General features: G+C 45.4%; 5 protein-coding genes, 1 long non-coding RNA gene and 1 pseudogene across 6 annotated transcripts in view; 6 read left to right on the top strand and 1 right to left on the bottom strand.

Annotated features, from left to right (window-relative positions):
• Positions 1–5,753: 5,753 nt before the first annotated feature.
• On the top strand, positions 5,754–22,941 carry LOC142905358 (kinesin-like protein KIF2A; annotated as a pseudogene).
• An 11,804-nt stretch (positions 22,942–34,745) lies between these two features.
• On the top strand, positions 34,746–49,985 carry LOC142925063 (dual specificity tyrosine-phosphorylation-regulated kinase 2-like). The gene is made up of 13 exons (XM_076067776.1): positions 34,746–35,913; positions 37,011–37,068; positions 37,340–37,488; positions 38,628–38,764; positions 39,883–40,023; positions 41,342–41,477; positions 44,419–44,500; positions 45,448–45,614; positions 46,201–46,261; positions 46,379–46,496; positions 46,778–47,008; positions 47,733–47,962; positions 48,982–49,985. Exons 1-12 carry the CDS (start codon positions 35,875–35,877, stop codon positions 47,917–47,919), a joined length of 1,506 nt encoding a protein of 501 aa, XP_075923891.1. The 5' UTR covers positions 34,746–35,874; the 3' UTR covers positions 47,920–47,962; positions 48,982–49,985.
• An 8,686-nt stretch (positions 49,986–58,671) lies between these two features.
• Positions 58,672–69,347, top strand: LOC142929313 (dual specificity tyrosine-phosphorylation-regulated kinase 2-like). The gene is made up of 10 exons (XM_076070438.1): positions 58,672–59,826; positions 60,930–60,987; positions 61,404–61,552; positions 62,329–62,465; positions 64,248–64,388; positions 66,249–66,384; positions 66,817–66,898; positions 68,224–68,390; positions 68,960–69,020; positions 69,138–69,347. The coding sequence occupies exons 1-10, from the start codon at positions 59,788–59,790 to the stop codon at positions 69,257–69,259; spliced, it is 1,092 nt and encodes a 363-aa protein (XP_075926553.1). The 5' UTR covers positions 58,672–59,787; the 3' UTR covers positions 69,260–69,347.
• A 217-nt stretch (positions 69,348–69,564) lies between these two features.
• On the top strand, positions 69,565–73,591 carry LOC142930087 (uncharacterized). Its single transcript, XR_012946055.1, has 3 exons — positions 69,565–69,767; positions 70,492–70,721; positions 71,738–73,591. It is a non-coding gene; the product is annotated as an uncharacterized LOC142930087 (long non-coding RNA).
• On the bottom strand, positions 70,728–85,986 carry LOC142929570 (uncharacterized). Its single transcript, XM_076071026.1, has 4 exons — positions 85,902–85,986; positions 85,057–85,143; positions 84,396–84,729; positions 70,728–71,763 (listed from the first exon to the last, which is right to left on the bottom strand). Exons 1-4 carry the CDS (start codon positions 85,957–85,959, stop codon positions 71,634–71,636), a joined length of 609 nt encoding a protein of 202 aa, XP_075927141.1. The 5' UTR covers positions 85,960–85,986; the 3' UTR covers positions 70,728–71,633.
• A 71-nt stretch (positions 85,987–86,057) lies between these two features.
• LOC142929811 (kinesin-like protein KIF2A) lies at positions 86,058–94,236 on the top strand. The gene is made up of 7 exons (XM_076071824.1): positions 86,058–87,456; positions 87,818–87,872; positions 88,875–89,037; positions 90,067–90,221; positions 91,077–91,168; positions 92,362–92,504; positions 93,669–94,236. Exons 1-7 carry the CDS (start codon positions 87,256–87,258, stop codon positions 93,985–93,987), a joined length of 1,128 nt encoding a protein of 375 aa, XP_075927939.1. The 5' UTR covers positions 86,058–87,255; the 3' UTR covers positions 93,988–94,236.
• A 14,520-nt stretch (positions 94,237–108,756) lies between these two features.
• The window catches only part of LOC142925075 (dual specificity tyrosine-phosphorylation-regulated kinase 2-like), a 13,989-nt gene continuing 9,411 nt past the window's right edge, over positions 108,757–113,334 (top strand). The window contains exons 1-4 of the mRNA XM_076067806.1: positions 108,757–110,036; positions 111,134–111,191; positions 111,463–111,611; positions 112,755–112,891. Coding sequence (XP_075923921.1) covers positions 109,998–110,036; positions 111,134–111,191; positions 111,463–111,611; positions 112,755–112,891 — 383 coding nt within the window. The 5' untranslated portion in view covers positions 108,757–109,997. The remainder of the gene's footprint in view (positions 110,037–111,133; positions 111,192–111,462; positions 111,612–112,754; positions 112,892–113,334) is intronic.

Below are 113,334 nucleotides of genomic sequence, written 5' to 3'. Positions count from 1 at the left end.
TCACGATGCTGCGAGTTGGAGAATACTTAATTAATTTGGCGTTTGTCAAATGCAGGGCATTAGGTAGGCTGATGTATCTATGCAGAGTTTTGCATGTTGGCATGCATGCCATGGGTTTCTCCAGGCAGACTGATTTTAACTCAGTGTTGTCATAGCTCATAGCACTTACTCATGTGGTACATAACTTGAGTTTCATTACCACATTGGATAACGATGAACGCAAATTACATATGCATGAATCTGTCTTCAAAGCCAAACCCAGCATGCTTTAGTAATGACCGAGATAACAGACCGCTTACCTGACACAAGTGTACGGTCTGACAATCAGCACGTAAGCCAATGCCTCCCATTGGTGCAGAGGCCTCCACTGTGATTGGTCGGGAGGAAAGATTGAAAGGTTTTGGAGGAACTATTTGAAAGGTAAAAAGGCGGGAAAAGCAAGGGGTGGACTGGAGGACAGTGGAAAACCGTTGGTGGGGTCAGGATTGGCCGAAGGGAGTGGGGGCGAAAGAAGCTTTCAGAGAGGGGGCTTGGGAGGTATAAAAGAAGACAAGCACAGGGATTGGGGAGATTCGAGAGATGAAGATCAAGGGTCAAGAACCAGTCCTGGGCATCGTTAGTGCCGTGTCTGAATAAAGGCTTTTAAAAGTCACGTGTCGGCGTCACAACACATTTAAATTTCATCACAATTTTTGCACATGGCCTTGGTGATGAATGCTAGTGATGCAGAGGATGATTTAGATGCTGCGTTTGACATTTTCCGGGTTGATAAAAAAAGTATTAAAAAATTTTACTTTTTCACCAACAGTGAATTCAGCATGAACTACATTGGCCTTTAAAAGTCAAACACATTTATGCACGAACTTAAACAGCATTTGACAGCGCCAGTCGAACACATCTGAGCTGCACCAGCGCACGGCCCTCGGTATGTGTGTGTGTGTGGATCCCACTGGATATTTGCAGAGCTAAGCCAAAAGCAACTCTGGCCTCACAAGACAACTGAATATGTCTTGGGGCCAAGCAGGACCATGAGTGGGGTAAAAAAAAATTAAACCGGTGCCTACTGAGCCACGGACAGACTTATTTGGCACGGCTCAGTTGTATGGTGTAAAAGGGGTATAAGAAAGTTGCAAGTTTAATTATTGGTTGGAGATCAACCTGGCCCACCATTATCCCTCGGTGATAAATCGATCGAGTACCACCTTGTGAGTCAACGAGCTCCATGGAAAGAAAGCCCCCCCCGCCTCCCCCATCATAGAGATTTGGAATTTCCACCAATTAGTGCTACCTCATATTTGTCTGAGAAGGGAGACAATATGGGCTTTGTTGACTATGCCAGTGCAAGTTTCCATGCGCTCATATGAGGCTCCGAAAACCTCGGTGAGGCGGTGTAAGTGTGACTCGGGCACGTGTTGCCACTGGCGATGGATGGCTGTTGAGTCACAAAAGCCATCAATCTTGAGGCTATATCCGCGAGTAATAAGAACAAATAGTAATTTACAATCCTTTATCCATCCACTGCTGGATGGAAGGCCTCCCCAGCGCGTTGACTGTGGGGGATTGCTTGACCATCTTTCACCAGGCTAGTCAGTGCCGGGCTGAAGTAGTTGGGACCCAGGAGCGGCACAAATACAAATTTGCAGGCGATATTAGCTGTGGCCAGAAAATAGAAACTCAGGTTTTGCCAGGTTCTCAGCACAGTTGCACTATCCACGGTGCTCTCGCTACGCCAGGATGGTTTGTACTAGATGAGAATTCCACAAGCATTGACGACACATTTGTACAGCCACCCTTGCTTCAGCTGCTGCCTCCGATGCAGACAATTTCGTAGCAGTGTGTCTGCTACTAACAATTCGGCTTCCCATTTATCTGTGCATTTACCTTAAACCTCGACTTCGCTACATAACCTTACTCAAAACTCTTTATCTGGTTATTTAAACCCAGTACCAAGAACTGTGCCAAAAACATTGAACCTTAAACACGCACCCATATTCTCCGAAACAAGTTACCTGATTAGCTCACCTTAATAAGCATGGTTTTGAAATCTGCTCTTTGTCTTGTGGCATTGTCTCAAATCTTACGAGTTGTATTTTTATCTGGTCTCATAACATGACTGCTGCTTGCGATGATCTTTCTGATTATAACCAGATGAAAAGAGCATATTGAAATAGCACACCTCTTTCACAAGTGAGACTGTGGGAGACACCAAGTCTCCAAAGTCTCACTCACTCACATGCTATAAGGACTGCCCGCAAAAAATTAGATCATAGAATGGCTTCTGACAACTGTTTCAGCGACTGTATTTTATCCATATACTAGGCGGTGCACTTTGCCATTCGTCACGATAAAGATAAATGTTCAGCCAAATACAGGTAGTCCTCTACTTACGATGGAGATGCGTTACGACGACCCCAACGTAAGTAAAAAAATATCGTAAGCCGAAGATGGCCTAGCCTACCCAGGAGTCTTAAAGAATGGTGATAATTTAGCAAAACAGAGCAATTTACAGTACCGTACTGTATCAACTATATACTGTATGTATTTATTAATTACAATACTGTGTTGCACAGCAAAATGTAAAGTAAAAAAACAAGGTACAGTACACGCGCTAACACCGAGACAACTCCGTCGACCAGAGTGTTGAGAGTGAGGCATCACCACACAAGGAGGGAGATGCGAACATCCCGGCAGCGTCCCAACGCACAGTATCGTACCTCGTATGCTGCTGCGTTTGCCTGCCGCGCGAAATTTAAAATATTTTACAATTTTGTCGTATCGCTATCGCCATCGTAAACATCGAAATATCGTAAGTCGGACCATCGTAACTCGGGGACTTATCTGTAAAGTGAAAGCCAACTTCAACGTGGTGGGGTTTTGTGCAGTCATTTGTGACCAGGCCAAGACCGTCGTCAAGTCACTCCACTTGAGAACAGAAACTGAAAGCTGGATTTGAACCGAGGTTTTCAGCGGCGCCAGAGAAGTGCTCTGGCCCCTGATCCACTCCGGCCACATTTTCTTTCGCACTCCCTCGTTTTTAACAGTGGCCGCACACGTCGCAGCAGAAGGGCTTCTCGCCCGAGTGCATCTGCAGGTGGCGCCGCAGGCCAAACGCCTGCGCGAACGCCTGACCGCACACCTTGCAGCGGTGCGGGTTGTCGGCGGAGGCTGCATTCGCCAGCGAGCACTTGCGCTCGTACGGCTCGGCATCTCCACCGGAGGGCTTCTGCCCCGTCGCTTTGCCGAGACCCTCCTGCCGATGGTTTGCCTGCGCGGGAATGAGCGTCGCCCCCTCGGCGGCCTTTCTCCGACTCTGACGAAGCGTACTGGCCAAATTGACGACGGGGTTTTTTTGCATGCATTCATTTGGTGCCACCAGCATTTGTTTTAAACATCCACCGTTTCGACTCACACTTACCAAAGCGTTTCTTGGTAGTGTACTCCACGGAGCCTTGCTCCGTCAATTGAGGAACCAGTATGGAATTGGAGAAATAAGCGTCGTCATCTGGAAGTGGGGGAAAACAAGCGGCCAAGTGTTCAAAACGAAACTGCTGTCAGGCAAAGTTGCAGCTTCACCTGTCACTTTTGCGCGAGTGACCCTGTGAACGGTAGTGCGGTGGTTCTTGCACTGCGGCATACTGAACCCGCGACATGACTTGGATTCCCGGTCACGGCAACCATCAGCGGCAAGTGATATCTAAATGGTTCCTTTACCAACCGACGGTGACCAAGCACGGGTGTGCGTGCGGTGGTAGGGCTGCATTACAATAACATTAACGCAACAAAATATTATTTTCCGCAATATAACACTACGAATAAACGGGATATTTTAAATGACACATAAGCAGTTTAACACGTGGGCTTTCGCGACCAATATCCATAACGGAAGTTTTTGGGTTAGATCGTGTAAATATAAATGTGTCGTTAAAGCTCTCTACCACCAGACAACTAATTAGTAAGGTTTGTTCCGTAAACAGAACCTGCCAATTCGTTACTAGTTCAGCACACCGGTGCGTTGAAGGGTAAAACCCACAACGTTTACAATTCGAGTACAGTTTTGTTTATGTGACAAACATTATTAATTGGCCGTGTCGTGTGGTGGTGGGTTTAACGACGCATTTTGATTTACACGATGTAGCTCAAAATAACCTCTATTATGGATAGCATATAAACAGTAACATCAAGTAACAGTAAAAGAGTTTACATAGCTTGCAATTAATGTGGTGATATTGTATACACAATGGTGTTCAAGCCGTACCTTCATAGGACTCAATTTTAACATGATCCGCTGCTACGTTGCCATAGGAGTCATCCATGACTGGAGTGGACCGCTCGTCTGGCTTATCTGCACATATGCAAAGCCAGTGCATCAACACGCATTTAAGCCACTGACAACATACAAGCCATCAATACAGAGGATGTACCGGGTCATCGAATTTTGAGGCCCTCCACTAATTTCTAATGAGCAGGTGAATCCTCGAGAGAACGGAGAGATTCACTTGCAGGGAGTGTGGACCCCGAGTCATCAAAATTACAAAAGCGAATAACAAATAATCACGTGCAACTACGAAGTGAAGAGAAATCAGAGGAAACAAGCAATAGCGTGGTTAATTCTAGATTTGAAGTTTTCGTGACTGCACGGATCCATATTCTTTGGTTCTTTCGGTAAACTTACGTAGGTAAAAACTTAATAAAATTACCTACGTGACTTTACCGACAGAACCAAAGAGCAAGCAATAGCGTCGCAGATGGAATAAGAAAAAGAACGCACGGACATGAATCAATATTAAACTCGATTAAATTCCTTTAACAAAGGTTATCTTCTGACAAATGACATTTAAAACCGTTCACAGCAAAGTGTAGTGATGTAAACATTGACATGGAATTAGGGTAATTATTTCACTCGAATGTAAACTGACGTCATATGCAACTGCAAGCGAAGATATTGTACAGAATCGGCCGTTCTGCATCAAATTGTAAAATAGATGGAAGAGTGACCAAATACATTATTAAAGGGCTGTACATGTACATTGTAATGTTGTACACAGGTCGATCACTGTATTGATACACCTGTGATGTTTCAATAACAAGTCTTCTCGAAAGGGTGATTGAATATTGCGAAACCGATGGCTTGCATACATGACAAAGGAGAATGTCAAAGGGATTTATAAAGTGCATTGAGTGTGGCGAGAGCCACAAAAAAGCTTTGAAATAAAACGTTCTTTTCACCGTCATTTCTCCGTATTATTTTAGTGGGGTGCACATATGAACCTCATGGTGGGTACCCCGGGGTCCCGAATAAACGGAAGTCAAAATCGCAATGAACTAATTTACTTTTGGCGACTCCGTCCCACCGCGCACATAAAACGCCGCGACCCACCTGGCGCGGATCGTTCTGTTGCCGTGTCGTCCAAGCGCAGCGAGGACGAATGCGCAGAAGGAACAAAACTTTGAAACTTTGATAAGCGCATCGTGCAGAGCTCATCGAGAGGAATAGATTGCCGAATCGGTCGCCTTCAGACATTAAATGACGTCGCAATGCAGTTCATGCGAGAGCCGGGGGCTTATGGGACCCCGGGGTCCTGCCATCAGGTTCATATGTCAATGGATCAATGGAGGTTGTGGAACGAACACTAATAATAGCCACTTGCAAACCTGTGCCACGTGCTCATGTTGCATGTGCATGTGATGTCCTGCATGTGCCGTGTTCATTTAAAACACAGACAGCTAATGGTCCTCACTGGGTGTTCCTGAAGATGATCCAGGAATACCGTGCCAACCTCGACTACCGTCCACTCTCCATCTTTGACCAGGTTCTTGAAGGCCCCCCCTCCCCATGCCTTGTTAACTATCTCGCCTAGTATGCAGGAGGTCGGTGGGTTCAGTCCCGACCCCTGGTGCCTGTATATTTGGCGTTTCCATGTTCTCTCCGTGGTCACACGAATTTTTTTTCCCGGGTGCTCCGGTTTTTCTCTCCATTTCTAAACGTGCGTTTAGAGTATTATTTTGGCTGCTACACATTTCCACGTGATAAGCCGCTTCGTTCAGCTATCACTTGTGGCCAAGTCGCTTCTGGAAAGAGCTACATAGCTCAGTGGGCCTTACCTGGTACGATACAAGTTCCGTTCTTTCAGTACTCTGACTTTATACCGTGCGAACCTTGGCTCTATTCAGGTGGAGGAGCGAAAGATCTGCGTCTGCGTCAGAAAGCGCCCACTCAACAAAAAAGGTACTCGTGGGTGGGAGGTGGGGCGTGGGTGGGAGAGGGGGTGGGAGGGTGGAAGGGAGGCTATGTAGTCAATTTTGCAGTGCAACGGGAATTAAATTTTGATTTAAAGCTTTCGTGACTGCAAGGATTCATCTTCTTTGGTTCTTTCGGTAAAGTCACGTAGAATGAGAATAAAATAATAAATTGATAAAATAAAATAACGCAATAACATTCTCAATTTATTACTTTATTCTCATTCTACGTGACTTTACCGAAAGAACCAAAGAAGATAACGGGAATTACACAAGTAGTTCAGCGATTCGTCCTGTAGACAAACCTCAGCTGTCTGCACTCACGACTGATGATGCCCGTGTGTTATCGCAGGAATAATTGTATGCATGTTGAACTTCTTTTGCACCATTAGTAGCCAATCGTGCCATCAGAGGTGTGGGGAAAGGACAACGATTTAAACAAATCAGTGCTAAAGAAACGAGTTTGCAATCTAGTTGAATGTTTATTGTGTAGCATTTCAAGACTCATTTGCAGTCACATACCGAACAATACGTAGTACCCCCCCCCCCCGCTACTCCCCCCCACGCTACCCCCCCCACCCCCGCTAAGACCGCATGCAAGAGCTGTTGACAAATATTTCTATAATCGGTTTTACGATGATGATGGCTGAAATTTAATGCCTAGGCATTTTGCGACCAATATTATGGTTCATAATTTTGTATCGGTCCGGTCATCTTAAGTACATGTGTGTCGTACACCCTCCACCACCCAACACACCCAATTTATAAAAGTTGTAACGTGAGCAAACGTGTGCCAGTCTCTTACTGCTTCAGCATATCCGGTGTGCTGTCGAGCAATTCACAACAATCTTAACGGTTCATTAAATTCTGTGAATTGCTTACGACACCCATTTTTACCTGCGCGATGTGACCCGAAAATCAATAGCGAAATCGGACGACGATCCCGTTGGTGGTGTCTGCGCACGCGTGACCCAGAGCTGGCGCAGAAGGAGATTGATGTGGTGACGGTGCCCAGCCGCGATGTGCTCATGGTCCACGAGCCCAAACACAAGGTTGACCTCACCAAGTACCTGGAGAACCAGACGTTCCGCTTCGACTACGCCTTCGACGAGTCGACCTCCAACGAAATCGTCTACAAGTGAGACGGCGCGGCTGGGTCGCTGCCACCGCCGCTGCCCACCCACTGCCACTCCCCCCCCCCCGTACCCACCACCCCATTGAGCCATTGCCACACATGAACACTCTTCCTTCAATCAGCAGTGCATTATACAGCGCCTAGGTCAGGGGTCGGCAACCAAAGTAACAAGAGGAGCCGTTTTTGTCAAATTCGGTAGAGAAAAAAAAATGTCAAGGGCCGCAATGCGCGTGAATAGGAGACTGCGGTCCCCAAGAAATAACGTCACGAAGCAGTCCTTAAAGAGCCGCATACGACTCCGGAGCCACGGGTTGCCGACCCCATGGCCTTGGTCCTTGCTGTGACGTTGAACTTCTTTCGCGTCGTAGGTAGCCAACCTTGCTAATCAGAGACATCGAACCCCACCCATCCACCCCCCCCCCCCCCCCCCCGGGCTTAAACCCTGGAGCTCAGGGCTACCAGATTTAGTTCTATACTAGGGGCCGTGTGCCCTTTAAAACACTTTAGATAAATAGGGTTGTTAAAACAGCTGGTCTGATTTGAAGCTGTAAATGGCTGTTGAAATTAGATGTGGCAAGTGCACTGCATCAAGTGAGGGTGGGTGATGAATCTTTGTGTCCTTGCAATTGCTCACGTGCATGTGTCACATGTGTCTGTGTGCCTGTGCGTGTGGTTACTTGCTGCCACCATGCCCCACCCGGGTGTGTGTGTGTGTGTTAGGTGCTCGCTAACCACTTGCCGCAACAAGTCCTTTGTGTTTGGGGAACAGTAGTGTTACAAACCCGGCGACCCGAGTTTGATTCCCACTCGTGGCCAACACCAGTGACATATCTGAACCCGTCCTGGGCCTCCCCTATGTTGACTTGGCCTCAAATGAGTACCTGGTGCGATGTGTAAGCAGTACCACTGGGGAGTCGAAGGCGGCCGAGCGTGGTGCTGGCCACCTTACACCCCTTTGCGTGTGCCACAGTGTCGGCTTTTATAGGCGCTCGCGAACAGCACTTGCCCCAACAGTCTGTTCAGGCTACACGGGGGATCTGTTTCTTTGTTTAGATTCACCGCCTACCCATTGGTGCAGTCAATCTTCAACAAGGGCATGGCCACGTGCTTCGCTTATGGACAGATGGGAAGCGGCAAAACCCACGTGAGTTCTAGGCCACCGCGCGGTCGCCCTTCGTCATTGGCGGTGGAGCAGTTCTTGCGACGGGGTCGCGGCCCGTTAACCTCTGGGGAACGGGAGTGCGCACTATTAAAACCGAAGATTCTCAACTCCACGAGAGGCTATCGTTTCGCGGTCTGCGTCTTAACACCCTCCTATGCCCCCCCCCCCCGCATGTGATTGTTATTTAATTATATTATTTGTAGCCCTCTGCCCGCTCATTCCCCATGCTGTCCGCGTGCCCATCATTGGGTGCCTGGCGTCACGTGACTGGCGCGGTGAGCAGAGCGCACAGAAAGGTTGCTTCACCTCGTGCGTTCGGTGTGCTTGTGCGTGTCCGAAGTCGGCGTTTAAAGTTGTTTTATTTTCCCTAGTTCGCCTAGCTCCGCCGAGTTTTTACTTGTGTGCAAACATAGTTTTGGCGGCGTTTAAAGGGGGCGACCGGGAAAACTTCCCGGAGGCGGAGGGATCTTTTGAGAATAGCTGATGGTGGGGGGGGGGTATAGTTTTATTTGTTTTCTATTTGCAGACCATGGGTGCAAATTTCATCGGTCGCTCGCAGGATTGCACCAAGGGTATCTACGCCATGGCAAGTAGGTGATGTCACTGCACACTGGACTGTACCCAGTAACTGTGGGGTAGGGGGGAAATGTGCCGAGACATTCCATGCCATCTGTTGAGTTTGGGGGGTGGGGCGGGGGGGTGTTGGGGGGTGCGCAATTGTCTTTATCATTTTAAAGCTCTGTTCTGGCATAGTCAACATTAGTACTGGAGGAGGTGGCTGAGTGGTTTGATGGCAATGTCCACTTCATATCACCGAGCCAGCACCCCTGGGATCTTGAGCTGGTGTTGGGTGTCTCATGGAACGTATGCTCTAGTTAGAAAGCTGAGCAAGCGACTCTGAAATCTTCAAATAAAATGCTGGCGATAGTGACAATTATCAAAAGAGGCTCACGAGGGCCTCCTCGCGAGATGCCAGCCGCGAGCATTATCCTTCCCCGCTGATAAGTGCGTGTTGTTGATGGTGGGTAGCATAGACGTGAGAGCATAGAAATACAGTACAACACTTGGTTTGCTTGACTGCCGTCTGCTGCACAGCATTTAACCCCCATAGCCGTATAATTACCCATGTGTGCATGGTGGTCACCCAAGTAAAGTAAGAGCGCTTGGGCAGGACGATGTACGTCTAGGAGGGATGATTACCGATGGTCAAGAATAGTTAAAACTATAAATTAAATCATTCAGTATTTTGATACTGGCATAAGGGTCCCATAGAAATAATGATGATAGGTGGAATTTATAATTTTTCTTTGACTTTCCCACCCTCCCTCCCCCATCCTGCCTAGCACGGGATGTGTTTGACCTGCAGGGAGACAAGCACTACAGACATCTGAATCTGCACGTGTACGCCACCTTCTTTGAGATCTACAGCGGGAAGGTGAGGACGTGCGCATGTAATGAGTGTGAGCGTATGAATGAATGGAATGGCTTTTCTTAGAGCCTAGTCCCTTGTATAAAGGTGTCAGTTTTTGTGCCAGCTAAAAGGGTAAAACCTATTACTATATCTTGTTACTGGCAAAGGAGGTCTCATAATGTAAAGGCTTACCCCGAGCTCTCAATACTCTGATAGTGCGCTGTTTTTGAGTTGTACGCCTTATGGTGTCATCTGGTCCAACACCAGTGGAGACTAGGCTCTAAGAAAAGCCGTCTCGGGTGTGGACCAATCAAATTCAAGGACAGTGCCAATATCATTATCAGAGTTGTTTCTTTTTGTTTGCATTTTTGACTGCTTGTGTTGTGGTTATTGCAAACATGATCCCCTTGTATAAAGGTGTCAGTTTTTGTGCCAGCTAGAAGGGTAAACACCTATTACTAGTATCCAATTGTGTTAATATTTGTTTTGTATTGTGAAAAGTGATATAGGTATGCATTTTTAGGTTCGGAGTAGAGTTGGAATGACTCCGAAAGAAAAACATTCTGATTTACAACGTTTTGTTTTACGCCGTGTTTTTTGGATGGAACGCATCGCTTTCGTGAATCGAGGAATGCCTGCACGTCCGTATATATTTATACGCGTGTACACAACTTAACCCTTTCCCGTTCCGCACGTGTACATCATCAGTTTTTCTTCTGATTGATTTCTGGTGACGTACGTGTACATGATGAAAACTAAAATAAAATAACTAGATCGTTACCGAGGCTGCCACAAGGCCCATGCGGGAGGGCGTGTGGCACAGTTTGGCACCAGAATATCGTAGAGTGCGGCGATTGTGTCGCTACGTTTCTCTCCGACGAGTACGAGCCGCTTGTGCGTTTCGAGGTTCGCCACTTGCAGGCGTTTTGGAACGGGAAAGGCTTTCCGTGGGGCACAGACCTCTAGGTTTGCTAACGCGGGCGGAACCCGTGTGACGCGCGCACAGGACGTCGGGCCAGACATCGGCGAATGCGACGTCGTCGCGCTCGCACGCCATCTTCCAGCTGATACTGAGGCGCGGCGAGCTCCTGCACGGCAAGTTCTCGCTCGTGGATCTCGCCGGCAGCGAGCGCGGCGCCGACACGGGCAATTCCGACCTGAAAATGTGCCGCGAGGGTGCCGAGATCAACAAGAGCCTGCTGGCGCTGAAGGTTTGTTATTGGATTGTTTTTTTGCCCAGCAAACCCTCGCCGAGTCTCGTGACTTGCTTTCAGGACGGTACTGCCAAGTCTTTTTTTGCAGTCCCCCCCCCCCATACTGATGATTGTTATTACCTGCGGCTCTGGAGTGGCATGCGGTTCTTTAAGGACTGCTTCGTGATATTGTTTATTCAGCAGTGTCTTGTATTCACATGCAATACAAGCTCTTGAATATTTAGGTTTTTTTTTTACGAATTCGAAAAACAATGGCACTTGTTCTTTTAGTTTCCAGTCCCCGGTATAATCCCAGTCGAGTTATTTGCGGGTACGTTTGCAAATTTGGCAAATGTGGACCGTGACGCCGGCACACAATGGGCCTGCTCGTGTACATGACGTCGCCGGATCTTTAACGTCCGCTGCGAAGCCGACCGTGTATTTTTAGGGTTGATACACCTGCGGTATTAAGCAAGGGCGGCCGCTAGATTCTAACTGTCAACAGCTGCAGCAAACGCCATACCGCTTGGCCATCTCTCCACCAGTGCGGTGCAGAGACTTGGGGACCAAATGCAGAGCCATCTCTTAGCGGTACGGCGAATCGGGACGACCGTCCCGTGCCCAGCGTTTTGGGGGTGGGGGGCCACGCACTTCGACATCACGGTGTCAGATGTAATAATTTAGTTTGAAGGCCTCGAGCGGCCCCACGCGGTGTAATATTTACCCTGGGGCTCCGCACCCCACTATGGACAGGCCCTCCCCAAACGTAACTACAACTGCAGCAGCGCCGTTGGCTCCAGTGCAATTTTCGCTCCAATGTCACACTCTGTCTATGGCATAATCACCCAGAATGCACTTGATATCAGATGCTGGAAGCCAATCGGGTTTGAGCCTGGACAATGCTGGGAGGGGTGACCAAAATGTATAAAATATGTGTCCTTGGGCTTTTGAGAGGCCACGTCATGGGTATCGGGGGGACATAGCAGCAAAGTCCATTGTTGCGCTGTACCTCCTAGGCTCTCGCATCTATGCTCCGCACATTCACCTACCTTAATTCGCCAGCGTGGTGCATTATGGTCAAATTGTGGTATTGTCGTAAAGAAGCCCTACATTGTGCAGGGCTGCTAACTGCATCTAAAAATCTCCATGGAAATCAATGGGGATCCTGTAAATGATTTCTAGGCTATCCGACCCGTTGATTGACAGGTACATTATTACCTCTTTATTGCTTTAAATCCATGTTTCATTTCAACGTAAGTTATCTCCTATTTTTTTATTTAAAGCTTTCGTGACTGCAGTAATTCATATTCTTAGCTCTTTCGGTAAAGTCACATTGAAGGGAAACAATAAAATAATAATATATATATATAAAACAATAAAAATTCTCACGAGGTTTCGACCATAACACAACCGGTCGTCATCAGGTGTGTCGGTTTGCATAAATTTATTTTTAAATGGCGTATTTATTTATAAAAAACGTCAGCGCCACGCGCAGCGATTTGGCAGTTTATTTAAAAGGACTAGTCCATCTATGTTCTGAAAGGAGGAGGGGGGGGGACGAAAAATTAATGTATGCTGTCTGAAAGCCACCGTAAGCGTGAACAATCAATTAAGACCTGAAATGGTTTATCAAATCTTTCCAATGATTGCTAAACCAGAATCCATCTTCTCGGTTGAAATTGTCTGTGTTTGTATATGTGGATAGCCTCATGAACGAATCTCTCATGGTAGCCAGATGGCTTACAAAGAACCTCTGTCTTGGAAAAGACAATGTCATGTGAGCCTACTGAATTATAACAATGATCTGCCACAGCCGAGGTGTTGGTCCTACCGTGTTTAAGGTCTGCTTTGTGTTCACGAATGCGGTCCGAGACATGGCGTTTGGTTTCTCCAATGTAACTACTATCACAGAGGCAACTTAGTTTGTAGACACCAGGGTACTGTATGTCCGGAATCACATCTTTTACAGACCGAACCAGATCACGGATTTTATGTAATGTGTTGAAACGGACCTGGATCTTGTGTTTATTCAAGATTTTGGAGATCTTTTTTGTGATCCCTGCAATGTAGGGTAAAGTGATGGTTTTGAAAGGCTCCTCAAGAGGGTCCTTCTTCTTGGTTTGAGTGATAGCTTTGTGGATTGTATGGTCGGAGTAACCATTAGCCTTAAGAGCTTGGTGTACGTGCTTGAGTTCACTGCCTATGTGTTCCTGGTCGGATATGCATTGGGCTCTATGATACAGAGTCTTGATGAGAGAGTTCTTCTGTGATGGATGGTGGTGGGAATCCGGTTTCAGATAAGCATCCGTATGGGTAGCTTTCCTGTAGACAGAGTGGCTCATTGAACCATCAGGTCTCTTTTTAATTAGGACATCCAAAAAAGGTAGCTTGCCATCTTTTTCGACTTCCATGGTAAATCTGATGGCTGGGTGTATGGAATTGATGTGGTCGAAGAATTGGTCTAGAGCAGGCCGGCCATGTGGCCAGATGACAAAAGTGTCATCCACGTACCTCTTCCATAAGGTTGGGCGCAGAGTGGCAGTCTGGATGGCGTCAGTCTCAAATTTCTCCATGAAAATGTTAGCTATAACCGGAGATAGGGGGGAGCCCATTGGGGTGCCCTCAGTTTGTTTGTAGAAAGTTCCATTCCAAGTGAAGTATGTATTGGTTAAACAGTGTCTCACCAGGGGGGGGTACCTCAGTGTTTAGTCCTTGATGAACCAAGTCTTCAATGATTGCGATGGAGTCAGGTACAGGAACCTTGGTGAATAAGGAAACTACATCAAAACTGACAAGCAGGTCGTCTAAGGACAGGGAAATACCCTTGATTGTCGATACCAGGTGAGTAGAATTTTGTACCACAGAGGTGTTTTTTCCAGTGAAAGGACGCAGGATTTCAGACAAAAAATGAGCCAGTTTGTAGGTGAGGGAGTTGATAGTAAAGACGATGGGTCGAAGGGGTGTATCTACTTTATGTATTTTTGGTAAGCCGTATAATCTTGGTGGCCTGGCAGCAGAAGGTTTCAACGAAAACTGTTTAGATTGATCAATTAATGCGGTTGAATCAGAAATTATTTTGTTGGTTTGTGTGACGAGGCTGTTGGTGGGATCTCTTTTTATTTTTGTATAACTACCATCGTCGAGTAATTCTTTAATTTTGTTGTTGTATTCTATTTTATCCATGATGACAGTAGTATTGCCCTTTTCAGCTGAGAGGACTACAATATCATCCCTCTTTTTTCATTTATATAATTCAAAACGCTCATCTTTGCTGAGGTTGCTAGCTGGCATCTTAGCGTTTTTGAGGGTTGCAGCGATTTCAGATCTTGCTACGTCTGCAGCGATGTGACCCAGGCCCCTGAGAGCAACGTTTACTTGGGCAATTATATCATTAACTGGTATGTGTTTAGGTGTGACTGCAAAGTTTAGACCTTTATCTAAAACGGATTTCAGACCATCGGAAATAGAATTGTTACTGCGATTAATTACGACTTTGTTAACGTCTAACTTTTTGGTGTGTGGGTCCGGTCTTTTGTTGAAGAGGAGGTTAAATTTGGAAATCAGGTTGTCCTTACATTTGGTCGACATAGTAGCAGCTGAAGAGGCAGTCATATTGTCTACATGTTCCCATTCCGATGTGGACATTGTTGCCGTCAATGATAAGTGTGATTCGTAGAGTGTCTTGTCTAACTGATCTAGTTCGGTGCGTATAAGTCTGATTTTTTCTGAGATAAGAGCTAAGCTAGTTTTTAAAATAATTCGTTTCGCATTAGAAGAAGTTACAGCAGCAGAGGTCAGTGTAAATGCGATTGGTATTACCCCAGAGTCGCGGCATCTCTTCAGAAAGGTGAGAGACTCGATCAGCTGAGCCTTTTTATCCCGGAGTTTGTTGAAGGATCTTAAAGTTATGTGAAAACCCTCCCCGTAGAGGCGGTTGAATTTTGATTTAAAGCTTTCGTGACTGCAGTAATTCATATTCTTAGCTCTTTCGGTAAAGTCACGTTGAAGGGAAACAATAAAATAATAAAGTATATATAAAACAATAAAAATTCCCACGACGTTTCGACCATAACACAAACGGTCGTCATCAGGTGTGTCGGTTTTCATAAATGTATTTATTTTTAAACGGCATATTTATTTATAAAAAACGTCAGCGCCACGCGCAGCGATTTGGCAGTTTATTTAGAAGGACTAGTCCATCTATGTTCTGAAAGGAGGAGGGGGGAGACGAAAAATTAATGTATGCTGTCTGAAAGCCACCGTAAGCGTGAACAATCAATTAAAAAGAGACCTGATGGTTCAATGAGCCACTCTGTCTACAGGAAAGCTACCCATACAGATGCTTATCTGAAACCGGATTCCCACCACCAACCATCACAGAAGAACTCTCTCATCAAGACTCTGTAACATAGAGCCCAATGCATATCCGACCAGGAACACATAGGCAGTGAACTCAAGCACGTACACCAAGCTCTTAAGGCTAATGGTTACTCCGACTATACAATCCGCAAAGCTATCACTCAAACCATGAAGAAGGACCCTCTTGAGGAGCCTTTCAAAACCATCACTTTACCCTACATTGCGGGGATCACAAAAAAGATCTCCAAAATCTTGAATAAACACAAGATCCAGTTCCGTTTCAACACATTACATAAAATCCGTGATCTGGTTCCGTCTGTAAAAGATGTGATTCCGGACATACAGTACCCTGGTGTCTACAAACTAAGTTGCCTCTGTGGTAGTAGTTACATTGGAGAAACCAAACGCCATGTCTCGGACTGCATTCGTGAACACAAAGCAGACCTTAAACACGGTAGGACCAACACCTCGGCCGTGGCAGATCATTGTTATAATTCAGTAGGCTCACATGACATTGACTTTTCCAAGACAGAGGTTCTTTGTAAGCCATCTGGCTACCATAAGAGATTCGTTCATAAGGCTATCCACATATACAAGCACAGAGACAATTTCAACCGAGAAGATGGATTCTGGCTTAGCAATCATTGGAAAGATTTGATAAACCATTTCAGGTCTTAATTGATTGTTCACGCTTACGGTGGCTTTCAGACAGCATACATTAATTTTTCGTCTCCCCCCTCCTCCTTTCAGAACATAGATGGACTAGTCCTTCTAAATAAACTGCCAAATCGCTGTGCGTGGCGCTGACGGTTTTTTTTATAAATAAATACGCCATTTAAAAATAAATAAATTTACGCAAACCGACACACCTGATGACGACCGGTTGTGTTATGGTCGAAACGTCGTGAGAATTTTTATTGTTTTATATATATTTTATTATTTTATTGTTTCCCTTCAACGTGACTTTACCGAAAGAGCTAAGAATATGAATATTATCTCCTATTGTATAAACGGGACACTACCCTGCACAGATTGTCAAGGGGGTCACTGCCCATGGCTGTTAACCCTGTTACTGCATGACCTTGTTTAAAGGGGGAGTGGAGGGGGCGGGAATACACAATGTAAGAGGGGTGCGACACGGATAATATTAAACATACTTTTTGACAAACAGTTAAAGCTAAACAGAATGAGTAATTATACGATCTGCTCAAGCTCCTCAAACTTGCTATGCATGTGAACAAAGGCTGTAATGCCCATTGCTTTATTGTACCAAAATTTTGAGAATGGTGGGGGGCTCAGAATGCCCCCCTATCTGACACTACGGGCTTGTTGGCTTTGCCTCGTTTCCATGAGGACGCGCACGTGTCTGCGTGAGGGTGCTAAACGGGTATGGCACGGGCTCGACAAGAGATGGAATTATGTGGTATGAGAGTGTGGAGCTGAGTGGACTTGCCAATGACTGGTAGCAGCGGTGTCAAGATTGGCTTCTGTGGAAGAGGCTCGTGAAGGACACTACTGGGCAGTTGGGGGCAGACGCGCTCCAGCAACAATGGAAGGCAGAGGAGCGACGCTCACAACAACGAGCATGGCGCCGGACGGGTAAAATGCAGCAAGTTGGCACAGTCGGAGGCACAGGTGGTGCATCGGCCATCTCAGTTGGTCAAACCATGGCACCTTGGTTTGTCCCGTGACCTCCTGCCAGCAGGCGTTCGACACTCCACGTGACCCTAAAAGTGCGCACAGCCTGGCACAAGTGCCGTGGTGACGTCGCTGCCACTTGGTGGCGTATGGCAGCGGCGGTTGTTGTTGTTGTACATGCGTGTGCTGCGTGCGTTCACGTGTCGACGTGCGCTTGTGTAGGAGTGCATCCGAGCGCTGGGCCAGAACAAGGCATACACGCCATTCCGCGGCAGCAAACTCACCCAGGTGCTGAGGGACTCGTTCATCGGGGAGAACTCCCGCACCTGCATGGTACGTGTGTGTGCGCGTGCATGTGCATTAGCGTTTGTGGGGAGCGGTAGTGCAATAGTTGGCGCGCTACGTAACTAACCCAGCGACCCGGGTACAATTCCTGCTCACGGCCAACACCATCATTGACGATTATCTAAACTGGTCCTGGGCATCTGCCCTATGTTGACTCGGGGCCCCGTGGTGGCTAGGAGATGTTAACTCTCTCGCCTGGTATGCAGGAGGTCGTGAGTTTGATCCCGACCCTGACGCCTGTGTATTTAGAGTTTGCACGTCTCTCCCTGTGGTTGCGTGGAATTTTCTTTGGGTTGTCAAGTTTTTCCGTCCACGTTTAGAAATGCGTGTTTAGAGTATTTGGCTGCTCTAAGGTTCCACATGATGAGCCATTTCGTTGAGTTTGTGGGCAGGTTGCTTCTGTAAAAGAGCTGCAGTAAAACTTTGGATTGCGAGCATAATTCGTTCCGGAAACGTGTTTGTAATCCAAAGCACTCGTATATCAGTTGTGATCACGTGACGCTCGGCAGTACAAAGCGTATACGTGCTACTCGTATTGCAAGACCTTCGCTCGTTTATCAAATTAGTATTTATTTAAAAAATTTGCTCGTCTTGCAAAACACTCGCAGACAAAGTTACTCGCAATCCAAGGTTTTACTGTATATAGCTCAGACGGGCTTACCTGGTAAATAAATAATAAAGCATTAGTAAATGAGTACCTGCTGTAGGGGCAAGTGCTGTTAGCGAGCACCTATGAAGGCCGGCACGGCACACGAGGGAAAGGGGTTGCCAGCACCGCTCCTGGCTGCCTTTGTCTCCCTAGTGGCAATGTTTCCGCACTGCTCCAGGTACGAATTTGAGGCTGAGTCGACCTAGGGAGGCCCAGAACCAGTTTAGATTATTGTCACTGGTGTTGGCCGTGAGCGAGAATGGAACTCGAGTGGCTGGGTTCACAGCGCAGCGTAGCGCTAACCGGGACACCACTACCGCTTTGTGCACATAGAATACACACTCGCTGCCCGCTTCTCTCGCTGTGCTCGCGTGTGGATGCTGCAGATCGCCATGATTTCTCCTGCGATGAGCTCCTGTGACCACACGAACAACACGCTGCGATACGCAGACAGGTGAGGCAAATCACCGGGGGAAGGGGGGTGTGAATTGTAGTGCCGAATGTGGGGTACGCTGGGGCAAGTGTTGTTTGTGACCACCTATTGAAGGCTGTCACCGGCACATGAAGGGAGTGGGGTGGCCAGCACCACACCTAGCCGCCTTTCTGTCCCGAGTGGCAACGTTTACACGCCGCACCGGGTACTCATTTTAAGCACGAGTCGACCGAGGGGGAGGCCCATAATTGGTTAAAATATTGGCCACCATTATTGGTCGTGAGAGGGAATCGAACTCGGGTCGCCGAGTTTGTAGCACTGCACTGCCACTCCTCCCATAAGGTTACGTAGACAAAGACAAAGATCCCCCATATAGCCCTGTCAGACGGTAGGGACAGGTGCTGTTAGCAAGCACCTATGAAAATTGGCATGGCACATGAGGGGGCAGGGTGGCCAGCACTGTACCCGGCTGCATTTGTCTCCCTCGTGGCGATATCTACGCATTGCACCAGGTACTCATTTGCGGCTGAGTCGACCTAGGGGAAGACCAGGACCGCTTGAGATCATCGTCACCGGTTTTGTTGGCCGTGAGCGGGAATCCAACTCGGGTCTCCAAGTTCGTAGCGCAGTGCGCTAAACACCACACTACCTCTTGCCATAAGGTTATGCACATACACACATGCACGTGTGTACATATGTAGCGAGTCCAACTGAGTCGCAGACGTTGTCTTGGGAGCAACACGTTTATTAACTATTTGCACAACATACTCCAGGGCTATTAACACAACATACCCACGGGTGGTTACCACCCACCTAACCACGTTACGGCGGAACTAGACACGGTTCCACTATCCCGGTCCGGACCACAAGCTGGGTCCCGGACCGTGTGGCTAGAGGCTAGAACAGGGGTGTCTAAACTACGGCCCGTGGGCCAACTGCGGCCCGCCATCCATTTTTAATTGGCCCATATCAAAGTCTAAAAATATAATGGACTATGGCCCACTGTATTGAACTTTTTAGTTTAAAACCTAGGTGGCGCTATTGTCTTGAACAAGGCAGCATCTCCACAAAGCAAGCAATCGAAGAAAAAATTTGCTCAGGGTCACCAGAAATGCCGGAACCGAAGAGACGCAAGATTGCAGGCGAGTGCAGAAAATTTCAGACTCAGTGGAAAAATGAATATTTTTTCATAGAAACCAAGGGGAAGTGTGTTTGTTTGATTTGTAGTGAGAGTCTTGCCGTGATAAAAGAGTACAATGTACGACGGCATTATGAAACGAAACATCAGACCTTCACGTCCTACACTGGCACCGAGCAGAAGAAGGTAAAGCAAATGGCAACTAGCCTGCTAATGCAGCAGCAGGTTTTTTTTCGTGCTAACAAAGCTCAAGAAAATGCAACAATAGCCAGTTATGAAGTAGCTCAACTCATTGCCCTACACGGGAAACCTTTCTCAGACGGTGACTTCATCAAACAGTGCCTCACTAAAGTCATGGGAATTTTGTGCCCGGAGAAAATGCAGGATTTCAACGTTGTTAGTATTTCCAGAAATACGGTTGTGCGGCAAATTGAAGACTTGTCGGCTAACTTAAAACTACAAGTGTCAGATAAAGCTTGTGCTTTCGATTTTTACTCGATTGAATGTGATGAGAGCACAGATGCCACGGACACTGCACAGCTGTTCATTTTTTGCGGGGAGTTGATAATTTTTGCATTACGGAGGAACTGCTCGATCTTCGGAGTCTAAAGGGGACAACAACTGGGAAGGACATGTTTGAAGCTGTGTCAGATGCAATTGACCAGGCTGGAGTTAAATGGGACAAGTTGTGTGGAATTACAACGGATGGGGCTCCAGCAATGACAGGCGAGCGCAAAGGAATGGCCTCTATGGTGAGTGCCAAGGTGCGGGAGAGCGGAGGTGAGGCTGTCAAAATGCACTGTATCATCCACCAAGAAGCCCTCTGTGCCAAGATAATCCAGCTTGGCGATGTGATGAACACAGTTGTGAAAACTGTCAACATAATTCGGGCACGAGGGCTTTTACCACAGATAATTTCAAGCGTTCCTCTCTGATGTCGACGCTGAATACGGGGACCTACTCTATCATTCTGAAGTGCGCTGGCTCAGTCGCGGCTCTGTGCTGCAGCGGTTTTATTCCCTGAGATCAAATATCGACAAGTTTTTGAAAGAAAAGGGCAGACCTCTCCATGAGATCAGTGACCCTTTATGGTTGGCAGACCTGGCTTTTTTAGTTGATCTCACTGATCATCTCAACACCCTGAACAAGAGACTACAAGGCAAAGAGCAGCTGGTACCACAGCTGTATGCGCACATGAAAGCATTCCATGCGATGCTCCGTCTCTTCGAGTCACAACTGCGCAACTTCAATGTAGCGCACTTCCCCACGCTGACCAAAATCAAATGCACATTTCCAAATGCCAAGCTCTCTGCAACAATGGGAGAATATGTGTCTGTGATCACATCTCTCATGACAGAATTAAGTCAGCACTTCCAAGATATTTCTGTCATTGAGAAGGAAATCACACTGTTTGCGGCTCCGTTTTCAATGGATGCAAAAGAAGTGGAGGAGAGTCTGCAATTAGAACTGATCGAAATTCAGTGTGATGATTCTCTGAAGAATCAGCATTAGCTTCTCTCCCTACCTGACTTCTACCGGAGCTTGGAAAAGGCCAAGTTTCCTCTGATGAGACGCCACGCAAAACGAATGATGAGTCTGTTCGGCTCAACATACATCTGTCAGTGGACATTCTCTCTGTTAACGCTGAACAAAAGCAGACTGAGAACCAGAACGACCGACAGCGATCTCCGTGACGTCCTTCGGATCTCAACTACCAAACTTACTCCTGACCTGCCAGCTATCCTTCAGACCAAAGCGCAGCATCACTGCTCCCACTGAGCGCAACATTCTTCCCATTACAGGTAAGTAAAAAATTTAACACGCAGTTTTCATTTGTTAATAAGCCCAATTACTTAATAAATTCAGTCAATTAAAGTTGATGACAATTTTTTAGCAAACATTAGTTGATGTGTTAACAAGCCCAATAATTTATTTGTGTAATAAGCTTGAAATATCCACATCCCCTATTTCTCTTCTTGTCTCTCCCTTCATACAGGACAATGAAGGCGGATCAGCACCCTAAGAACCAATCTGAGGCTGTCACTGAGAGAATGACCTGCCAACTTTATTGTAAAAAAATTAATGATGGAGGCTTTTTTTCTTTAAACATGTTCAATTATCAAACGTAATTTACCTGCATTTGATTGATTTTGCCAATATTAGTGCATGAGAAGTGAGGCAGTATACCTCACGTCTAGTGAGTGGCCCAGTCCTTCGTATATTTTTCTGTATGTGGCCCTTGGGAAAAAAAGTTTGGACACCCCTGGGCTAGAAGCTTGACGTGGATCTCCTGCCTCTCCAACAGTAAGAACCCCGAGCCCCTCACGGGGGGGGGGGGGGGCCTTATATCGGGCCGGGCTGGGGCTGGCTCCGCCTCTTGCCCCGCCCACCTTCTCGATCTCTATCGCCCTTGCCCTCCTCCAGTATCATCCTGTCACATGTCCCCAGGTCAGCCAGAATATCATGCCCCCAACGTAACCCTAGCTGGCTGACTCTCTCGCTCTCTCAAAGGGAGCCCGCACCGCACGCTGTGCGTGGTGCCACCGCGCTTAACCAGCGCTCACCCAAGCCCGCACTAGGGCTGGTACTACACCCCGTGTCTGGGGTGTACACACAACAGTATACATCCCGCCGTGGTCTCGCAAGCCTGGCACCAAACAGTGACCTTTCCAGTCACTACACATACACACACCACACAAATCCTAGGGGTGGAATGAGTCATCAGTATTGGGAGGGCTGCGGTGTCAAGGCGGTCTGCCCTTTGTTCTCGTCTGTGATGTCCGCATGTAGGGTCAAGGAGCTGGGGGTGGAGCAGGGTGGGGAGGAGCGACAATCGGCACCGCTCGCGCCCACCACCGCCGTGGTAAAGCCTGAACCGGAGGACGACGTCAATATGGACGAGGCGGGGGAAAAGGAGGCCGCTCAGCCGCGTCATCGCCGGCTGCCCTCTCTCATCCTGGCGAGTGACATTGAGACGGAAATCAATCCGGTGGTTTATTTGAGCATCCCCCGGGCATAGGATGGCATGTGACAGTCGCGAAACATTGACGAATAAACATTAACATTGACAATCGCTCGCTGACGATTAGAAAATAACATTGACACTCATTGGCAAATACACATTAATAGTTCTTCATTCAGGAAGAGACAAAAACATTGACATTCCCCTCTGTATTATTCAGCAATTGAACGAAAAAACAAAAACAAACGAAACCAAACAACTAACCAGCGACCTATCAATGAAACTACTACACAATTGAACATCTAAGCAACGGCACCTAACGAGGCATTTAAACATTGTGCATGTTTTGTAAATAGTCATCGGCAGAAAATAATAAAAGTAAGTCCATGAGCCTGAACGCGAGCAGGGAGCTGACAGCATGGGTGGCCGGGGGCAAAGGGAGTCCCAGAATATGGGGGGCAACAGAGGAGAGTGAGCGACCTCCCCCTGAGCGAACAGTTGACTGGGAGCTTCGGGCGAATGCCAAGGCTACTGGGAACAGAAAGTGTGTGGAGGTGAAGTAGCGCGAGACGAGAGGTAGGAGAGGTAGCAGAGTGTACGGAGGGGAGTAGAGCGAGGGGAGAGGTAGCAGAGTGTACGGAGGGGAGTGGAGCGAGGGGAGAGGTAGGAAAGTGTAAGGAGGGGAGAAGAGCGAGGGGAGAGGTAGCAGAGTGTACGGAGGGGAGTAGAGCAGGGAGAGAGGGAGGAGAGTGTTCGGAGGGGAGTAGAGCGGGGAGAGAGGTAGCAGAGTGTACGGAGGGGAGAAGAGCGAGGGGAGAGGTAGCAGAGTGTACGGAGGGGAGAAGAGCGAGGGGAGAGGTAGCAGAGTGTACGGAGGGGAGAAGAGCGAGTGGAGAGGTAGCAGAGTATACGGAGGGGAGAAGAGCGAGGGTAGAGGTAGCAGAGTGTGTGGAGTGAGAAGTAGAGCGAGGGGAGAGAGGTAGCAGAGTGCGTGGAGTGGGAAGTAGAGCGAGGGGAGAGAGGTAGCAGAGTGCGTGGAGTGGGAAGTAGAGCGAGGGGAGAGAGGTAGCAGAGTGCGTGGAGTGGGAAGTAGTGATGCGAGAGAGATACTTCAGTTTTCCCAAACATGCACGCTCCCCGACCTTCACGGTGTGGGGGAAGGTCTTCATCCAGCAGTGGATTGACAAAAGGGGCTGCCACATGAGCAATGTACAATCATTCTGTTTGCCATCAATTGTCCCCAGTCCTTATAACCCGATGGGCTTATTTACCAGCGTGTGTTGTTCCCCCTTGTGCTGCGTTGGCCATGCGTGCATGCGCAGGAGGAGGAGATGCCACTGTGGCTGCCCTCCGAAGAGTCTCTTCTCCAGCCGCTCAAGAATAAGATCATTGGGCAGCACCAGGTGGACTTGCAGGTGCGTTGGCCTGCTTCAGCGGCCGGCTTGCACTCTCCCGTTGCCGTGACGGACGCGGGGGGTCCACGTCTTGCGTGCTTTTGACGCACTCGTGTCATCCGATAAACGATTTAGCAGCACCTCAATGGGGGCTCCACCAATAGTTTAGTTTTTTGTATAAAGCATTTCTGACCCTACGTTATCTATTATTTGTTACGCTTGTTTTTCCAAAGTAGGCCTTATGTCTACGCACACACGCACGAAATCGAGAACTGTGGAGGCGAGGTAGACCACACAGATGTTTCAAAACTCTCTTCCTGTTGTCCGTCGAGTTGCTATATAACCTGGCTGGCCAGCACAAGATGGTACATAAAGTGTGGACTAATCTCTCATCCGTTCCATCTGCATGGGATAGTATTGCCTCCCCCCTCGCCCGTGCAGGTCTTCACCGGGCACTCGGTTTTCCTCTCGCTCGTATCAACACCGATTGACTGGAAACGTTTTAAAACATACATACCTGAGTGTTGTTAATCTACATTGAAATCTCATTTATTTAGAACTGCTTTTTGTGGTTTGCTGTACCTTCCCCCGCACCTCCGATTAGCCACAGTTGGCTACGTACGGTGCGAAAGAAGTTCCACATACCCGCATACGTTGCCCGATCGTTGCGGCGTAGCGAGATGCAGCTTGCCCGAATGATGCGCCCTCAAAACCTCAACGCGCCTTACTGCCGTTGCCGTTGCCGCGTGCGACAGAGGTTCTTGCTGCAGCTGTCGCTGGAGAACCAGCTCCATGACCTTTGGAGCCAGGGGGAGTGCAGCACATTAGACTTTGCGGAGCAGGTCATCGGCATCATCGATGACCGCTCTGCAAGAGATGCCGCTTTACGGGGTACGTGCGTGCCACGGTAGTTTTTCTGTTGGTTGATTGTGCCTCTTTTGGCTTACGCGAATGTTGGACAATTACATACGTACGTGTGTTGAATTTCTTTCGCACCGTGCTTGGCCAACCGTGCTAACCGGAGGTGCGGAGAAATTATGATACGATTTAACTTTTCAAACGTGTGATGCATAGTTTCGTGGTAACAATGTGTTGCGCAAATATAAAATCGGTACAAATCAACGAGCATATGGCAACACGGTACTGTCAACAGTTGACATTTAGAGAAAATGTTTTTACGGCCGAACATATCAAAAAATACTTATTTTTAAACTCTTAAACTTTTCATTTTACCAGATAAGGCCCCACTGAGCTACGTAGCTCCTTTTCAGAAGCGACCTGGCCACATTTGATAGCTCAACGAAGTGGCTTATTGTGTGGAAATGCATTGCAGCCAAATACTCTAAATGTGGACGGGAAAACTTGACAACGTGGAGAAAAATCCACGCAACCACAGGGAGAGACGTGCAAACTCCAAATATACAACAGGCATCCGGGTCGGGATTGAACCCACGACCTCCTGTATACCAGGCAGGGTAGTTAACATCTCGCCGCCGTGGCATATAAATTGCATGTAGTGTTCTTATTACTAAATAAACAATTTGTGGGTTCAGGACTCTATGCAAGGCACAGTTCCAAGCGCAGTCTAGCATCTGTCACAACAACGCACTGTGAAATAGCATCCATCGCACGTTTCAAACACAGTCTAGCATCTATGACATGGTCATGAAATGTATCAGGCCATTGCGCACAGCGTTGCGCTCTGAATTAAATGCAGAACGCTGTCAACCATTGCCAGTGAGACTTAACACCGAATTTTAAAGCAAGGTAGATTTAATACCATTTTTTAAATTGACCATTTATTGTAACAGTAAACTTTTGCAGTGAGGTTCGTATGTTGAAATGTTCCAGTAAATAACAATCTAGAGTGCTCCTCCCCTTACTTGCGGGAACTATTCCCAAAGGTGGAATCGTGCTGTGTGTTTAAACCCTTGAGTTGGGACCGCAACAATCCTGCTTCCATAGTGCTGGCTTGCAGGCTGGCATCGGTGTAAGAATTTGCAAAGCCTTGCCAATAATAAAATAAAAGCTATTTGCGTATTGCTGGGCCTGAAGCGTAGGATGCGAAGTCTGCCGTACGTACGCATGTGTGTATGTTGAACTTCTTTCGCACCGTACGTAGCCAGCCATGCTTACCGGAGGTGTGGGGAGAAGGCCAACAAACTAAACACCAAAAGCAGCTCTAAAGAAATTGGTTTTCAATATAGATTTAAAATACGATTGACTGTATGTTGGTACGTTTATTGCTACGTGTACCCATTACCGTCCCTGTGCGTTTCGCAGAGATGCTTCAAGAGCTCGTTGAGATGGAGAACACACACACCATGCATTCACCCCATGCACGCACCCCGACTAGCGCTTAGGTCAACTAGAACACACAAACCGAACCTCTCCACCTGGGTTTTCATCCCGGCAAACCGAGCGAGTGACCTGGCCATGGGTTTCACATGTGAGAGAGAATTGGCAAAGTTCGGTGTGAGATGTTGACTCCCGGACCCTGTGGTAAAACATGGGTGAGTTAGACGCGAGACCACCTCCGGGAGAATCCGGGTAGAATATGATGGTGCACCCAGATACACAAGCACTCAAGGGGGGTAAGTTGGAAAAGGCAGGGAGTGTTGGAATGCAATAATACTGTTTTCCTGAGACAGATAGTGCGAGTGGAAGAATGGCGAGTGTGGCCTTGGGTGCATCTAAAATTATCCCTGATTATGACAATAAAAACAGCTGTAAGTTGAGATGGAGAACACCAACGCAAAGGTGATGAACGGGCAGGCAACCCGCGGCTGTGCGAGGGGACAGCCCCATCCAGCCCTTACCCCCCCCAACTCCCTCCGCACTAAATCCTGAGCGCTGCACTGCCGCACCGGCGTCATCCATGATTTCACCACGCGACGACCAACACCATCCACTCCTTCACCACCACCACCACCACCGAAACCTAGTTGGTCATTGACACGCTTCGCACCCCACAAAAACGGTTTCCACCTTAAATTTTGATTTAAAGCTTTCGTGACTGCAGTGATTCATATTCTTGGTTCTTTCGGTAAAGTCACGTTGAAGGGAAACAATGAAAATAATTAAATATATAAAACAATACAATTCTCACGAGTCATCATCAGGTGTGAAAAACAACGGCAAGAACATTTGAAAGAAGTGGCGGTTTGTATTTATTTATTTTTAAACGTGAGCACCACGGATAACGATTTGACAGTTTGTTTAGATGGACGAGTCCATCTATGTTCGGAAAAGAGGAGGGGGGAGACAAAAAATTAACGTATGCTTCTCAGTTGTCTGGGCTGCGAGTGTGGAGTGTGTGTGTAAGTGGAGCGGTGGTGTAGCGGTGAGCGCGCTGCACTATGAACTCGACTTGCTGAGTTCGATTCCCACGTACGGCCAACACCAGTGACGAATATATCTGAACTGGGTCCTGGACCTCCCCTAGGCCGGCTCAGCCTAGGGGAAGGCCGACCTTTATAGGTGCTAACAGCACTCGCCCCAACAGTCTGTTAAGGCTACACAGGGGATCTTTGTTGTTCGAGGTTGTTGAATACATATTGTGCTTTCGATGGCTCGTTGTGCGAGTTGCCATTGTTGGTCATTGTACCTTGTTTGATGTCACTCGCAATCGCACATGTTGCCATGTAGTAACTGTCCTTAAATCGCTTGGTTATACAGATCGGGCCACCCTATATCTATAGTAAATTAATTTAATGTTTCGGTTTTGGGTCCCGGCACCGGACGGAATCCTCTGCACGTCCGATTAGCACGGTTGGCTCCGTATGATACAAACGAAGTTAAACGTATATACAATTGCGATGAATCGGAGAGTGTTGGTGACCAACCATGAAAACAAGGTTGAACATCGAGTACTAAAACACTGCTTTATGTACGTCCATGAAACCCTACGTGTTTATGTTCCCCCCTGCTCTTGTGTGCATATTATGCTGTGTATCTATTTATTAATTAATGCATACTCTATTGCGTACGTATACATTTGTTTTTGTATATTGATTTGCGTTTGTATAGGTATGTGTATGCATGTACTGTACACAGTAAAACCTTGGATTGCGAGCATAATTCGTTCCGGAAACGTGTTTTGTAATCCAAAGCACTCGTACATCAAAGCACTCGTACATCAGTTGTGATCACGTGACGCTCGGCAGTACAAAGCGTATACGTACTACTCGTATTGCAAGACCTCGCTCGTTTATCAAATTAATATTTATTTTAAAAATGTGCTCGTCTTGCAAAACACTCGCAGACCAAGTTACTCGCAATCCAAGGTTTTACTGTATTTATTTAATTACTCGCGTGACGTTTGCGCGCGTGCATTTATTGTGTACTACATTATATTTACTAATTTGTGCGTTGTATGTGTTTTGTGTGTGTGTATCTTCAGCCCTGATCTGTCCACTGCTGCAACGAAGGCCTTCCCAAGTTGCTGTAGTCTTTCGGTAAAGTCACGTAGGTATAAAACGAATTAAATCACGACGTTTCGGGCGCAACGCAAGCGGTCCGTCATCGTGTTGGGACAACCACAGCAAGAAACAAATTGCTGAAGCGGAACTCTCTGCAACTCCGATTCGCCCACTTCAGCAGTTTGTTGCTTCCTGTTGGTTGTCCCACCTGATGACGGACCGCTTGTGCTGCGCCCTAAACGTCGTGATTTAATCTATTTTATTTTCAACCCACGTGACTTTACCCAAAGAACCAAAGACTATGGATCCCCTGCAGTCACGAAAACTTCAAATCTAGATTGCTGTAATCTCTCCGGGTTCTGCAAATGCAGCGACCGATCGACTGAGCGCCTGCGAACGGGGCTGATTTCATCGCCCTGTCTCCGTTCCGTACAGACTCTCCCCGGTGCTTTCTCTGCCCTCACTGCCATCCTCTCATTATTCTTGCCTATGTACGCCCGAATATCGAGCAAAGTGTCTCCTCTCCAAGGGAAATTGCCTGGTCAAAAAGCCCGCTGACCTGAACAGTTTGTGATGTTTCCTTAACCCTGCCCGTGCTTTCTGTGAGAAAAATTAAATTTTTCTCGAGACAAACGCTTTTGGGAAAGTGTGAGAGGGTCCACGTATGTGCAAGGTTTTTCGTCCTTGTTTTTGTAGCATTTAATAATTTCATTTCTTCTCTCGTCAATTTTTGTTCTAAGTTTAAGAATAGTTTCTCTATGTAACCTGTCTTTTCCATTTAGGATGTGTGAATGTGAGGAATTCTGACTTCTGCATTCAAAGATTTTCATTACTTTGGCACCATTATTTCTCCCGAAATGGTATTTTTTACATGCCTTAAATGTTGATTTTGTAGCTGAATTTCTGAATCACGGGTTGCATTAATTATGTGGTGCAAGGAGACTCAGATTATTCATTTACAACTTGCACATTGTTATATCTGAAGGGAAAACAGGGACGGCATTTTTATTTCAATTAAAAAAATATATATACTTACATTTTCTGCATCTTAATTTCTATCTTTTATGTTTACTATTGCATTGGCAGTGATGTGCAAATAACAAAAGCTCAACACGAATCGTCATTAACACTGCCCTAAAAAAAATGTCTGTTTTGGGCAATGTCCATCCCATCTTTATCTCGGCGATGTAAAAGGGCCATTCCTCCCAAAAGTGTCAACCATGATGATCACAGCATCGTTCTCATCTTAAGCTGATTTTGGATTCAACGTTTCTCACTTCCATCGATCAACTTCCAGGTTCTGCCGAGCTGGTTTCCAAATTCTCGACCAGTGAATTCGCCAAGTTGTTTTAAACCAAAGGAACACATTTCAGCATCATTCTGCATTTACCAGCATAAAAAAATCACGTATATATGTAAAAGCATCATCTTGTTATTTATGCCGAAGGTGTTCAAAACCACCCCTAATTGGGTCTGCGAGAAAACCTGACGTTGTTTCCTGGGAAATGCAACTTCTGCATTTCCCCCCATAGGCTCAGGCACGTGACACTACATAGTCCGTTGGGAATCCCAGCGGTGGCAAGCATTGTACATAGTTTGTGATCGTCCGTTTGTGTGTTGTCAGCATGCCCCCCCCCCTCCTCCTAACAGTGGTCTCATGTCACTAGCATCTAATCTTCTGCTGCTGCAACAGCAAAACTGTACATGTGTTTAAAACAATATTGTTCAATAGGACTGACTTTTGTCATCTGTGGCAGCAGTATGTATTTTGGTCTGAAGTACAATTGATGAATGAATGTTTTTTCGAATAATAATTTTGAGCTAAGTAAATGCACTGCAAAGTTGTCATAAGTAACCAGAACTTTTCTTGGTGGGTTACAGGCAGTGGCACACAATGGAGACCCATATTTTTGTTTAACAGGCGTGAATTAATCGCACTGTTTGTGCTGAACATTCATAATTTGCAGGTTCCCTAATGCGCATCCTTTGTTGAGGTTTCACTTTCCAAACCGTTCAAGGATTTGCAAAACGGCTCTATTCGGATGGTGGTCCCAATGGTGGGATGTGCTTAGAAAATTCTATGGACACCTCTGTTACAATGGACAGAATTAATTACTTTTTTTCTGCTAGAATTAGTTGGTACAACGATTTACCTGTGGTGCTTCCACCCGCATCCATGCTCGTTTGCCCTTTCCCCCCACCCCTCGCCGAATTAAACGTTCTCTTGTTGTCTTCTTTCATAGAAGCCAACTTTCAGTTACCAACCAGTGGTGTTTTTCCTTCCTTGGACTAACTAATGCTGACCCTTCATGAACCCCTCTTTCTTTCACATCAGGGCCAATAAAATGTTTGTCTGGTGTGTCATGGAGCTCGGTTTTAAGGCCTTTTTAAAATATAAAATAAAGAATATTTTAATGTGGAAACAATGGAGTTATGTTTTGATTTAAAGCTTTCGTCACTGCAGGGATTCATATTCTTGGTTCTTTCGGTAAATTCACGTAGAAGGGAAACAATGAAATAATAAAAAATATAAAACAATTACATTCTCACGACGTTTCGACTGCAACACAAGCAATCATCATCAGGTGTGAAAACCACAACCAGCAAATGTGAAAAAGTGGCGTTTTTTTAACGTTAGCACCACGGATAGCGATTTGGCAGTTATTCAGATGGACGAGTCCATCTATGTTCGGAAAAGAGGAGGGGGGGAGACGAAAATAATGGATGCGGTCTGAAAGCCACCTTAAGCGCGATCAATCAATTAAGACCTGAAATGGTTTATCAAATCCTTCCAATGATTGCTAAGCCAGAATCCATCTTCTCGGTTGAAAGTGTATGTTTGTATATGTGAATAGCCTCATGAACGAATCTCTCATGGTAGCCAGATGGCTTGCAAAGAACCTCTGTCTTTGAGAAGTCAATGTCATGTGAACCTACTGAATTATAACAGTGATCTGCCACGGCCGAGGTGTTGGTCCTACCGTGTTTCAGGTCTGCTTTGTGTTCACGAATGCGGTCCGAGACATGCCGTTTGGTTTCTCCAATGTAACTACTACCACAGAGGCAACTTAGCTTGTAGACGCCAGGGTAATGTATGTCCGGAATCACATCTTTTACAGATGCAACCAGATCACGGATTTTATGTAATGTGTTGAATCGGACCTGGATCTTGTGTTTATTCAAGATTTTGGAGATCTTTTTGTGATCCCTGAAATGTAGGGTAAAGTGATGGTTTTAAAAGGCTCCTCAAGAGGGTCCTTCTTCATGGTTGGAGTGCTAGTTTTGCGGATTGTGTAGTCGGAATAACCATTAGCCTTAAGAGCTTGGTGTACGTGCTTGAGTTCATTATTTTATTGTTTCCATTCTACGTGACTTTACCGAAAGAACCAAGAAAAATGGAGTTATGATTATAATATGCTGTTACCCAAAAAATATCCACAGCAACGCATGAGTTTGTGTATCGTTTTGATTTTGTGCATTGAACGGGGTCCCATATTTTATTTGGAATGCTCTTAGCCAATAACATCCAGTAATTCAGCAGCATTTGTTTAAACCAGCCTGACTGCTGATGAGACCCAAAATATTTAAACTGGTCCAGTTTGCTTGCTTTAGCAAATGCTGCTTGATAATATTTTTCTGGATAACTAATAGGCTGATCGACTAAAACGCGTTTTACTTGTGAACACAATTGAGTTAATCCTGCTTTATCCACAATGCTCCATGGAAATGCATAATGAGTTTATAGAAAATACTATTAAAACTTCCACCTTTATCTGTGTCCAACGGTCATACTTGTTGCTCATCTATAATATGCGTTAAACGTGTTGGCTCATCGGTGGCCAAACTGATTTGCGAGCCCTGTGCAGCTCGATAGAGGCTCTGTCCAATGTTTTACTTTTCAACACGATGCACCTTTTATTTGAAGCGGGGAAAACAACATCTGAAGCAAGTGGAAGCGACCTGAAGGTCTGGCCACACACGTTGCAGCTATACGGCTTCTCGTCCGTGTGCTTGTGCAGGTGTGTGTGTGTCTTGAGGTCACACGGCTGCAAGAGCCCGCGACCAAACAGCTGGCAACGCTGAAGGCCGTATTTGGAAGTGCCTGACTTAAGACTGGAAACGGGAAGACTTATTCACAATTTGGGCAAATCGCCTGATGAAGCCGGTTGTAATCGCCATTGAAACATCGTACTCAAGTTGTAAATGTCCGTTTACTCTTCGACATCGGTGTGCTGAAGTAAAATTCATTGGTACGTTTTGTGTATGTAACGTCTTAATTGGCTGTGGTGGTGGTGGGTTAACAGCACTGATATTTGCGTGATCTAACCCAAAAACAACTTTTGAGAATAATATTGATCGTGAAAACCTACGTATTAAACAGATTATATAGGGTTTTTTTTTTTTAAATCGGTCAATGTTGGTATCAGGTTGTGGCCAGAATGAATGAGTAAGTGTAATGCAACAGCCCTTTGTCTGTAAATTGTACATGTGGAGCTGTTTCCTGCCCGTGTACAACTGAAAATCATTCGGGTCGTCTTGGAGAATATAAAATATCAAAATGAATAAGCAAACCATACACTTTCGTGACTGCAGTAATTCCTGCAGTCACAAAAGCTTCGAATCAAGTCTGAACCACCTCTACGGGGAGATATGAGGTCTGTGTCTTTGTGTTGCCTCTGCTTGTGTGTCTCTGCCTTTGTGTCTTGGCTTGGATTTGTGTCTCTGTGCTGTCTCTGCCTGTGTGTGGGCCTTGGTGTTTCCGAGTGTGTGCTGCCGCGCCCCCTTTGCTCCATGCATACCTCTTGCTAATTTGTCCCATTGTCTCTCAGCCTTACCTTCTCTGCCTATTTAAGGCGACTTCACTCTGTGCTTGTCTCTGTGCTGGTTCGCTCTACTTTGATGTCTATGTGTGTGTGTGCGGTCTGTATTTTAAATTTCATACTTAACTTGCAATTTAGCAATCTTTGAAATAGCGTAATCAACCAGACTATGCGTTAATTGTTTTGACCGACCGTCTGTGTTGTTTTATATGGTTTCCAAATTTTGCTAAACCCTGTTTGTTTTGGTGTGCTTCTCTCTCTGTGTCCCCTGTTGTATCTGTGTTAGTTCCCCCCTACTTGGGTGTCTGTATATACATCTGGGGTTATGTGTTTCCTCTCTCGTAAATTTAGCTCTTCTGTATCTGATGATGGCTGCTTATGTTGCAACCGAAACGTCGTACGCTATTATGTTATTTTATTAATTCTTATTTATAGGTGACTTTACCGAAAAAAAACAAAGAGTAACAACATATACCCCCATTCGCATATCCGTCTCCGTATCATATATATTTAAAAAAACATTTCTTACACATCATCTTCACGGCCTTAAATCGGTAAAGTGCATCATTTCAGCAGCATTGTTATAGCCCGCCAGTGCAGCACAGCAACATCAACTGTTGAACTGAACTTCCATGCTTCTCCGCCTTCACCCACCCACCCACATGGACGAGCGTGGCGATGATGCGTGGCCCAAGATACACCCGCAATCTGCGGCTGCGTGGCGAACCCCCTCATCCAGCAGTGGAATAACAAGACGGCACGCGATTTTTGACCCCCACCCCCATAGTCACACGGCGTCACAAAAAGTCAGACCCCCCCTCTCTCAAATATGACGTCACAAAGCTCTGCCCCCCCCCCCCCCCCAAAAAAAACATGCTTCAAATCGCTTTAAACTATTGTCATTGTAGTGCGTATTTAATGTGGCGCTGCACTCTGATGTTGTAGGAGAAAACATTTATTAAAAAGTCTATTTAATAAAGTAGAACGTGTTGTCTTTATTTATTTGAAGTTGCGCATTTTGACGTGACGTCACATTTCTCTTGGTTCTTTCGGTAAAGTCACCACGTAGAAGGGAAACAATAAAATAGTAAAAATATAAAACAATAAAATTCTCACGACGTTTCGACTGCAACACAAGCAGCAATCATCATCAGGTGTGAAACCACAACAAGAAAATTTGAAAAAAGTGGCGGTTATTAAAATTTTATTGTGGTTATCACATCTGATGATAATTGCTTGTGTTGCAGTCGAAACGCCGTGATAATTTAATTGTTTTATATTTTTATTATTTTATTGTTTCCCTTCAACGTGACTTTACCGAAAGAACCAATAATATGAATCCCTGCAGTCACGAAAGCTTTAAATAAAAATTTAAGAGGCGTTACAACTTTGTGGGCATCGCTCACGGGCATCACGCGATGCCAAACATCCATTGGGTACGGGGGGGGGCAAAGTGGGGTGAAGTTAATGAAATAACTATTCCTGCTCTTTATACTACTGTACTGTAATGAGAACTACATCGTGGCTGATGGTAACAGCTGTACTATACTGTACTGCAGCTCGAATCGGCACCTCCGATTAGCACAGCTGTCTACGTGCGGTGCGAAAGAAGTCCAACATACTGTACACAACACGTGTTGTGTAATACACGTGTATTACACAACACGTGTTGTGTAATACACGTGTTGTGTAATACACAACACGTGTATTACACACCACGTGTTGTGTGTAATACACAACACGTGTATTACACACAACACGCGACCCCCCACGAACGCCCACGTGACACTCCGCGCACCGGATGCCGTGACGTCGCTACTGACGTCACTATCCGGATGCGATTAACATAGCGCTAAACTTCGAGGCGGCACGCGGCTCGAGCTACGGCTCTTGCCACGAGGACTCTGTTTTGAATGTTCAATAGTGCGAGTACGAGTTTGCCGACGAGAGATTTAGCCACGGTAAGTGATGGTAATGGTGTTGAGGACGGTACATTGATCTTTGTCGTGGTCGTGTTGATTGCAGTTGGTTGCTGGTGGCAGTGGGGAGATCTGCTCTTTGCTCGTGTTGAGTGTTGCAAGTGATAGTTACGTGAAGATTGTAATTGTAGTGATAGGGGTGATGGTTTAGTTGCTTTCTGGTGGTGATTGTGGTGATGTCAGAGACAATTTCCGTGGTGGTGCTAGTGATGCTAATGGCGATTGTCGTTTAGGTAGATGTTGTTGGTGATGGTTGCGAAAGGGCTCAATAAGCTATTAAGCTTCATGTCATGGGTAGTGATTTCCAGGTGGTGTAAATTCCACATTCCTATGGCGAGGCCCATATTTAAATATACGGACAACTAATTGATTAACACAAAGTGGCACTTAATTTTTTCACGAACTCTTCAAGGATGAAAGGTTCTCAATCTTTAAACGGGGATTTGAACTCCCTATTGAAGACAGTTCTGGGAGAGTGCCACACCTGCTGGAGAGATCTCCCTTGCTGCTCTAAGCTTGGTCGAATGAAGGGTGCTAAAGGAGGTTATTTAGGTTTTAATGCTATCTTTGTGCTGTGTTCCAGAACGATCTTTTGGAGATGGATCAACTCGATGTTCAGTCTGCAATTGTGCAGCAGGTCAGTAACACTCTTGACAGCAAACTCTTATAAGCAGACTGCACAATACAGAGACGAGCTCACTTCTTTTTTTATTGTAGAGTAGTCGTGGACTACGTGTTTCACTGCCATTCTAGAATAGAACGATTATCATTGACCAATAAGCTCAACACACAGTGCAGGCTTTCAGGTCACTTCACCACCAAATGGGTTTATTACTAGTTCAACTGACAGCAAAGAATCAAAGTTCCACCCCCACCCCACATCGTGTAAGCTCTATAGACTTTTGGGGCAAGTGCTGTTAGTAAACGCCTATTATAACTAGTACCACAACGAGCCGTTTTACCTAACGGTACAGACACGCTTACACACGGCAAACTCACGACACAGTCAAGGCAATTTCTTGTCAGCTCAGTTCGCAGTAAGGGACTCTAGTACTCGTGAACCAACCAGGAGACACACGAGCTTATTACACAGCACACGTATTGGCAGGTGCTCTACTTGGACTTTATGAATGCGTTCAGGTTCGTGACCTGTAACCAGTTTCATAAAATACCTTTAACAATTCACCCTTTTGCCATATTTGTGTAAATTAGAAATCAATGTATAATGCAGTTAAAGATGTTTAATGGAATTGGCCACAAACCTGGGAATATGGGCACCGTTTAATATTCCCAAAGTGTCAGATTATTTGACATCATCGAGGTGCAATATACTATTATTCGTGAATATGTATGTCTTGGATGCTGCTTGGTGTAGTGGTTTCCACACCAGAGGTCGCTGCTTTAATCTCCGAGCATGGCAGTTCAATGGGGCAAGTTTCTTAAATACCACCCAACAGTATACAGTAAATGGGTTCACCACAGCTCGTCGATCATGCATAGTGAGGTAAAGCGTTGACCTTTTCCAATATATGAGGCCATCACGGAGGTGCAGGCCAAAAAATACTCTCTAGGGTAATCCTCTGAGAGCTTTGTGCGATTTAGGCCCTTCCACAAGCACTCTCTCAGTGGGTGTTTGTGTGTGTACCACTTTGTCTCTGTATATATGTCCATGTCTGTGTGCTTGCCCGCATGTTCACGCGTGCCGCTCTGTGCGCATCTCTGTGACAAAAACAGGCAACTCCATCGGATGAAGTCGTCTTCCCAGTGGCAGGGATGAGCTGCACACCACAAGGTTTTTACTCCACTTTATTCAGCATCATTCACCACATGAATTACTGCCACACTCCTCTATAACAAACACACATCATATCTATCTAGAAGACCGATCCCTAAATGGCTTTACAAATCCGATAAGAGCACACATACAAGAGGCCCAAATCGAGTCTCTTTGTTAAGTGTAACATGATGTGCTTGATTCATTTGTGATCTTAATTACATGTGTTGCACACGTGAATATGTGCATGAATGACCATGTGTGTCTTTGGGCATGTGTGCGTGTGCAGAACTCTTGGACAAATTCAAAGACAGAATGACAGAGCAGGAACGTCAAGAAATATTGTGTTTCAATGAAGTTTTTTATTTCAAGATTCGTTCGGAACGAAATGGCCCTTCCAATGATGGCTACGATGACATCGACGGCCACTACATTCCGGTAAGCCTCTCCAATATGGGCCATGTTCATTGCAACTAAATCATGCATTCCACTATAAACCACAACATCCCTTACACGCACGTGTATACCTAATAAGTTGCTAATGATTTTCTGTGTGAAGAACACTGAAACGTTAAGCTACTCAACGTCCTAGTTTTGGACATTTTCAGAAAGGCTCTCCTGGTGCCACAAAGCAACTACAAAAAAATGTGGATTTTATCTCGATTAAAATATTCTGGCCTATTGCTCAACTATTGATACGATCTAAAGGTGGGGCTACCTGAGTAGTGGGTGGGGTTGGCATAGCCTAGAATGGGCCTATGAGTATAGTATGCAGGGCATACAGAGTGAGGCCACTCACTGTGTGGGTGGAATGTGGGAATTGAATGAACATGGCTATGTAAAAGTGACACCTGTGATCTTGAGTTTTAAATCTAGATTTAACAGTGCATCGCTCCAGTGGCTTCCTAATATCGGAAGGAAGAGCATTCCAGACGGCCGCAGAAGTGCACTCAAAGCGCGCGATGTGGTGACTATCTTTGTCATCATAAATACAGATGAAGGACATTCTATAACCCACACTTTTCATAGAATGATTTAGTGGTTTCCAGTGTGAGGCAAAGATGTATTTGGCAGAGACATCAGGGAAAGCTCAGACATGTTCATGAGTTTCGATTTAAAGCTTTCGTGACTGCAAGGATTCATCTTCTTTGGTTCTTTCGGTAAAGTCAAGTAGAATGAGAATAAAATAATAAAATAAAATACCACAATAAAATTCTCACGACGTTTCGGCCACAGCACAAGTGGCCTTCTTCAGGTGAAAGGAACAAACCTGTCGGGACGACAGAGCTTCAATGAACGTTGTTAAGATTCGTAGCGTCTTTTAAGCTGAAGAAGGCCACTTGTGTTGTGGCCGAAACGTCGTGAGAATTTTATTTTGTTATTTTATTTTATTATTTTATTCTCATTCTACGTGACTTTACCGAAAGAACCAAAGAAGATGTTCATGAGTGTGGGAATGTCAGACCAGTGACTAAGAAATGAGAACTTGAATGAGCCGTGTGTTTAGACTGAGTATTGTTTGAGCACTCAGAGACGGCCCTGCTTGAGTACTGAACACTTGTGTAATCTTGTTCTAGATCACGGGTGAACACCTGGTGTACCGCTTCCAAGTACTGAATGTACTTGGGAAGGGGTCCTTTGGGCAGGTGCTCCGATGCCTGGACCACAAGACGAAAAGAGAAGTGGCCATCAAGTTGCTAGAGTACACTGCTAGGTAAGTTTGAACAAAGACATGAACCACATTAAAAAATACATCTGAATTTGTGAAGATAACCATAACTTAAAAAAATCAATTTAAAAGTGTATTTTGTTTAACCTCATGAGAACTGAAGAGACCAGGATAAGTCTCATTTGCAAGAGTGACCTGGAGCATTAGTCTGCCAGTAGGGGGACAATGATTGCACAATACAAATTGAGGAATTTGTGGTGTAGGTTTCCATATTGGCAAACATTGTACCCAGTTCAAAGCACACAGTGGCATACTCTTGCAAATAACGTCAGGTGTTCTTTAGCATCCATCGAAGCAGACAGCATGCATTATTATGGTTATACACCCGCAGTATTAATCAGGGCGGCTGCTTGATTCGAACCTTGAACCTCTTCAACGGTTGGCGAACGTGCGACTGCCAGGTCATGTATCCATCTCCATCAGAAGCTGTTTCTGTATGAGTTTATAATTTCATAAATGTCTTCAAACACCATCAAAATGATGTTTGATTTGTCATGAAGAGGCAATATGTAATTTTTTAAGGTTACTGCCACGTGAACGTGGAGTTCACACCACTGACCAACAACGGGGATGAGTGCTGCCCTTTTGCCCATTATATTATATTCTTCTATATTGCAACATGTTCAGGCACTAAATACCAATGCCAAGGAGGTCTGCTAGCCACGAGGGGTCTTCAGGAAAGATTTTTTTTTTCAACTTTTGCAATTCCGCATTAAAGGAGCACAGACCACAGTGCTTCACAACATCGTCCACAGTTTCGGTTGGAGGAGCAGGACACTTTATACCTTACTCGCTTAACATAGCTCAAAAACCACAGTGATCACAATCCAGTGGTGCAACATTTTCACCGCACTGAGATGGGATGTGGTAACCCCTTTCGGGTAACGACCATCGACAACTTCCCAACCGATTGGTGCAGCCTCCCCAGTTGGCCGCTGATCACGTCGACCGGGCAGGGACGACGTTGACGTTGACCGGGATGAAGCGCTCACAGCCATGACTCTGGAGCTCTGTTGACCGCGCCATCCCATGTGCGTGATAATGCATAAAAATATGCAAGACTTAAGAGTGGGGTGAGACTCACCGATGCATTCCCTCCACAGAAACGACCTTCAGAAATGCAGAAGGGAGGCGCATATCATGAATGCGTTGCAGTCCAAGGACAATGAAAATAACTACATTATTAGATTTATCGGACATCTTATGTTCAGAAAGCATCCCGGCTTCGTTATGGAGCTCATGACGTAAGTAAAAAAATCACATCTGTGCGCCAACATCGTGTTTATCTCAAGCATTTTTTTAAAACGTGCAGGTAACATTTGATGAAATTCAGATTAAAAAAAATGTTGTTTGACCAGGTGAGAACTCAAGAGACCAGGATGAGTCTCATTTTCAACAGTGACCTGGGGCATTAGATTGCCAGTAGGGGGGCGATGATTCCTAAGTTGTACAACGGCAATAAATTAATTTTTCGGGTAATTTTCGAATTTTTAACATCGGCTGTGAGACAGACGCGGTGTGTGGTATTATTACAGCTGCATTAATCAGGGAGCCTGCTGGATTCGAACCATGAACCTCGACGAAAGGCGGGGATCATGCTGCCATTAGGCCATGTCACCACCCATCGGATTGTACCAGCCCTTTCATGTTAAGGCTTTATTGATAGTTTTTAAAATATGAAAGGGACACAGGTGTCTCCTTAACGTGGCACGTAACTGTTTATGATGCAACGATGCTCTCCCACCTTACTTAATACATATGAGCTGAGTGGTTACCACCATTTTACATTGTACAGCACATTAAAACATAGCACTTCATAATAATTACAAATACAGTAAACGATGTTTCTCGTTATCTGTAAACAACATTGTTACCTACCGCAACGTCCTGTCTCATCCATTACCTTTATCATGAAACCAGATGCAACAGCAAATTCTCATAACGAGCCCTATGAGCTAGGCGATGGTGGTGCCCGCCTGTAATCCAGCACTGCTGAGGCGAGGGTTTGGTGGGTCACACACATTTTGCGAAACTCCCTACCGTGGGCGTCGAGGTGCCCATACCCTGGCTTGTCGGTAGAGAGCAGTACAACAAAAGTGTAGACTACCTGTTACACCTGTACGGGATACAGTATTGCCCCCTCGCAAGTGTGGGTTTTTGTCTGAGTGCTCCGGTTTCTTCCAACATGTAAACGCTCAAAATTTTTTTTTATAAAATACCTTAATATGTACAAGACCGCAGAGCTTAGGCATCTGTTGGCGCCTGCTCATGACTTTGGTTGACTTGCTGTTTGTGGTTCCTCGTACGTCTGAGAATTGTTCTCTTCATATTACAGTGAAGTGATTACTGTGCATGTTATAAGTTGATGTTATTATATTTCTCAAACCCAATATGCAGGTCATGTTTCATCATCATTCCCCTGGGAGAAATTTGAATTTGGTTTTACATGATAAAACTCCTAATCTATTGTAAAGCATAATTCCTCCAGTTCATGAAGCGATCCTAAGCATTGACCAAGATAGTCGAAGGTGGACTAACCATTGACGATATCTTGTCTTGCAGCATCGACCTCTTTGATCAATTCCAGGACAACTTCACGATCTTTGCACCGTCAAGAATCAGGCTCTATGCAAGATCCATGTTGAGGGCCCTTGCAAAACTTAAGAAGGAGGCCATCATTTATGGCGACCTGAAGATGGTAAGTAAATACAAAAGCATACTGCCGTCATTCATGGATATGTGTTGCCTTGAGGCAACTGTGGAAAAATAAGACCTATACTCTTTGGTTCTAGTCGGTAAAGTCACGTGACTTTACCGAATAGAACCAAAGAGTATGGATCCTTGCAGTCACGAAAGCTTCAAATCTAAAATAAGACCTCTCTCGTAACTCAAAAAATTGAAAACCAAACAGCCTGCACCTCATACCGCATTGCACAACAATAATGCTATTGTTTTGCTAAATGTATAAAAAGTAATCGACACTTGTTTCAATCTAGGACATTGTCTAATCTCTTCTTGCTCGAGAATACACTCTGCAGTTCATTTGAAGAGATTCTAATTTACATTGGTCACAATCACAACACTCAAAAGCGATAATTACAATTGGCAATGTTAGACAAGTTTCTGACACGAGGAAAAGGAGATAAGCACCTGTAACTTATCCTAACGAGGGGGACAGGTCGGCTAAATAGAGAGTGATTCAAGTAGTACAGTTTGTAGAACACGAACAGATAATCCGCGCTGTGTTCCGTCCTCCTGAGAAGTGAGCGACTCGACGTCACAAGACCACAGCTCAATCTCTCAGCATGGAGTCTTCCCAAATCTCAATTATGGTAGCAGCCACTTATCATGTCGAATAACATTTAACATTATGTTCTTTAACATTTAACAAGAAGCATCTGCCCCAAAACATCTTTAATATTTAACAAGAAACATCTGCCCCAAAACATCTTTAATGCCTCCTAAACTTCCCACAGTCCCTGATAACACTGCATAAACGAAACAATGTGTACTTATATAGTTATTAATAATAAATACATATTTAATATGGAATTATATTGACATGCAAATTAGGCAAATCAAATTTTACTGACAATAAACATATAAAAACAACTATTAATCAGGAATATAACCTCTGCAGTAACGCCGATTCTGTTCACCAAATTAAGTGAATATTAAATGGCTGCTACAACGTGGCCATTTTGTGCATTCGCAATGAACCGCACAATGTAACACAATAACACCAATTCTAGATTTGAAGCTTTCGTGACTGCAAGGATCCATACTCTTTGGTTCTATTCGGTAAAGTCACGTAAAAGTATAAAACAACAAAAAATAATTAAAACAATAAAAAATTCACGACGTTTCGGCCACAACACAAGTGGCCTTCATCAGGTGAAGGGACCAGCGCTGTCCTCGAGACAGTCTGGTCCCTTCACCTGATGAAGGCCACTTGTGTTGTGGCCAAAACGTCGTTATTTTTTTATTTTTTGTTGTTTTATACTTTTACGTGACTTTACCGAATAGAACCAACGAGTACAATAACACCAAAATGTTATCAACTTTCACAAAAAAGCTACTTCTATTTTCATCACCAAAACGCTCTAATCATCTTTCAACTCCGTTATATCTTCATTGGTTCTTTCGGTAAAGTCACGTAGAATGAGAATAAAATAATAAATTGATAAAATAAAATAACACAATAAAATTCTCACGACGTTTCGGCCACAACACAAGCGGCCTTCATCAGGTGAAGGGACGAGACTGTCTGGAGGACAGCGCTGGAGCGAACACAGCCAAGCTCAGACCGCGACCTTTAAGCTGTGTGAGAAGAAACAGAGCGCCTTGACAAAGGAATTAGCATAGAATTTAGCATTGCAATAGCTGAGTGATTAGCTTGTGACTGGTCACAGAAATGGCTATGTTAAAGTCAAAGCCTACACATCCACAGAGGTACCTAGTACAAATCAAACAGGAGAATTTAGCATTGAAATAACTGAGGGATTAGCTTGTGACTGGTCATAGAAGGCACTCTGTTTCTTCTCACACAGCTTAAAGGTCGCGGTCTGAGCTTGGCTGTGTTCGCTCCAGCGCTGTCCTCCAGACAGTCTCGTCCCTTCACCTGATGAAGGCCGCTTGTGTTGTGGCTGAAACGTCGTGATAATTTTATTGTGTTATTTTATTTTATCAATTTATTATTTTATTCTCATTCTACGTGACTTTACCGAAAGAACCCAAAAAAGATAAATGCTTGCAGTCACGAAAGCTTTAAATTCGTTATATCTATTGATTCGAGTTGGATTGATCAAAATAAACAAGTTAATAAAATGACTAACCACGAGGCCGTCGCCATCTTATTATTAGATTTCCCGCGCAAAAACTGAAAATTAACAAAAACAACTGGAAAAAATAATTGAACATCTTCACACCTGCAATAGTGACGAGGCACACCCTCCACCTCACAACACCGCAGCTAAATATCTCTGTTAATAGGGATTGAGCACCAGTGTTATTAATTTTCTAGACCCAAGTATTTTGAATATAGAAATCAACTTTGATATCATAATCTTAATTGTGAATATCTTCATTACCACCAATAAGTCAGTCAAACGTCAATTAACATTACCGAGTTCCTGTCATTCGATTAACATTAAAGTAATATGATTGTAACAGTTACATATTATATTCTTAGTTTTTTCGGTAAAGTCACGTTGAAGAGAAACAACAAAATAATAAAATATATGAAAATATATTTTATATATATTATTATTTTGTTGTTTCTCTTCAACGTATAAAATTATATTTTATATATATTTTATTATTTTGTTGTTTCTCTTCAACGTGACTTTACCGAAAAAACTAAGAATATGAATTACTGCAGTCACGAAAGCTTTAAATAAAAAAAAAGTTACATATTATTGGAGCTAATGTAAACTCTACAGTGCACGTGGGGCTCGGGGTCTTATCCCTAGTCATCATTGCCTTCTCATATAATAACGAAAATGTACCCGTCTCTCCGTAGCAATTAGCAGAGTGCACAATTATACGTGTTGATTAATCAGAGGTGAGTTCACGCCGGCCATCCATGCCATGAGCACTTTTGAACCTTAACCACTTTTATCCCCTGTTATTTTTCCTAGGAAAACATCATGGTCAAAGACCACGCAACCGGCAACATCAGGATCATTGATTTTGGCGCGAGCATCAAAATGACGAAACCAAGTGAGTAGTTTTGCTTGTGTTTTTTCGTGTGAGGGTGTGTGTGTCTGTGCGTCTTTGTGAATCTTTGTGAATATACGAGTGGGGAGCGCTAGTGCAGCGGTTAGCGCGGTGCAGCGGTTAGCGCTACGCACCCGGCCGCCCCGAGTTCGATTCCCGCTCACGGCCGACACCAGTGACGATTATCTGAACCGGTCCTGGGACTCCCCGAGGTCGACTCAGCCCCAAATGAGCGCCTCGTGCGGTGTGTAAACATCGCCACTAGGGAGACAAAAACAGCCTGGCGTGCTGCTGGCCCCCCACCACCTCGTGTGCCGTGCCGGCCTTCATAGGTGCTCGCTAACAGCACTTGCCCCAACAGTCTGTTAAGGCTATACGGGGGATCTTTGTCTTATATGTGTGTTGGCACAGAGGGGGCATAGTTGGTGCATATGCCAGTCATCTCAGTTCGTCAACCCATGACACCTAGATATCTTTCGTGATATGTCAGTGAGGCTTCGACATTTCACGTGGCCTCAAAGTGCACCTGGCCTGGCACAGGTCCCGTGGTGACGTCACTGCTGCTTAGTGGCGAATGGCGCCTGTTATTCGTATGTGTGTGCGTTTGGAAACGTGGCATGGTGAGCAGCTTTACAATGCACTACAATCTTAGTGACTCAGTTATTATTCTCAGCCATAGAGACCCTATCAGGTCATACAGGCCTTAATAGGTGTTTGCAAACAACGTTTTTACCAAATGTCAAAGCGTCTCTTGGAGTGCCGCTCACACTTTTCCATTTCTGAGCCAGTTTTAGAAAGGTCCACATTCATCTGCTGGATAGAATGACCAATTTTACCATCCTACAAAATGTAAATATTTTAATCTGTGTGCACTCAAAAATCTAAGTGGACAAATAACGTGCATGACCTTCTCGCTCAATCGGTGCTGTCCATGTGTGTGTGGTGCGCAGTTTTCGGATGTTTCGGAACGTGGAAATACATGGCTCCAGAGATGTTCCTGGGCCTCCAACTCACCTGCGCAGTGGACATGTGGTCCCTGGGCTGCGTAATTGCTGAGCTCTCTTCTGGCTACCCTCTCTTACAGACCACAGGAGATTATATTGCCCAAATGATCACGGTACCTGAAATATGCCAAAATATAATCTCATTATTTATGAATTTGAATTGCAACCAACAGCAGAGCCCATGGCTTAGTTTTAGCTGAGCCGGCTCACAATGCTAACGCCGAGTGATGGTCCATTAGTCGCTAACAACCATATAGGAGACTGCCGTGGATTGCAATCTGTGGAGCAATTATACTTTTGGCCTCATTCCATGGGAACAAATGTTGCTCTGCTGCCAGTATGTACATAGAGAATAGACATATCTTTAATGTGACCAGACACTAGTTGGACACGTATGATGTGATTTGGCCTTGTTGATAATCATCACTCAGAGCGACAGACTATTACCCTTTCCATTCTTCGGGTTCATTGTTCATCCCTGAGGTTCATGAAGTAACTTTAATGGGCAATATTTGTTCATTAAGTACCCAATAATTAAAATATATGGTAATGTTGTAAAAGCATGTGCAGTCCTTGTGAATAAACGTTTCAGTTTTAGAGACATTTACATTTGAGGAAGTCTACTGTATGCATGTTTACGATACACAAAGTCCAATGACCTAACCCATGTATATTAATTTCACTGTGACCTGTGCACAGATTTTTGGTCTCCCACCAAGGTCCATGATTGATGCTGCGACCGACATGGACATTTACACCGGTGAGTGGAGGGGAGGTTGCTACTTCTGTTGTCACAATTATCCAGGCAAGCATTGCCGTAATGTACTTTGTTCGTAATCCTCGGAAACCCGTTTCACTCATTTTCTCTCCAACACAGACAAGACAGGGTGCCACAGGGTGAACGGCAGGAAGGTCGTTCCAAGCACCACCTCTCTTAAGGAAAAGCTTCGGACTACGAACAGAGAGTTAATCGATTTTGTTCAAGGATGCCTTGAGTAAGATATACCTGTACTGTCTACATATGATCTTAATTCATCATTATTTTCGTGTTCACCATCAGCACTCTCGTAAACAGAGTGCACATTACTAGGAGTGATGTTTTACTGACAGGGAGTGGCTTTGTGTCATAACAGGGCAATATTTCATGTCTTGTGCCTTCTTGTATTCGTTTGCATAATCAAGGTAAATAATTGCATGTGCCACACCTCCACCCCATTATTAGAAGAAATGTAGACGGTAAATGAACCCTGACGATTCACCGTTCATATCTTGGCAGGTGGGATCCCGCTCGCCGGCTCACGCCTGAGGAAGCTTTGAACCACAGGTGGCTTCAGGACGACACCAAGGACGAAAGCCATGCTAGTCACAATGAACAGGATGCTGTGGACGCATCGATTAAAATGGACGAGATCGTGGAGGTGGATCGTGTGAGCCAATGCGAGCAGAGATGGACGAATGATTCTGGGTCAGATCTCGATGAAGATTTTGTGTCAGCCAAGAGCCAATCGTGAGTCTCCACGTGCACGTTGCATCTTGAAGAATATTTGTGTTGGTTAGGTTCTTATGAAGTGACTTTGATGTTTCTCCCTGCTCAATGCTTTCTCTCTGCATGCAGCTCTCTTTGAGACGTTGCTCTTTCTCCTCTGCAGTCTGGAACTGTCCTTCCCCAGCCATCTTCATTGTCGACTTCATGCTCTTGTTCAACTCTAGGCTCCAGATCTTCCTCTTCTCCTCTGCCTATAACTCTAGAAAAGAATCAGAATATTTATTTATACTGGAGGAATTTGATGAGCTATGAAGCTCTTTTTCACGGATGTCCAGTATGATGTCCAGCAGTACTGGACATCATTCTAACATTGGTTTTCATTTATAGATTGGCCCCTGCCATGGGAATGTGGAATTCCCACCACTCTGCTTGCTCGTTTGAGTGTGAAAATGCTTTGGCTTTTCTTATCTTCAGAAGGGTTTGGGGTAGTGATAGGTGTAGGGGCAGTGATCTACTTGACATCTGTAAAAAAAAAGAGCTTTATAGGTCATAATATTCCTATAGTCTAAATAAATATTCTGATTCTGAACATATTCTGATAGGGGTAGACCTGGTTGTGGCTGGGGGCAGGGCCAGGGAGTAGCAGTAGGATAAATAATGGAATTGTATTGCAGTAGGAAAGTTTCTGCACAAATAAAGAAAGGCAGACAGAGGCATAACAGTGGCCCGTGCAACTCTCTTTCAGCTCGAACGCCAGTTTCTACACTGCCCTGGAATACCAACGCAGCCATCAAGCGACCAGTGAAGCTGTCGCCAACACCGGAGCGAAGGCATCGAGGGGGCCTGGGCGGAGATTTGCCCGTGTGCGGCAGCGACTCCGGACATTTCTTAGATTTGTCCGGAAGCATTGCTGCTGCAATGCGGAAGAATAAAGGCCCCATCGTTGGCGCACCCCACCACTCCAGTACAGTGGAGGTAAGGGTTTGGTGGGTCGCTCCCTTTCCGTGGGCACCCGTATCCTGGCTTGCCAGGAGAAGGCAGCACAACAAAAATGTGGACTCCACCTGTTCCGTCTGGATGGAATTGAGTGGTTTTCGCCTCGCATGCATGGGGGGTTTTTTTCCGGATCCCCAGTTTCCTCCGACATTTAAAGCCACTCATTATTTGTCCTGATAACACCTTGACGTATAGAGGACCTCAGAGCTTGGATAATTGTGGTTCTGTGGTTTCTCGCGTTGTGAGAGTGAGCGAGCACTGTGCACGTTAAAAGGTAAAAAAAGTATTATATCTCGGCTTTCACGACCAATGTTAGTTTCATTATTCGTTACTTTTGGGTCAGATCGTCGAGGTATCTGACAATGTTCAGCTTTTCCCTCTACTGACAGCCAATCAAACGATGTTGTCACGTGGCAAAAATGCCAATTTATTTGTTTTCCAGGAAACCGGAATGTTGAAAAGCAAGCATTAAATAATGTTATGTAAGAGATTACATTCAAAAATAAGTGTTAACAATAACTCAGCTCTTAATTTGAGATCTTTAACAGAAGCTCAGCTCTCGCGTAATGCATGCAAATCTTTCAGCTAAAGTACAATCAACAAGATAAATGTTCAATTTCAGAAAAGACCAAAGATCTGTATTGGAAAAGAAAAGGATTATTTTGTCTAAGAGTTCTGTTTTGGTGTAAGCTATTTATTTCATAATAATCAGAATCTTTCATTAACATAGCTTAAAAATACATGATCATCCCGAGGAAATGTATGTGAACATTACATCACCGCAAAATATCTTTCCCACCAATTTTACATGGAGAAGATAAATCCAAATTTGTATTGCACTGCATCCAGCTGGCTGCTTCTCTCGTTGGTGTTCCACTCCCTTGTCGCACGATGTCATGCAGCATCTTGAGACACGACTGGAGACCTGCTGCTGTGTGTCTTGAGTGCTCTGTCCCTTGATGACCCCAATGCTTCCCCTGGGTTTGTGCCCGGAACAGGTAACGTCACCGGGGGATGTCGACACCTGGAATGGAAGAGGCAGAGACACCAGACCCCAAGACATCCTGCAACCCCCCACCACCCCACCTGCACACACCCCACACACACACCCCACCCACCCACACACACCCCATCCACAACACACACCTCACACAGACATACCCCACACACCCACACACAGACCACCCACCCACTACCCACCCACAACACACACCACACACACATACACCCCACGCATAAACACACCCAACGCATGAACACACCCCATCCACACAACCCACCCACCCACCACCCACCCACAACACACACCACACACACCTCACACACATACACCGCACACATACACACACCCAACGCATGAACACACCCCACCCACACACCATCCACCTACACACATCACGCACCCACCACCTATGCACACACACACCACCCAGCCATCACCCACCAAGAACACACCACACACACAAACACCCCCCCCCCTCCTTTCTCTTGACTCACTGTTAATGAAATAGCTAAGGATGTTTTTTAACTCGTATATAATAATAACTGTAAATATATTAGTTTAGTTTTACTGTGTATTGAATTTAGAGGAAGGCCGTCTCACCGTGAAAGTATTAATGCAGAAGATTTAAATGTGCAATACGTTTTACTTTCATGCAAGTTTGTTTTTAACTCGTATATAATAATAACTGTAAATATATTAGTTTAGTTTCATCGTGTATTGAATTTAGAGGAAGGCCGTCTCACCGTGAAAGTATTAATGCAGAAGATTTAAATGTGCAATACGTTGTACTTTCATGCAAGTTTGTTTTTAACTCGTATATAATAATAACTGTAAATATATATTAGTTTAGTTTCATCGTGTATTGAATTTAGAGGAAGGCCGTCTCACCGTGAACGTATTAATGCAGAAGATTTAAATGTCCAATACGTTTTACTTTCATGCAAGTTTGCAAACAAGCCTCGTGTTCAGTATTTTGTAAATACAAATTGTTCATTTGTAGCAATGTTTCTTGGCATTTATGGTTTTGTTGGAACGTTTATTAATATTGTTTTACTTGCTTGCACCACACACACATACACCCCACGCATACACACACTATTCACACACCGTGCACACCCCACGCACACACACAAACCATGCTTGCACCCCACGCACACATGCACCCCACACATATACACACACCACACACACCCCCACACACACACCACGCACACATACACCCCACACACACACCCCATGCATACACCACACACACACACCCCACGCACACATACACCCCACACATACACACACCATGCTCACACACCATGCTCACACCCCACACACACACACCATGCACAAACTACACACACACCCCACGCACACCTACACCCCACACACACACCATATGCACACACCACACATACAGCCCACACATACACACTCCATGCACACACACCATGCATTCACCCCATGCACGCACCCCGACTAGCGCTTAGGTCAACTAGAACACACAAACCGAACCTCTCCACCTGGGTTTTCATCCCGGCAAACCGAGCGAGTGACCTGGCCATGGGTTTCCCATGTGAGAGAGAATTGGCAAAGTTCGGTGTGAGATGTTGACTCCCGGACCCTGTGGTAAAACATGGGTGAGTTAGACGCGAGACCACCTCCGGGAGAATCCGGATAGAATATGATGGTGCACCCAGATACACGAGCACTCAAGGGGGGTAAGTTGGAAAGGGCAGGGAGTGTTGGAATGCAATAATACTGTTTTCCTGAGACAGATAGTGCGAGTGGAAGAATGACGAGTGTGGCCTTGGGTGCATCATCAACACATCGCGCATCTAAAATTATCCCTGATTATGACAATAAAAACAGCTGTAAGTTGAGATGGAGAACACCAATGCAAAGGTGATGAACGGGCAGGCAACCCGGAGCTGTGCGAGGGGACAGCCCCATCCAGCCCTTACCCGCCCCCAACTCCCTCCGCACTAAATCCTGAGCGCTGCACTGCCGCACCGGCGTCATCCATGACTCCACCACGCGACGACCAACACCATCCACTCCTTCACCACCACCACCACCGAAGCCTAGTTGGTCACTGACACGCTTCGCACCCCACAAAAACGGTTTACACCTTAAATTTTGATTTAAAGCTTTCGTGACTGCAGTGATTCATATTCTTGGTTCTTTCGGTAAAGTCACGTTGAAGGGAAACAATAAAATTATAAAATATATATAAAACAATAAAATTCTCACGACGTTTCGACTGCAACACAAGCAGTCATCATCAGGTGTGAAAAACAACGGCAAGAACATTTGAAAGAAGTGGCGGTTTGTATTTATTTATTTTTAAACGTTAGCACCACGGATAGCGATTTGACAGTTTGTTTAGATGGACGAGTCCATCTATGTTCGGAAAAGAGGAGGGGGGAGACGAAAAATTAACGTAGGCTGCGAGTGTGGAGTGTGTGTGTAAGTGGAGCGGTGGTGTAGCGGTGAGCGCGCTGCGCTATGAACTCGGCGTCCCGAGTTCGATTCCCACGTACGGCCAGCACCAGTGACGATTATATCTGAACCGGGTCCTGGGCCTCCCCTAGGCCGGCTCGGCCTCTCCCCTAGGCCGGCTCGGCCTAGGGGAGAGCCGACCTTTATAGGTGCTAACAGCACTCGCCCCAACAGTCTGTTAAGGCTACACAGGGGATCTTTGTTGTTCGAGGTAGTTGAATACATATTCTGCTTTCGATGGCTCGTTGTGCGAGTTGCCATTGTTGGTCATTGTAGCTTGTTTGATGTCACTCGCAATCGCACATGTTGCCATGTAGTAACTGTCCTTAAATCGCTTGGTTATACAGATCGGGCCACCCTATATCTATAGTAAATTAATTTAATGTTTCGGTTTTGGGTCCCGGCACCGGATGGAATCCTCTGCACGTCCGATTAGCACGGTTGGCTCCGTATGATGCAAAAGAAGTTAAACGTACATACAATTGCGATGAATTGGAGAGTGTTGGTGACCAACCATGAAAACAAGGTTGAACATCGAGTACTAAAACACTGCTTTATGTACGTCCATGAAACCCTACGTGTTTATGTTTCCCCCTGCTCTTGTGTGCATATTATACTGTGTATATATTTATTAATTATTGCATACTCTATTGCGTATGTATACATTTGTTTTTTTATATTGATTTGCGTTTGTATAGGTATGTGTATGCATGTACTGTACACAGTAAAACCTTGGATTGCGAGCATAATTCGTTCTGGAAACGTGTTTTGTAATCCAAAGCACTCGTACATCAAAGCACTCGTACATCAGTTGTGATCACGTGACGCTCGGCAGTACAAAGCGTGTACGTACTGCTCGTATTGCAAGACCTCGCTCGTTTATCAAATTAATATTTATTTAAAAAATGTGCTCGTCTTGCAAAACACTCATAGACCAAGTTACTCGCAATCCAAGGTTTTACTGTATTTATTTAATTACTCGCGTGACGTTTGCGCGCGTGCATTTATTGTGTACTACATTATATTTACTAATTTGTGCGTTGTATGTGTTTTGTGTGTGTGTGTCTTCAGCCCTGATCTGTCCACTGCTGCAACGAAGGCCTTCCCAAGTTGCTGTAATCTTTCGGTAAAGTCACGTAGGTATAAAACGAATTAAATCACGTTTCGGGAGCAACGCAAGCGGTCCGTCATCGTGTTGGGACAACCACAGCAAGAAACAAATTGCTGAAGCGGAACTCTCTGCAACTCCGATTCGCCCACTTCAGCAGTTTGTTTCTTCCTGTTGGTTGTCCCACCTGATGACGGACCGCTTGTGCTGCGCTCTAAACGTCGTGATTTAATCTATTTTATTTTCAACCCACGTGACTTTACCCAAAGAACCAAAGACTATGGATCCCCTGCAGTCACGAAAACTTCAAATCTAGATTGCTGTAATCTCTCCCGGTTCAGCAAATGCAGTGACCGATCGACTGAGCGCCTGCGAACGGGGCTGATTTCATCGCCCTGTCTCCGTTCCGTACAGACTCTCCCCGGTGCTTTCTCTGCCCTCACTGCCATCCTCTCATTATTCTTGCCTATGTACGCCCGAATATCGAGCAAAGTGTCTCCTCTCCAAGGGAAATTGCCTGGTCAAAAAGCCCGCTGACCTGAACAGTTTATGTGATGTTTCCTTAACCCTGCTCGTGCTTTGTGTGAGAAAAACTAAAATTTTCTCGAGACAAACGCTTTTGGGAAAGTGTGAGAGAGTCCACGTATGTGCATGGTTTTTCGTCCTTGTTTTTGCAGCATTTAATACTTTCAATTCTTCTCTCGTCAAATTTTGTTCTAAGTTTAAGAATAGTTTCTCTATTTAACCTGTCTTTTCCATTTAGGATGTGTGAATGTGAGGAATTCTGACTTCTACATTCAAAGATTTTCATTACTTTGGCACCATTATTTCTCCCAAAGTGGTATTTTTTACATGCCTTAAATGTTGATTTTGTAGCTGAATTTCTGAATGACGGGTTGCATTAATTTAGTGGTGCAAGGAGACTCAGATTATTCATTTACAACTTGCACATTGTTATATCTGAAGGGAAAACAATGTCCATCCCATCTTTATCTCGGCGATGGAAAAGGGCCATTCCTCCCAAAAGTGTCAACCATGATGATCACAGCATCGTTCTCATCTTAAACTGATTTTGGATTCAACGTTTCTCACTTCCATCGATCAACTTCCAGGTTCTGCCGAGCCGGTTTCCAAATTCTCGACCAGTGAATTCGCCAAGTTGTTTTAAACCAAAAGAACACATTTAAGCATCATTCTGCATTTACCAGCATAAAAAAAATCACGTATATATGTAAAAGCATCATCTTGTTATTTATGCCGAAGGTGTTCAAAACCACCCCTAATTGGGTCTGCGAGAAAACCTGACGTTGTTTCCTGGGAAATGCAACTTCTGCATTTCCCCCCATAGGCTCAGGCACGTGACACTACATAGTCCGTTGGGAATTCCAGCGGTGGCAAGCATTGTACATAGTTTGTGATCGTTGTCCGTTTGTGTGTTGTCAGCATCCCCCCCCCCCCCTCCTAACAGTGGTCTCATGTCACTAGCATCTAATCTTCTGCTGCTGCAACAGCAAAACTTTACATGTGTTTAAAAAAATATTGTTCAATAGGACTGACTTTTGTCATCTGTGGCAGCAGTATGTATTGTTTTTGGTCTGAAGTACATTTGATGAATGAATGTTTTTTTCGAATAATAATTTTGAGCTAAGTAAATGCACTGCAAAGTTGTCATAAGTAACCAGAACTTTTCTTGGTGGGTTACAGGCAGTGGCACACAATGGAGACCCATATTTTTGTTTAACTGGCGTGAATTAATCGCACTGGTTGTGCTGAAAATTCATAATTTGCAGCTTCCCTAATGCGCATCCTCTTTTGAGGTTTCACTTTCCAAACCGTTCAAGGTTTTGCAAAACGGCTCTATTCGGCTGGTGGTCCCAATGGTGGGATGTGCTTAGAAAATTCTATGGACACCTCTGTTACAATGGACAGAATTCATTACTGTTTTTTTCTGCTAGAATTAGTTGGTACAACGATTTACCCGTGGTGCTTCCACCCGCACCCATGCTCGTTTGCCCTTTCCCCCCACCCCTCGCCGAATTAAACGTTCTCTTGTTGTCTTCTTTCATAGAAGCCAACTTTCAGTTACCAACTAGTGGTATTTTTCCTTCCTTGGACAACTAATGCTGACCCTTCATGAACCCCTCTTTCTTTCACATCAGGGCCAATAAAATGTTTGTCTGGTGTGTCATGGAGCTCGGTTTTAAGGCCTTTTTAAAATATAAAATAAAGAATATTTTAACGTGGAAACAATGAAGTTATGTTTTGATTTAAAGTTTTAGTGACTGCAGGGATTCATATTCTTGGTTCTTTCGGTAAAGTCACGTAGAAGGGAAACAATAAAATAATAAAAATATAAAACAATAAAATTGTCACGACGTTTCAACTGCAACACAAGCAATCATCATCAGGTGTGAAAACCACAAAAAGAAATTTTGAAAAAAAATGGCGGTTTTTTAACGTTAGCACCACGGAGAGCGAGTTGACAGTTTATTCTGATGGATGAGTCCATCTATGTTCGGAAACTAGGAGGGGGGAGACGAAAATAATGGATGCGGTCTGAAAGCCAGCGTAAGCGTGATCAATCAATTAAGTCCCAAAATGGTTTATCAAATCCTTCCAATGATTGCTAAGCCAGAATCCATCTTCTCGGTTGAAATTGTCTTTGTTTGTATATGTGGATAGCCTCATGAACGAATCTCTCATGGTAGCCAGATGATTGCAAAGAACCTCTGTCTAGGAGAAGTCAATGTCATGTGAACCTACTGAATTATAAATGATCTGCCACGGCCGAGGTGTTGGTCCTACCGTGTTTCAGGTCTGCTTTGTGTTCACGAATGCGGTCCGAGACATGCCGTTTGGTTTCTCCAATGTAACTACTACCACAGAGGCAACTTAGTTTGTAGACGCCAGGGTACTGTATGTCCGGAATCACATCTTTTACAGACGCAACCAGATCACGGATTTTATGTAATGTGTTGAATCGGACCTGGATCTTGTGTTTATTCAAGATTTTGGAGAACTTTTTTGTGATCCCTACAATGTAGGGTAAAGTGATCGTTTTGAAAGGCTCCTAAAGAGGGTCCTTCTTCATGGTTGGAGTGATAGCTTTGCGGATTGTGTCATCGGAATAACCATTAGCCTTAAGAGCTTGGTGTACGTGCTTGAGTTGATTATTTTACTGTTTCCCTTCTACGCGACTTTACCGAAAGAACCAAGAAAAATGGAGTTATGATTATATATGCTGTTACCCAAAAATTATCCACAGCAACGCATGAGTTTGTGTATCGCTTTGATTTTGTGCATTAAACGGGGTCCCATTTTTATTTGGAATGCTCTTAGCTAATAACATCCGGTAATTCAGCAGCATTTGTTTAAACCAGCCTAACTGCTGATGAGACCCACAATATTTAAACTGGTCCAGTTTGCTTGCTTTAACAAATGCTGCTTGATAATATTTTTCTGGATAACTAATAGGCTGATCGACTAAAACGCGTTTTACTTGTGAACACAATTGAGTTAATCCTGCTTTATCCACAATGCTCCATGGAAATGCATAAAAAATATAGAAAATACTATTAAAACTTCCACCTTTACCTGTGTCTAATGGTCATACTTGTTGCTCATCTATAATATGCGTTAAACGTGTTGGCTCAACGGTGGCCAAACTGATTTGCGAGCCCTGTGCAGCTCGATAGAGGCTCTGTCCAATGTTTTACTTTTCAACACGATGCACCTTTTATTTGAAGCGGGGAAAACAACATCTGAAGCAAGTGGAAGCGACCTGAAGGTCTGGCCACACACGTTGCAGCTATACGGCTTCTCGTCCGTGTGCTTGCGCAGGTGTGTGTGTGTCTTGAGGTCACACGGCTGCAAGAGCCCGCGACCAAACAGCTGGTAACGCTGAAGGCCGTATTTGGAAGTGCCTGACTTAAGACTGGAAACGGGAAGACTTATTCACAATTTGGGCAAATCGCCCGATGAAGCCGGTTGTAATCGCCATTGAAACATCGTACTAAAGTTGTAAATGTCCGTTTACTCTTCGACATCGGTGTGCTGAAGTAAAATTCATTGGTACGTTTTGTGTATGTAACGTCTTAATTGGCTGTGGTGGTGGTGGTGGGTTAACAGCACTGATATTTGCGTGATCTAACCCAAAAAAACTTTTGAGAATAATATTGATCGCGAAAACCTACGTATTAAACAGATTATATAGGGGTTTTTTTATCGCTCAATGTTGGTATCAGGTTGTGGCCAGAATGAATGAGTAAGTGTAATGCTACAGCCCTTTGTAAATTTTACATGTGGAGCTGTTTCCTGCCGGTGTACAACCGAAAATAATTCGGGTCGTCTTGGAGAATATAAAATATCAAAATAAATAAGCACACCATATACTTTCGTGACTGCAGTCATTCCTGCAGTCACGAAAGCTTCGAATCAAGTCTGAACCACCTCTACGGGGAGGTATGAGGTCTGTGTCTTTGTGTTGTCTCTGCTTGTGTGTCTGCCTTTCTGTTTTGGCTTGGATTTGTGTCTCTGTGCTGTCTCTGCCTGTGTGTGGGCCTTGGTGTTTCCGAGTGTGTGCTGCCGCGTCCCCTTTGCTCCATGCATACCTCTTGCTAATTTGTCCCATTGTCTCTCAGCCTTACCTTCTCTGCCTATTTAAGGCGACTTCACTCTGTGCTTGTCTCTGTGCTGGTTCGCTCTACTTGGATGTCTATGTGTGTGTGTGTGCAGTCTGTATTTTAAATTTCATACTTAACTTGCAATTTAGCAATCTTTGAAATAGCGTAATCAACCAGACTATGCGTTAATTGTTTTGACCGACCGTCTGTGTTGCTTTATATGGTTTCCAAATTTTGCTAAACCCTGTTTGTTTTGGTGTGCTTCTCTCTCTGTGTCCCCTTTTGTATCTGTGTTAGTTCCCCCCTACTTGGGTGTCTGTATATACATCTGGGGTAATGTTTCCCCTCTCTCGTAAATTTAGCTCTTCTGTATCTGATGATGGCTGCTTATGTTGCAACCGAAACGTCGTACGCTATTATGTTATTTTATTATTTCTTATTTATAGGTGACTTTACCAAAGAAAAAAAACAAAGAGTAACACCATATACCCCCATTCGCATTTCCGTCTCCGTATCATATATATTAAAAAAAAACATTTCTTACACATCATCTTCACGGCCTTAAATCGGTAAAGTGCATCATTTCAGCAGCATTGTTATAGCCCGCCAGTGCAGCACAGCAACATCAACTGTTGAACTGAACTTCCATGCTTCTCCGCCTTCACCCACCCACCCACATCGACGAGCGTGGCGATGATGCGTGGCCCAAGATACACCCGCAATCTGCGGCTGCGTGGCGAACCCCCTCATCCAGCAGTGGAATAACAAGACGGCACGCGATTTTTGACCCCCACCCCCATAGTCACACGGCGTCACAAAAAGTCAGACCCCCCCTCTCTCAAATATGACGTCACAAAGCTCTGCCCCCCCCCCAAAAAAAAAACATGCTTCAAATCGCTTTAAACTATTGTCATTGTAGTGCGTATTTAATGTGGCGCTGCACTCTGATGTTGTAGGAGAAAACATTTATTAAAAAGTCTATTTAATAAAGTAGAACGTGTTGTCTTTATTTATTTGAAGTTGCGCATTTTGACGTGACGTCACATTTCTCTTGGTTCTTTCGGTAAAGTAACCACGTAGAAGGGAAACAATAAAATAGTAAAAATATAAAACAATAAAATTCTCACGACGTTTCGACTGCAACACAAGCAGCAATCATCATCAGGTGTGAAAACCACAACAAGAAAATTTGAAAAAAGTGGCGGTTATTAAAATTTTATTGTGGTTTTCACATCTGATGATGATTGCTTGTGTTGCAGTCGAAACGCCGTGATAATTTAATTGTTTTATATTTTTATTATTTTATTGTTTCCCTTCAACGTGACTTTACCGAAATAACCAATAATATGAATCCCTGCAGTCACGAAAGCTTTAAATCAAAATTTAAGAGGCGTTACAACTTTGTGGCCATCGCTCACGGGCGTCACGCGATGCCAAACATCCATTGGGTACGGGGGGGGGCAAAGTGGGTGAAGTTAATGAAATAACTATTCCTGCTCTTTATACTACTGTACTGTAATGAGAACTACATCGTGGCTGATGGTAACAGCTGTACTATACTGTACTGCAGCTCGAATCGGCACCTCCGATTAGCACAGCTGTCTACGTGCGGTGCGAAAGAAGTCCAACATACTGTACACAACACGTGTTGTGTAATACACGTGTATTACACAACACGTGTTGTGTAATACACGTGTTGTGTAATACACAACACGTGTATTACACACCACGTGTGTAATACACAACACGTGTATTACACAACACGCGACCCCCCACGAACGCCCACGTGACACTCCGCGCACCGGATGCCGTGACGTCGCTACTGACGTCACTATCCGGATGCGATTAACATAGCGCTAAACTTCGAGGCGGCACGCGGCTCGAGCTACGGCTCTTGCCACGAGGACTCTGTTTTGAATGTTCAATAGTGCGAGTGCGAGTTTGCCGACGAGAGATTTATCCACGGTAAGTGATGGTAATGGTGTTGAGGACGGTACATTGATCTTTGTCGTGGTCGTGTTGATTGCAGTTGGTTGCTGGTGGCAGTGGGGAGAGCTGCTCTTTGCTCGTGTTGAGTGTTGCAAGTGATAGTTACGTGAAGATTGTAATTGTAGTGATAGGGGTGATGGTTTAGTTGCTTTCTGGTGGTGATTATGGTGATGTCAGAGACAATTTCCGTGGTGGTGCTAGTGATGCTAATGGCGATTGTGGTTTAGGTAGATGTTGTTGGTGATGGTTGCGAAAGGGCTCAATAAGCTATTAAGCTTCATGTCATGGGTAGTGATTTCCAGGTGGTGTAAATTCCACATTCCTATGGCGAGGCCCATATTTAAATATACGGACAACTAATTGATTAACACAAAGTGGCACTTAATTTTTTCACGAACTCTTCAAGGATGAAGGGTTCTCAATCTTTAAACGGGGATTTGAACTCCCTATTGAAGACAGTTCTGGGAGAGTGCCACACCTGCTGGAGAGATCTCCCTTGCTGCTCTAAGCTTGGTCGAATGAAGGGTGCTAAAGGAGGTTATTTAGGTTTTAATGCTATCTTTGTGCTGTGTTCCAGAACGATCTTTTGGAGATGGATCAACTCGATGTTCAGTCTGCAATTGTGCAGCAGGTCAGTAACTCACTTGACAGCAAACTCTTATAAGCAGACTGCACAATACAGAGACAAGCTCACTTCTTTTTTATCGTAGAGTATTCGTGGACTACGTGTTTCACTGCTATTCTAGAATAGAACGATTACCATTGACCAATAAGCTCAACACACAGTGCTGGCTTTCAGGTCACTTCACCACCAAATGGGTTTATTACTAGTTCAACTGACAGCAAAGAATCAAAGTTCCACCCCCCCCGCCACCCCACATCGTGTAAGCTCTATAGACTTTTGGGGCAAGTGCTGTTAGTAAACGCCTATTATAACTAGTACCACAACGGGCCGCTTTGACCTAACGGTACAGACACACTTACACACGGCAAACTCACGACACAGTCAAGGCAATTTCTTGTCAGCTCAGTTCGCAGTAAGGGACTCTAGTACTCGTGAACCAACCAGGAGACACACGAGCGTATTACACAGCACACGTATTGGCAGGTGCTCTACTTGGACTTCATGAATGCGGTCAGGTTCGTGACCTGTAACCAGTTTCATAAAATACCTTCAACAATTGACCCTTTTGCCATATTTGTGTAAATTAGAAATCAATGGATAATGCAGTTGAAGATGTTTAATGGAATTGGGCACAAACCTGGGAATATGGGCACCGTTTAATATTCCCAAAGTGTCAGATTATTTGACATCATCGAGGTGCAATATACTATTATTCGTGAATCTCTATGTCTTGGATGCTGCTTGGTGTAGTGGTTTCCACACCAGAGGTCGCTGCTTCAATCTCCGAGCATGGCAGTTCAATGGGGCAAGTTTCTTAAATACCACCCAACAGTATACAGTAAATGGGTTCACCGCAGCTCGTCGATCATGCATAGTGAGGTAAAGCATTGACCTTTTCCAATATATGAGGCCATCACGGAGGTGCAGGCCAAAAAATACTCTCTAGGGTAATCCTCTGAGAGCTTTGTGCGATTTAGGCCCTTCCACAAGCACTCTCTCAGTGGGTGTTTGTGTGTGTACCACTGTGTCTCTGTATATATGTCCATGTCTGTGTACTTGCCCCCATGTTCACGCGTGCCTCTCTGTGCGCATCTCTGTGACAAAAACAGGCAACTCCATCGGATGAAGTCGTCTTCCCAGTGGCAGGGATGAGCTGCACACCACAAGGTTTTACTTCACTTTATTCAGCATCATTCACCACATGAATTACTGCCACACTCCTCTATAGCAAACACACATCCAGAGTCAATCCCTAAATGGTTTTACAACTCCATTAAGAGCACACATACAGGAGGCCCAAATCGATTCTCTTTAAGTTTAGCACTATATGCGTGGTTACTTTGTGGTTGTAATTGTCCATAATAGAGGGTTTTTTTTGGGTTGGATCGCGTAAATATATAAATGTGTCGTTAAACCCACCACCACCCGACACAGCCAACTAGTAAGGGTTGTCACGTAAACCAAACATGCCAAAAAAGTCACTAGTACAGCACACCGTTGTGTTGTAATTGTGTTTGTTACACACGTGTATGTTCATCAATGACTATGTATGTGTCTGTCTTTGGGCATGTGTGCGCGTGTAGAAATCTTGGACAAATTCCAACACAGGATGACAGCACAGGAATGTCAAGAAATCATGAAATTCAATGAAGTTTTCTATTTCAAGATTCGATCGGAACATAATGGCACTCGCAATGATGGCTACGATGACGTGAACGACCACTACATTCCGGTAAGACCAGGGGCAGCCCGTCCATATAGGCGACTAGGCGGTCACCTCGGGTGCCAAGTTAAGTGGGGTGCGAGATTCGAGGAAAAAAAATACAATAAAAATATACAAATTAGATCACGAAGATGTCATTATTTCAATTCCCGTGCGTGTAGAGGGACTATTAATTATAATTCCTTTCTCAACATTTATAATCGTTCCTCTGTTTAAAAAAACACGCTTAAAAACACATGAAGTGGGAAAATATGGGCAACATTTTTCCCCAGTTTACATAAACCTCAGCCTACATCTGCCCTTGGGGGTCGGGGGTTGCCAATTGCATTGGTTCGCCTAGGGCGCCAGATGCTGGCAGCTCATCCTTGGACCGTCCCTGGGTAAGACTTTTCAATTTGGGCAACGTTTATTCCATCTAATCATGCATCCCACTACAGACCCCAAAATGAATTGTTAATCTAGATTATTTAAAAAGGGTATAGCTCCATTGGCTTCCTAATATTGGAAGGAAGACCGTTACACACGGCCGCAGATGCGCATCTGAGGATACCATTTCACAAATACAGATGAAGGGCATTCTATAAGACATGCTTTGCATCGAATGATTTCGTGGTTTTTGGCAATGACAGCAGAGAAAGCTTAGACATTTTCAGGAGTGCGGGAATGTCAAGAGCGGTGAGCAATAAATGAGCACTTGAATGAGCCGTGTGTTTCGACTGAGTAATGATTGAGCACTGAGAGAGGGCCCTGGTTGAGTGCTCAACACTTCTGTAATCTTGTTCCAGATAACGGATGAACACGTGGTGTACCGCTTCCAAGTACTGAATGTAGTTGGTACGGGGTCCTTTGGGCAGGTGCTCCGATGCCTGGACCACAAGACGAAAAGAGAGGTGGCCATCAAGGTGCTAGAGCTCACTTCTAGGTAAGTTTGAACAAGGACATGAACCACATCTTGAAATCTGGTTTTGTAACTTGTAATAAGTTGTGCTAATTTACATATTGCAGAGGAAGTCTAAATAGTGATACAATTTAAAGTTGATTTTCTTTAACCTCGTGAGAACTCAAGAGACCAGAACGAGTCTCATTTGTAAGAGTAACCTGGAGCATTCGTCTGCCAGTAGGGGACGATGATCGCTATGTTGCACAATACAAATTGAGGAATTTGTCTAGTAAGTTTCGATATTGGAAAAAATTGTACCCAGATGCAAGCACACAGTGGCATACTCTTGCAAATGACATCAGGTGATCTTTAGCATCCATCGAAGCAGACAGCATGCATTATTATGGTTATACACCCGCAGTATTAATCATTAATGTCATCAAGCACCGTCAAAATAATGTTTTATTTTTGATCAAGTGGCAGTCTGTAATGTTTATGGTTCCTGCCATGTGAATGTCGAAATGACACCACTGCCCAACAACGGGGATGAGTGCTGCCCTTTTGCTCATTCTAATCTTGCATATGGTAACATGTTCAGGCGCTAAATACCAATGCCAAGGTCTGCTAGCCACGAGGGGGCTTCAGGAGAGATTTTAAATTTAGCAATTCCGCATTAAAGGAGCACGGACCATAGTGGTTTACAATATCGTCCACAGTTTGGGTTGGTGCAGTAGAACACTTTGTACCTTACTCGCCGAACATAGCTGAAAACCAAGGTGATTCCAATCCAGTGGTGAAAATGTTTTTCCTCACTGAGATGCGATGCAGCAACTCCTTCGATAACAACCATGGACAATATAATAAATGTTTTTACCCTTTCTGGCAATAAAACAGGCGTTAAGATTTTTGATTTAAAGCTTTCGTAACTGCAGGGATTGATATTCTTGGTTCTTTCGGTAAAGTCACCACGTAGAAGGGAAACAATAAAATAATAAAAATATAAAACAATAAAATTCTCATGACGTTTCGACTGCAACACAAGCAATCATCATCCGGTGTGAAAACCACAGCAAGAAAATTTGATGATTGCTTGTGTTGCAGTCGAAACGTCGTGAGAATTATTTATTTATTTATTGTTTTCCTTCTACGTGACTTTACCGAAAGAACCAAGAATATGTGTTAAGATGTTCAAACCTCAAACAGAATGCTTTTGCAAGGAATCAAGTCTGCATTAACCACACGTATTTGTGGTGAACATGCACAAAACAAACATCCTCTGATAATATATGGCATTGTCTTTGAAACTGATTGAGCCACACCAGAGACAGCTTTTCTTTAGAGCCTAGTCTCAAACAGTGTTAGACCAGAGAATGCCACAAGGCGAACAGCACAAAGACAATGCCACTATCAGGGTATTTATAGCTCGGGGTGAGCAGCTACAATATGGGACCTTTATTGCCAGTATTAAAAAAGAAGAATAGGTTTTACCCCTTGCAAAAGGATTCTGTTTGGTGTTTTAAGCCCTTAACACCTGTTTTTTTTCTTTGCCAGAAAGGGTAAAAAAACCTATTCTTATCTTATGATACTGGCAAGAAAGGTCCCATATTGTAACCAACGACAACTTCCCAACCAATTGGTCCAGCCTCCCCAGTTGGCCGCTGATCACGTCGACCGGGCAGGGACGATGTTGACGTTGACCGGGATTAAGCGCTCACAGCCATGATTCTGGAGCTCTGTTGACCGCGCCATTCCACGTGTGGCAATGCCTACAAATGTGCAAGACCTAAGAGTGGGGTGAGACTTATCGATGCATTCCTTCCACAGCGAGACCATTGAGGAATGTGAAATGGAGGTGCAGATCTTAAACGCCTTGCAGTCCGAAGATGAGGAAAATAACTACATCATTCGATTGTTCGAATTCCTTATGTTCAGAAACCATCCCGCAATCGTCATGGAGCTAGTCGCGTGAGTAAAAAAAAGAAAAATCACACCCTGTGCGCCACCATCGTGTTTATCCACGCAAGTTTTTTTGTTTTGTTACACGCGGAGGTTTAACATTTGATGAATTTCAGATTATTTTTTTGTTTAACCGGGAGAGAACTCAAGTGACCAGGATGAGTCTCATTTGCAAAAGTGACCTGGGGAATTCGTCTGCCAGAAGGGGCGGGGGTGACTAATTCCTATGTTGTACAACGGCAATTAAGGACTTAATGGGTTGTCTAAATAGCTTAATGCCTGTTTCAATGCCAAAAGGGTGAAAGCTATTCTTATATTGGCAATTAAGTTATTTTGCAGGTATTTTTTTATTTAACATCTGCTGTGAGACAAACAGTGTGTGAGTGTTAGTACAGCTGCATTAATCGGGGCGGCTGCTAGATTCGAACCATGAACCTCGACGAAAGGTGGGGAATCATGCTGCCATTAGGCCATGTCACCACCCATCAGACTGTACCAGCCGTTTCCATTTCAAGGCTTTATTGGTACTTGGTAAAATATAAAAGGGACACGGGTGGCTCCTTAACGTGGCACGTGACGATGCTCTCCCACACCTTACTGAATACATACGAGCTGAGTGGCACCACCGTTTAACATCGTACAGCACATTAAAACATAGCGCTTGCAAAATTAATCACATAAACAGGAAACAATGGCTCTCGTTATCTGTAAACGACATTGCTAGATAACGCAATGTCCTGTCTCATCCATTATCTTCATAATGAAACCAGATGCAACAGCAAATTCTCATAACGAGCCCTATGAGCCAGGTAGGGTGGTGCCCGCCTGTAATCCAGCACTGTTGAGGCGAGGGTTTGGTGGGTCACACACATTTTGATAAACTTCCTACCGTGGACGTCGAGGTGCCCATACCCTGGCTTGTCAGGAGAGGGCATTCCAGCAGAAAATGTAGACTCTACCTGTTCCACCTGAACGGTGATCGAGTGTTGTCCCCTTGTGTGGGTTTTTGTCTGGGTGCTTTGGTTTGCTCCCACATATAAACATGATTCTAGTGTGCTTCTACTAGTATTGTTACTCCTGCTATTATGGATTGACCTTCATGCAGCTAGCGAGGGATGCTAGGTTTAGTAATAATATGTTATGTATGTCGCTATTGTTAACTTTCAATCACATTTCTTATTATCACCGTTACATTGTTTTTATAGCATTATTTTATTAATTTCTAGAAGGGTTTAGTTTAGCCCGATTTTTTTTATATAGTATAGAGTTAGACTAAACATTTTAATCTAAATTGTATTATGATTGTTATTGTGATCAAACATCAAAATGGGATTCTTTTTTTCGTACGCAGCATAAACTAATGGTGCTTTTTCTCGAAGATTTCATTGTTTTTGTAGGGGATGTTTAAATTTGCGTGCAGTACAATTTTAAATGTATCTTGTTATTTTATTGTTTGTTGCGGTTGCCACCCGAATCAAGAGCCGAATGGCTTCACAGGGTTATTCCCAATAAAATGAAACTGAAACTCAATTCATTTTCCGTTAGTACCTTGACATAGAGAGAACCGCAGAACTTGGGGCTTTCTGTTGGCGTCTGCTCATCGCTTGGTTGACCACCTGCTTGTCTATGGTTCATCGTTCCTCTGCATACTATAAGTTGATGTATTATTGTTATTATTATTACTTCTCGAAGACAATGAGCAGGTCATGTTTCATCTTCATTACCCTGGGAAAATGTATAATGTGGTTTTTACATAATGAAAAGCCTAATCTATTGTAAATCATGATTCCTCCAGTTCATGAAGCGACCCTAAGCATTGACCAAGATAGTCGAAGGTGGACTAACCATTGACGACATCTTGTCTTGCAGCATCGACCTCTTTGATCAATTCCATGCCAACTCCACGATCTTTGACCCGTCAACAATCAGGCTCTATACAAGATCCATGTTGAGGGCCCTTGCAAAACTTAAGAAGGAGGCCATCATTTATGGCGACCTGAAGATGGTAAGTAAATACAATAGCATACTGCCGTCATTCATGGATCTGTGTTGCCTTGAGGCAACTGTGGCAAAAAAAAGTGAGACCTCTCTCGTAATTCAAAAAAATTGAAAACCAAACACCGAATGTTATTGTTTCCATAAATGTATAAAACAGTAATCGACATTTGTTTCAATCCAGGACATTGTCTATTCTCTTCTTGCTCGAGAGTACACTCTGCAGTTTATTTGAAAAGATTCTCATTTACATTCGTCACAATGACAACAGCTACAGTTGGCCCAAAGTTAGACACATTTCTTACACGAGTAAAGGTGAGAACCACCTTTTTCACTGATATGTAAAATGCAGTCTTAACTGGATGTCTAAACGGGTAGGAGCTGCATGCCATGAACACTTTTGAACGTTAACCACTATTGCCCTTTGTTATTGTTTTCCTAGGAAAACATCATGGTCAAGGACCACGCAACCGGCAACATCAGGATCATTGATTTCGGCCTGAGCGTCATGATGACGAAGCCAAGTGAGTAGTTTTACTTGTGTTTTCGTGTGAGGGTGTGTGTGTCTGTGCGTCTTTGTGAATCTTTGTGAATATGCTGTGGTGTTAATGACGACACGAAGGCAGAGCGTTGTCGGGGCTGACGCCAAACGGTTCATTAAGGGCTTTCGCCTAGCTTTCGGTCAAGGGCAAACACAAGTCACTAGATAAGCTAAATCTCCCCAGGGGAAAAGGGTACTGGGAATCCCTACGCCTCCCAGGCTAACGGGCTCTTCCCACAGCACTGACCGACGGTTCATCCAACTCGGCCAGCCGGGTAAAGTAGCCCCCCCTAGCCTGGTGCTATTTCTCCCCTACCCTGGGTCCCAACTTCCCTACCGCTCACGATCCCGGCTCCCGGCGAAGACCCCGTCCACGTCACCGGTCCCCCCTCAAATACCCTGAGGGGACATGACATCGCTCCTCCCGAGGCGAGTGGGACATCCCGTCACCACTCTACTCCTCAACAAATATACGAGTGGGGAGCGCAAGTGCAGCGGTTAGCGCGGTGCGCTACGCACCCGGCCGCCCCGAGTTCGATGCCCGCTCATGGCCGATACAAGTGACGATTATCTGAACCGGTCCTGGGTCTCCCCTAGGTCGACTCAGCCCCAAATGAGCACCTAGTGCGGTGTGGTGTAAACATCACAAGGGAGATAAAAGCAGCCGGGTGTGGTGCTGGCCATCCACCCACTCGTGCGCCACGTGCCGGCCTTCATAGGTGCTCGCTAACAGCACTTGCTCCAACAGTCTGTTAAGGCTATACGGGGGATCTTTGTCTTATATGTGTTGGCACAGCAGGGGGCATAGTTGGTGCATCTGCCACTCATTTCGGTCCCGTGACCTGTCGATGAACCTTCGACACTTCACGTGGCCTCAAAGTGCACATGGCCTGGCACAGGCGCCGTGGTGACGTCACCGCCACTTAGTGGCCAACGGCGACTGTTATTCTAATGTGTGTGCGTGTGGCAACGTGGCATGGTGAGCAGTACTGCAGTGCACTGCAATCTCAGTGACTCAGTTTAATCCTCCGCCACAGAGGCCTTAATAGGTCATGTAGGTCTTAATAGGTGCTTGCAAACAACTTTTACCCAAAATTCAAACCATCTCTTGGAGTGCCACTCACGCTTTTCCAGTTTTGAGCCAATTGTAGAAAGATGCACATTCAATTGCTGTATAAAATGACAATGTTTAACATCCTACAACATGTTTTTTTTTAATCCGTGTGCACTAAAAAAAAAATATCTAAGAAAATAACGAGCATGGCCTTCTCGCTCAATCAGTGCTATTCCTCTGTGTGTGGTGTGCAGTTTTCGGATATTTCGGAACGTTGGAGTACATGGCTCCAGAGATATTGCTGGGCCTCCAACTCACCTGCGCAGTGGACATGTGGTCCCTGGGCTGCGTAATTGCTGAGCTAGCTTCAGGGCAGTCACTCTTCATGGCCACAGGACGTCAGATTGCCCAAATGATCACGGTACCTGAAATATGCCAAAATATAATCTCGTTATTTATGAATTTGAAGCCTATGGCTTAGTTTTAGCTGAGCCGGCTCACAATGCTAACGCCGAGTGATGGTCCATTAGTCGCTAACAACCATATAGGAGACTGCCGTGGATTGCAATCTTTGGAGCAATTATACTTTTGGCCTCATTCCATGGGAACAAATGTTGCTCTGCTGCCAGTATGTACATAGAGAATAGACATATCTTTAATGTGACCAGACACTAGTTGGACACGTATGATGTGATTTGGCCTTGTTGATAATCATCACTCAGAGCGACAGACTATTACCCTTTCCATTCTTTCGGTTAATTGTTCATCGCGAAGGTTCCTGAAGTCACTTTAAAGGGCAATATTTGTTAAGTACCCAATAAAAAATGTAATCTATTTGGCAGTGGTGTAAAAGCATGTGCAGTCCTTGTGAATAAACGTTTCCGTTTTAGTGACATTTACATTTGAGGAAGTCTACTGTATGTATGTTTACAATACACACAGTCCAATGACCTAACCCATGTATATTAATTTCACTTGACCTGTGCACAGATTCTTGGTCTCCCACCAAGGTCCATGATTGATGCTGCGACCGACATAGACATTTACACCGGTGAGTGGAGGGGAGGTTGCTACTTCTGTTGTCACAATTATCCAGGCAAGCATTGCCGTAATGTACTTTGTTCGTAATCCTCGGAAACCCGTTTCACTCATTTTCTCTCCAACACAGACACGACAGGGTGCCACAGGGTGAACGGCAGGAAAGTCGTTCCAAGCACCACCTCTCTTAAGGAAAAGCTTCGGACTACGAACAGAGAGTTAATCGATTTTGTTCAAGGATGCCTTGAGTAAGATATACCTGTACTGTCTACATATGATCTTAATTCATCATTATTTTCGTGTTCACCATCAGCACTCTCGTAGAAAGAGTGCACACTACTAGGAGTGGTGTTTTACTGACAGGGAGTGGCTTTCTGTCATAACAGGGCAATATTTCATGCCTTGTGCCTTCTTGTATTCGTTTGCATAATGAAGGTAAATAATTGCATGTGCCACACCTCCACCCCATTATTAGAAGAAATTTAGACAGTAAATGAACCCTGACGATTCACCGTTCATATCTTGGCAGGTGGGATCCCGCTCGCCGGCTCACGCCTGAGGAAGCTTTGAATCACAGGTGGCTTCAGGACGACACCAAGGACGAAAGCCATGCTAGTCACAATGAACCGGATGCTGTGGACGCATCAATTAAAATGGACGAGATCGTGGAGGTGGATCGTGTGAGCCAATGCGAGCAGAGATGGACGAATGATTCTGGGTCAGGTCTCGAGGAAGATTTTGTGTCAGCCAAGAGCCAATCGTGAGTCTCCACGTGCACGTTGCATCTTGAAGAATATTTGTGTTGGTTAGGTTCTTATGAAGTGACTTTGATGTTTCTCCCTGCTAAATACTTTCTCTCTGCATGCAGCTCTCTTTGAGACGTTGCTCTTTCTCCTCTGCAGTCTGGAACTGTCCTTCCCCAGCCATCTTCATTGTCGACTTCATGCTCTTGTTCAACTCTAGGCTCCAGATATTCCTCTTCTCCTCTGCCTATAACTCTAGAAAAGAATCAGAATATTTATTTATACTGGAGGAATTTGATGAGCTATGAAGCTCTTTTTCACAGATGTCCAGTTTGATGTCCAGCAGTACTGGACATAATTCTAACATTGGTTTTCATTTATAGATTGGCCCCTGCCATGGGAATGTGGAATTCCCACCACTCTGCTTGCTCGTTTGAGTGTTAAAATGCTTTGGCTTTTCTTATCTTCAGAAGGGTTTGGAGTAGTGATAGGTATAGGGGCAGTGATCTACTTGACATCTGTAAAAAAAAGAGCTTTGTAGGTCATAATATTCCTACAGTCTAAATAAATATTCTGATTATGAACATATTCTGATAGGGGTAGACCTGGTTGTGGCTGGGGGGCAGGGCCAGGGAGTAGCAGTAGGATAGATAATGGAATTGTATTGCAGTAGGAAAGTTTCAGCACAAATAAAGAAAGGCAGACAGAGGCATAACAGTGGCCCTTGCAACTCTCTTTCAGCTCGAACGCCAGTTTCTACACTGCCCTGGAATACCAACGCAGCCATCAAGCGACCAGTGAAGCTGTCGCCAACACCGGAGCGAAGGCATCGAGGGGGCCTGGGCGGAGATTTGCCCGTGTGCGGCAGCGACTCCGGACATTTCTTAGATTTGTCCGGAAGCATTGCTGCTGCAATGCGGAAGAATAAAGGCCCCATCGTTGGCGCACCCCACCACTCCAGTACAGTGGAGGTAAGGGTTTGGTGGGTCGCTCCCTTTCTGTGGGCACCCGTATCCTGGCTTGCCAGGAGAAGGCAGCACAACAAAAATGTGGACTCCACCTGTTCCGTCTGGATGGGATTGAGTGGTTGTCGCCTCGCATGCGTGGGGTTTTTTTTCCGGATCCCCAGTTTCCTCCGACATTTAAAGCCACTCATTATTTGGCCGATAACACCTTGACGTATAGAGGACCTCAGAGCTTGGACAATTGTGGTTCTGTGGTTTCTCGCGTTGTGAGAGTGAGCGAGCACTGTGCACGTTAAAAGGTAAAAAAGTATTATATATCAGCTTTCACGACCAATCTTAGATTCATTATTCGTTACTTTGGGTCAGATCGTCGAGGTATCTGACAATTTTCAGCTTTTCCCTCTACTGACAGCCAATCAAACGATGTTGTCACGTGGGCAAAAATTCCAATTTATTTGGATTTCAGGAAACCGGAATGTTGAAAAACAAGCATTAAATAATGTTACGTAAGAGATTACATTCAAAAATAAGTGTTAACAATAACTCAGCTCTTATTTTGAGATCTTTAACAGAAGCTCAGCTCTCGCGTAATGCATGCAAATCATTCAGCTAAAGTACAATCAACAAGATAAATGTTCAATTTCAGAAAAGACCAAAGATCTGTATTGGAAAAGAAAAGGATTATTTTGTCTAAGAGTTCTGTTTGGGTGTAAGCTATTTATTTCATAATAATCAGAATCCTTCATTAACATAGCTTAAAAATACATGATCATCCCGAGGAAATGTATGTGAACATTACGTCACCGCAAAATATCTTTCCCACCAATTTTACATGGAGAAGATAAATCCAAATTTGTATTGCACTGCATCCAGCTGGCTGCTTCTCTCGTTGGTGTTCCACTCCCTTGTCACACGATGTCATGCAGCATCTTGAGACACGACTGGAGACCTGCTGTTGTGTGTCTTGAGTGCTCTGTCCCTTGATGACCCCAATGCTTCCCCTGGGTTTGTGCCCGGAACAGGTGACGTCACCGGGGGATGTCGACACCTGGAATGGAAGAGGCAGAGACCCCAGACCCCAAGACATCCTGCAACCCCCCACCACCCCACCTGCACACACCTCACACACACACCCCACACACCCACACACACCCCATCCACAACACACACCTCACACAGACATACCCCACACACACACACCCCACACACACAACCCACCCACCCACACACCCCATCCACCCACCACCCACTCACAACACACACCACACACACACACCGCACCCACCCACACACACCCCATCCATCCACCCACCACCCACAACACACACCACACACACCTCACACAGACATACCCCACACACACACACACACCCCACCCACCGCCCACCCACAACACACACCACACACACACCTCACACAGACATACCCCACCCACCCACACACACCCCATTCACCCACACACACACCACCCACACACACCACCCACCTACACACATCACGCATCCACCAGCCATGCACACGCCACCCACCCAGACACACGCCACCCGCCCACACAAACCACCCCATCTACACACCACCCACCCACCCACCACCCACCCACAACACACACCACACACACACCTCACACATACACCCCACGAATACACACACCCCACCCACACACCACCCACCTACACACATCATGCACCCCACCACCCATGGACACGCCACCTACCCAGACACACGCCACTCACCCAGACACACGCCACCCACCCACACAAACCACACCATCCACACACCACCCACCCACTACCCACCCACAACACACACCACACACACATACACCCCACGCATAAACACCCCCAACGCATGCACACACCCCATCCACACAACGCACCCACCCACCACCCACCCACAACACACCACACACACCTCACACACATACACACACCCAACGCATGAACACACCCCACCCACACACCACCCACCTACACACATCACGCACCCACCACCTATGCACACACACACCACCCAACCATCACCCACCAATAACACACCACACACACAAACACCCCCCCCCCCTCCTTTCTCTTGACTCACTGTTAATGAAATAGCTAAGGATGTTTTTAACTCGTATATAATAATAACTGTAAATATATTAGTTTAGTTTTACCGTGTATTGAATTTAGAGGAAGGCCGTCTCACCGTGAAAGTATTAATGCAGAAGATTTAAATGTGCAATACGTTTTACTTTCATGCAAGTTTGTTTTTAACTCGTATATAATAATAACTGTAAATATATATTAGTTTAGTTTAATCGTGTATTGAATTTAGAGGAAGGCCGTCTCACTGTGAAAGTATTAATGCAGAAGATTTAAATGTGCAATACGTTTTACTTTCATGCAAGTTTGTTTTTAACTCGTATATAATAATAATAACTGTAAATATATTAGTTTAGTTTAATCGTGTATTGAATTTAGAGGAAGGTCGTCTCACCGTGAAAGTATTAATGCAGACGATTTAAATGTGCAATACGTTTTACGTTCATGCAAGTTTGTTTTTAACTCGTATATATTAATAACTGTAAATATATATTAGTTTAGTTTAATCGTGTATTGAATTTAGAGGAAGGCCGTCTCACCGTGAAAGTATTAATGCAGAAGATTTAAATGTGCAATACGTTTTACTTTCATGCAAGTTTGTTTTTAACTCGTATATAATAATAACTGTAAATATATATTAGTTTAGTTTAATCGTGTATTGAATTTAGAGGAAGGCCGTCTCACCGTGAAAGTATTAATGCAGACGATTTAAATGTGCAATACGTTTTACTTTCATGCAAGTTTGCAAACAAGCCTCGTGTTCAGTATTTTGTAAATACAAATTTTTCATTTGTAGCAATGTTTCTTGGCATTTATGGTTTTGTTGGAACGTTTATTAATATTGTTTTACTTGCTTGCACGACACACACATACATCGCGCGCATACACACGCTATTCACACACCGTGCACACCCCACGCACACACACAAACCATGCTTGCACCCCACGCACACATGCACCCCACACATATACACACACCACACACACCCCCCACACACACCACGCACACACACACCCCACACACACACCCCATGCCTACACCACACACACCCCACGCACACATACACCCCACACATACACACACCATGCTCACACACCATGCTCACACCCCACACACACACCCCATGCACAAACTACACACACACCCCACGCACACATACACCCCACACACACTCCACACACACACCATGCACACACCACACACACACACCACGCACACATATACCCCACACACACACCATATGCACACACCACACATACAGCCCACACATACACACACCATGCACACACACCATGAATTCACCCCATGCACGCACCCCGACTAGCGCTTAGGTCAACTAGAACCCACAAACCGAACCTCTCCACCTGGGTTTTCATCCCGGCAAACCGAGCGAGTGACCTGGCCATGGGTTTCCCATGTGAGAGAGAATTGGCAAAGTTCGGTGTGAGATGTTGACTCCCGGACCCTGTGGTAAAACATGGGTGAGTTTGACGCAAGACCACCTCCGGGAGAATCCGCGTAGAATATGATGGTGCACCCAGATACACGAGCACTCAAGGGGGGTAAGTTGGAAAGGGCAGGGAGTGTTGGAATGCAATAATACTGTTTTCCTGAGACAGATAGTGCGAGTGGAAGAATGGCGAGTGTGGCCTGGGTGCATCATCAACACATCGTGCATCTAAAATTATCCCCGATTATGACAATAAAAACAGCTGTAAGTATACAGTGAGGGAAACAAGTATTTGATCCCCTGCTGATTTTGTACATTTGCCCACTAACGAAGAAATGATCAGTCTATAATTTTAATGGTAGGTTTGTTTAAACAGTGAGAGACTGAAAAAAATCCAGAAAAACGCATGTCAAAAATGTTATAAATTGATTTTCATTTTAATGAGGGAAATAATTATTTGACTCGGCTGCAAAACATGACTTAGTACTTGGTGGCAAAACCCTTGTTGGCAATCACAGAGATCAGACGTTTCTTGTAGTTGGCCACCAGGTTTGCACACATCTCAGGAGGGCTTTTGTCCCACTCCTCTTTGCAGGTCTTCTCCAAATCATTAAGGTTTCGAGGCTGGCGTTTGGCAACTCGAACCTTCAGCTCCCTCCACAGATTTTCTATGGGAATAAGGTCTGGGGACTGGCTAGGCCACTCCACGACCTTAATGTGCTTCTTCTTGAGCCACTCCTTTGTTGCCTTGGCCGTGTGTTTTGGGTCACTGTCATGCTGGAATAGCCATCCACGACCCATTTTCAATGCCCTGGCTGAGGGAAGGAGGTTCTCACCCAAGAGTTGATGGTACGTGGCCCCGTCCATCGTCCCTTTGATGCGATGAAGTTGTCCTGTCCCCTTAGCAGAAAAACATCCCCAAAGCATGTTTCCACCTCCATGTTTGACGGTGGGGATGGTGTTCTTGGGGTCATAGGCAGCATTCCTCCTCCTCCAAACACGGCGAGTTGAGTTGATGCCAAAGAGCTCCATTTTGGTCTCATCTGACCACAACACTTTCACCCAGGTCTCCTCCAAATCATTCAGATGTTCATTGGCAAACTTCAGACGGGCATGTATATGTGGTTTCTTGAGCAGGGGGACCTTGCAGGCGCTGCAGGATTTCAGTCCTTCACGGCGTAGTGTGTTACCAATTGTTTTATTGGTGACTATGGTCCCAGCTGCCTTGAGATCATTGACAAGATCCTCCCGTGTAGTTCTGGGCTGATTCCTCACCGTTCTCATGATCATTGCAACTCCACGAGGTGAGACCTTGCATGGAGCCCCAGGCCGTGGAAGATTGACAGTTCTTTTGTGTTTCTTCCATTTGCGAATAAACGCACCAACTGTTACCTTATTCTCACGACGTTTCGACCATAACACAAACGGTCGTCATCAGGTGTGTCGGTTTGCATACATTTATTGATTTGTAAAGGTTTATTTATTTATAAAAACCGTCAGCGCCACGTGCAGCGATTTGGCAGTTTATTTAGAAGGACGAGTCCATCTATGTTCTGAAAAGAGGAGGGGGAAGATGAAAAATTAAAGTATGCTGTCTGAAAGCCACTGTAAGCGCGAACAATCAATTAAGACCTGAATGGTTTATCAAATCTTTCCAATGATTGCTAAGCCAGAATCCATCTTCTCGGTTGAAATTGTCTCTGTGTTTGTATATGTGGATAGCCTCATGAACGAATCTCTCATGGTAGCCAGATGGCTTACAAAGAACCTTTGTCCGGGAAAAGTCAATGTCATGTGAGCCTACTGAATTATAACAATGATCTGCCACGGCCGAGGTGTTGGTCCTACCGTGTTTAAGGTCTGCTTTGTGTTCACGAATGCGGTCCGAGACATGGCGTTTGGTTTCTCCAATGTAACTACTACCACAGAGGCAACTTAGTTTGTAGACACCAGGGTACTGTGTGTCCGGAATCACATCTTTTACAGACGGAACCAGATAACGGATTTTATGTAATGTGTTGAAACGGACCTGGATCTTGTGTTTATTCAAGATTTTGGAGATCTTTTTTTGTGATCCCCGCAATGTAGGGTAAAGTGATGGTTTTGAAAGGCTCCTCAAGAGGGTCCTTCTTCATGGTTTGAGTGATAGCTTTGCGGATTGTATAGTCAGAGTAACCATTAGCCTTAAGAGCTTGGTGTACGTGCTTGAGTTCACTGCCTATGTGTTCCAGGTCGGATATGCATTGGGCTCTATGATGCAGAGTCTTGATGAGATAATTCTTCTGTGATGGATGGTGGTGGGAATCCGGTTTCAGATAAGCATCCGTATGGGTAGCTTTTCTGTAGACAGAGTGGCTCATTGAACCATCAGGTCTCTTTTTAATTATAACATCCAAAAAAGGTAGCTTGCCATCTTTTTCGACTTCCATGGTAAATCTGATCGCTGGGTGTATGGAATTGATGTGGTCGAAGAATTGGTCTAGAGCAGGCCGGCCATGTGGCCAGATGACAAAAGTGTCATCCACGTACCTCTTCCATAAGGTTGGGCGCAGAGTGGCAGTCTGGATGGCGTCAGTCTCAAATTTCTCCATGAAAATGTTAGCTATAACCGGAGATAGGGGGGAGCCCATTGGGGTGCCCTCAGTTTGTTTGTAGAAAGTTCCATTCCAAGTGAAGTATGTATTGGTTAAACAGTGTCTCACCAGGGTGGGTACCTCAGTGTTTAGTCCTTGATGAACCAAGTCTTCAATGATTGCGATGGTGTCAGGTACAGGAACCTTGGTGAATAAGGAAACTACATCAAAACTGACAAGCAGGTCGTCTGGGGACAGGGAAATACCCTTGATTGTCGATACCAGGTGAGTAGAATTTTGTTTTATATATATTTTATTATTTTATTGTTTCCCTTCAACGTGACTTTACCGAAAGAGCTAAGAATATGAATTACTGCAGTCACGAAAGCTTTAAATAAAAATTAGTTGTTACCTTCTCACCAAGCTGCTTGGCAATGGTCTTGTAGCCCATTCCAGCCGTGTATAGGTCTACAATCTTATCCCTGACATCCTTGGAGAGCTCTTTGGTCTTGGCCATGGTGGAGAGTTTGGAATTTGATTGATTGCTTCTGTGGACAGGTGTCTTTTATACAGGTAACAAGCTGAGATTAGGAGCACTCCTTTTAAGAGAAATCTTTCTGATTGAGAGGCGGTCAAATTCTTATTTCCCTCATTAAAATGCAAATCAAATAATAACATTTTTGACATGCGATTTTCTGGATTTTTTTTGCTATTCTGTCTCTCACTGTTCAAATAAACCTACCATTAAAATTATTGACTGATCATTTCTTTGTCAGTGGGCAAACGTACAAAATCAGTAGGGGATCAAATACTTTTTTCCCTCACTGTATCAAAGTGTGGCATTGGCATTGTGTGCATGTTGAGTAGCGTGGAGAGGGTAGGCTCGAGAATAAGCGCGGCAGGCAGAGGCCATGCGCAAGATTAATTTCCCTGGCATTCAAGTGTCCAGCACGGCCAGTGGGGAAACTCTTCAACCTCGCTCCCGCTGATCCCCATCACGGATCGCGTGGCAAACAGAGGTAGAGGGGAGTCGGGGAGCACGTGTATGTGGCCTTACAGCAAGTCGTGTGGTGGACCGTAACGGGTGGAGGCCGTTCTCCAATTCGCCTTTAACGCAGCGAATACGTTCATCATCTGCACATGCTCAGAGTTCATCACTCCATCTTCTCGGCGGACAATATCTCAGCCGCATTCCATTCAGTAGATAAAACTCATTTGTGCTCCTTAAAGTGATTAGCCAGATTTTAATTATCTGATGGACACTTACAAGTATCCGTCCTGAAATAGTTGTCATATCAGCACCTGTCAAATCAGCAGCACACTCTGAACGTGACCTTCTCTGGCAACACTGTGAAACAACAACCCCACTCCAACCTACCTCGGTGTGAAACTGGTAGCTGCCAAGACCAAAACAAGGGTCAACCTGGTCCGCAAACTGGCTAGCACAAGCTGGGGAGCATCAGCACCCAGTGCTATGGACAGCAATGATGGCACTTGCGTACTTTGTAGCCGAGTACCGTGAACCAGTATGGACCAGAAGTAGTTGTTGGATACATGAGCCTTGTCCAAAATTTCTATTACCAATAATATCTGCCGATATATTTATTTTTAATAATAAAGAAAAAATAATGAATAAAAACACACAAACCCAAAAACACGCAATCACAGATGGAAATCGTAAAAATGCCATAAATGTATAGAATAAGAAACCCCAAGAGAGGGCAGAGAGGTTATCTGCGAAATCTCCAGACTGCCACGGAAGGACGGTGAAAAAGGGGTATCTGTTTTCTCTCACTCAAGGGTTGGAGAGAGAGACCCCGGCCGTCTTTGTCTCTCCCCGCAGCACGGGAAAATAATTTAGGAGGAGCCATCTGGATTCGCTGGGTGAAGGGATACCTTGTGAGGAGGGTCCGGTGATCGATGTATAACGCAGGATGGCTTGTTGACGGACACACACGGACACAACAACAACCGCCATTCGCCACTAAGTGGCGGTGACGTCACCACGACGCTTGTGCCAGGCTATGTGCACCCTGAGGCCACGTGAAGTGTCGAACGCCCGCTGGCAGGAGGTCACGGGGCAGACCCAGGTGCCACGGGTCGACTGACTGAGATGACTGGCTGATGCACCACCACACGGACACACACACACACGAACACACACACGAACGCACACACACACAAGCCACGCCCCCCCTCCACTGCGAAGAGCCGAGGTTCTTTTTGAATATAATGGCCCACCATCATCTCGACAAACCAGTCCAGCCCGTTCCAGTTAAGTTCGACACACCGAGTTCAACAGCCGGGAGCGGCAGAAGAGATGGCGAGAGCGAGAGGCTGGCTCTGAAGGGCCCCTCGATCAACCGAGCATGGCGAGACTCACAGAATTAGCGAGGTGCCACCGAGTGTGAGTTCAGAGCTGAGGGACGAAGTATCGCTCAAAACGTATTCCTACATCAAGTGCCAGCCATCCAGTAGCGGAAAAAGCTTGGCCAGCCGCCAACAAACAAAGAGTCAACGAGTCAGCGCCGCCAAGCAAGAGCGTGCAGCAGTCATCCAGCAGTGAAGAAGCCGGCTGTCAGCGAATCAGCGCTGAGAGCGCTCGGGGCGTCTCAACAGAGAGAGAGCGTGCGACTTGGCTCATCCAGCAGCGGAAAGAGCCTGAGCAGCCGCCCGCGAGCAAGAGTGTGTCAGCGCCAGCGAGCGCCCCGTGGGTTCGACCCACACTCGCACCGACCAGCTGAGCGCGATCGCGCATCTTCAAGGAGAGGGAGCTGCCCACAGCAGTGACAGAAGCCACGGCCGCTGCGGGCCAGCGCTGAGAGCGTTCGAGCAGCACCAGGACGAACGCAGCGTGCCGGCGATGCTTCGCACCCCGAGCGAGAATTCAACTCAGCCATCGGTCGTGTGCCCCTCCCCCACCTTCACAAACCCGCTTTCGCTGACGTCGCCCGATCACACGAGAATGTACCAAAGAGACAATCCACCTCAGCCGTAGCACATCAAGACTAATGATAAAGTACATTGAAATGTCAAATGATAATGAAGAACATGGCTAACCCATTGAATTACGTGGATACGGTCACTTAGAAGTATTTCAGTCGGTCGTCTTTAATTGCATCATCTTGTTATGGATCTAGGAATGAACGCCGTACTGTGTGTGCAAATTCCAGTATAATCATTCATAATAGAGAGTTAAGGTTTTGCTTAGATTAGCATTTGCATATTTTTATTATTACGTCTCTCTCTCTCAACAACCGAGGTCGCGTTACGCGGTGATTAACCATATGGCCGAGGCCAAAGTGAAACAACGCAATCGTGATGGTTACCGTGTTAATGCTGTGTTGAAATTCCGAGATTGAGAGTTCTCATATTATCCAAAAATTAAAGTTTAGCTAGAAAGTAAAATTGATTAAAAGCAGAAGGGTTGTGTGTGATTCTTTCCGTGATTCTGCATAACTGAATTCTGCGATTGAGATCTGAACCTGGTGACCTAAGCACACTAATACATTCAGTACATGTTAAAGTGAGACTAATCGTACTATACCGATCGATAATACGAAGTTAAACAACGAAGCCGAGTTGACTCTGGTATGATCACGGCACCTGCATAACTGCATACGATTAATTGCATTATCCCGATTGATAACCGACCCTCGTCACCGAGGCAGGGCCTGATTCTCATTAGGCTGTCATTAACATAACCACACCCACTCGCATAAATACGATTCTCCTGAAGTAGCATAATTTATATGCATAATTACACAGCATAATTTCGGATAAATTATGCAAATTTCAAATTTTATTTAATTTTCATTATTTTCATCAAATCTTCATAACCCACATATACAACATAGTCACTCTCAACTTGTTAATGTCCAATGGAACATTGCAATGCAGTGGAACCCTCAAGTCGACCCAACACGATTCATCACAACGCTGCAACCCTCTGGGAAACTCCTGCGAATTGAGCAAAACAGCCGCCTTCCCATTCATCAGGACCTCAATAACGTCCCTCGCCGTTGCTTGACGTAACGCAAGCCATTTTTGTCCCATTCCCTTTACCTTTAACAATGCGAATTCAACCCCGATGAAGCTTGGAAAAAAATAAGGGAGTTCAACAGAACTCACAAAGCTCATGGTCCACCCTAAACCGCATCTGCACAAACCATGGCAGATGCGGATACCTGGAAAATGAAAACTTTCCAGTGTGCGACTGTGGTCATCCAGAACATACCATCCAGCATACGAAGCAATGCCCGATCCAGAAAAAACGAAGGAGACATCACAGTGACACACTCCACTGGCTCCTGACGTGGCTATCTGGCTTGAATGTGAAATTGTAGTTGTTGTGGCTCTGCATCCACATCTGCAGCCTTGCGTAAGATCAGCAGCAGCCATGTTGGATAAAAAGTCCTCTCCGAGCCATCATCATCTCTCTCACGATGCTGCGAGTTGGAGAATACTTAATTAATTTGGCGTTTGTCAAATGCAGGGCATTAGGTAGGCTGATGTATCTATGCAGAGTTTTGCATGTTGGCATGCATGCCATGGGTTTCTCCAGGCAGACTGATTTTAACTCAGTGTTGTCATAGCTCATAGCACTTACTCATGTGGTACATAACTTGAGTTTCATTACCACATTGGATAACGATGAACGCAAATTACATATGCATGAATCTGTCTTCAAAGCCAAACCCAGCATGCTTTAGTAATGACCGAGATAACAGACCGCTTACCTGACACAAGTGTACGGTCTGACAATCAGCACGTAAGCCAATGCCTCCCATTGGTGCAGAGGCCTCCACTGTGATTGGTCGGGAGGCAAGATTGAAAGGTTTTTGGAGGAACTATTTGAAAGGTAAAAAGGCGGGAAAAGCAAGGGGTGGACTGGAGGACAGTGGAGAACCGTTGGTGGGGGTCAGGATTGGCCGAAGGGAGTGGGGGCGAAAGAAGCTTCCACAGAGGGGGCTTGGGAGGTATAAAAGGAGACAAGCACCGGGATTGGGGAGATTCGAGAGATGAAGATCAAGGGTCAAGAACCAGTCCTGGGCATCGTTAGTGCCGTGTCTGAATAAAGGCTTTTAAAAGTCACGTGTCGGCGTCACAACACATGTAAATTACATCACAATTTTTGCACATGGCTTTGATGATGAATGCTAGTGATGCAGAGGATGATTTAGACGCTGCGTTTGACATTTTGCGGGTTGATAAAAAAAAAGAATTCAAAAATTTCACTTTTTCACCAACAGTGAATTCAGCATGAACTACATTGGCCTTCAAAAGCCAAACACATTTATGCACGAACTTAAAGAGCATTTGACAGCGCCAGTCGAACACATCTGAGCTGCACCAGCGCACGGCCCTCAGCATGTGTGTGTGTGTGGATCCCACTGGATATTTGCAGAGCTGAGCCAAAAGCAACTCTGGCCTCACAAGACAACTGAATGTCTTGGGGCCAAGCAGGACCATGAGTGGGGTAAAAAAAATTAAACCGGTGCCTACTGAGCCACGGACAGACTTATTTGTCACGGCTCAGTTGTATGGTGTAAAAGGGGTATAAGAAAGTTGCAAGTTTAATTATTGGTTGGAGATCAACCTGGCCCACCATTATCCCTCGGTGATAAATCGATCGAGTACCACCTTGTGGGTCAACGAGCTCCATGGAAAGAAAGCCCCCCCCGCCTCCCCCATCATAGAGATTTGGAATTTCCACCAATTAGTGCTACCTCATATTTGTCTGAGAAGGGAGACAATATGGGCTTTGTTGACTATGCCAGTGCAAGTTTCCATGCGCTCATATGAGGCTCCGAAAACCTCGGTGAGGCGGTGTGTGACTCGGGCACGCGTTGCCACTGGCGATTGATGGCTGTTGAGTCACAAAAGCCATCAATCTTGAGGCTATATCCGCGAGTAATAAGAACAAATAGTAATTTACAATCCTTTATCCATCCACTGCTGGATGGAAGGCCTCCCCAGCGCGCTGACTGTGGGGGATTGCTTGACCATCTTTCACCACTCTAGTCAGTGCCGGGCTGAAGTGGTTGGAACCCAGGAGCGGCACAAATACAAATTTGCAAGCGATATTAGCTGTGGCCAGAAAATAGAAACTCAGGTTTTGCCAGGTTCTCAGCACAGTTGCACTATCCACGGTGCTCTCGCTACACCAGGATGGTTTGTACTAGATGAGAATTCCACAAGCATTGACGACACATTTGTACAGCCACCCTTGCTTCAGCTGCTGCCTCCGATGCAGACAATTTCGTAGCAGTGTGTCTGCTACTAACAATTCGGCTTCCCATTTATCTGTGCATTTACCTTAAACCTCGACTTCGCTACATAACCTTACTCAAAACTCTTTATCTGGTTATTTAAACCCAGTACCAAGAACTGTGCCAAAAACATTGAACCTTAAACACGCACCAATATTCTCCGAAACAAGTTACCTGATTAGCTCACCTTAATAAGCATGGTTTTGAAATCTGCTCTTTGTCTTGTGGCATTGTCTCAAATCTTACGAGTTGTATTTTTATCTGGTCTCATAACATGACTGCTGCTTGCGATGATCTTTCTGACTATAACCAGATGAAAAGAGCATATTGACATAGCACACCTCTTTCACAAGTGAGACTGTGGGAGACACCAAGTATTCAAAGTCTCACTCACTCACATGCTATAAGGACTGCCCGCAAAAAATGACATCATAGAATGACTTCTGACAACTGTTTCAGCGACTGTATTTTATCCATATACTAGGCGGTGCACTTTCCCATTCGTCCCGATAAAGATAAATGTTCAGCCAAATACAGGTAGTCCTCTACTTACGATGGAGATGCGTTACGACCCCAACGTAAGTAAAACAAATATCGTAAGTCGAAGATGGCCTAGCCTACCCAGGAGTCTTAAAGAAAGGTGATAATTTAGCAAAACAGAGCAATTTACAGTACCGTACTGTATCAACTATATACTGTATGTATTTATTAATTACAATACTGTGTTGCACAGCAAAATGTAAAGTAAAAAAACAAGGTACAGTACACGCGCTAACACCGAGACAACTTAACTTCGTCGACCAGAGTGTTGAGAGTGAGGCATCACCACACAAGGAGGGAGATGCGAACATCCCGGCAGCGTCCCAACGCACAGTATCGTACCTCGTATGCTGCTGCGTTTGCCTGCCGCGCGAAATTTAAAATATTTTACAATTTTGTCGTATCGCTATCGCCATCGTAACATCGAAATATCGTAAGTCGGACCATCGTAACTCGGGGACTTATCTGTAAAGCGAAAGCCAAATTCAACGTGGTGGGGTTTTGTGCAGTCATTTGTGACCAGGCCAAGACCGTCGTCAAGTCACTCCACTTGAGACCAGAAACTGAAAGCTGGATTTGAACCGAGGTTTTCAGCGGCGCCAGAGAAGTGCTCTGGCCCCTGATCCACTCCGGCCACATTTTCTTTCGCACTCCCTCGTTTTTAACAGTGGCCGCACACGTCGCAGCAGAAGGGCTTCTCGCCCGAGTGCATCTGCAGGTGGCGCCGCAGGCCAAACGCCTGCGCGAACGCCTGACCGCACACCTTGCAGCGGTGCGGGTTGTCGGCGGAGGCTGCATTCGCCAGCGAGCACTTGCGCTCGTACGGCTCGGCATCTCCACCGGAGGGCTTCTGCCCCGTCGCTTTGCCGAGACCCTCCTGCCGATGGTTTGCCTGCGCGGGAATGAGCGTCGCCCCCTCGGCGGCTGGGCTGCAGCCTTCACGAGGGCGGTGGCGGCGATTTCTTCTTCTGCTTCGGTCATTTCGCCTTTCTCCGACTCTGACGAAGCGTACTGGCCAGCGCCTACCTCGTACGCATTGGGCAGCGAGGTCACGCCTTCAATGATGAGATCTGGATGGCTCTCCGGCAGACGTTTACCTGCAGCAGAAGATGCGCCAGTCGCATTGCTCTCACGCGTTTAAACTGAATAAAGTAGAAAGTAAAGTTAGTGTCGACCGGGCTAATTACTCGGTTGAAAGACACGTAACGTGGCCGGGCGATAGGGTATCCATGCAAAGCGTTAAAACGGCATATTACAGAAATGGTGTTCGCGTTGGTCACAATGGTATTTTTAAAAATCTCACGGAACTAGAAATTATTCAAATTTGAGCGAAGAACCAAATTTGACGACGGTTTTTTTTGCATGCATTCATTTGGTGCCACCAGCATTTGTTTTAAACATCCACCGTTTCGACTCACACTTACCAAAGCGTTTCTTGGTAGTGTACTCCACGGAGCCTTGCTCCGTCAATTGAGGAACCAGTATGGAATTCGAGAAATAAGCATCGTCATCTGGAAGTGGGGGAAAACAAGCGGCCAAGTGTTCAAAACGAAACTGCTGTCAGGCAAAGTTACTGCTGCACCTGTCACTTTTGCGCGAGTGACCCTGTGAACGGTAGTGCGGTGGTTCTTGCACTGCGGCATACTGAACCCGCGACATGACTTGGATTCCCGGTCACGGCAACCATCAGCGGCAAGTGATATCTAAATGGTTCCTTTACCAACCGACGGTGACCAAGCACGGGTGTGCGTGCGGTGGTAGGGCTGCATTACAATAACATTAACACAACAAAATATTATTTTCCGCAATATAACACTACGAATAAACGGGATATTTTAAATAACACATAAGCAGTTTAACACGTGGGCTTTCGCGACCAATGTTATCCATAACGGAAGTTTTTGGGTTAGATCGTGTAAATATAAATGTGTCGTTAAAGCTCTCCACCACCTGACACAGCTAATTAGTAAGGTTTGTTCCGTAAACAGAACCTGCCAATTCGTTACTAGTTCAGCACACCGGTGCGTTGAAGGGTAAAACCCACAACGTTTACAATTCGGGTACAGTTTTGTTTATGTGACAAACATTATTAATTGGGCGTGTCGTGTGGTGGTGGGTTTAACGACGCATTTTGATTTACACGATGTAGCTCAAAATAACCTCTATTATGGATAGCATATAAACAGTAACATCAAGTAACAGTAAAAGAGTTTACATAGCTTGCAATTAATGTGGTGATATTGTATACACAATGGTGTTCAAGCCGTACCTTCATAGGACTCAATTTTAACATGATCCGCTGCTACGTTGCCATAGGAGTCATCCATGACTGGAGTGGACCGCTCGTCTGGCTTATCTGCACATATGCAAAGCCAGTGCATCAACACGCATTTAAGCCGCTGACAACATACAAGCCATCAATACAGAGGATGTACCGGGTCATCGAATTTTGAGGCCCTCCACTAATTTCTAATGAGCAGGTGAATCCTCGAGAGAACGGAGAGATTCACTTGCAGGGAGTGTGGACCCCGAGTCATCAAAATTACAAAAGCGAATAACAAATAATCACGTGCAACTACGAAGTGAAGAGAAATCAGAGGAAACAAGCAATAGCGTGGTTAATTCTAGATTTGAAGTTTTCGTGACTGCACGGATCCATATTCTTTGGTTCTTTCGGTAAACTCACGTAGGTAAAAACTTAATAAAATTACCTACGTGACTTTACCGACAGAACCAAAGAGCAAGCAATAGCGTCGCAGATGGAATAAGAAAAAGAACGCACGGACATGAATCAATATTAAACTCGATTAAATTCCTTTAACAAAGGTTATCTTCTGACAAATGACATTTAAAACCGTTCACAGCAAAGTGTAGTGATGTAAACATTGACATGGAATTAGGGTAATTATTTCACTCGAATGTAAACTGACGTCATATGCAACTGCAAGCGAAGATATTGTACAGAATCGGCCGTTCTGCATCAAATTGTAAAATAGATGGAAGAGTGACCAAATACATTATTAAAGGGCTGTACATGTACATTGTAATGTTGTACACAGGTCGATCACTGTATTGATACACCTGTGATGTTTCAATAACAAGTCTTCTCGAAAGGGTGATTGAATATTGCGAAACCGATGGCTTGCATACATGACAAAGGAGAATGTCAAAGGGATCCATAAAGTGCATTGAGTGTGGCGAGAGCCACAAAAAAGCTTTGAAATAAAACGTTCTTTTCACCGTCATTTCTCCGTATTATTTTAGTGGGGTGCACATATGAACCTCATGGTGGGTACCCCGGGGTCCCGAATAAACGGAAGTCAAAATCGCAATGAACTAATTTACTTTTGGCGACTCCGTCCCACCGCGCACATAAAACGCCGCGACCCACCTGGCGCGGATCGTTCTGTTGCCGTGTCGTCCAAGCGCAGCGAGGACGAATGCGCAGAAGGAACAAAACTTTGAAACTTTGATAAGCGCATCGTGCAGAGCTCATCGAGAGGAATAGATTGCCGAATCGGTCGCCTTCAGACATTAAATGACGTCGCAATGCAGTTCATGCGAGAGCCGGGGGCTTATGGGACCCCGGGGTCCTGCCATCAGGTTCATATGTCAATGGATCAATGGAGGTTGTGGAACGAACACTAATAATAGCCACTTGCAAACCTGTGCCACGTGCTCATGTTGCATGTGCATGTGATGTCCTGCATGTGCCGTGTTCATTTAAAACACAGACAGCTAATGGTCCTCACTGGGTGTTCCTGAAGATGATCCAGGAATACCGTGCCAACCTCGACTACCATCCGCTCTCCATCTTTGACCAGGTTCTTGAAGGCCCCCCCTCCCCATGCCTTGTTAACTATCTCGCCTAGTATGCAGGAGGTCGGTGGGTTCAGTCCCGACCCCTGGTGCCTGTATATTTGGCGTTTCCATGTTCTCTCCGTGGTCACACGAAATTTTTTTCCCGGGTGCTCCGGTTTTTCTCTCCATTTCTAAACGTGCGTTTAGAGTATTATTTTGGCTGCTACACATTTCCACGTGATAAGCCGCTTCGTTCAGCTATCACTTGTGGCCAAGTCGCTTCTGGAAAGAGCTACATAGCTCAGTGGGCCTTACCTGGTACGATGCAAGTTCTGTTCTTTCAGTACTCTGACTTTATACCGTGCGAACCTTGGCTCTATTCAGGTGGAGGAGCGAAAGATCTGCGTCTGCGTCAGAAAGCGCCCACTCAACAAAAAAGGTACTCGTGGGTGGGAGGTGGGGCGTGAGTGGGAGGGGGGGTGTGAGGGTGGGAGGGGGGGGGCGTGGGTGGGAGGCTACGTAGTCAGTTTTGCAGTGTAACGGGAATTAAATTTTGATTTAAAGCTTTCGTGACTGCAAGGATTCATCTTCTTTGGTTCTTTCGGTAAAGTCACGTAGAATGAGAATAAAATAATAAATTGATAAAATAAAATAACGCAATAACATTCTCAATGTATTATTTTATTCTCATTCTACGTGACTTTACCGAAAGATCCAAAGAAGATAACGGGAATTACACAAGTAGTTCAGCGATTCGTCCTGTAGACAAACCTCAGCTGTCTGCACTCACGACTGATGATGCCCGTGTGTTATCGCAGGAATAATTGTATGCATGTTGAACTTCTTTTGCACCATTAGTAGCCAATCGTGCCATCAGAGGTGTGGGGAAAGGACAACGATTTAAACAAAGCAGTGCTAAAGAAACGAGTTTGCAATATAGTTGAATGTTTATTGTGTAGCATTTCAAGACTCATTTGCAGACACATACCGAACAATACGTAGTATCCACCCACCCCCCGCTACTCCCCCCCACGCTACCCCCCCACCCCCGCTAAGACCGCATGCAAGAGCTGTTGACAAATATTTCTATAATCGGTTTTACGATGATGATGGCTGAAATTTAATGGCTAGGCATTTTGCGACCAATATTATGGTTCATAATTTTTTTTCGGTCTGGTCATCTTAGGTAAATGTGTGCCGTACACCCTCCACCACCCAACACACCCAATTTATAAAGTCGTAACATGAGCAAACGTGTGCCAGTCTCTTACTGCTTCAGCATATCCGGTGTGCTGTCGAGCAATTCACAACAATCTTAACGGTTCATTAAATTCTGTGAATTGCTTACGACACCCATTTTTACCTGCGCGATGTGACCCGAAAATCAATTGCGAAATCGGACGACGATCCCGTTGGTGGTGTCTGCGCACGCGTGACCCAGAGCTGGCGCAGAAGGAGATTGATGTGGTGACGGTGCCCAGCCGCGATGTGCTTATGGCTCACGAGCCCAAACACAAGGTTGACCTCACCAAGTACCTGGAGAACCAGACGTTCCGCTTCGACTACGCCTTCGACGAGTCGACCTCCAACGAAATCCTCTACAAGTGAGACGGCGCGGCTGGGTCGCTGCCACCGCCGCTGCCCACCCACTGCCACTCCCCCCCCCCTACCCACCACCCCATTGAGCCATTGCCACGCATGAACACTCTTCCTTCAATCAGCAGTGCATTATACAGCGCCTAGGTCAGGGGTCGGCAACCAAAGTAACAAGAAGAGCCGTTTTTGTCAAATTCGGTAGAGAAAAAAAAATGTCAAGGGCCGCAATGCGCGTGAATAGGAGACTGCGGTCCCCAAGAAATAACGTCACGAAGCAGTCCTTAAAGAGCCGCATACGACTCCGGAGCCGTGGGTTGCCGACCCCATGGCCTTGGTCCTTGCTGTGACGTTGAACTTATTTCGTGTCGTACGTAGCCAACCTTGCTAATCAGAGACATCGAACCCCCCCCCCCCCCCCGGGCTTAAACCCTGGAGCTCAGGGCTACCATCTTTAGTTCTATAATAGGGGCCATGTGCCCTTTAAAACACTTTAGATAAATAGGGTTGTTAAAACAGCTGGTCTGATTTGAAGCTGTAAATGCCTGTTGAAATTAGATGTGGCAAGTGCACTGCATCAAGTGAGGGTGGGTGATGAATCTTTGTGTCCTTGCAATTGCTCACGTGCATGTGTCACGTGTGTCTGTGTGCCTGTGCGTGTGGTTACTTGCTGCCACCATGCCCCACCCGGGTGTGTGTGTGTGTGTTAGGTGCTCGCTAACCACTTGCCGCAACAAGTCCTTTGTGTTTGGGGAACAGTAGTGTTACAAACCCGGCGACCCGAGTTTGATTCCTACTCGTGGCCAACACCAGTGACATATCTGAATCCGTCCTGGGCCTCCCCTATGTTGACTTGGCCTCAAATGAGTACCTGGTGCGATGTGTATGCAGTACCACTGGGGAGTCGAAGGCGGCCGAGCGTGGTGCTGGCTACCTTACACCCCTTTGCGTGTGCCGGGTCGGCTTTTATAGGCGCTCGCGAACAGCACTTGCCCCAACAGTCTGTTCAGGCTACACGGGGGATCTGTTTCTTTGTTTAGATTCACCGCCTACCCATTGGTGCAGTCAATCTTCAACAAGGGCATGGCCACGTGCTTCGCTTATGGACAGACGGGAAGCGGCAAAACCCACGTGAGTTCTAGGCCACCGCGCGGTCGCCCTTCGTCATTGGCGGTGGAGCAGTTTTTGCGACGGGGTCGCGGCCCGTTAACCTCTGGGGAACGGGAGTGCGCACTATTAAAACCGAAGATTCTCAACTCCACGAGAGGCTATCGTTTCGCGGTCTGCGTCTTAACAACCTCCTAAGGCCCCCCGCATGTGATTGTTATTTAATTATATTATTTGTAGCCCCCTCACCCCCCACGCTGTCCGCGTGCCCATCATTGGGGGGTGGGGCGGGGGGGGTGTTGGGGGGTGCGCAATTGTCTTTATCATTTTGAAGCTCTCTTCTGGCATAGTCAACATTAGTACTGGAGGAGGTGGCCGAGTGGTTTGATGGCAATGTCCACTTCATATCACCGAGCCAGCACCCCTGGGATCTTGAGCTGGTGTTGGGTGTCTCATGGAACTTATGCTCTAGTTAGAAAGCTGAGCAAGCGACTCTGAAATCTTCAAATAAAATGCTGGCGATAGTGACAATTATCAAAAGAGGCTGACGAGGGCCTCCTCGCGAGATGCCAGCCGCGAGCATTATCCTTCTTCCCCGCTGATAAGTGCGTGTTGTTGAAAGTGGGTTGCATAGACGTTAGAGCATAGAAATACAGTACAACACTTGGTTTGCTTGACTGCCGTCTGCTGCACAGCATTTAGCCCCCATAGCCGTATAATAACCCATGTGTGCATGGTGGTCACCCAAGTAAAGTAAGAGCACTTGGGCAGGACGATGTACGTCTAGGAGGGATGATTACCGATGGTCAAGAATAGTTAAAACTTTAAATTAAATCATTCAATATTTTGATACTGGCATAATGGTCCCATAGAAATAATGATGATAGGTGGAATTTATAATTTTTCTTTGACTTTCCCACCCTCCCTCCCCCATCCTGCCTAGCACGGGATGTGTTTGACCTGCAGGGAGACAAGCACTACAGACATCTGAATCTGCACGTGTACGCCACCTTCTTTGAGATCTACAGCGGGAAGGTGAGGACGTGCGCATGTAATGAGTGTGAGCGTGTGAATGAATGGAATGCCCGTGGGAATGCAGCATGTGTGCAGATGTGCGTGTGAATGGAATGCGATGTAATTTTTATAGTCTTTTCTCAACCTCTGAATGAAGGGCCCCTCCCCATGTCACGTCCGTCATGGGTAACTTCAGCATGCTGGTCAGTGCGGGTTGTTGGTGAATGGGCTTCCCAGGACCGGTTCGGACATCAACTCGCCACTGATGTCAGCCATGGCTGGGAATGGGAATTCAGGTCGCCAGGTTCAAAGCGCGGTGCGCAAACTGCCGGTTGTATGAAATAAATGTGAACCAGGTACAGCCCATGGGCCCCCTGGGTTCCTTACCCGAATGCTATTTGGGGTGTGTGGGGAGCAGTGGTGTCGCGGTTAGCGTGCCGCGCTACGAACCCGGCAACTCGAGTTCGATCCCCGTCCACGGCCATCGCCAGTGACGATTATCCGAACCCGTCCTGGGTCCTCCCATAGGTCGACAGCCTCAAAGTGGAATACCTGGTGTGGCGTGTAAAATTTGCCGCCGAGGAGACACAGATGGTTGAGCATGATTGAGCATGTTAAACTTGAGACCTCCTTTGCCAGTAACAAGATATAGTAATAGGTTTTACCCTTTTAAAGGTGTCAGTTTTTGTGCCAGTTAAAAGGGTAAAACCTATTGCTGTATGTTAAACTTCTTTCGCACCATATGTGGCCAACCGTGCTAATCGGCGGTGTGGGGGAAGGACGACAAATTAAACGCAAAAAGCAGTTCCAAAGAAATTCGTTTTCAATCCAGGTTTAAAAATGTCTTCATAATACCCAAAGGAAGAGCACTGAAGATGGCCGCAGGAGCGCTTCTGAAAGCGCACGATGCGGTGACCACCTTTGTTCGGTGGCCAAGCCAAAAGCCGCTGCTGTGAGGATGACCGGTGTTTGCGCGATGATGGTTTATGTTTCTTGACGAGAATCGGCAAGGTATTGTGGTTCATTGGTGGCAGGCACTTTGTGTGTACTGAGTGCGACCTTATTATAATGCATTATAATGTCATAACCAACCACCACCTCGTGTACCGTGCCGGCAAAGGTAGGGTGCTCGCTTATAACAGCACTTGCCCCAAAAGTCTGTTAAGGCCATGAGGTGGGTGGGGGTTTTTGTCTCCGTGTGACTGGAATTGCAGGTGTTCGATTTGCTGAATAAGCGGGCGCCCCTGCGAATACTGGAAGATAGCAAGCAGCAGGTGCAGGTGTTGGGGCTCATCGAGTGCCCCGTCTCCTCCAGCGAAGAGGTGCTCGCCCTCATTGAGACTGGGAGCAAGTGCAGGTCAGCACGCACGCACATGTATAAAACAAATAATTCGGTGATAATAATACTTTCATTTAATTAATTAGTATCCAATTATGAGACCTCCTTTGCCAGTAACAAGATATAGGAATAGGTTTTTACCCTTCTAGCTGGCACGAAAACTGACACCTTAATACAAGGGATCATGTTTGCAATAACCACACCACAAGCAGTCAAAAATGCAAACAAAAAGAAACAACTCTGATGATATGCACTGTCCTTGAATTTGATTGGTCCACACCCAAGACGGCTTTTCTTAGAGCCTAGTCCCTTGTATAAAGGTGTCAGTTTTTGTGCCAGCTAAAGGAGGTCTCATAATGTAAAGGCTTACCCCGAGCTCTCAATACTCTGATAGTGCGCTGTTTTTGAGTTGCACGCCTTATGGTGTCATCTGGTCCAACACCAGTGGAGACTAGGCTCTAAGAAAATCCGTCTCGGGTGTGGACCAATCAAATTCAAGGACAGTGCCAATATCATTATCAGAGTTGTTTCTTTTTGTTTGCATTTTTGACTGCTTGTGTTGTGGTTATTGCAAACATGATCCCCTTGTATAAAGGTGTCAGTTTTTGTGCCAGCTAGAAGGGTAAACACCTATTACTGGTATCCAATTGTTTTAATATTTGTTTTGTATTGTGAAAAGTGATATAGGTATGCATTTTTAGGTTCGGAGTAGAGTTGGAATGACTCCGAAAGAAAAACATTCTGATTTACAACGTTTTGTTTTACGCCGTGTTTTTTGGATGGAACACATCGCTTTCGTGAATCGAGGAATGCCTGCACGTCCGTATATATATACGCGTGTACACAACTTAAGCCTATCCCGTTCCGCACGCGTACATCATCAGTTTTTCTTCTGATTGAGTTCTGGTGACGTACGTATACATGATGAAAACTAAAATAAAATAACTTGATCGTTACCGAGGCTGCCACAAGGCCCATGCGGGAGGGCGTGTGGCACAGTTTGGCACCAGAATATCGTAGAGTGCGGCGATCGTGTCGCTACGTTTCTCTCCGGCGAGTACAAGCCGCTTGTGCGTTTCGAGGTTCGGCACTTGCAGGCGTTTTGGAACGGGAAAGGCTTTCCGTGGCGCACAGACCTCTAGGTTTGCTAACGCGGGCGGAACCCGTGTGACGCGCGCACAGGACGTCGGGCCAGACATCGGCGAATGCGACGTCGTCGCGCTCGCACGCCATCTTCCAGCTGATACTGAGGCGCGGCGAGCTCCTGCACGGCAAGTTCTCGCTCGTGGATCTCGCCGGCAGCGAGCGCGGCGCCGACACGGGCAATTCCGACCTGCAAATGTGCCGCGAGGGCGCCGAGATCAACAAGAGCCTGCTGGCGCTGAAGGTTTGTTATTGGATTGTTTTTTTGCCCAGCAAACCCTCGCCGAGTCTCGTGACTTGCTTTCAGGACGGTACTGCCAAGTCTTTTTTTGCATTCCCCCCCCCCCCCGCATACTGATGATTGTTATTACCTGCGGCTCTGGAGTGGCATGCGGTTCTTTAAGGACTGCTTCGTGATATTGTTTATTCAGCAGTGTCTTGTATTCACATGCAATACAAGCTCTTGAATATTGAGTTTTTTTTTTACGAATTCGAAAAACAATGCCACTTGTTCTTTTAGTTGCCGGTCCCCGGTATAATTCCAGTCGAGTTATTTGCGGGTACGTTTGCAAATTTGGCAAATGTGGATCGTGACGCCGGCACACAAATGGGCCTGCTCATGCACATGACGTCGCCGGATCTTTAACGTCCGCTGCGAAGCAGACCGTGTATTTTTAGGGTTGATACACCTGCGGTATGCAGCAAGGGCAGCCGCTAGATTGTAACTGTCAGCAGCTCAACTCATTGCCCTACACGGGAAACCTTTCTCAGACGGTGACTTCATCAAACAGTGCCTCACTAAAGTCATGGGAATTTTGTGCCCGGAGAAAATGCAGGATTTCAACGTTGTTAGTATTTCCAGAAATACGGTTGTGCGGCAAATTGAAGACTTGTCGGCTAACTTAAAACTACAAGTGTCAGATAAAGCTTGTGCTTTCGATTTTTACTCGATTGAATGTGATGAGAGCACAGATGCCACGGACACTGCACAGCTGTTCATTTTTTTGCGGGGAGTTGATAATTTTTGCATTACGGAGGAACTGCTCGATCTTCGGAGTCTAAAGGGGACAACAACTGGGAAGGACATGTTTGAAGCTGTGTCAGATGCAATTGACCAGGCTGGAGTTAAATGGGACAAGTTGTGTGGAATTACAACGGATGGGGCTCCAGCAATGACAGGCGAGCGCAAAGGAATGGCCTCTATGGTGAGTGCCAAGGTGCGGGAGAGCGGAGGTGAGGCTGTCAAAATGCACTGTATCATCCACCAAGAAGCCCTCTGTGCCAAGATAATCCAGCTTGGCAATGTGATGAACACAGTTGTGAAAACTGTCAACATAATTCGGGCACGAGGGCTTTACCACAGATAATTTCAAGCGTTCCTCTCTGATGTCGACGCTGAATACGGGGACCTACTCTATCATTCTGAAGTGCGCTGGCTCAGTCGCGGCTCCGTGCTGCAGCGGTTTTATTCCCTGAGATCAAATATCGACAAGTTTTTGAAAGAAAAGGGCAGACCTCTCCATGAGATCAGTGGCCCTTTATGGTTGGCAGACCTGGCTTTTTTAGTTGATCTCACTGATCATCTCAACACCCTGAACAAGAGACTACAAGGCAAAGAGCAGCTGGTACCACAGCTGTATGCGCACATGAAAGCATTCCATGCGATGCTCCGTCTCTTCGAGTCACAACTGCGCAACTTCAATGTAGCGCACTTCCCCACGCTGACCAAAATCAAATGCACATTTCCAAATGCCAAGCTCTCTGCAACAATGGGAGAATATGTGTCTGTGATCACATCTCTCATGACAGAATTAAGTCAGCACTTCCAAGATATTTCTGTCATTGAGAAGGAAATCACACTGTTTGCGGCTCCGTTTTCAATGGATGCAAAAGAAGTGGAGGAGAGTCTGCAATTAGAACTGATCGAAATTCAGTGTGATGATTCTCTGAAGAATCAGCATTAGCTTCTCTCCCTACCTGACTTCTACCGGAGCTTGGAAAAGGCCAAGTTTCCTCTGATGAGACGCCACGCAAAACGAATGATGAGTCTGTTCGGCTCAACATACATCTGTCAGCGGACATTCTCTCTGTTAACGCTGAACAAAAGCAGACTGAGAACCAGAACGACCGACAGCGATCTCCGTGACGTCCTTCGGATCTCAACTACCAAACTTACTCCTGACCTGCCAGCTATCCTTCAGACCAAAGCGCAGCATCACTGCTCCCACTGAGCGCAACATTCTTCCCATTACAGGTAAGTAAAAAATTTAACACGCAGTTTTCATTTGTTAATAAGCCCAATTACTTAATAAATTCAGTCAATTAAAGTTGATGACAATTTTTTAGCAAACATTAGTTGATGTGTTAACAAGCCCAATAATTTATTTGTGTAATAAGCTTGAAATATCCACATCCCCTATTTCTCTTCTTGTCTCTCCCTTCATACAGGACAATGAAGGCGGATCAGCACCCTAAGAACCAATCTGAGGCTGTCACTGAGAGAATGACCTGCCAACTTTATTGTAAAAAATTTAATGATGGAGGCTTTTTTTCTTTAAACATGTTCAATTATCAAACGTAATTTACCTGCATTTGATTGATTTTGCCAATATTAGTGCATGAGAAGTGAGGCAGTATACCTCACGTCTAGTGAGTGGCCCAGTCCTTCGTATATTTTTCTGTATGTGGCCCTTGGGAAAAAAAGTTTGGACACCCCTGGGCTAGAAGCTTGACGTGGATCTCCTGCCTCTCCAACAGTAAGAACCCCGAGCCCCTCACGGGGGGGGGGGGTGGGGTCCTTATATCGGGCCGGGCTGGGGCTGGCTCCGCCTCTTGCCCCGCCCACCTTCTCGATCTCTCTCGCCCTTGCCCTCCTCCAGTATCATCCGGTCACATGTCCCCAGGTCAGCCAGAATATCATGCCCCCAACGTAACCCTAGCTGGCTGACTCTCTCGCTCTCTCAAAGGGAGCCCGCACCGCACGCTGTGCGTGGTGCCACCGCGCTTAACCAGCGCTCACCCAAGCCCGCACTAGGGCTGGTACTACACCCCGTGTCTGGGGTGTACACACAACAGTATACATCCCGCCGTGGTCTCGCAAGCCTGGCACCAAACAGTGACCTTCCCAGTCACTACACATACACACACCACACAAATCCTAGGGGTGGAATGAGTCATCAGTATTGGGAGGGCTGCGGTGTCAAGGCGGTCTGCCCTTTGTTCTCGTCTGTGATGTCCGCATGTAGGGTCAAGGAGCTGGGGGTGGAGCAGGGTGGGGAGGAGCGACAATCGGCACCGCTCGCGCCCACCACCGCCGTGGTAAAGCCTGAACCGGAGGACGACGTCAATATGGACGAGGCGGGGGAAAAGGAGGCCGCTCAGCCGCGTCATCGCCGGCTGCCCTCTCTCATCCTGGCGAGTGACATTGAGACGGAAATCAATCCGGTGGTTTATTTGAGCATTCCCCGGGCATAGGATGGCATGTGACAGTCGCGAAACATTGATGAATAAACATTAACATTGACAATCGCTCGCTGACGATTAGAAAATAACATTGACACTCATTGGCAAATACACATTAATAGTTCTTCATTCAGGAAGAGACAAAAACATTGACATTCCCCTCTGTATTATTCAGCAATTGAACGAAAAAACAAACGAAACCAAACAACTAACCAGCCACCTATCAATGAAACTACTACACAATTGAACATCTAAGCAACGGCACCTAACGAGGCATTTAAACATTGTGCATGTTTTGTAAATAGTCATCGGCAGAAAATAATAAAGTAAGTCCATGAGCCTGAACGCGAGCAGGGAGCTGACAGCATGGGTGGCCGGGGGCAAAGGGAGTCCCAGAATATGGGGGGCAACAGAGGAGAGTGAGCGACCTCCCCCTGAGCTAACAGTTGACTGGGAGCTTCGGGCGAATGCCAAGGCTACTGGGAACAGAAAGTGTGTGGAGGTGAAGTAGCGCGAGACGAGAGGTAGCAGAGTGTACGGAGGGGAGTAGAGCGAGGGGAGAGGTAGCAGAGTGTACGGAGGGGAGTGGAGCGAGGGGAGAGGTAGGAAAGTGTAAGGAGGGGAGAAGAGCGAGGGGAGAGGTAGCAGAGTGTACGGAGGGGATTAGAGCAGGGAGAGAGGGAGGAGAGTGTTCGGAGGGGAGTAGAGCGGGGAGAGAGGTAGCAGAGTGTACGGAGGGGAGAAGAGCGAGGGGAGAGGTAGCAGAGTGTACGGAGGGGAGAAGAGCGAGGGGAGAGGTAGCAGAGTGTACGGAGGGGAGAAGAGCGAGGGGAGAGGTAGCAGAGTATACGGAGGGGAGAAGAGCGAGGTAGCAGAGTGTGTGGAGTGAGAAGTAGAGCGAGGGGAGAGAGGTAGCAGAGTGCGTGGAGTGGGAAGTAGAGCGAGGGGAGAGAGGTAGCAGAGTGCGTGGAGTGGGAAGTAGAGCGAGGGGAGAGAGGTAGCAGAGTGCGTGGAGTGGGAAGTAGTGATGCGAGAGAGATACTTCAGTTCTCCCAAACATGCACGCTCCCCGACCTTCACGGTGTGGGGGAAGGTCTTCATCCAGCAGTGGATTGACAAAAGGGGCTGCCACACGAGCAATGTACAATCATTCTGTTTGCCATCAATTGTCCCCAGTCCTTATAACCCGATGGGCTTATTTACCAGCGTGTGTTGTTCCCCCTGTTGCTGCGTTGGCCATGCGTGCATGCGCAGGAGGAGGAGATGCCACTGTGGCAGCCCTCCGAAGAGTCTCTTCTCCAGCCGCTCAAGAATAAGATAATTGAGCAGCACCAGGTGGACTTGCAGGTGCGATGGCCTGCTTCAGTGGCCGGCTTGCACTCTCCCGTTGCCGTGACGGACGCGGGGGGTCCACGTCTTGCGTGCTTTTGACGCACTCGTGTCGTCCGATAAACGATTTAGCAGCACCTCAATGGGGGCTCCACCAATAGTTTAGTTTTTTGTATAAAGCATTTCTGACCCTACGTTATCTATTATTTGTTACGCTTGTTTTTCCAAAGTAGGCCTTATGTCTACGCACACACGCACGAAATCGAGAACTGTGGAGGCGAGGTAGACCACACAGATGTTTCAAAACTCTCTTCCTGTTGTCCGTCGAGTTGCTATATAACCTGGCTGGCCAGCACAAGATGGTACATAAAGTGTGGACTAATCTCTCATCCGTTCCATCTGCATGGGATAGTATTGCCTCCCCCGTCGCCCGTGCAGGTCTTCACCGGGCACTCGGTTTTCCTCTCGCTCGTATCAACACCTATTGACGGGAAACGTTTTAAAACATACATACCTGAGTGTTGTTAATCTACATTGAAATCTCATTTCTTTAGAACTGCTTTTTGTGGTTTGCTGTACCTTCCCCCGCACCTCCGATTAGCCACAGTTGGCTACGTACGGTGCGAAAGAAGTTCCACATACCCGCATACGTTGCCCGATCGTTGCGGCGTAGCGAGATGCAGCTTGCCCGAATGATGCGCCCTCAAAACCTCAACGCGCCTTACTGACGTTGCCGTTGCCGCGTGCGACAGAGGTTCTTGCTGCAGCTGTCGCTGGAGAACCAGCACCATGACCTTTGGAGCCAGGGGGAGTGCAGCACATTAGACTTTGCGGAGCAGGTCATCGGCATCATCGATGACCGCTCTGCAAGAGATGCCGCTTTACGGGGTACGTGCGCGCCACGGTGGTTTTTCTATTGGTTGATTGTGCCTCTTTTGGCTTACGCGAATGTTGGACAATTACATACATACGTGTGTTGAATTTCTTTCGCACCGTGCTTGGCCAACCGTGCTAACCGGAGGTGCGGAGAAATTATGATACGATTTAACTTTTCAAACGTGTGATGCATAGTTTCGTGGTAACAATGTGTTGCGCAAATATAAAATCGGTACAAATCAACGAGCATATGGCAACACGGTACTGTCAACAGTTGACATTTAGAGAAAATGTTTTTACGGCCGAACATATCAAGAAATACTTATTTTAAACTCTTAAACTTTTCATTTTACCAGATAAGGCCCCACTGAGCTACGTAGCTCCTTTTCAGAAGCGACCTGGCCACATTTGATAGCTCAACGAAGTGGCTTATTGTGTGGAAATGCATTGCAGCCAAATACTCTAAATGTGGACGGGAAAACTTGACAACGTGGAGAAAAATCCACGCAACCACAGGGAGAGACGTGCAAACTCCAAATATACAACAGGCATCCGGGTCGGGATTGAACCCACGACCTCCTGTATACCAGGCAGGGTAGTTAACATCTCGCCGCCGTGGCATATAAATTGCATGTAGTGTTCTTATTACTAAATAAACAATTTGTGGGTTCAGGACTCTATGCAAGGCACAGTTCCAAGCGCAGTCTAGCATCTGTCACAACAACGCACTGTGAAATAGCATCCATCGCACGTTTCAAACACAGTCTAGCATCTATGACATGGTCATGAAATGTATCAGGCCATTGCGCACAGCGTTGCACTCTGAATTAAATGCAGAACGCTGTCAACCATTGCCAGTGAGACTTAACACCGAATTTTAAAGCAAGGTAGATTTAATACCATTTTTTAAATTGACCATTTATTGTAACAGTAAACTTTTGCAGTGAGGTTCGTATGTTGAAATGTTCCAGTAAATAACAATCTAGAGTGCTCCTCCCCTTACTTGTGGGAACTATTCCCAAAGGTGGAATCGTGCTGTGTGTTTAAACCCTTGAGTTGGGACCGCAACAATCCTGCTTCCATAGTGCTGGCTTGCAGGCTGGCATCGGTGTAAGAATTTGCAAAGCCTTGCCAATAATAAAATAAAAAGCTATTTGCGTATTGCTGGGCCTGAAGCGTAGGATGCGAAGTCTGCCGTACGTACGCATGTGTGTATGTTGAACTTCTTTCGCACCGTACGTAGCCAGCCATGCTTACCGGAGGTGTGGGGAGAAGGCCAACAAACTAAACACCAAAAGCAGCTCTAAAGAAATTGGTTTTCAATATAGATTTAAAATACGATTGACTGTATGTTGGTACGTTTATTGCTACGTGTACCCATTACCGTTCCTGTGCGTTTCGCAGAGATGCTTCAAGAGCTCGTTGAGATGGAGAACACACACACCATGCATTCACCCCATGCACGCACCCCGACTAGCGCTTAGGTCAACTAGAACACACAAACCGAACCTCTCCACCTGGGTTTTCATCCCGGCAAACCGAGCGAGTGACCTGGCCATGGGTTTCCCATGTGAGAGAGAATTGGCAAAGTTCGGTGTGAGATGTTGACTCCCGGACCCTGTGGTAAAACATGGGTGAGTTAGACGCGAGACCACCTCCGGGAGAATCCGGGTAGAATATGATGGTGCACCCAGATACACGAGCACTCAAGGGGGGTAAGTTGGAAAAGGCAGGGAGTGTTGGAATGCAATAATACTGTTTTCCTGAGACAGATAGTGCGAGTGGAAGAATGGCGAGTGTGGCCTTGGGTGCATCTAAAATTATCCCTGATTATGACAATAAAAACAGCTGTAAGTTGAGATGGAGAACACCAACGCAAAGGTGATGAACGGGCAGGCAACCCGCGGCTGTGCGAGGGGACAGCCCCATCCAGCCCTTACCCCCCCCAACTCCCTCCGCACTAAATCCTGAGCGCTGCACTGCCGCACCGGCGTCATCCATGATTTCACCACGCGACGACCAACACCATCCACTCCTTCACCACCACCACCACCACCGAAACCTAGTTGGTCATTGACACGCTTCGCACCCCACAAAAACGGTTTCCACCTTAAATTTTGATTTAAAGCTTTCGTGACTGCAGTGATTCATATTCTTGGTTCTTTCGGTAAAGTCACGTTGAAGGGAAACAATAAAATAATTAAATATATAAAACAATACAATTCTCACGAGTCATCATCAGGTGTGAAAAACAACGGCAAGCACATTTGAAAGAAGTGGCGGTTTGTATTTATTTATTTTTAAACGTGAGCACCACGGATAACGATTTGACAGTTTGTTTAGATGGACGAGTCCATCTATGTTCGGAAAAGAGGAGGGGGGAGACAAAAAATTAACGTATGCTTCTCAGTTGTCTGGGCTGCGAGTGTGGAGTGTGTGTGTAAGTGGAGCGGTGGTGTAGCGGTGAGCGCGCTGCACTATGAACTCGACGTGCTGAGTTCGATTCCCACGTACGGCCAACACCAGTGACGAATATATCTGAACTGGGTCCTGGACCTCCCCTAGGCCGGCTCAGCCTAGGGGAAGGCCGACCTTTATAGGTGCTAACAGCACTCGCCCCAACAGTCTGTTAAGGCTACACAGGGGATCTTTGTTGTTCGAGGTAGTTGAATACATATTGTGCTTTCGATGGCTCGTTGTGCGAGTTTCCATTGTTGGTCATTGTACCTTGTTTGATGTCACTCGCAATCGCACATGTTGCCATGTAGTAACTGTCCTTAAATCGCTTGGTTATACAGATCGGGCCACCCTATATCTATAGTAAATTAATTTAATGTTTCGGTTTTGGGTCCCGGATGGAATCCTCTGCACGTCCGATTAGCACGGTTGGCTCCGTATGATGCAAAAGAAGTTGAACGTACATACAATTGCGATGAATTTGAGAGTGTTGGTGACCAACCATGAAAACAAGGTTGAACATCGAGTACTAAAACACTGCTTTATGTACGTCCATGAAACATTACGTGTTTATGTTCCCCCCTGCTCTTGTGTGCATATTATGCTGTGTATATATTTATTAATTATTGCATACTCTATTGCGTACGTATACATTTGTTTGTGTATATTGATTTGCGTTTGTATAGGTATGTGTATGCATGTACTGTACACAGTAAAACCTTGGATTGCGAGCACAATTCGTTCCGGAAACGTGTTTTGTAATCCAAAGCACTCGTACATCAAAGCACTCGTACATCAGTTGTGATCACGTGACGCTCGGCAGTACAAAGCGTATACGTAGTACTCGTATTGCAAGACCTCGCTCGTTTATCAAATTAATATTTATTTAAAAAATGTGCTCGTCTTGCAAAACACTCGCAGACCAAGTTACTCGCAATCCAAGGTTTTACTGTATTTTTTTAATTACTCGCGTGACGTTTGCGCGCGTGCATTTATTGTGTACTACATATTTACTAATTTGTGCGTTGTATGTGTTTTGTGTGTGTGTCTTCAGCCCTGATCTGTCCACTGCTGCAACGAAGGCCTTCCCAAGTTGCTGTAATCTTTCGGTAAAGTCACGTAGGTATAAAACGAATTAAATCACGACGTTTCGGGCGCAACGCAAGCGGTCCGTCATCGTGTTGGGACAACCACAGCAAGAAACAAATTGCTGAAGCGGAACTCTCTGCAACTCCGATTCGCCCACTTCAGCAGTTTGTTGCTTCCTGTTGGTTGTCCCACCTGATGACGGGCCGCTTGTGCTGCGCCCTAAACGTCGTGATTTAATCTATTTTATTTTCAACCCACGTGACTTTACCCAAAGAACCAAAGACTATGGATCCCCTGCATTCACGAAAACTTCAGATCTAAATTGCTGTAATCTCTCCCGGTTCTGCAAATGCAGCGACCGATCGACTGAGCGCCTGCGAACGGGGCTGATTTCATCGCCCTGTCTCCGTTCCGTACAGACTCTCCCCGGTGCTTTCTCTGCCCTCACTGCCATCCTCTCATTATTCTTGCCTATGTACGCCCGAATATCGAGCAAAGTGTCTCCTCTCCAAGGGAAATTGCCTGGTCAAAAAGCCCGCTGACCTGAACAGTTTATGTGATGTTTCCTTAACCCTGCCCGTGCTTTCTGGGAGAAAAACTAAATTTTTCTCGAGACAAACGCTTTTGGGAAAGTGTGAGAGAGTCCACGTATGTGCACGGTTTTTCGTCCTTGTTTTTGCAGCATTTAATAATTTCATTTCTTCTCTCGTCAATTTTTGTTTTAAGTTTAAGAATAGTTTCTCTATGTAACCTGTCTTTTCCATTTAGGATGTGTGAATGTGAGGAATTCTGACTTCTGCATTCAAAGATTTTCATTACTTTGGCACCATTATTTCTCCCGAAATGGTATTTTTTACATGCCTTAAATGTTGATTTTGTAGCTGAATTTCTGAATGACGGGTTGCATTAATTTAGTGGTGCAAGGAGACTCAGATTATTCATTTACAACTTGCACATTGTTATATCTGAAGGGAAAACAATGTCCATCCCATCTTTATCTCGGCGATGGAAAAGGGCCATTCCTCCCAAAAGTGTCAACCATGATGATCACAGCATCGTTCTCATCTTAAACTGATTTTGGATTCAACGTTTCTCACTTCCATCGATCAACTTCCAGGTTCTGCCGAGCCGGTTTCCAAATTCTCGACCAGTGAATTCGCCAAGTTGTTTTAAACCAAAAGAACACATTTAAGCATCATTCTGCATTTACCAGCATAAAAAAATCACGTATATATGTAAAAGCATCATCTTGTTATTTATGCCGAAGGTGTTCAAAATCACCCCTAATTGGGTCTGCGAGAAAACCTGACGTTGTTTCCTGGGAAATGCAACTTCTGCATTTCCCCCCATAGGCTCAGGCACGTGACACTACATAGTCCGTTGGGAATCCCAGCGGTGGTAAGCATTGTACATAGTTTGTGATCGTTGTCCGTTTGTGTGTTGTCAGCATGCCCCCCCCCCTCCTAACAGTGGTCTCATGTCACTAGCATCTAATCTTCTGCTGCTGCAACAGCAAAACTTTACATGTGTTTAAAAAAATATTGTTCAATAGGACTGACTTTTGTCATCTGTGGCAGCAGTATGTATTTTTTTTGGTCTGAAGTACATTTGATGAATGAATGTTTTTTTCGAATAATAATTTTGAGCTAAGGAAATGCACTGCAAAGTTGTCATAAGTAACCAGAACTTTTCTTGGTGGGTTACAGGCAGTGGCACACAATGGAGACCCATATTTTTGTTTAACACGCGTGAATTAATCGCACTGGTTGTGCTGAACATTCATAATTTGTAGGTTCCCTAATGCGCATCCTCTGTTGAGGTTTCACTTTCCAAACCGTTCAAGGATTTGCAAAACGGCTCTATTCGGCTGGTGGTCCCAATGGTGGGATGTGCTTAGAAAATTCTATGGACACCTCTGTTACAATGGAGAGAATTCATTACTGTTTTTTTTCTGCTAGAATTAGTTGGTACAACGATTTACCCGTGGTGCTTCCACCCGCACCCATGCTCGTTTGCCCTTTCCCCCCACCCCTCGCCGAATTAAACGTTCTCTTGTCTTCTTTCATAGAAGCCAACTTTCAGTTACCAACCAGTGGTGTTTTTCCTTCCTTGGACTAACTAATGCTGACCCTTCATGAACCCCTCTTTCTTTCACATCAGGGCCAATAAAATGTTTGTCTGGTGTGTCATGGAGCTCGGTTTTAAGGCCTTTTTAAAATATAAAATAAAGAATATTTTAACGTGGAAACAATGGAGTTATGTTTTGATTTAAAGCTTTCGTGACTGCAGGGATTCATATTCTTTGTTCTTTCGGTAAAGTCACGTAGAAGGGAAACAATAAAATAATAAAAATATAAAACAATAAAATTCTCACGACGTTTCGACTGCAACACAAGCAATCATCATCAGGTGTGAAAACCACAACAAGAAATTTTGAAAAAAGTGGCGGTTTGTTTACGTTAGCACCAAGGAGAGCGAGATGACAGTTTATTCAGATGGACGAGTCCATCTATGTTCGGAAAAGAGGAGGGGGGAGACGAAAATAATGGATGCGGTCTGAAAGCCAGCGTAAGCGTGATCAATTAAGTCCCAAAATGGTTTATCAAATCCTTCCAATGATTGCTAAGCCAGAATCCATCTCGGTTGAATTGTCTGTGTTTGTATATGTGGATAGCCTCATGAACGAATCTCTCATGGTAGCCAGATGGCTTGCAAATAACCTCTGTCTAGGAGAAGTCAATGTCATGTGAACCTACTGAATTATAAGTGATCTGCCACGGCCGAGGTGTTGGTCCTACCGTGTTTCAGGTCTGCTTTGTGTTCACGAATGCAGTCCGAGACATGCCGTTTGGTTTCTCCAATGTAACTACTACCACAGAGGCAACTTAGTTTGTAGACACCAGGGTACTGTGTGTCCGGAATCACATCTTTTACAGACGCAACCAGATCACGGATTTTATGTAATGTGTTGAATCGGATCTGGATCTTGTGTTTATTTAAGATTTTGGAGAACTTTTTTGTGATTCCTACAATGTAGGGTAAAGTGATGGTTTTGAAAGGCTCCTCAAGAGGGTCCTTCTTCATGGTTGGAGTGATAGCTTTGCGGATTGTGTCATCGGAATAACCATTAGCCTTAAGAGCTTGGTGTACGTGCTTGAGTTCATTATTTTATTGTTTCCCTTCTACGCGACTTTACCGAAAGAACCAAGAAAAATGGAGTTATGATTATATATGCTGTTACCCAAAAATTATCCACAGCAACGCATGAGTTTGTGTATCGCTTTGATTTTGTGCATTGAACGTGGTCCCATTTTTATTTGGAATGCTCTTAGCTAATAACATCCGGTAATTCAGCAGCATTTGTTTAAACCAGCCTAACTGCTAATGAGACCCACAATATTTAAACTGGTCCAGTTTGCTTGCTTTAACAAATGCTGCTTGATAATATTTTTCTGGATAACTAATAGGCTGATCGACTAAAACGCGTTTTACTTGGGAACACAATTGAGTTAATCCTGCTTTATCCACAATGCTCCATGGATATGCATAAAAAATTATAGACAACACTATTAAAACTTCCACCTTTACCTGTCTAATGGTCATACTTGTTGCTCATCTATAATATGCGTTAAACGTGTTGGCTCATCAGTGGCCAAACTGATTTGCGAGCCCTGTGCAACTCGATAGAGGCTCTGTCCAATGTTTTACTTTTCAACACGATGCACCTTTTATTTGAAGCGGGGAAAACAACATCTGAAGCAAGTGGAAGCGACCTGAAGGTCTGGCCACACACGTTGCAGCTATACGGCTTCTCGTCCGTGTGCTTGCGCAGGTGTGTGTGTGTCTTGAGGTCACACGGCTGCAAGAGCCCGCGACCAAACAGCTGGCAACGCTGAAGGCCGTATTTGGAAGTGCCTGACTTAAGACTGGAAACGGGAAGACTTATTCACAATTTGGGCAAATCGCCCGATGAAGCCGGTTGTAATCGCCATTGAAACTTCGTACTAAAGTTGTAAATGTCCATTTACTCTTCGACATCGGTGTGCTGAAGTAAAATTCATTGGTACGTTTTGTGTATGTAACGTCTTAATTGGCTGTGGTGGTGGTGGGTTAACAGCACTGATATTTGCGTGATCTAACCCAAAAAAAAACTTTTGAGAATAATATTGATCGCGAAAACCTACGTATTAAACAGATTATATAGGGGTTTTTTTATCGCTCAATGTTGGTATCAGGTTGTGGCCAGAATGAATGAGTAAGTGTAATGCAACAGCCCTTTGTAAATTGTACATGTGGAGCTGTTTCCTGCCCGTGTACAACCGAAAATCATTCGGGTCGTCTTGGAGAATATAAAATATCAAAATAAATAAGCACACCATATACTTTCGTGACTGCAGTAATTCCTGCAGTCACGAAAGCTTCGAATCAAGTATGAACCACCTCTACGGGGAGGTATGAGGTCTGTGTCTTTGTGTTGCCTCTGCTTGTGTGTCTGCCTTTGTGTCTTGGCTTGGATTTGTGTCTCTGTGCTGTCTCTGCCTGTGTGTGGGCCTTGGTGTTTCCGAGTGTGTGCTGCCGCGCCCCCTTTGCTCCATGCATACCTCCTGCTAATTTGTCCCATTGTCTCTCAGCCTTACCTTCTCTGCTTATTTAAGGCGACTTCACTCTGTGCTTGTCTCTGTGCTGGTTCGCTCTACTTGGATGTGTATGTGTGTGTGTGTGCGGTCTGTATTTTAAATTTCATACTTAACTTGCAATTTAGCATTCTTTGAAATAGCGTAATCAACCAGACTATGCGTTAATTGTTTTGACCGACCGTCTGTGTTGCTTTATATGGTTTCCAAATTTTGCTAAACCCTGTTTGTTTTGGTGTGCTTCTCTCTCTGTCCCCTGTTGTATCTGTTAGTTCCCACCTACTTGGGTGTCTGTATATACATCTGGGGTTATGTGTTTCCCCTCTCTCGTAAATTTAGCTCTTCTGTATCTGATGATGGCTGCTTATGTTGCAACCGAAACGTCGTACGCTATTATGTTATTTTATTATTTCTTATTTATAGGTGACTTTACCGAAAAAAAAACAAAGAGTAACACCATATACCCCCATTCGCATTTCCGTCTCCGTATCATATATATATAAAAACCATTTCTTACACATCATCTTCACGGCCTTAAATCGGTAAAGTGCATCATTTCAGCAGCATTGTTATAGCCCGCCAGTGCAGCACAGCAACAACAACTGTTGAACTGAACTTCCATGCTTCTCCGCCTTCACCCACCCACCCACATCGACGAGCTTGGCGATGATGCGTGGCCCAAGATACACCCGCAATCTGCGGCTGCGTGGCGAACCCCCTCATCCAGCAGTGGAATAACAAGACGGCACGCGATTTTTGACCCCCACCCCCATAGTCACACGGCGTCACAAAAAGTCAGACCCCCCCTCTCTCAAATATGACGTCACAAAGCTCTGCCCCCCCCCCAAAATAAAACATGCTTCAAATCGCTTTAAACTATTGTCATTGTAGTGCGTATTTAATGTGGCGCTGCACTCTGATGTTGTAGGAGAAAACATTTATTAAAAAGTCTATTTAATAAAGTAGAACGTGTTGTCTTTATTTATTTGAAGTTGCGCATTTTGACGTGACGTCACATTTCTCTTGGTTCTTTCGGTAAAGTAACCACGTAGAAGGGAAACAATAAAATAGTAAAAATATAAAACAATAAAATTCTCACGACGTTTCGACTGCAACACAAGCAGCAATCATCATCAGGTGTGAAACCACAACAAGAAAATTTGAAAAAAGTGGCGGTTATTAAAATTTTATTGTGGTTATCACATCTGATGATAATTGCTTGTGTTGCAATCGAAACGCCGTGATAATTTAATTGTTTTATATTTTTATTATTTTATTGTTTCCCTTCAACGTGACTTTACCGAAAGAACCAATAATATGAATCCCTGCAGTCACGAAAGCTTTAAATAAAAATTTAAGAGGCGTTACAACTTTGTGGGCATCGCTCACGGGCGTCACGCGATGCCAAACATCCATTGGGTACGGGGGGGGGCAAAGTGGAGTGAAGTTAATGAAATAACTATTCCTGCTCTTTATACTACTGTACTGTAATGAGAACTACATCGTGGCTGATGGTAACAGCTGTACTATACTGTACTGCAGCTCGAATCGGCACCTCCGATTAGCACAGCTGTCTACGTGCGGTGCGAAAGAAGTCCAACATACTGTACACAACACGTGTTGTGTAATACACGTGTATTACACAACACGTGTTGTGTAATACACGTGTTGTGTAATACACAACACGTGTATTACACACAACACGCGACCCCCCACGAACGCCCACGTGACACTCCGCGCACCGGATGCCGTGACGTCGCTACTGACGTCACTATCCGGATGCGATTAACATAGCGCTAAACTTCGAGGCGGCACGCGGCTCGAGCTACGGCTCTTGCCACGAGGACTCTGTTTTGAATGTTCAATAGTGCGAGTACGAGTTTGCCGACGAGAGATTTAGCCACGGTAAGTGATGGTAATGGTGTTGAGGACGGTACATTGATCTTTGTCGTGGTCGTGTTGATTGCAGTTGGTTGCTGGTGGCAGTGGGGAGATCTGCTCTTTGCTCGTGTTGAGTGTTGCAAGTGATAGTTACGTGAAGATTGTAATTGTAGTGATAGGGGTGATGGTTTAGTTGCTTTCTGGTGGTGATTGTGGTGATGTCAGAGACAATTTCCGTGGTGGTGCTAGTGATGCTAATGGCGATTGTCGTTTAGGTAGATGTTGTTGGTGATGGTTGCGAAAGGGCTCAATAAGCTATTAAGCTTCATGTCATGGGTAGTGATTTCCAGGTGGTGTAAATTCCACATTCCTATGGCGAGGCCCATATTTAAATATACGGACAACTAATTGATTAACACAAAGTGGCACTTAATTTTTTCACGAACTCTTCAAGGATGAAAGGTTCTCAATCTTTAAACGGGGATTTGAACTCCCTATTGAAGACAGTTCTGGGAGAGTGCCACACCTGCTGGAGAGATCTCCCTTGCTGCTCTAAGCTTGGTCGAATGAAGGGTGCTAAAGGAGGTTATTTAGGTTTTAATGCTATCTTTGTGCTGTGTTCCAGAACGATCTTTTGGAGATGGATCAACTCGATGTTCAGTCTGCAATTGTGCAGCAGGTCAGTAACACTCTTGACAGCAAACTCTTATAAGCAGACTGCACAATACAGAGACGAGCTCACTTCTTTTTTTATTGTAGAGTAGTCGTGGACTACGTGTTTCACTGCCATTCTAGAATAGAACGATTACCATTGACCAATAAGCTCAACACACAGTGCAGGCTTTCAGGTCACTTCACCACCAAATGGGTTTATTACTAGTTCAACTGACAGCAAAGAATCAAAGTTCCACCCCCACCCCACATCGTGTAAGCTCTATAGACTTTTGGGGCAAGTGCTGTTAGTAAACGCCAATTATAACTAGTACCACAACGAGCCGTTTTACCTAACGGTACAGACACGCTTACACACGGCAAACTCACGACACAGTCAAGGCAATTTCTTGTCAGCTCAGTTCGCAGTAAGGGACTCTAGTACTCGTGAACCAACCAGGAGACACACGAGCTTATTACACAGCACACGTATTGGCAGGTGCTCTACTTGGACTTTATGAATGCGTTCAGGTTCGTGACCTGTAACCAGTTTCATAAAATACCTTTAACAATTCACCCTTTTGCCATATTTGTGTAAATTAGAAATCAATGTATAATGCAGTTAAAGATGTTTAATGGAATTGGCCACAAACCTGGGAATATGGGCACCGTTTAATATTCCCAAAGTGTCAGATTATTTGACATCATCGAGGTGCAATATACTATTATTCGTGAATATGTATGTCTTGGATGCTGCTTGGTGTAGTGGTTTCCACACCAGAGGTCGCTGCTTTAATCTCCGAGCATGGCAGTTCAATGGGGCAAGTTTCTTAAATACCACCCAACAGTATACAGTAAATGGGTTCACCACAGCTCGTCGATCATGCATAGTGAGGTAAAGCGTTGACCTTTTCCAATATATGAGGCCATCACGGAGGTGCAGGCCAAAAAATACTCTCTAGGGTAATCCTCTGAGAGCTTTGTGCGATTTAGGCCCTTCCACAAGCACTCTCTCAGTGGGTGTTTGTGTGTGTACCACTTTGTCTCTGTATATATGTCCATGTCTGTGTGCTTGCCCGCATGTTCACGCGTGCCGCTCTGTGCGCATCTCTGTGACAAAAACAGGCAACTCCATCGGATGAAGTCGTCTTCCCAGTGGCAGGGATGAGCTGCACACCACAAGGTTTTTACTCCACTTTATTCAGCATCATTCACCACATGAATTACTGCCACACTCCTCTATAACAAACACACATCATATCTATCTAGAAGACCGATCCCTAAATGGCTTTACAAATCCGATAAGAGCACACATACAAGAGGCCCAAATCGAGTCTCTTTGTTAAGTGTAACATGATGTGCTTGATTCATTTGTGATCTTAATTACGTGTGTTGCACACGTGAATATGTGCATGAATGACCATGTGTGTCTTTGGGCATGTGTGCGTGTGCAGAACTCTTGGACAAATTCAAAGACAGAATGACAGAGCAGGAACGTCAAGAAATATTGTGTTTCAATGAAGTTTTTTATTTCAAGATTCGTTCGGAACGAAATGGCCCTTCCAATGATGGCTACGATGACATCGACGGCCACTACATTCCGGTAAGCCTCTCCAATATGGGCCATGTTCATTGCAAATCATGCATTCCACTATAAACCACAACATCCCTTACACGCACGTGTATACCTAATAAGTTGCTAATGATTTTCTGTGTGAAGAACACTGAAACGTTAAGCTACTCAACGTCCTAGTTTTGGACATTTTCAGAAAGGCTCTCCTGGTGCCACAAAGCAACTACAAAAAAATGTGGATTTTATCTCGATTAAAATATTCTGGCCTATTGCTCAACTATTGATACGATCTAAAGGTGGGGCTACCTGAGTAGTGGGTGGGGTTGGCATAGCCTAGAATGGGCCTATGAGTATAGTATGCAGGGCATACAGAGTGAGGCCACTCACTGTGTGGGTGGAATGTGGGAATTGAATGAACATGGCTATGTAAAAGTGACACCTGTGATCTTGAGTTTTAAATCTAGATTTAACAGTGCATCGCTCCAGTGGCTTCCTAATATCGGAAGGAAGAGCATTCCAGACGGCCGCAGAAGTGCACTCAAAGCGCGCGATGTGGTGACTATGTTTGTCATCATAAATACAGATGAAGGACATTCTATAACCCACACTTTTCATAGAATGATTTAGTGGTTTCCAGTGTGAGGCAAAGATGTATTTGGCAGAGACATCAGGGAAAGCTCAGACATGTTCATGAGTTTCGATTTAAAGCTTTCGTGACTGCAAGGATTCATCTTCTTTGGTTCTTTCGGTAAAGTCAAGTAGAATGAGAATAAAATAATAAAATAATAAAATAAAATACCACAATAAAATTCTCACGACGTTTCGGCCACAGCACAAGTGGCCTTCTTCAGGTGAAAGGAACAAACCTGTCGGGACGACAGAGCTTCAATGAACGTTGTTAAGATTCGTAGCGTCTTTTAAGCTGAAGAAGGCCACTTGTGTTGTGGCTGAAACGTCGTGAGAATTTTATTGTGTTATTTTATTTTATTATTTTATTCTCATTCTACGTGACTTTACCGAAAGAACCAAAGAAGATGTTCATGAGTGTGGGAATGTCAGACCAGTGACTAAGAAATGAGAACTTGAATGAGCCGTGTGTTTAGACTGAGTATTGTTTGAGCACTCAGAGACGGCCCTGCTTGAGTACTGAACACTTGTGTAATCTTGTTCTAGATCACGGGTGAACACCTGGTGTACCGCTTCCAAGTACTGAATGTACTTGGGAAGGGGTCCTTTGGGCAGGTGCTCCGATGCCTGGACCACAAGACGAAAAGAGAAGTGGCCATCAAGTTGCTAGAGTACACTGCTAGGTAAGTTTGAACAAAGACATGAACCACATTAAAAAATACATCTGAATTTGTGAAGATAACCATAACTTAAAAAAATCAATTTAAAAGTGTATTTTGTTTAACCTCATGAGAACTGAAGAGACCAGGATAAGTCTCATTTGCAAGAGTGACCTGGAGCATTAGTCTGCCAGTAGGGGGACAATGATTGCACAATACAAATTGAGGAATTTGTGGTGTAGGTTTCCATATTGGCAAACATTGTACCCAGTTCAAAGCACACAGTGGCATACTCTTGCAAATAACGTCAGGTGTTCTTTAGCATCCATCGAAGCAGACAGCATGCATTATTATGGTTATACACCCGCAGTATTAATCAGGGCGGCTGCTTGATTCGAACCTTGAACCTCTTCAACGGTTGGCGAACGTGCGACTGCCAGGTCATGTATCCATCTCCATCAGAAGCT

The sequence above is a fragment of the Petromyzon marinus genome, chromosome 1, assembly GCF_048934315.1.
Source record: "Petromyzon marinus isolate PM22_M1 ecotype Great Lakes invasive population chromosome 1, UKy_Petmar_22M1.pri1.0, whole genome shotgun sequence".
NCBI lineage: Eukaryota > Metazoa > Chordata > Hyperoartia > Petromyzontiformes > Petromyzontidae > Petromyzon > Petromyzon marinus.
Note: the sequence above shows the minus strand (reverse complement) of the source record. Positions and strands in the feature narration are given on the sequence as shown.

Bases quoted from the DNA above. Each gene is read 5' to 3' on its own strand.
- LOC142925063 (XM_076067776.1), top strand. From the start codon at position 35,875: ATGGATCAACTCGATGTTCAGTCTGCAATTGTGCAGCAG. The intron at 38,765-39,882 runs GTAAGTTTGAAC...TTCCCTCCACAG, and splicing joins TTGCTAGAGTACACTGCTAG to AAACGACCTTCAGAAATGCA. The intron at 41,478-44,418 runs GTAAGTAAATAC...TATTTTTCCTAG, and splicing joins TTTATGGCGACCTGAAGATG to GAAAACATCATGGTCAAAGA.
- LOC142929313 (XM_076070438.1), top strand. From the start codon at position 59,788: ATGGATCAACTCGATGTTCAGTCTGCAATTGTGCAGCAG. The intron at 66,899-68,223 runs GTGAGTAGTTTT...TGTGGTGTGCAG, and splicing joins CGTCATGATGACGAAGCCAA to TTTTCGGATATTTCGGAACG. The intron at 68,391-68,959 runs GTACCTGAAATA...ACCTGTGCACAG, and splicing joins AGATTGCCCAAATGATCACG to ATTCTTGGTCTCCCACCAAG.
- LOC142929811 (XM_076071824.1), top strand. From the start codon at position 87,256: ATGGAGGTTGTGGAACGAACACTAATAATAGCCACTTGCAAACCTGTG. The intron at 91,169-92,361 runs GTGAGGACGTGC...CTGGAATTGCAG, and splicing joins TTGAGATCTACAGCGGGAAG to GTGTTCGATTTGCTGAATAA. The intron at 92,505-93,668 runs GTCAGCACGCAC...ACGCGCGCACAG, and splicing joins GAGACTGGGAGCAAGTGCAG to GACGTCGGGCCAGACATCGG.
- LOC142929570 (XM_076071026.1), bottom strand. From the start codon at position 85,959: ATGGATGACTCCTATGGCAACGTAGCAGCGGATCATGTTAAAATTGAG. The intron at 84,730-85,056 runs GTAAGTGTGAGT...CTTCTGCTGCAG, and splicing joins CACTACCAAGAAACGCTTTG to GTAAACGTCTGCCGGAGAGC. The intron at 71,764-84,395 runs GTGTGCGGTCAG...CTTCCATTCCAG, and splicing joins ACAACCCGCACCGCTGCAAG to GTGTCGACATCCCCCGGTGA.